The 137651-nt window shown below is 39.9% G+C and overlaps 1 protein-coding gene, 2 long non-coding RNA genes and 2 pseudogenes across 6 annotated transcripts; 2 read left to right on the forward strand and 3 right to left on the reverse strand.

Moving 5' to 3' along the window:
* Positions 1-8592: 8592 nt before the first annotated feature.
* On the forward strand, positions 8593-28113 carry LOC114458660 (uncharacterized). Of its 3 annotated transcripts, none has more exons than XR_003673100.1 (5): positions 8593-8734; positions 21966-22031; positions 22128-22250; positions 23072-23182; positions 28061-28113. It is a non-coding gene; the product is annotated as an uncharacterized LOC114458660 (long non-coding RNA). The 3 variants fall into 3 exon arrangements; XR_003673099.1 differs by having other exon boundaries at positions 22134-22250; XR_003673101.1 differs by lacking the exon at positions 22128-22250.
* On the reverse strand, positions 14710-16449 carry LOC114458661 (uncharacterized). Of its 2 annotated transcripts, XR_003673103.1 has the most exons (4): positions 16421-16449; positions 15447-15523; positions 14859-15039; positions 14710-14777 (listed from the first exon to the last, which is right to left on the reverse strand). It is a non-coding gene; the product is annotated as an uncharacterized LOC114458661 (long non-coding RNA). The 2 variants fall into 2 exon arrangements; XR_003673102.1 differs by lacking the exon at positions 14710-14777 and having other exon boundaries at positions 14790-15039.
* A 1790-nt stretch (positions 28114-29903) lies between the features above and the next one.
* On the forward strand, positions 29904-51320 carry LOC114458653 (NACHT, LRR and PYD domains-containing protein 3-like; annotated as a pseudogene).
* Positions 51321-63357: 12037 nt separating this feature from the next.
* LOC114458654 (NACHT, LRR and PYD domains-containing protein 4-like) lies at positions 63358-97249 on the reverse strand. Its single transcript, XM_028441067.1, is given in 11 exon segments — positions 63358-63987; positions 64110-64156; positions 69930-70082; positions 70171-70344; positions 70419-71116; positions 71118-72214; positions 73690-73915; positions 74062-74113; positions 74587-74700; positions 96987-97091; positions 97226-97249. Coding segments are annotated over 10 exon segments (3138 nt in total). The 5' UTR covers positions 97034-97091; positions 97226-97249; the 3' UTR covers positions 63358-63457.
* A 28310-nt stretch (positions 97250-125559) lies between these two features.
* On the reverse strand, positions 125560-126868 carry LOC114458655 (uncharacterized; annotated as a pseudogene).
* Between the last annotated feature and the right edge of the window lie 10783 nt (positions 126869-137651).

Here is a 137651-nt window from a genome sequence, read left to right on the forward strand (position 1 = left end):
ATCCGAGAAAGCCCCAAGCATCCGAGCACCCAGCGCATCCCGCCACCGACCCCAACCCCCAACCCCAAGGCCCCCCGCCAGCATCCCGACCCCCCACCCACCCACACCCAAGCACCCAACCCCTGAGGGGAGGGCCCAGAGAGCCCCCCGCCGGAGACCCCAAGGCCCACGGCCAGCAGATGGCCAGAGCCGCGCCGAACGGGCAGCCAGTGGGCGCCCGCCGGCGGGCCCAGAGCCAGGAGGGACCAGACCCCAGGCCAGAAGGACCCGGAACGGAAGCAGCACCAAGAGCAGTGCCCCCATGGACTGCGACCACGCCCATTGTCGCCGAGGGCAACAAGGGGATACTGCAAGTTGCCCCGCCGGCCCCCAGGCAAACCGACCAAGCACCCCAGAGCGCGCCATATTGCCTTTTCTTGATGCCGCCCGCGCGATGAGCCCGAGACAGCCCCCCCCCACCAAAGGGCCCAGCCACACCGCAGAGCCCGGCGCACAGGGCGCCGCCCAAGCCGGGGCCACCCGGCGCCGCACCCACAGGCATGGTAGGTCACGGCCCGCACCACCCGCCCCGGAAGACCCCCGCCAGGACAGGCCCAGCCAACCGGCCAGGCCTGCCGGACCCCAAGGGCACCAACGCAGGACAGGGAACCCCCAAGGGCGAGCCCCCGGGCCAAACCCCCAGGCCACAACCTAGCAAGACCGCACAGCCCCAGACTGTGCAAGAACAGCAGCCCAGGCCCCGCCCGCCACCGGACAGCGAAAGCCATGAGGCAATGCCCCCCCGCGGCGCAAGGGCGACCAGTGGCTGCCACCGCGAGAGCGAGGCACCCCAACGGCACACAATCGATGCGGAGCAGCAGCCCCCTGCCAAAGGCGCAGAACCCACCCAGCCGCAGATAGCAGGACAGATCCACCAAGCGGCAGATACCGACCTCAACCACCGAAAAAGCTACAGCCGCACCCCAGCAAAGAGCACCATCCCGGAGCACCAAGCAACCCCGCCCCAACCCTGGCGCAGAGGCCAGCACCTCCCAGCGCGCCCACACCGGTGCGGCAGGCTACCCCAGACCCACACGCCGCGAGGAGCAGACATCTTTTCCATGGAAATAAATTCTATGAGGAGATTTCGCCATTGGTTTATGCTTAACGATTTTTTATCTTTCCAATTCAGTAATATTGGTTTTTTTGCTATGGCGAGTGCCGCAAAGATGGATTGTGATTTACTGGAATATCAAGCATAGTCAGGTCTCCTAACAGACATAGATTGTCCAAAATGGAGGACAGTTTTTCAGTGATTAGAAACCAAAACTGTTGAACTGGCGAACAAAGCCATACGGCATGTAAATATGAATCAGCTGTTCCCTGGGTGCACTGAGAGCAGATGTCTTTTGGGGAGAAGCCCATTTCATACATTTTCTGTTGGGTAATGTGGGATTTGTGGATGACCTTGTATTGAATTAGCTGAAGATTTGTGTTTTTAGTCATCTTAAAGGTATTACAACAAAGTTCTGTCCAGAAATCGGTGTTTGTAGTGATTGAGAGTTCAGCTTCCCATTTAGCAATTGGTAAGTGATTAGAGTTAGTGTTCAAGAGTGCTCTGTATATTTTTGAGAGCTTTTTTGTTTTTGTTGAGATTTTTTTCATATATATGGCCAGTTCTGGAGGTTGCAAGGTGATTAGATCTATTGCCGTATTTTTCTTAATTGTCTCTGTTACTTGTAAGTACTGAAGAAAATTACTTTTATTTATATTAAATGTTTGGGTTAGATTGTTATAGGTCCTGAGCTTACCATTTTGGAAGAGGTCTTGGAGATGAATAATTCCGCTATCTTCCCATGTTTTTAGATAGATAGATAGGTGTTTTTTTGTTTCTAAAGTTGGGGTTTGTGCCAGATTGGAGACAGCATACTATTTTTTAATTGAACATTTGTAATGTCCACCACGCAGTCAGGGTGGAGGCAATCAGTGGGTTTTTTAAGAAGTTATGATGTTTGAGGGTCACAGTGATAAAAGGGAGATCAGAGAGTTTAATATGTTTGCAGTCTAGCTGTTCTATTTCTAGCCAGGTGCTATGGTATTCTTTTGGTTTTAGCCATTCTGTTAAATATAGAATTTGGTTTGCTAGGTAATAATGTGTGAAATTAGGGGCTTCCAACCCTCCCTCGCTTTTATTTTTTTGAAGAGTTGAAAGGCTTATTTTTGTTTTTTTATTCCTAGCATAGAATTTTGTAATTGCAGAATCTAATCTTTGGAACCATTGTGTTGGTGGTTTCAGTGGATCATAGAGAACAGATAGTTTATTTTAGGTAAGATTTTCATTTTAACTGAAGCTATTCTGCCAAGGAGTGAGATGGGTAGATTGTTCCATCTCCGCAGGTCTTCTGTGACTTTATCCAACAGAGGGTCTAGGTTCAGTTTAATTAATTCATTTAAGTTAGGTGATATATTTAAGCCTAGATATTTAATTATATTTGTGGGGGAGGGGTATTGTGGGTTTTGGGTTGCTGGGTTCCATGATTTTTTTGTTTAATGGAAGGATTGATGATTTTGACCAGTTAATGGAATAGTCTGATAGTTTAGAGAAGCTAATTTATTAGTTTAAATACTTCTTCTAATGAGGATGGGGTTCTTCCAAATAGTGTAAAATATCATCCGCATAAAGATTCATTTTGTGTTCTGAAATGGATGAGTGGATTTTTTTAATAACAGTATACTGACGAACAGCTGCTGCGAGAGGTTCAACAAATATTGCAAAAAGCAAAGGTGAGAGTGGGCAACCTTGTCTGGTTCCCCTCTGCAGTGTGAAGCTTTGGGATGTTATTTTGTTTGTGGTTACTGAGGCCTTAGGTTTAGAGTATAGGGTGGAGATCCATTGTATGAATGATTCTCCAAAGCCAAATATGCCAAGGACAGCAAGGAGGAATGACCAGTTGACTCTATCGAATGCTTTTTCTGCGTCAAGTGACAAGATTATTGTTTTCTTTTTAGAGTTCTGTGCCATTTTGATCAAATTAAACAGTCTTCTAACATTGTCTGTGGAGTGTCTATTTTTAATAAATCCTGTCTGGTCTTGGTATATAATTGACTGTACTACTTTCTCTAACCTGGAAGTGAGTGCTTTGGAAATAATTTTTATGTCTGTGTTAATAAGTGAGATGGGACGGTAGCTTGAGGGTAACATGGGGTTTTTGTCTGGTTTAAGTAATAATTTAATGTTAGCTGTATTCATGTGGCCTCCTACGTAACCTTTATTTTTAATCTCTGTTACTACTCTGAAAAAGAGCGGAGCCAGCATTGATCAGAAATGTTTTAGGAATTCAGCAGGGAACCCATCTGGACCTGGTGCTTTGTCTGTTGACATGCTATCCAAAGCATTTTGTAGTTCTTGTAAGGTTAATGGTGAGTCTAAGGTGGTTTTCTGATCTATGGTGAGCTGTGGTAGGTTTAAGTTATTGAGGAAGGTTTTCATATCTTCAGGGTCAGGGTTTAAGTTTGATGAGTATAGGTTTTGATAGTAATCATGAAAAATCTTATTAATGTCCTGAGGTAAGTTTAAAGTTTGACCTGAATTATCAGAAATTGCCGCTATGAAATGGTTTTCTTTGTTGTGTTTAAGCTGATTTGCTAAATATTTGCCTGATTTATTGTTGTAGTCAAAGTTTTTGTACCATAATTGCTGTAAAATAAAATCCGTTTTTTTAGATAAAATTATGTCCAGATTAAGTTTTGTATTTTGGAGTTTTTTCCATAAAAGTTCAGACGGGTTAGCTGCGTATTCTTCCGTAAGTTTCTTAATTTTTTCTTCAATCGTTTTTTCTGCTATCTGTTCCTGTTTTTTCTTATAAGAAGAGTATGATATAATCTTCCCTCTGATGACAGCCTTGCCGGTTTCCCAGAGTAAGGACGGTGACACTTCCAGAGAATCGTTTGTGAATAGAAAGTCCTCCCATTCTTTTCTTATCATTTTACCAAATTCTCTGTCATTAAGTAATGAAGTATTAAAGCGCCACAGAGAGGATATATTCTGATTAGAGTCACACTTCATTGTGAGGGATATCGGGGCATGATCGCTAATGATTATAGGATGTATTTTAGAGGAAATCTTATGTGCGATGGATTTATTTGAGAGAAAAAAATCGATTCGGGAGAAGGATTTATGCACAGGGGAGAAGAAGTTGTATCTTTTTTTTAGTTGGATTGTTCAGTCTCCATACGTCTCCTATTCCAAGATTATCCATGTAATTTATTAATACTTTAGCAGATCGAGACGGTTTTGTATTTGGGCACTTACTGGATCTGTCTAATGATGTGTTGAGTGTCAGATTGAAGTCACCTCCGATGATTAATGATGAGTCTGCAGAAAGGTCGGATAGCTCTGAAAAAACTCTGTGGAAGAATTCAGGGTCATCGTTATTGGGGGCATAGAGGTTTACAATTGTGAAACATTTATTATAGATTACCACTTTGATAATAATATATCTACCCTCTGGGTCCATGGTGGAGTTGATTATGTTAAAGAGCAACCTTTTGTTGAAAAGAACCGAGACTCCTCTTTGCCTAGAATTGAAACACGAATTATATATTTTGTTAAAATTTGAGTCTGTCAGAGATTTTTCTTCTGATTTAAGTAAGTGAGTTTCTTGAAAGAAAACAATGTCTGCATTTAATCTTGATACATAATCAAATATCTTGATCTTTTTAGCCTGCGAGCGAATACCACACACATTCCAAGATGTTACTGTAAACTGAGACATGGAAAGGAGTGCGGTTTAGTCCTTACGAATGTGAGCATAACCAAGAGTCTGAGAGCATTTATGCACAGCTGTGTCGTGATAGACTTCGATGCAAGAAAGAAAGAGAAGAAATGCTTATCATGCGATACCACCACAAGGTAAGGGGCTGGGTTGAGATGGTTAGTGAGAAGCACAAACATACAACAACAACAACCAGTACCAAAAGAATAAAACACGCAACGGGTAATTATATAAAGTGTAGGAAGGGGGGGTATTGAATGGATGTGAAAGAAAAAAAAAGTTAGGGGTTGGAGAAGAAAGAGGTGACATGGGGGTAGAGAGTGTCCTGTGAAACTGTACGAGCCTATACGTGTTTACCAACATCTGAGCAAACACACACACACAAGACACACACACACACACACACACACACACACACACACACACACACACACACACACACACACACACACACACACACACACACACACACACACACACAAGACACACACACACACACACACACACACACACACTTAGTATATATACACATATCTATGATTTTATTTTATTTATCTTTTGAATTATTTCAATTATTTTATATATATATATATATATATATATATATATATATATATATATATATATATATATATATATATATATATATATATATACATATTTAATTATTATTGTTTATATTTCATTTTTTATTTGTTTTTTTTTTTTTTAAATTTTGTTAACATACAAATATATAGATATACATACACATAGAATACACACACACACACACACACACACACATTTTACCTTTTAAATAGTGCTACCTTAACTACACCATGAGTGGAGAATTATCCTTTCAATATTAACTCATAAATCACCTGTGTTTTTTTTTTTTTTTTTCTCTTTTCTTTTTTTTTTTTAATATGTTTTATTTTATTTATTTTTATTTTAGAGCCAGGGGGTGATGTTAGAATCCCTAAATAGTTGGCCATCAATGTAAAGCTTGTCTACGACCAGTTTGGAATTACGGCCTCTCTGTCGGTTTTCTTTGAAGATAGGATATAAGGTTTTTCGGCGTTCATTTATTTCTCGAGGGAATTGATCATTCATGCCGAATTGCGTACCTTTAAGTTCCCTACCTTTACTTTTAACCTGGATTTTCTGTTGAAAGTGTTCAAATTTGGCAATGATAGGGCGTGGGTGGTTACCTCTGCGTGGACCGAGACGATGGACACGGTGAAAGGTGATGTTTTTCACGGTTTCTGCCGGGATTTTAAGCGCAGACGACATGAAGTTTTTCAGCAGAGCCTCTGGGTCATCATTGGGGGTTTCTGGAAAACCTGAGAATATTACGTTGTCTCGCATACTGCGAGATTGGATATCCAGGACTGTCTCTTTAAGAAGCTTGTTTTCATTTTTCAGCTCTTTTACCTCCGAGGTTACCGCAGATAAAGCCAAATGGATATCTTGATTGACTTTCTGTAAGTCCTGAATTTGTTGGTATGCAAATTCCAGGCTGGTTTTCATTTCCTGAAAATCTTGGTGCAGCAAGTCGACCACACCCAGCCTCTTATTGATGGATTTTAGGACCTCGGTATGAGATTCTGCCTCCAGATCAGACGTGTCTGTTGATGTTGATTCGTTTTTTCGGCGTTTAGCGGACTTACCTGATGTGCTAGCGGCTTTCGGTCCGGATTCCATTACGTACTCGGCGTAATATTGGTCGATGAAGTCTTCGAGGTCCTCCACAGAAAGTTACATTATGACCCTGCCCAAAACAAACAGGAAGTCGGCCATCTTGGGTTAATGGCGTTTTGATATAACTCAACTGCAAAGGTCAAACAGCTTCATAACTGATAAACATGTTGACTGTCTATCCCAAACCTGGGCTCAATGTCAAAATTACCCATCATACTTTGCGTTCTCAGATGGTTCACATCATAATAGAAAACCACCATAACTCTCATATACAAAATTCAAATAGTCTCATATTTGATACACATTGGTTACCGACCCCGGCCATCTTATCTTGATCTTATGAGACCACAGATTAGGAACGTTACACACTACGGACGTGTGTTCAAATCCACACAAATCTTGTGTGCTGCTTTGTTTTTTGCTAACGACAGGTTCCTTTATAATATTATGGATGCTGAGCACTTGGGAAATCAACAGTATGCAGGTTCATCAGAAAGATTGTTTTGGCACTAAAATGCCTACTTCCTTTGTTTGTGAAGTTCTCAGGATACACGCCTGTGGCTAACACAAAGGGTGAATTCTACAGGATTGCAGGTGAGTACAAATTGTATACTGTATTATTTAAATTACATGCATTGTGCTGCAACCACACAGGTGGGTGAGTAGTTTAATCAGCTCTAATTTGGCAGGGATCCCACATGTTTTGGGCTGTGTGGATGGAACACAAATTCCAAATTGCTCCATCAGAAAATGAGGCAGACTATGTGAATAGGAAATCATTTTACAGCCAGGTAGAACAGTGATCACTCATTCACATGGAAATGTATTTCTACTTCATTGCAACCCATGTCATCCTCTGCACTGTGAAGATCATATGTGATGCCTCCTACCTCATCACCGATGTGGAAGCAAAGTGGCCTGGCTCTGTGCACGACTCCCAAATTGGTTGGGAGTGTAGTCTGAGCTACAGATTTGCAAGTGGTAGGAAAAAAAAGTATTTATACACCGCTGTTCTTGGTCTCCAGTTTAATTGAAGTTCTGCATGTCCTTTAAAACAAAAGTCAAATGTACCTACAAAAGTATAGAATAATAAAAAGTATTACATTTGTCCACAAGTTTACATAGTGCATTGTCTGCAGTTGGCACCAAATATTTACACGTGCACAACTTTAGAGAAAAAAACAACAACGATTAAACATGATACATGTGCAATAAAAATGAGGTTAAGTACTAAAGACAAAAAAGTGAAAAACTGGATTTTGCTGGATGTTCAACAACTACAAATGCTTCATTGGCTCTAGCAGTGGTGTTTTACAGACTTGGCTTGTGCAAAAGCAGTGATCAGGTCTTCCATATCTTTATTGAACAAACCTTTTTAGTGATCCTGAGTTAAAAGGGGAAATAAATAAATATAATTTAGTTATACAGTAGATGACGAGACACATCATTCTTTTATAACATATTTACACCACTATGGCACTGTTAAAACAAGTCCAACTTATCCAAGTCAAGTTGAAATCAAATATATGTCATTTAGACTGTTTTGCCTGACATGATACTACTCACTGACTGGCTGCACAGTGCATACACAGAGTTGCTTAGGTAGGAAGTAGGCTACATGACATTTTTTCACACATTCACACAAATACCAATAATTTTGTACCTCTTAGGTCAGCTTGGTCATTTAAACAGTCATTTTTATTTAGATGAAAGTACTACTCAATTACATTTTGATTTATAGAACGCTGGATGCATGTTGTCTGACTGTGATACAGTGATGCTAGCCTGTTAGCACGGCAAACTAGTTCCACACATGACACTTACAGTAAGTTAAGGACTGTCACACAGCTAAAGTCACTTTTTACACTTTGTTTTCTCCTCTTCCTCCTTTTCAGCACACAGCCTGCATGAGCCGCTCCCTCACTGACAGACAGGAGGGGAGGGGTTGGCTCAGCAGAGGGGGCCCAGTCAGGAAATTTGCGACAGCAAGTTGTCACTGCAACGTGTTAGTTCTCTGGGCTCTTTGTGTCAAATTTGTTGGCCCTCGGGGGGGCCCTGGTGGCTTAGGGGGCCCCAGGCAGCTGCTTGCTTTGCCTAATGGCAAGCTACACCTCTGGTGATAATGTATGTGTCAAAGTGTCTTTATAACATTGTGGCTTCACACACTTCAAAAAGGAAGAACTTGATCAGACTCAGGATTTCACTCGTTCTTATTTTTATTCTTTCCAGTGACAAGAAAGAATAAAAACCTTTGAACGTAAAACACAAGGCAAATAAGTTCATCATTTTCATCAAACAAGGTAAGTACAAATAAACACAATTTCAGGTCACTGATTTGGTAGTTAACTGTATCAAAGGCTTCATGAATCACTGTTAAGTTCAGATTCCTTGCTAGGAATGTTTAGGCTAAGTTAGGAGTTCTCTGAGAGTCTCTGGTATTTTCATGTGGTTTTTGTTTTCCATCAGTAAATTGCTGTCGTATTCCTTTCTGTTGATTCTCATCATTGTTGTTAGTGTGGCTTTGTAGGTCTTTGTATAATCTATTTTATTTTTATTCATGCTTTTATTAAACCTTTAGTTTAAACATGGCTTTTTTTCAAGTTTAAACTTTAAAAGTTTCTTTACCAGAGAAGAATTTTTTATTGATATGAATGTTTCATAGGCTTTTTTCCACATGGTCAACATAGACTGTTTTCCAATCCTGTTTCATCAAGTTAGATTTAAAAAATCAAACACTTATCTTTTTTTTTTTTGTTTAATTATCCTAAATTTTATTTGTTTGATCCTTTAAAGTTCTGGATAGTATTTTTTATTAATAATAATTCCATAAGTGAAAATATTGTCTATTAGTGTCTTACTATGAGTAGTTATCCTGGTTGGATGTGTTATTAATAAGTAAAGGCTCATGATCTACATTGAGTTAATACATGTTGTTGTTTTTTGGGTTTAAAAAAATCAATGTTAAAATCACCACATGTAAAAAAACAAAAAAAATATTACTACTAGTTTTTTTTTTTATTGTTTTGTTTCCATTTCTACAATGATATATTATTTTACCCCGTGACAAAAAAAACAAAAAACAATAACAATAACAGCAGCCTGATGACCTGATGGAGGAATATATGACTATATAAATATGAGGCACTCTGTCAGGAATATAAACTCCTGATGTTCATAACGTATTGTCGGGGTTCTGTGTAACCCCAGCATTTACCAAGTTTCAGAGATTACTGTTACTGTAAATTTACCCTTTAACAGTTTTAAACAAGGTTTGATTTTTGACAGGTTTGTGTTGAAGCTTCTACTGTTGAAATGTATGACTGAGATTTATCCATCCTTTTTAAAATGATTGAAAAAAACTGTTCTTCACTGTAATATTTGTATTGGCTCAGTGTGTTGATGAGAAATATTACAGTTGTGTGTGTGTTTGCTTTAAACTGATCATGGGGAGCAGCTACAGGTGGGACTGGTTTTAACCTCACCCTGAGGACATGAATGTATGTGAGAGGATCACAAACTTGATACTTTAGCAGGTTAGGACAAGTCAATTGTAAGATATGCTATAGTGTGTGTGTGTTTTTTACTACTTTATTAGTTATAATTAAATGATTAAACGATAGTTAGAATATGAAATTATCCATGATTAACTGTGTGTGTGTGTGTGTTTGCAAAACATATCCATTGTCCACCACAGCTGGTTTAAACTAGTTTGGGCCAGTGTGGGTGTACGTGACCCACTGCATGGACATATGAGCTGTTTTCTCCCCCAAAGTTTTTGTGTTACCATATATGGTATTAACACTGCACCCAGAGCGTTGTTGCACAGCCCTCTGGGTGTGGTCTATGTTTTCCTAATAAATACCTAGTTCTGAGGCATCACCGCAGAGCAATTCAACTTATATCGGACTTCTGTGTCTCTTTTTGTTGGGTTTTTCTCCGAGCTGCAGCTTGCACCCCTCTGCCTCTGGTCGCCTTTTGAGTCAGATAGTGTTTTTCTCCTTGAGTTGTGATTGAGCAACGGTCTTAACGTATTTAGACCTAACATTCACTGGTGCCGAAACCCGGGACCTTACATCTTTTCTTCTGGATCGGCGCGGGCGCAACCGGACCATTAGTAAAACTGCCGGCACCCCCTCCTTTGCAGGGGTGGTCATAGTTTGCTCCAGCGCCGACCCGGATGATGAGTGACGGGTCCCACGAACCAGGGAGAGCACTGACAAGGTGAGAAGCAGTTTTCTTTTCACCATAGTACCCGTGACGTACAACGGGGAGTGAAGACCGTGGTGGGTGACGTAATACTCACACGGCGTGGTAAAGGGACAGAGGGCAGACGGGAGTTGTTGTGTGGTGTTTCTTTGTGTGGTGTTTCTTTGTTGTGACGGTGTCTGTAAATCCTGTGCTGAGAACATGGGTAACGTGCAGCGTAAAGCATTGATGGAAAATAATGATGTGAAATTCATGCAGAGAAAGTATCCCGGTAGTTGTTGCTATCTGAAAGATTGGTACAAGAATTGTGGGTTTGCAGGGAAATTGTCAGATGAAGCTGGAATAGAGAAAGTGTCTATCTGGTGTGAGGGAAAGAGAGTGAAGGCATTAAAAAAGTTACGTCCTAAGCAGGCTGAGTTAATAGCAGACCACTTAAGAGTAGTGTGTATCTGGAAAGATGCTATGAGTATCAGGAAAAAACAGATAGAGAAAGGTGAAGAGAGAAGGAAACAGAAAGTGTTAGCAGCAGCTAAAATACAGCCTTGTGATGAGACCGTGTGTGCACCGCGTAGAGTTGAGGAGACAAATCAGCAACAGATTGGAGCCGCAGGAGGTTTACAAGAGGGGGGTGCAGTTGTAGGGCAAGAAACAAAGGGACCTGTGACTAGGGCAGCTAAACAAAAGTCAAAACAGATGAAAGAAAGTGTTAACAGTGAGGAGGATGGGCGATATCATATAGCTCAGACGGGAATAGAGAAAAATCTATATCCAATTTTACCCATGATAGAGGTAGCTAATCCTCGTGCAGGAGAGCCCCTCGATCCACAGGATCCATTACAGGGTGCCCATCCCCCACAGCTGTTGTTGTTTCGGCCATGGACGGAACAAGAGGCATTAGATGCCTGTAGGGGCGTATGTGATGTCGAGAAAGACCCGACTGCTTATGCTGAACAAGTACGTGGGTTGATTGAGACATGGCATTTAAATGGACTGGAGGTGGAAAAGGTTCTAAAACTAACACTTAGACACCGATATCCAGTAGTGGTGGGCGGTTTTACCGGGAGACAAGTTAACCGTCAGCCCCTAGCACATAACTCTAATGAGCTGCGACAGCAGGTTGAAGCACTGATGCAAAGAGTGAGAGCTACTTACACTAAACCCCCAAGCCACGAAGAAATAAGTGCGTGTCGTCAGAAACCAGACGAGACGCCAATGGAATATCGTGCCCGTTTAGAAACGGTTTTTAGGACTAATAGTGGGCTCCCCCATTCTCCACTGGCGAATGATCCATACCAAATACAGCTAAAAATGTGGTTAATCAGTGGTTTGTTGCCAAACGTGTCAGATTTCATAAAAAGAAACTGTGTCACACACCGCACCCTCACTGTTCCAGAGCTAATGGAATGGGCCGAACATGCTTATGAAGTCACTGAAAGAAAGAAAATAAAAACTGAATCAGCTAATGTTAATGTATTGGCTGAGGCCATGGCTGCAGCTCTAGTGAGCCAACGCTCAGGGTTTAAAAGACAGGGAAAAAAGCCATATCGCACCAGAACGCCTGATGAGGAAAAACAAGCAAAAATAGATCGAGAAAAAAGACAATGTTTCATTTGTCATGAGGAAGGACACATGGCAAGAGATTGCCCAAAAAGAAAGCAAAAAACAGACCATACGTCGTTCGGGCAAACTCCTCGGCAGTGACGCCAGGACTGGCCGGAGGAAAATGTAATCAGTGACTCCGGAACAGATAATGAAACCCCAGAGTGTGACATAGCCTTTGTAGGGCAAGATGAGGATGTTAACCAATATGACAATGATTTACCTGCAGAATATGACCATCCCCCGCCTATAAATCCAAACCATTTCGTTGATTTCTCCATTTATGCAGCTGTAACATTAACACATGACAAATACCCAAAACGTACACTGTTGGTGGGACCAAAACAAACACCAGTCGCCTTTCTGTGTGACACAGGGGCTGATGTTTCGGTCCTCCGTGATCAGGTGGAGGGCGTGGTCACTTCCAAAAAGGTTATTGGCATAGTGGGAGTAGGTGGAAAGCCTCAATATGCATGTTGGTCTGAGGAGGTCATTGTGCAAGATGAAGATGGTTCATATTACACACACCCATTTATTTTGACAACTGATTGTCCCTTCAATTTAATGGGAAGAGACCTCCTCAGTAAATTACAGATCAGTTTAGTGCCAACGGCTAATGGAATAGTGCCAAAGAAATTTTTATCAGATACTAAAGAATCACTTATGGTGTTGCAAAGCCCAGTCATTCCTAATAAATTCTATACATTGGATCCAGTGTCAACAGGCCCTCGGTCAGTGGTTGGGTCTATGGAAGAACTGCGGGCTAAAATAGCTAAAACATTTGTAATTCCCACAGATGCACAGACACAGTGGCCACTACATGTTACAATGATGTATGTCAGACCTGTTGGACCCCTGCCAGGTCAACCAGACTGGCTACGGAGACCAGACCTGTCCCCTGAGGGCAGAGCAGCTGCTAAAGCCTGGGAGGAAAAGTTCTTGCGATTGTCACCACAGAAAATAACATTGACAGACGTTTGTTGGTCTCCAGATGGATGGATTATAATCAGAGTGACGTTGCCTCCAGAGCTGACACCAATAAACCCCCCACGGTTTCCACACATCTGCTTACAAAAACCTGCACATAAACAGTGGAAAGATGCAAATGATCTGTTGGCTGCACTTCCTGTCAAGAGTGACCTTTGGAGGAAAGAGAGAAACAATGTATTCACATACAAAGGCTCCTTTTGTGGCTTTGTGAAAAAACAAATGTTGAACTGGTGTACTTTGGCGCCCCCTGCTGTGCATTTGGATGCATGACTGTCTGTGTGCACTCTGACTTCAGATGACTTTCCTTCAGTACCATCATGTCTGTGGGCTACATCAAAAACAGATGTTGGACTTATGACAACCGCAACATCTGTAACCATAGATCCAGCCACATCTCACAGGCCTCGAATTAGACAATATCCACTCAAATCAGATGCAAAAGAAGGAATAAAGCCTGTTATTAATGATTTACTGACTGCAGGCGTGTTACAGGAACATGACGCAGCTGAATGCAACACCCCCATCTTCCCTGTAAAAAAGCCACAAGGTGGCTGGAGAATGGTGCATGATTTAAGAGCAGTAAATCAGGCTGTTAAATCACGAGCTCCAAATGTACCAGACCCACACACATTGTTAAATGAATTACAACCCCATCAAAAATGGTTCACTGTAATTGATTTAAGTAATGCATTTTTCTCCATCCCTCTTCATAGTACAGCGCAGGGGTGGTTTGGATTCACATTTGAGAACAAAAAATACTCTTACACTCGCCTTCCACAAGGGTTTTGTGACAGCCCTACGATTTTTTCAGCGGAGATTAACAGATGCATCAGCCACCACACGTGGCCAGAGACCACACAGATAATTGTTTATGTTGATGACATTTTATTGGCAAGTCCCACCAAAGCGGAAAATGAAACAGAGGCAATCAGGCTGTTCACACATTTGGCAAAAACAGGAAATAAGGCCTCATTGGAAAAACTCCAATTTACACAGGAAAAAGTAACATTCCTTGGACATAACATTTCAGCTGAAGGGAAAGAACTTACTACATCACGTAGGGAAGCAGTACAAATGGCACCAAAACCGCTTACCGTCAGACAAATGATGGCCTTTTTAGGCCTAGCAAATTATTGCAGGTCGTGGATCGTTGATTATGCCATCATAACTGCCCCATTACAGAATCTAATGTTAGACACACATCAAACTTTAAGCGCACCTTTGCAGTGGACACCTGAAGCGGAAGAAGCATTTACAAAAGTGAAACAAATCATAACAGGAACAGGGGTGATGGCGCTGCCAGATTACAACAAGCCATTTACACAGTCTGTTGACTGTAAGAACGGTTACATGACATCAGTACTACTACAGCAATATGGTGAGAAGCAACGACCAATAGCCTATTACTCTAAACGATTAGATGATGTGGCTAGGGCGCTTCCCCATTGCGTTCAGGCGGTTTGCGCCGCGGCCATGGCGGTGCACGCGTCTGCTGAAGTAGTGTTGTTCCATCCTTTGACACTGTTAGTCAGCCATGCAGTTGACATCCTGTTGACACAAACAAAAATGTCATTCTTATCTCCTGCCAGGTTTTTACACCTTACTAATACCTTGTTGACACCAGCCAACCTCACTCTAAAGCGCTGTGCTGCTTTTAACCCAGCTACATTGATACCAACAGCTGACGATGGGACACCGCATGACTGTGGACAGTTAGTGTCGGTGACATGCAAACCACGTCCAGATTTGACAGACATTCCATTAGAAGACGGAGATGTAGTTTTTGTAGATGGCTCCTCCTCCAAAGCACCTGATGGAACAAATCATACTGGTTATGCAGTAGTTACATGCGACACTGTGTTAAAATCAGGCAAATTGGCTGGAAATCAGTCTGCACAGGCAGCTGAAATTGTGGCCTTAACAGAGGCCTGTAAACTTTTCAAAGGTAAGAAAGTCACAATTTACACTGATAGCCAGTATGCTTTCTCCACAGTTCATGTGTTTGCTGCTCAGTGGGCTAGGAGAGGTATGAAGACATCTAGTGGTAAGCCTGTGCAACATGCCTCCTTGTTAAAAGACCTTCTTGCTTCAGTCCTCTTACCTACATCATTGGCGATATGTAAATGCAAGGCACATACTGGCGCCACTGATGCTGTCTCTGGGTAATGCGAAAGCTGATGTTGAAGCTAAAAAAGCTGCTTTTACTGAAGCACTTACTGTTCAGTTGTTGCCTGTTGATGTTGTACCACTTGGCTTGCCGGATGAAGTCCTGATTGATATGCATGCTAATGCTCCTGAAAATGAAAAAACAAAATGGGTTACTGAAGGTGCTGTTAAAAATGACTCTGGAGTATTTATGTTAAATGACAAGCCGTGTTTGCCTAGATGTTTGTTTGACGTCGTTGCTAGAATGAGCCATGGGTTGGCCCATGTCTCAACAGGAGGGATGGTAGACATAGTCAAACAGTCATTTCATATACCACTAGGACTCCAAACCCATTTTAAAAACTTTTGTCGTCAGTGTATCATCTGTTGCCGTCATAACCCTCAGGGTAATGTTAGGCCCCCTCGGGGTAAAACACCAGCTGGTACATATCCTTTTGAGGTCATTATGATGGATTTCATAACACTGCACACTATTCAGAGGTATACGTATTGTTTAGTTCTGGTGGACTCATTCTCAAAATGGGTCACCATAGTGCCCGCTAAAACAAATGATGCAATGACAGTGGCAAAGGCCCTTTTGACACGTATAATACCTCAACATGGCATCCCACGACAGATTTGGAGCGACAATGGACCCCATTTTGTTAACAGAGTAATACTCCTGCTGACAGAAGCCATGGGCATTGAATTAAAACATCACTGCTCCTACCACCCAGCCAGTGCTGGATTGGTAGAACGCAACAATGGTACCATTAAAAACAGATTAAAAAAGGCTGTAGAACAAACAAACAGGCCCTGGCCAGAGTGTGTTCACCTGGTAGAAATGTATATGCGCATAACACCAAACACACAGGGTTTGACCCCCTTTGAGGTTGTCACAGGACGACCTTTTCACCTACCCCTCACCAGTTCTAAGTGGGTGCAGGATCAGGAGGGAGAGTTGGATCCAATAACAAAATGGATGGTTAAATTATTCACAGATGCTGAAATTGTTAAAGCTAATACACTGCCTAGTCTCTCTTTACCTGTTTCAGATCCCCTGCGTCCTGGTGATTGGGTCCTAATCAAGGTGATTAAGAGGAAACACTGGTGTACTCCACGGTGGGACGGTCCTTACACAGTTCTGCTAACCACACCAACTGCATTTAAGATAGCTGAAAGGCAAACGTGGATACACCAGTCACACGGGAAAAAGGTACTGAAACCCACCACAGCAGGTGATACACCCTAGTAAAACACAGAGATGGATCTGTTGTTCCTCCTCCTCCTCGTGGGATCCCAGGAAGTGCTAGCAGGGGCTCTAAGCTCACCTTGGTATGATTACACAGGTAGATGCCCCAGGGGCCTTAGCCTCATTATGTGCATACCACAAATACCGGACATTTTAAGTGACGTTACAATTCCACTAGAGGCCCTGGCTAATAAAGGCTACAAACCATGGAAACATGGTAAGGACTATGCAAATTATGATTGGTACATGCAAGTCCGGAGAGCAGACCAAACATGGTCTGCTCATGGTTGGTCTGACGTACCCCTCCATACAAGCTACACCCCTATTACCTGGCCCCTCACACCATCTACACGTACCGTTACAGCGGCATATCTGTCATTGCGAAAAACAATTGTCCAAAAACAAAACATCCTACTCCTAACCGTTAACACCACCGCGGTACCTCCTTCTTGTTTAGTTATGGGATTCTGCCCTGATGTACAAGGAACGGATCCCACCTTTTGGGTGAATATTTGTATTACACCTCCGGCCACTCCCGTTGTAGTTAAACCACGTATGGACATAGTGTTGTCTCCTGAGGCTAGACAGAATATACAAGTTATTAATGCAAAACCTATGTCAACTGAAGAACCTGACTCGTTACTCGCATTACTGTCTGAGCATAATAATCACGTCCATCATCGTCTGCGCGCTAATTCTTGGTACCGTATGGTAGAACTATCTGCACGAACAGTAACTAATGATAGTTGCTATGTTTGCTCACATCTGCCGCATGCTGTAACATCCCCTACTTTGTTGTCTGCGTCCCTGCCAGCCCCCGACTCAAAGAACGTGCTAGATTGTTTACAAAATAAGTCCATGATCTCGTGCCCTCCTGTTTTACCAGTGCTAAAGACCCTCGAACCCCTAGGTCAGGCTGCTAAACACCTAAACACGAATGCTGTCCCTTGTGGTAGTTATACTCACTGCTATCCTTTATGCGTACGATTTATTGGTCCACCAACTAACACCAAAGGCCTACTATCAGTAGACATAGACCATTGTGCTACCGTTCAGAACGTCAGTACGGTTGCCCCAATGTTTGCTAGAGACGGTGTTTGGTTGAAGTGCGGTGACAAAGTTTATCCTTCCCCTCCAATTAATATGTCAGCCGTTTGTGTACCAGTAGCAGTCACAGATGGGTCTTTCATAGTTCATATGACAATGCCTAGTCGTTCTCGTCGTGAGATTATAACCTTCACCCCTCATGATCCAATATGGGGCTCAAACGTCCCTCACGAACATAGACATTGGTCAACTAGCCAAAAAGTCGTTCTTGCTCTTTTTCCTAACATAGGCGTGGGTAAGAATTCCCTTATGAAAGAGACCCTCCAATACCGCCTTCACATGCTTCTTAATGCTACTTTAGCTGTTGATAACAAAATGAATGCTAGAACAGCGGCCACCGCGCAAATGGCTATTCAGAACCGTATGGCCTTAGATACGATTTTAGCTTCCACAGGTGGTGTGTGTGCTATGGTGGGTGCTACCTGCTGTACATACATACCTAACAACTCCTCGGAGTCCATCGAAGACGCCCTGCAAACACTCCGCAACCTGGAAGGTGCCATGTCAGCTGACGAGTCCAATGTCCATTCATCCGGGTGGGACTGGCTGTTCCAAGGCTCCTGGTTCCAATTTCTGCTACGTCTGGGTCTCCCTCTTCTGGCTGTGCTGCTGGTCGTTGGTCTTGCCTGCTGCTGCATCGTCCCCTGTGTGAAGAAAGGCATAGACAACATGATCATCGGTGCTATGCAGGTCCAGGCTTCCCCAGAGTACCAACTCCATGTTATGGGTCTCTCCCCATCTGCCCCATTGATGGACTAAGACCCTGCCACACCTTCCCATCATCACAGTGAGCGGTAAAGGTTCACTGCTACTGAGGGTCATGTGCTAGTAACCTCTGACCCTCCCTTACCAACTCCAAAAACACACTGAGACCTAAAGCCCCATTTTCGACACCATGGTTTTGGGTCATCATTTGTACATACACCCTGAACTGTCTCCAGATCACCGTGGATCAGAATCGATGTTCGCCCCAGCAGGGGGGGACGGTGGGGAATTTTTCCCGCACTAGCTGTCGGGTTTTCGCCCCACCTCACGGTGGTCATCCCTGTTGTTTTGGTCCTATGATGGCACCGGGTAAACCTGTGAAGACGCCCGTCGGCTTGATGTTTTCCAAACCCACAACAGGGCGGATATGTAAGATATGCTATAGTGTGTGTGTGTTTTTTACTACTTTATTAGTTATAATTAAATGATTAAACGATAGTTAGAATATGAAATTATCCATGATTAACTGTGTGTGTGTGTGTGTTTGCAAAACATATCCATTGTCCACCACAGCTGGTTTAAACTAGTTTGGGCCAGTGTGGGTGTACATGACCCACTGCATGGACATATGAGCTGTTTTCTCCCCCAAAGTTTTTGTGTTACCATATATGGTATTAACACTGCACCCAGAGCGTTGTTGCACAGCCCCTCTGGGTGTGGTCTATGTTTTCCTAATAAATACCTAGTTCTGAGGCATCACCGCAGAGCAATTCAACTTATATCGGACTTCTGTGTCTCTTTTTGTTGGGTTTTTCTCCGAGCTGCAGCTTGCACCCCTCTGCCTCTGGTCGCCTTTTGAGTCAGATAGTGTTTTTCTCCTTGAGTTGTGATTGAGCAACGGTCTTAACGTATTTAGACCTAACATCAATGTTTTTGGTGCGTGTCACGTCTTTTATTTAGAGGAATGTACACAGGAGTCAGGCTGTGTCGTCACATTAAGATCTTTATTTTACACTCTAAACTCCTTTACCCTGTTGGCCTTTAATCATGTGACTCTTTACACAGATTCTATTGGCTGATCATAACAACAGCTCTAGGTAACGCTCAAGAGAAATATTACACCACATCTCCTTTTTTTCAAAACAAAGAGACAATCTTAATCTTGGAAACGTAAACAAGGTTAGACACTTCTGTGAACTTCCTGTAAAATAAACTAAAGACTTATTACACTTATTAACCAATCATTTTAACTGGATCCATAGGCAGAGTTTGAGATTCTTGCCAGGGGGTAGCAAAAAATAATTATATATATATACAGAATGTCTCAAGTTTTGCTTCATAAATAAGGATTGAAAACAAATGTATCAACCTAACTGTTTTTATTATTATTTTTCATTTCTGTAAGATAAGTTTCTAAAGCTGTATTATGGACCTGTCAAAATAAATTGAAAATACAGCTTGAAATGTTCAGCCCCCACTGTAACTTAAAGAATGAGAGAGTAACGAGTTATTATTTATTATATGTTCTACATGATATATCATACAACACTGGATACATGTGCTTTAACATGGAGGGAGAGACTAGCTGTCATTTGTAAATCACTAAGTTAAACAGCAGGTAGGGTAGAATAAAAGGATCCATATGGATTAAAAGCATTTAAAAGACCAAGATAGATAAATAATAATCATTTTGCCCTTTTTTTGTTTTCTATAAGGAAACAATGTTCAGATGTTAGAGTTGTCACTAAAGCAAAAAAATACCTTTAAAGTCACTGACAGGGTTTTTTTGTAAGAAAAAGGCTTTTTTCTCAGTTTTTTGCTCTGAAACTGAAGATTTGTGTAAAACTTCCTCTATTCAACGGCTGATTACAAAAGAACAAAACGAGCCAGAAACAATTTTTTTTTTTTTTCATGACAGTCGAGGCTTCAATCTTTCAGAATTCAGATTTCAGATAGTCATAGTAGAAAATATTCTGTGGGTCTTTAAAATCAGTCAGAATGCTCAAAAACGGCTGGCATTGAGGGGGTTGAAAATCTGAAAATGACTGGCACTGAATGAGTTAATATCACAATGTCCAGCGACCCCTGAGAACGATTACGTATAGGATACAGTTATTTGTTATTTATTGTGTGTGATGTGTATGTGAAAAACAATAATTCAAAAATCTTTAAAAATAAAACTTTAATTAGTTTTTACCTACTTTTTAACCAATTACGAGACATTTAAACCCCATTTTAAATCCAAGCTGACCCCACATGGGGTCCTGACCCCAAGGTTGAAAAAAACTGCATTAACCTAATGACTCCATATCCATTGTTTGTATTTTATAAATCCGTTTCACTATATTTTAATAGTTTATTGAATATTGTGTTTGTGGCATATTTTTGCTACAATTTAAGGGGCGGCTGGTAAATTTTTATTGTTATTTATTTATTTATTTATTTATTTATTTTGTGGGGAGGGGGTATTACTAACACACAGACAAAACAAACGTGTACAATGATTAATAAAAGGTCAATATAAAATGATTAGAATCATGGGGACACTCTGGCTATACCTATTTAAGACTTAGTGACAGCAAAATTTCATATTCAAAATATATATTTTTTTAGATAACTTTATTTCCAATTAAGATTTGATGTCCAAAAGGAATGTTCCAGCATTTAAATGTGTGAGTGCACGTATTTAATTTCAAACTAAATAATATATTGTCTAAAATAGATGTGAGTGTTTTAAATCTCTGAAGAACTGAGTAAACAGTTGTTTTCCCTCATTTCACCTTCTCTCCCTTTCTTTGACTTTTTGTCCTGGTTTTCCTTTCTTGAGGAAAGACATGCTGCTTTCTATCTCCTGCTCCACGTCACATCCACAGTTCAGACTGTAGAAGCACATGTGGGTCGTACCATTAGCACTGTTTACTGTACACTGTGAAGGGCAGCTCGTCCACCTGCGCTCGATCTCCGCCGCATGGAGAGAACCAGCCATAATCATCCAGGCAGGCATCGGTGAAGGGTGAAGAGATGGGTGGGATCGGCTGCGTGTGTCTCGGTGTATTGGTTACAAGGGGCGGGGGTCAATTAGCATATGTAACATTTAACTTGAACATTTAACATTTCGATTTAACATTTAAATATAAAATTAAGCATTTGGATATGATGTATAACATTTAGATTTAACATTTAACATTTAACATTTAGATTTAACATTTAGATTTAACATTTAGATTTAACATTTCGATATAACAAATACCATTTAGATTTAAATATTTAGATTTAATGCTTTTTTTATGTGGTTAAATGTTGTGTTAAATGTAGGAAAATGTGCTAAATATGAGAAAAGTGAAATAAATAATGAAAATGTGTTTGCTACAACTTATCATTTATTATTATTATTTGTGTGAACATCGTTCTATGTCACACTTGATGGCAACGTAAAGATGTGTGTGTGTGTAGGTGTGTGTGTAGGTGTGTAGGTGTGTGTGTAGGTGTAGGTGTGTGTGTAGGTGTGTGTGTAGGTGTGTGTGTAGGTGTGTCTCTCCTATGGATCAGGACACGGTGACGGAACAACATGAGATCCAGACTGAAGATCAGAGGTGAGACCACGTCAGAGCTCAGCACTCACACCTCTGTACATCAGTGTTACAGTGTGTGTGTGTGTGTGTGTGTGAATGTGTGTGTGTGTGTTCAAGGACCAGGAAGCAGCTCACACCTGGACCTGTACCTGGACCTGGACCCAGCTGTGTGTCCTTTAGAAGTGACCAGTCCATGGACCTACCCATTGTCTTCAAAGATGGTCCATCTACTGACCCACAGTGAGTCCACATAAAGAAGGTTGCTGGTTGTCTTCCTGATGGTCCAGGGGCCTCATTTATTGATCAAATGCTAACACACTTTAGGACCAATGCTTGTTAACAATATAAAATAAACTGTATTATCTCTGATCAATGAATGGATCATATACTGTGTGGTAAACAGAGGAGATAAACACGTATATTTATATAAACATATTATTACTGATGGTTTAAACACATGGAGACTGTGATCATCTCAATAAAAAGTACAGGATACTTTACAATTTTTTATTGCTAACAATCATTGGTGGAAAGTGAAGTCACATGATCTAAACTCTAACACATGTCCATCTGTCCAAAGCACAAATGTTGTTTATTACTGTAAATGACTGATTTAGTCTTTATGACATCATATACAATCATTTAGAACCATCAAAGATCTTATTTTATAATCAAACCTGACGTAAATAATTCAAAGTTAAAGATCAGATGTATTTAATGTAATGCTCTTTGTTGTTAGTATTGTGCAGTTCAGTGTGTGTTTCAATGGTAACACTATGTGTTAGTGTTGTGGTTCAATGAGCTTCTGTTGAGACGTGTATGAAGTGTTTAGTTGATGATGAGATTAACTGTTGATCTGAGATCATGATGGACATGTGTTAGAGTTTAGATCATGTGACTTCACTTTTTACCAATGAATGTTAGCAATAAGACACGCCTCCAATTGATCATATATGGTAGTAGCATCACTGTAAGAATGAGTGAACAGTGGATTCTGACCAAAGCTCTGTGTGTGTGTGTGTGTGTGTGTGTGTGTGTGTGTGTGTGTGTGTGTTTTCAAGAACCAGGAAGCAGCTCACACCTGTTCCTGGACCCAGCTGTGTGTCCTTTAGAAGTGACCAGTCCATGGATGTACCCATTGTCTTCAAAGGTGGTCCATCTACTGACCCACAGTGAGTCCATATAAAGAAGGTTGCTGGTTGTCTTCCTGATGGTCCAGGGGCCTCATTTATTGATCTGTTCATAGAACTGGTTCTAAATACGTTCAGACCAATGAAATGTAGAATGTGCACCAGTACAAAAAGAATCAGTATTTATGAAGCGTGTGGACAGAGGTCGTACACACAGCAGTGTTGATTCATCTCTCAGTCCATGTGGACTAAAGTGTCAATCACTTTTCTTTGCTTTCACACTAAATACCCTAAATAAATGACAAAACAACAAAAGTGTGCAGCAATTATTACAACCTTGCTGAAAACTGAACGTTGGGGGTACCTACGCTCAAAACCGCTGGAGAGAACCCTGGAAATGTTACACAAAATATTGTAAACAGAACTTTACAAATACTACTGTAAGGTTTTTTTCTGTCCTTTCTATTCAGATCTTTGAATTCAACAGATCTGAGGACAGATTACAACAGTAATTCTTTTCTCAGTGTAATTTATTCTAAGAGTTAGGGTTAGATTAGAGTTAAGTTATATGTAATTTATGAGACTTGTGATTGTTTAATGAATAGTTTGTTGAACTCAGCACTTAACATTCAATTCAAATGAATTGAATGTCTGCGCGTGCGTTTTCTGTTCGTTTTTTTTCACGCCACCAAATTATCGATCTTTTCGCCAGGCGTGCAATTTTCGGTGAGTTTTCGGGCGTTTTTAGGGGGTCGAATTAGCGTTCAAAGTGGGGAGGTACATATTAATAATAAATAAAAGCGAAAACAATAGGTTCCTCTGTCCCATTCTGGGACATCGGACCCTAATAATAATAGTGACTAGGAATGTGTGTGGACCTGTTACACTGACCAGGAGCGTCTGATGGTGAGAGGGTCACTGATGGCTGATGAGGATCCTCTGTCGTTGGGGTCTGCCAGCATAGAAGCAGCTCTGCAGCAGGTGGAGTAGAGCGGTGTTTGTTGATGGCTGTACGTAGGACCAGAGTGTCTCTGTACTGCTGCTCTGAGAAGTTTTAGACGGGCTATGGAGGATTTGGACTGATGGGAATTCAGTCCCAGCAGTGGTGGATGCGTTTTCCTGGTGGATGTTTCAGTCGCTCAATTGGACTGAGTTTGTTTCCATTTTTGTATGAAAGGGCTTCAAAACTATTATGGAGAGTAAGCGGAGGAGGGACGCCATTTTCTGCCGGCGTACGACAGCTTTAGCCCATGATTGCTGGGAACTTTATCATTGTCATACAATGAAAGAAAGATGACAGCGCTATTGACTGTTAAACGACTGTGTCCGTGTACTTGGTGAGTAGCTCATCTTTCTTTTTTAGCTTGTTAGAATGACAAATCTCTTCCCATAGTCATTTCCTTGTTGGTGTTTAGTAATAAAATGTATATCTCTGTAGATGTGAGCCATTTGATCTATTGTGTGTGTATATACAGTATATATATATATAAGTATTATGAAACACATAGTACAGTAACACACACACACACAATGGATTACACACACACAACTTTTTTTTTACAAATCCTAATTCTACACACGGATTGAAACAGACAAACACACACAGATTTTTTAATGAATATGTCCAAGCCTCTCATTCGGGGAGTGATGGTTTGTTTTGGAAATAATAAATTGCATATGAAGTTACTCACTACTTTTTTACTCTTACTCGAGTACTTATTTTTACGAGTGCTTTTCCTTCCACTTGAGTAATTATATATTATGAAGTAACAGTACTTTTACTCTACCCACCACTGGTTGATGTTTCATTGTTTTCATTGGTTGATGAGTAATGCAGTACACCTGTGTAGGGAACTAAACCCCCAAGTTGATCTGTGACTTAGAACATTGGCTTCACCAGTCAGTGGAGTCGGGGAGTCTGTCGCCTACTGTGAAGTGCAAACGTGCCCCACGGGGGGATCTTCTCCCTCTTCCTGCCCGAACAAAAGCACAGGAGAATCCAAGAACAGTTTTCCCCCTATATCACCTCTCTGCTACATTACGATCAACAGAAGAACATCCCTCTTCTCCCCCCTTTTCAAACAGATACTTTTGGGATGCTGTAAGATCAAAGAACTGTCCCAATGACCCTTTTGCCCCCTGTGGTGAGATGTCACAGAAGGACACTTTCCAGGCCCCCTATCTGAGATGTCTCCCAGTGAGGAAGGGAGAACAAAGAAATTGTATTATGTTTGAAAAGTTACAAATGAAAACATTATTGGAATGATTTCTACAGAAATTGAAATTGCAAATATTGTCTGTTCGATCACACTCGTTTCATGTAATTCAATAACCAACAGAATGCTATTTTAAAGTGTTTATCATTTAAAAGTGCTTAAAATTACCAGAAAACATCACAAAAGTTAGTTTGAGGTATCTACTGCAACCCTATAGTTAAGAAGAGGCATAACATGATTTTTGACATTTATGTTTATGAGTAATTACAAGTAAAATTCATTAACCGGTTCCTAAAGTGTTCCTAGGATATTTTCCAGTCGTGTTTGGTATCAAACTCTTTCATTATAGATGATATTTCAAGATATGATGTTGAAAAGATGTTTTGAAATATGTGAAATTAATTATTAGGCATTCTTTTATGTTTAGAATCATCCCTTTGTCGTCTGTCTTTTGTCTCACATACACACACCCAAGACACACCCAAAGGCAGCCAGCTGAGATGCTGGCAACTTTAAACCAATCAACAAAGTTCCTTCCTTAGGAGGCAAGTCCCAAAGATAAGCTTTTAAAAGGAAGAACGCTGCCAGAAACTTCAGTTTTGGGACGCGGGCGTTTCATTACTCAACGCGTTTCCATCCTCACCTTTTCACTTATTTCATTTTATTTTTAGTTGAAACAGTGAGATTTTTGGAATGAACAGCTGTTTGGTTCGGACGAATCCAGCATTTAGTGACGTGCGTAACAGCCGAAAGGAGCCCGGCCTGTGACCCACTGCGGTAAGCCACGAGCCATTCTCTAAACCCAGCTGCGAAAGCCAGAACCGCTTGGATCGGCTGAAGCGGCTAATCTGTTGAAACGCAACAGAACTCTACGGTGGCACGTCCTGCTGCATTGCGTCAAACAGCACCACCAGGTCCAACCCTTACATCATCTTCAAGGTACAAGGATGAACTTTCATCAGCAACTTCATCCACAATAGATCACATACATACTTCCATAACTGCAAACTTACACACACTCACAACATGTTCCACACACAGTTCATCTCATTCATGTTGTTCGTCTCCCCTGTCCGTCTCCCTCTCTTTGTTATGAGCTCTCTTTATGATTTATTATTCGAATATGTATCCTGCATTTTTATTCAATATTTAGTAGACTAGCATTCTCCTAGATTAGTGATTTCACTTTATTACATATAATCCTCACTTTTATTAGCCTAGAAATGCATTTTATCATGATTTAATTATCCCATTTCAATTGATATTTTGACTGTGTTAATTGTTGACTTTTGAATAAAAGGTTAAACATCATCTTTGATTCCTCTGATTCATTAAAGCTGTGATTATGGTGTAGATGTTGCTGTTAGAATTCACTTTTCCCTGGTTTCACATTGATGAGTTTAGTCTAAAACTTAGACATATTTCTCCTGTTAAAAGGAGTGGCACCCCACAAAATTTGAAGTAATATTAATAATCATAATTAATATTCTTAGTTATATAACCCATTAATAATAATTCATCCTCCTACACCTGAGTGGAAACGGGAGGGAGTCTGATCACACACACACACACACACACACACACACACACACACACACACACACACACACACACACACACACACACACACACACACACACACACACACACACACACACACACACACACTTCTCCCTATATTATACAAATAAACAGAAACTTTAACAGTTATAGTGAATCTGGATGCCAGCATAATTTTTCATCTTCACTGGTTTCCTTCTATACAAACATTTACATGGATTTCCTCACAGATCCAAATCTCCTCAGACCGGAACAGACTCGGCCCGGACTCTTTTAGTGTCATTAATCCACAACAGTCAGTTTAGATGCACACGGATATTGTAAAGCATTTATTAAATAATCTATTAACGGTATCATTGCAGATGACTGATGATATAATCACTGTAGAGCTAGGACTAATAACATCATCACCGAGTCTGTCGACTCAGGAGGTGTGGCGTTGGGGTGGGGCTTCCAAACAAATACAACGTTGCACACCCTTGAACCAAGCAGTAGCCTTATTGAAAGTCTCAAGTCAGTCTGATCCTGATCCACAGAGATATTTGAGGAACACACACACACACACTGTTTGTGAACGGGTGCCCAGCGTGTCCTTTGGTAGCTACCATCTGACTGACCTGGAGTATGCCAACAACACCATCCTGCTCAGCACATCCTACAGCCAGTTAAGAGATGCACTGGGCATATACAGTGAAGGGGCAGAGAAGCTTGGCCTTCAAGTGAGCTGGACAAAGACCAAGTTTATGCATGTCGGTGATGGATCAGATCCACCCCCTCTTCAGCTTGGCAACAATATTGTTTAGCCGGTCAAAAGCTTTGTATATCTCGGCTCCACAGTAACAGGCAATGGGGACCTAAAACCAGAAATTACTCACAGAAGAGCCCTGGTAGCTTCAGCTCTGCAGTCTCTCTGGAAACCACTCTGGCAGCATTGCTCCATCTCATGCAAAACGACAACTTGGCAGTACTTTCCATCCTGCTCTATGGCACGGAGACATGGCCCTTGAGCATGACTCTGTCTCCAACTTAGTGCTCTGCAGGACATCACCCACTGTTACTGATGTTCACATGATGTTAGCAGAGCTTCCTGTGCTTTCCTCCAGCTGCTCCTCAGCATGTCTGAGTGTCTGTGTCTTCTCCACAGCAGCTTGGAGGGTGTGGATGGTTCCTCTGGAGCTGAGCCTGACTCCATCTTTATGGTGTGTACATCTACAAAGACACTAAACCTGTGTCAGCCTGTGATCAAACCACTGTATACACACACACACACACACACACACACACACACACACACACACACACACACACACACACACACGCACACACACACACACACACACACACACACACACACACACACACACACACACACACACACACACACACACACACACACACACACACACACACACACACAGATGATTGGAGCAGGCCTTCACTCATCACCTTTAATGTGTTTGTGTTCCAGCTGCTGGATGACAACATCATCAGCTTTGTTAAGGCTGAACTCAAACACATGCAGAAGATTGTGGATGGAGATGATCCAGAGTGCTCAGAGAGTCAGATGGAGGGTGAAGATGAAGAGCAGAGGAGGAGCAGGGAGGCCTTTCTGAACATCACACTGTATTTCCTGAAGAGGATGAACCAGGAGGAGCTGGCTGAGCGTCTGCAGAGCAGTAAGAGCATGTGAACTTCTTCACTGTGAGGAACATCACATGAAGGACATAAAGCTGGCTTTTCTTTTTCAAAGCACAATTCAATCACTCACATTTAATCTGAGGAACCATCCAGACTGAGAACATCACACACTTTGATCTCCAATGTTCAAACCTGCTCTGATTTCTCCACTCTAACATTAAGTTTGTCTTCATTCAGGAACAAAAGCTCCTCGATACCAACGTGAGCTCTAGAAGAGCTCTTTAAAGCCCCTCCTGGAAGACCTCGGCCAATCAGGACAGTGATGACAAAGGGCGTGGCTGGCATTGGGAAAACACTCTTAACACACAAGTTCACTGTGGACTGGGCTGAAGACAAAGCCCAGCAGGAGGTCCACTACACAATCCCACTGACCTTCAGAGAGCTGAACATGCTGAGTGGGGGGAGCTTCAGCTTGGTGGGACTTCTTGATCACTTCTTCTCTGGAAGCAAAGAAGCAGGAATCTGCAGCTTCCAGGACTTCCTGGTTTTGTTCATCTTGGATGGTCTGGATGAGTGTCGGCTCTCTCTGGACTTCCTCACCACTCAGACCCTGACGGATGTTTCAGAGTCCACCTCAGTGGAGGTTCTGCTGATAAACCTCATCAGAGGAGAACTGCTTCCATCAGCCCTCCTCTGGATAACCACACGCCCTGCAGCAGTCAATCAGATCCCTCCTGAGTTTGTGGACATGGTGACAGAAGTCAGAGGGTTTACGGACCCTCAGAAAGACAAGTACTTCAGGAGGAGGTCCACAGATGAAGAGCAGGTCAGCAGCATCATGTCCCATATCAGGACGTGTCGTAGCCTCCACATCATGTGCCACATCCCACTCTTCTGCTGGATCACTGCTACAGTTCTGGAGGACATGTTGAAGAGAAGAGAGGAGGGAGAGCTGCCCAGGACTCTGACTCAGATCTACAGCCACTATGTGGTCCTTCAGAACAAAGTCAAGATGGTGAAGTATGATGGAGGAGCAGCCACAGATCCACACTGGAGTCCACAGAGCAGGGAGATGTTGGAGTCTCTGGGAAAACTGGCTTTTGAGCAGCTGCAGAAAGGAAAGCTGATCTTCTATGAGAGTGACCTGACAGAGTGTGGCATGGACCTCAGAACAGCCTCAGTCTGCTCAGGAGTGTTCACACAGGTCTTCATAGAAGAGAGCAGTTTGTACCAGGACAAGGTGTTCACCTTCATCCACCTGAGCCTTCAGGAGTTTCTGGCTGCTCTTCATGTCCGACAGACTTTCATCAGTTCTAAAGTCAATCTACTGGAACATCAACCACAGAAGAAGAAGAGCTTCAAGATGTTTACATCTAAAAAAACAACTCTGAACCTTCTCCATGGTGGAGTTGAGCCAGACTTAAACCTTCTCCATCAGAGTGCTGTCGATGAGGCCTTAAGGAGTCCAAACGGACACTTGGACTTGTTTCTCCGCTTCCTGCTGGGTCTTTCACTGCCGACCAATCAGAGGCTTCTACAAGGCCTGCTGACACAGACAGGAAGTGACTCACAGACCAATCAGAGAACAGTTGAATACATCAAGGAGAAGCTGAGTGAGAGTTTGTCCACAGAGAGAAGCATCAACCTGTTCCACTGTCTGAATGAAGTGAATGATCACTCTCTGCTGGAGCAGATCCAACAGTCCATGAGATCAGGAAGTCTCTCCACAGAGAAACTGTCTCCTGCTCAGTGGTCAGCTCTGGTCTTCATCTTACTGTCATCACAAGAACATCTGGATGTCTTTGACCTGAAAAAATTCTCTCCTTCAGAAGAAGCTTTTCTGAAGCTGCTCCCAGTGGTCAAAGCTTCCAAGAAAGTTGAGTATGTGACTTTAGAAGAACATGTCTTTAATTATCTCACAGACAAACATCTGTAAGGTTTCTCTGATTCTTCATCAGGTTGAGTTCCTGTGGTCTCTCAGAGAGAAGCTGTGCAGCTCTGTCCTCATTCCTCAACTCTCAGTCCTCCAGTGTGAAACATCTGGACCTGAGTAACAATGATCTGCAGGATTCAGGAGTGAAGCTGCTGTGTGAAGGACTGAAGAGTCCTCACTGTAAACTGGACTCTCTCAGGTCAGTGGGATCACATGTTCCATCAACATTGTCCTGTTCCTGGTCTCCTCACTTGTTTCCTGAGTTGTGGATGTTTTTCTGAATCCAGTCTGTCAGGTTGTGTCATCACAGAGGTGGGCGGGGCTTCTCTGGCAGCAGCTTTGAGCTCCAACTCCTCCAGTGTGAGAGAGCTGGACCTGAGCTACAACCATCCAGGAGACTCAGCAGTGAAGCTGCTCTCTCAGAGACTGAACACTCTGAGGTGAGACACATCACAGCAGCTCATCACATGTTCACATCAATCCCCATCACATGTGTGACAGAGAGCTGTATCAGAGGAATGTGATGAAGGTGTGAGAGGTGGGACACTAAAAGAGGAGGACTGGTTAGAGGGATGAAGGACAGAGATAAGAAGGGAGTGAGGAGAAGCTGATGGAGAACTATGAGGAGCTGATGAAGGAATGAGAGAGAAGATCAGAGGAGGTGGAACCAATCAGTGAGGATTGTGTTCATACAAAAATATAAATATATCTTATGAAATTATATTTTAATATTTTCTCTGACACACGTTATCAAGTCAAAAAATTAGGGATGAACCAAAATGTGAATTATTGACCGAAAACTGAAATAAATCATTGCATTTCTAGCTCTGAATGTTAATAACCACTAAAATTAAAACATTGCAATTGTATAAATCAATACCAATCTATGATAAAACCACAGGTTGTCAAAGGTCAAACTACAAGAAGTGCAATCGTATCTTTTTAAGACAGCAATACATGTTTTGTTATTGCAATTAAATAAATTATTTTATTTTATTGCATAATTGTGACCATCACCAGCCCTCCCTAAGGGAGGGTAAGAAATACTTTATTGGGTGAGGGTGTGGGGGGAAGGGAGCAGGGAGGAGAGATTCAAAGTAGTAAATGTAAAGTGTGGGGAAGAGTTGATTATTTTAAAGTGAGAGTGAGATGTGAAGTTGTAGTTGTGTATATTGTGCTTATGTTGTGTAATCAATCCAGTCTGGTGACCAGTGTGAAGCTTAGGTATAATGGTGGTGGCTGTGGACAAAGGGAAGGAGTGAGTGGTAATACAGGTATGTAGGATCAACGTGTCTAAAGTTAAGCCCACTATGAGTTTTATCCCACAGTCTAAGACATGCCAGTGTATCGTAGACCGATGTATGTGCAAGAACCACTACTGCAAACCCAAGCGCTGCCCTGGACCCGAAAATGCAGCCAGGCTAGCAGAGAGTGGGGGCCAGGGAGCCCAGACAACCCCCTCATGGATGAGCAGCCCTCCAGACGCCCCTGAGACCCCAAGCCGACAGGCAGCAACCGCCCCCCACACACACATCCAAGAAAGCACCAAGGAACCAAAGACCCTCCGCCCCGCCATACCCGATTGCACAATCCTTTTTTTTTTTTTTTTTTTTTTTTCATCTTGTCTGCACATGCTGTCGAAGGTTAACACTACAAGAAGTGCAATCTTTTAACAGCAATGCATATTTTATTATTGCAATTAAATAAATTTATTTATTTCATTGCATAATTGTGACCGTCACCAGCCCTCCCTAGGGAAGGGTAAGAAATACTTTATTAAAGGGAGGATGTAAAAGAGAGAGGGCAGTGTTACACCAAGGTGAGGGGTTGGAGGGGGGTGGGGAAGTTAACAGGGAAGAGGGATACAAGATAGGATATAGAATGGGTGGGGAATAGTTGTTAGGTTTTAAGTGATGCGATGTGAAATTGTGGTTGTGTATATTGTGCTTATTGTTGTGTTGTCAAGCCAGTTTGGTGACCAGTGTGTGGTTTAGGAATAATGGTGGTGGCTGTGAACAGAGGAAGAGGTGAGTGGAAATTCCATAAAACAGGTATTTGGGAACAACGTGTCTAAGGTTGAGCCCAGTATGAGTGTTATCCCACAGCCCAAGGCCAGTGCATCCATGACAAATGTATTTCCAAGAACCGCCACTGCAAAACCCAAGAGCCGCCCCCGGGCCCGAAGAAGCAGTCAGGCCAGCAGCAAGAGCAGGCAGCCTAAGGGCCCCCGGCGACCACCCCACGGCCAAGCAGCCCCCCGAACGCCCCCAAGATCCCAAGCCGAGAGGCAGCCATCGCCCCCCCCATACACACCCGAGAAAGCCCCAAGGAGCCAAGGACCCAGCGCACCACGCCACCGAACCCACCCCCAACCCCCAGACCCCCCACCCCATCGGCCCCCCCACCCCCCCACCCCAACCCCGCGCCCAACCCCCCGAGGGGAGGCCGCCCCGGGTCCGCACACCGCGGGGCCCGCCCCCAAGGCCACCAGGAGACGAAACAAGCACCCAGCCACACCCAAGGGGAGGAAGCACCCCCGCGCCCCACCAGGCCGACACCGCCCGGAAAGACCCCGCAAGGAGAGACCCCAGCAAAGCCCCCCCGAGACCAACCGCCACGCCCGACCGCACCATCATGATGTATTTTTACTCTAAGCAGTGGCCCGGCCACCAACAGAGGAGCCAGGCCCCCACCGGAGAGGCCCAAATATGTGAACCAACCCACCACCCTGTTATGGTGCCTCTCCATTCCCCAATGGAGAGGCACTTCCCTATCCCCTGTGTGAATGTGTGTGTTTAGTGAATGTATGGGGTGTAATTAAAAGAAGGGGGAAGGAGGGGAGCGGTGCTCCCCATCCTGCCTCTGTGGATATATGTGTATGTGGTGTAATAGGCCGGAGGGTGTAGGTGAGTACACCCTCCGGGGGGTGGCATGTTGAGGTGCGATTAAAATTGGAGGGATTAGTATGGTAACTAGAGGTGGGAGTGCCGCCCCCACGTCACTACATAGTGACACAGGTGGCGGCCCCCTCCACCCCCAGTCCCACCATCCAGCCCCCCATGGGTTGGGTATGGGTGTGTGGTGCATTCTGTGAATGAGCCAGACCAGCTGGGAGTGAGGTGAAGTGTACATGTAGGAGGCCTGTCTGGTGTGAGCCGGGCCCGTCCGCATGGCGGGCCACGCGAGAGGGTAGATGGTGCAGACGGGCAAGCGGCACTGCGGGCCCCGGAGCAGCAAGGCCGGAGACCCCCCCCACGGCACCCCCCCATACCGCGACGGCCCCGCGGAGCACGGCGGCACCCCCCACCCCCGGGCGCAGCCAGGCACCAACCCCATCCCCCGGCGCTCCAGGGGGCGACCCCCGCCGCACGCCGGCCCAGAGCGACGCCCCCCCCGCCGCCAAGGAGGGCGGCCGAGCAGGGGGGAGGCCCGTGCCCGCACCAGGGCCAGCACAGGCCCACCCGGCGCCACGATATAACACTCTCCACCGGGAAGCGGCCCCGGCCCCCCCGACGAAAGAGGACACCATCTACCGCCAAGCAGGGCCACCCCGCCAGCCACGGACCGGCAAGCCCGAGTACCGAAGCACCCCCAGCCCGGTACCGCCATCCCACACCAACGGCGCCAGTAGAGCCCCCCCCCACGGAGGCGATCCCCGACGACCCACGCACCGGCGCGAGACACCCCCCCGACGCCAGCACACCCCGGACGACAGCGGGCCCCAGGCCACCAGCCCCGCCCCGCCCAAGGCTGCGCAGCGCCGCCACGCGCCGCGGCCGGTCCCCGGGCAGATGACAGGAGAGCACGCCCCCGGACACCCAGACCACGGATCCACCCCCGTGACGCCCCCGCCCCGGAATGGCGCCCACGGCGCCCGGTGCACCCAGCCAGCAGACCAGCCAATCCCGACGCGGATCCACCAGGCCAAGAGCCACGCGCCGCGCCCCCGCACACTCACCCAACACGACCCCCGGAGAGGCCCCATAGCACCCCCCACCCCTAGCCGTAACGGCCACACCCCGGCCATTGCGGTCAAACAAAAGCCCCGGAGGGGGCCCCGCCTGGCTCGTCGCGCAAGCGACATCCCTGGCGAGGGCGCACCCTAGGGAGCCAAGCCGAGGACCCGCAAGGGCCGACGGAGCAACCCACAGCGACACCCCGCCACCCAGCGACCCAGGAGGCAATCGCCGACCCCGGGCAGCAGCCACCCCCAAAGCCACCCCCACCCCGGATCCCCCCGGACCGGAGCCAAGGACCCCACCAACCCAGGCCCCCCAACGAGACCACCCCCCAGCCAACCCACCCGGCACGGCACCGCCCGCCCCCAGGCGGGAGCCACAGCCCCCCCACCAGTGCCCCAGACCAACGGGAGCCCCCCAAACCCAACCCAACAGGATGGCGGGCGCAAGAGCAAAGGAGGAGGAGGGGGGGAGGACGAGACAGGGGGACAGGGAGCAGGAGGAAGGAGCGGCAGGGGAGCACGCAGGGCCCCAGCCCCAGAGACCAACCAGATGCGTATGCAAGGGGCAACAGCGCCAAATCAAACAGCCCCGGGACCTTGTGAACACCCAGAAGGAATGCACACCCGTGCCGAGGCAACAAGACACCCCGGCAACCCACCCCAGCCATCCTGGCCATGACCACCCCAGAGGCCCAAGGCGGCCCAGGCCTACAGTTGGGCTAGTGCGTTAGTAAAGAGTGGTGCTGGCAGTCGCTTGCAGGCTAGATCATCAGGCTTTTAAAAATTTAGATTTAATGCAATTAAAAAAGGAGTCCAACGCTCCCCAAAGCACATTATTTTTTTTTGTTTTCTGAGAGCAGACATCTTTTCCATGGAAATAAATTCTGTGAGGAGATTTTGCCATTGGTTTATGTTTAAGGATTTTTTGTCTTTCCAATTTAGTAATATTGTTTTTTTTGCTATGGCTAGTGCCGCAAGGATTGATTGTGATTGGTTTGCTGGAAGTTGAAGCATTGTCAGGTCTCCAATCAAACAAAGATTTGGAGATAAAGGAATCCTGCAGTCCAAAATGGAGGACAGTTTTTCAGTGATTAGAATCCAAAAGTGTTGAACTGGGGAGCAAAGCCATAAGGCATGAAGATAGGAATCCGCTGTATTCTGGGTGCACTGAGAGCAGATGTCTGTTGCTGAGAAGCCCATTTTATGCATTTTCTGTTGGGTAATGTGGGATCTGTGGAGGACCTTGTATTGAATTAGCTGAAGGTTTGTGTTTTTTGTCATCTTAAAAGTATTACAACAAAATTCTGCCCAGAAATCAGTGCTCGGGGTGATTGAGAGTTCAGCCTCCCACTTCGCGATTGGTAAGTAATTACAGTTAGTGTTCGAGAGCGCTCTGTATATTTTTGAGAGTTTTTTTGATTTTGTTGAGATTTTTTTCATATATATAGCCAGTTCTGGAGGTTGTAAAGTAGTTAAGTCTAGTGGAGTAGTTTTCTTTATTGTCTCTGTTACTTGTAAGTACTGTAGAAAGTTATTTTTATTTATATTGAATGCTTGGGTTAGATTGTTATATGTCCTGAGCTTATCATTTTCGAAGAGGTCTTGGAGATGAATAATTCCGCTATCTTCCCATGTTTTTAGATAGAGTGGTGTTTTTCTGTTTCTAAAGTCAGGGTTGTGCCAGATTGGAGACAGCATGTTAGTTTTTAATTGAACATTTGTTATGTCCAGGGCTTTCCACCACGCAGTCAGGGTGGAGGCAATCAGTGGGTTTTTAAAGCAGTTATGACGTTTCAGGGTCACAGTGATAAAAGGGAGATCAGAGAGTTTAATATGTTTGCAGTCTAGCTGTTCTATTTCTAGCCAGGTGTTGTGGTATTCTTTTGGTTTTAACCAATCTGTTAAATATAGAATTTGGTTTGCTAGGTAATAATGCATGAAATTAGGGGCTTCCAACCCTCCCTCGCTTTTATTTTTTTGAAGAGTTGAAAGGCTTATTTTGGGTTTTTTATTCTTAGCATAGAATTTTGTAATTGCAGAATCTAATCTTTTGAACCATTGCGTTGGTGGTTTCAGTGGGATCATAGAGAACAGATAGTTTATTTTAGGTAAGATTTTCATTTTAACTGAGGCTATTCTGCCAAGGAGTGAGATGGGGAGATTGTTCCATCTCCGCAGGTCTTCTGTGACTTTATCCAACAGAGGGTCTAGATTCAGTTTAATTAATTCATTTAGGTTTGGTGATATATTTAAGCCTAGATATTTAATTATATTTGTGGGGGAGGGGTATTGTGGGTTTTGGGTTGCTGGGTTCCATGAATTTTTCGTTAAAGGAAGGATTGATGATTTTGACCAGTTAATGGAATAGTCTGATAGTTTAGAGAAGCTGTTTATTAGTTTAAATAATTCTTCTAATGAAGATTGGGGTTCTTCTAAATAGAGTAAAATGTCATCCGCATAAAGATTAATTTTGTGTTCTGAAATGGATGAGTGGATTCCTCTAATAACAGAGTTCTGACGAACAGCTGATGCAAGAGGTTCAACAAATATTGCAAAAAGCAAAGGTGAGAGTGGGCAACCTTGTCTAGTTCCCCTCTGCAGTGTGAAGCTTTGGGATGTTATTTTGTTTGTGGTTACTGAGGCCTTAGGTTTAGAGTATAGGGTGGAGATCCATTGTATGAATGAATCTCCAAAGCCAAATCTGTCAAGGACAGCAAGGAGGAATGACCAGTTGACTCTATCGAATGCTTTTTCTGCGTCTAGTGACAAGATTATTGTTTTCTTTTTAGAGTTCTGTGCCATGTTGATCAAATTAAACAGCCTTCTAACATTGTCTGTGGAGTGTCTATTTTTAATAAATCCTGTCTGGTCTTGGTATATAATTGACTGTACGACTTTCTCTAACCTGGAGGTGAGTGCTTTGGAAATAATTTTTATGTCTGTGTTAATAAGTGAGATGGGACGGTAACTTGAGGGTAACACAGGGTTTTTGTCTGGTTTAAGTAGTAATTTAATGTTTGCTGTATTCATATGACCTCCAACATAACCTTTATTTTTAATCTCTGTTACTACTCTGAAAAAGAGCGGAGCCAGAATTGACCAGAAGTGTTTTAGGAATTCAGCAGGGAACCCATCTGGACCTGGTGCTTTGCCTGTTGACATGCTATCCAAAGCATTTTGTAGTTCTTGTAAGGTTAATGGTGAGTCTAAGGTGATTTTCTGCTCTATGGTGAGCTGTGGTAGGTTTAAGTTATTGAGGAAGGTTTTAATATCTTCAGGGTCAGGGTTTAAGTTAGATGAGTATAGATTTTGATAATAATCATGAAAAACCTCATTAATGTCCTGAGGTAAGTTTAAAGTTTGACCTGAATTGTCAGAAATTGCTGCTATAAAGGAATTTTCTTTGTTGTGTTTGGGTTGATTTGCTAAATATTTGCCTTATTTATTAATATAATCAAAGTTTTTGTATAGCAATTGTTGCAAAATAAAAAGTTTTGTATTTTTGGAGTTTTCTGAACAAAAGTTCTCAGGAATTGTTAACATTAGACTCACTTAATATCTGGAGACACATAACATCCTAGCTAATGAGCAGAATGACTTTAGAAATTGTAGGGCCTGCATTGATCATATTTATGTTTTATCATCTGTGCTGAGGGCCAGGCTGCAAGAGGGAAAACCAACATTTGTCTTTTTGTTGATTTCCAGAAGGTTTTTGACTGGATCAACAGGGATCTTTAATGTATAAATTACTGGATTATGGCATTACTGGTACATTCTATGATGATGTCTAATCACTCTATAAAGCCCCAGTTGCATGTGTGCAGATCAATGGTTTAAAAACTGGTTGGTTCTCCACCACGTTTGGTGTAAAACAAGGAGATGTGTTGTCTTTGTTTTCCCTTTATATAAATAATGTGGTAAATTAAATTATGGAAGCTAATCTGGGTATTTGTATAAATAACTGTAATTTAAGTCTTTTATTGTATGCTGATGATATTATTTTTTCTGGCAAATGTACATAATATGTTCAATATTTTAAATACATGGTGTAAAAAATGGAGACTGACTCTAAATAAAGATAAAACACAGATCATGTATTTTAGGAAAAATCATGACTTGAGAAGTAATTATAATTTTATATATGGCCTGTCTTAGTTTATGCAAGTTCATACAAGTTCCTAGAATTGATCTTTAATGACTTCATGAGTTTTCAAGAGGGAACAAAGTTTTTGGCTGAGTCATCAGGAAGAGCTTTGGGCTGTGTGAGAACAATGACTATAAAATACAGTTGTCATGTTGACAGTTGTTACTGTTTTATTTTGAGGTTTTGGGTCGACTCTCAATACAGTATCTACTGACAGTTCTTTTGGTTTTATGTGATGTTTTTATTTTGTGTGTGCGTGCGTGTTTATGTTGCTTTTTATGTAATATTGTAAATATTTGTATTTAATATTGTCATTTATTATTGTAATGAAAATGAAGGAGACCCCAGTCAGAATAGTTCCTGCAATAAGTCAGGAGCTAATGGAGCTCAATAAAATAAAATGAAATTAAATTATATAATTTTTATTATTATAATTTTTAACAGAAAATACACATTTTAAAATCCCCATATATTTAATGTTTTTATTTGTAAATTTATCACACTCTCTCTCACGTACCCCCTGCAAAACCATTGTGTACCCCTAGGGGTACGCGTACCCCTATTTGAGAAACACTGTAATAAATAAGATTTTAGTCGACTAAATCTGTTACAGATATAATCGACTACAACATAAAGCATTAGAGTTTATTTATTTTTGAAATATTCAGTTACTGTTGATCAACCTGATATATGATGGTATTAATGTTTGTAAACACAGATTAGATGTGATCAATACGTTTGAATCACATGATCACATGAGTTCTGATTGGATTTCAGCCGAGGTGACCAAATAGTGTAAATATACATATATATAATAGTGTATAGTTAGTTTTTATTAGCCAGTGAAGATATAAATATAAGTTGATATAGTTTTTGTTAACATGTATTTTTATTAAATTATTCATTGTTTAGTTATTGTCACTTTAAAAACTTTAATCAACAAAAACTATGATAAAATGTTTAGTCGACTAAATGAACACTATAAAGTGCAAACCTCCATCAAACTCTGAACCTCCTCTTCACAGATATGATCAGTTATCAATGATCAATGATCCTGATCATGGTACCATGATCATTAACACTTCAAAGACTTGGAACCACATTTATATCCCATTAATAAACATCCAGTAGGTCACAATGTATGGAGACACTTTAAAAAAAGAAAATAAATCAATGAAATACACAATCTGGATCTGATCAGGATGAAACTCAGTGGGATCATTGATTAACCACCCAATATAACTGAGTCATATTTTATACAGATCCATCAATTACAAACCCAGATATGAATATTATGATGATGAGAGATAGACATTTTTTATCTTTGAAACTGATCAGAATCAGTTTATTGATCAGGAGTCCCTCTGGCAGCTGAAATCTTTCCTCCTTGGTGGAGGTAATAAAGCAGATGAAGTGTACGGCAAAGGTTTGAATCCTGTCAATAATGTGATGATGATTATTATTATTAATAAATAAATGTCTTTCTCCCACAGACTGAGTTTCTGTGGTCTCTCAGAGAGAAGCTGTGCAGCTCTGCCCTCAGTCCTCAGCTCTCAGTCCTCCAGTGTGAAACATCTGGACCTGAGTAACAACCATCTGCAGGATTCAGGAGTGAAGTTGCTGTGTGAAGGACTGAAGAGTCCTCACTGTAAACTGGACTCTCTCAGGTCAGTGGATCACATGTTCCATCAACATTGTCCTCACTGCATGAAAACTGAGATTATCCACCCTGTGAATGCCTGATAATTCCTGTAAACGCCCAGGATTATCAGCAGTTCACTGAGAAGTCCCCCCACCCCCACTGTGAATGTTTTTCTATAATTAGCATTTCAATGTCTAGCCTGCCTGACTGAAACTAACCAACCATTGGAAGAAACCACAGACAGTTCAGAAGTAAAATCACCTGTGATTGGACAGAAAGTCCCTCACTCATTGGTCACCGTTGGGATGCATGGTCATATGCCCCTCCCATTTTTATTATAATACAAATAATAATAATTATAATATTAATGATAATAATAATTATTATTGCTAATATTATTTAGTGAGAACATCACAATAACAGTTTATTGAGAATAAGAGACACAGGAGGAACATAATGAAAGTAGAGCTTTATTTATTAAAAATAAAACAAACTTTATACTGTGTCCCTTTGTCTGGGTCAAACACTAAAACTTGAACTCTTGGCAGCTTCAGGGTCATAAAAAGATGGAGCAGGTCTTTTGGGGGGTGGTCCATAATGCAGTCTTTTGTGGTGGGTTGCTTGATATTTGGGCTCATTTTCCAGTTTGTTCTGTAATGTTGAACACAGAGCAGAAAGCTCCAGGCTTCTGAAGGATGGAGACCATAATATATATAATAATAATAATCTGTAACCATGGGTAGCCTTAATGTGTCATTTGTGGCAATGCATGGAGGCTCCTGACTGCTGGTCCATTTATATTCTAGTTTACAAATTACAATTTGCATACCCCTAGGGGTACCATACCCCACTTTGGGAACCTAGGTTCTATGTTCTTAACACAGCAAAATATTATGTGTGTGTCTGTGTGTGTGTGTGTCAGCCGTTTTGTTTTTCCCTCCAAAATGTCACATAATAAACCACAATGTACAAAAATACTAGGAATAGATGAAGCTTTGCTCTGTGCACATGCTCTGTGTAACATCTGTTCTGTTGTCTTTATAAATCTGACCCTCTTCCTCCTCTGTCTGCTGTGAGCTGAACCTTTAATGGCTTCTGTTTGTGTCCAAAGGTCTGGATGACTAAATATGAAGTTCTTCCAGACTGTCTCATAGCATGTCTTACATGATACTGGGAAAAAGAAAGGCAACAGGCATAAATATGTAAAATAATGACACCACAAACAACAAAACAGATTATTTTCCAGATTAAAGTTACTTACATATAAAGACTCCAGTGTCCACTTTACACATGTCTGGACTTGTAATGAGAGTACACATCAAAGTCACAGGTGAATTATGGGACGAGCTCAGTCTGTCACAACAAATAAATAGTGTCAGATACATTTATTTATACTATTTTATATTAAAATATTACCCTAGTATGTGTTCATAACACTTTTTGTTTCCCTGAGTTGTGTAAAAAAACAATATTTAACTGCAATAAATCATTTTCTCACTCTTTTCTGTCAAGCATCAAATATGTTAGTCTTAAAGTTGTATTGCGCTAATCTAAAGCTAATCAAAGTGTATAAATCAAACTACATAGAACAGTAAAACATATTTTAAACACATGCTCATATGAAACAGAAGCTAACAGAACACGCTACACGTGGCACAGTCTGCTAACTTACTACTGTTCATAAAACTTAACTCTTATCAAACTCAAATATCAAAACTACAACGTCATGAAACTTTATTTGTTAGTAACCTATTTCTGACATATAAGCTGTGTTTCTGACTATAAACATACCTGAAAAGAGGAGAAATGATCACAAATGTGATTCAGTCTGTTTCCTCCATCAAGAGCGTTAGTAGAATGAGGAAAACAGCACGTGTGGGGGCGGAGACAAAACCAATCGATCCCAGATAGTCTAATTCAGAACACTCAGTGGATCACAGATAAACAACAATAACATTAAAGAGACAAGCAAATCATGTGTATTTAACACTCTTTTAACACTTTTACCTGTCTTTTAACATTTAACTGGTATTTAAATATTTAAACTCATGAAAAATTACAACAAAAAAAACGCAAAAATAAAAAACAACACAAATACACAATAACTCCAGAAATCATACATTTTATAGGAAAAATACACAAAAGAACAACAGAAATGCAAAAATGTCTCATAACATAAGACAACAAATATACAAAGAATTATAGAAAAACATACACATTTACTATAAAAACTCTTTGTTGTTTCCACATGCATCCCTCGGTCTATTTTTATGAGGCCCCCAAAGTAAACGTACAAAATGGCAGAAAAACAAAAAACAAAAACAAGAATACAGTATTAAAAAAAAGAATTCCACATTACAGGAAAATACAGTAAAAGACAAGAAAAACATAGCAAATACTTCAAAAGCTGTACAAAACTACTACAAAAAAGAACCAAACGACAACAGTAATACACAAAATAACTCACAATAAAAACAACAACAAAAAAACACAAAAAGGTAGAAAAACAAAAAATGACTGCAAACCCATAGTATTAACAAACAAGCAAAATCACAACAGAAATACACAAAAGTGACTTTAAAAAACACAAATTGGCAACACATGTACATATTATGACTCCAAAAAAACATACATTTTACAGTAAAAATACACAAAAGGACAAAATAAATGCACAGAATGTCTTTCTTGTGTTAACGCTCAAATTGGTCATTATTCTAAATTCGGACTGGAAGTCACATTTACCTAATTCAGATTTAAATTTAATTCAGAATAAAATGTATTAGGAATTAAGTGTTTACAAGGTCAGTTTGAAGAGGAATTTACTTTTATTCTGCTTTAAAGAGGAATTAAAGCTCCATACAAACATGTTGGCTCTCAGAGACTTGTGTGTCTTTACAGTGGAGACAGTCCTGATTTACATTTATATAGATCACAGTATGGTCATTTACATGTGAAAACCTTACCCAGTCCTAGAAGCTGGGGGGAGACTTTCTCACCTTGTGCTATGAGTTTACGACAATTCCTGGCAGTTATCTGGAGCTGACTGGAACTTCCTGTTTACTCAGAGTTAACGGTAATTTACAGTGACGGAAACTGACGGAAATCCCACTTTTCATGCAGTGCCTGTTCCTCGTCTCCTCACTTGTTTCCTGAGTTGTGGATGTTTTTCTGAATCCAGTCTGTCAGGTTGTGTCATCACAGAGGTGGGCGGGGCTTCTCTGGCAGCAGCTTTGAGCTCCAACTCCTCCAGTCTGAGAGAGCTGGACCTGAGCTACAACCATCCAGGAGACTCAGCAGTGAAGCTGCTCTCTCAGACACTGAACACTCTGAGGTGAGACACATCACAGCAGCTCATCACATGTTCACATCAATCCCCATCACATGTGTGACAGAGAGCTGTATCAGAGGAATGTGATGAAGGTGTGAGAGGTGGGACACTAAAGGAGGAGGACTGGGACAGGTTAGAGGGATGAAGGACAGAGATAAGAAGGTAGTGAGGAGTGAGGAGAGGCTGATGGAGAACTATGAGGAGCTGATGAAGGAATGAGAGAGAAGATCAGAAGAGGTGGAACCAATCAGTGAGGATTGTGTTCATACAAAAATATATCTTATGAAATTACATTTTAATCTTTTCTCTGACACAAGTTATCAAGTCAAAAAATTAGGGATGAACCGAAATGTGAATTATTGACTGAAAACTAAAATAAATTTCCAGCTCTGAATGTTACTAACCACTAAAATTAAAACTATGCAATTGTATAAATCAAAACTAATGCTTCAAATAATCAATCAATAAAAGGTAGGGGATTTTTTCCAGATACACTTTTTAAGTTTTTGGTTGAAATTTTCTTAATGTTCTGACAGAAATGAAGATCTTATGAGCTCTGAAAAAGGAACAAAGAAAATCCATCATGTGTAGCAGCTGTAAACCTGTACAAACGTTGACCAATGAAAAAAGATGGTTTGTTTTTTTATTAACCAAAACGCATCATTGGTGACGAACTTTAAACAGAGTTTTTAGTCACGTTTTTTAACATACAGTATATAATGATAAAGTTTAGTGTTTACTTACTGCTGAATGAGACGACGTAGTTTCTACATAATACAAACAATGAGCTTTGATCCACTTCTGCAGCAGCAGTGCTAATGCATGTGAGTGAGACAAAGCACAGAAGGGATGGGGGTAAGCTACATTCAAAATCATGCTAGCTTTAAAAAAACACCTACCCTGCCTTTAAAATGTGAAAATATTTATTTACCAAAGACATTCCAACAATGCATAAAATAAAATAATAAAATTTTAACTTGACCCACTCATACAATTATTAAAACAGAAATATGTATGTTTTTAAAACGTTTTACATTTATTTCAAACTGTAGACTTATGTTACAAATATTATTGTTTAACAATTGTTAGAGTTTTTGAGCTAACTCTCGTGTTCAGTACCTGAGATTTCATACAGAGAGACATAGTCAGAGGTTTTGCTGAATCAATTTATTAGAGATGAACAGAAAATGAATCAACAAGTCATAACAAGTCAATAGAAGAACAGACACTCATCTAAAACACAGCTGTGGTCCTCAGGGTCTGCTCACTCCCTGGGCCCCAAACATAGATTCATCAGTGTTTTTATACATTTAGAAATCAAATGATCAGCTCCTTGTAATTAGTTAAAGATGTCATTTACTGGTGATTTAAAGCAATTCATTTATTCATTATTATTGATCATTTAGGGGTCTATGGTATCTGTTTGTTTAATTTATTTAGATATATATAACATAAGTTGTTTAATGTGTATTAAGTTTAATTTTAGAATAAAATCATAAATATATGTTAATGATTTAGACTTTGTGCATTTCGGGTCAAACTGACATTTTAGTGTTAATCTGATTGTCTTGTTTATATCTGATTTGTTTCTTCGTTTACGTACATGGTTGTTATTTTTAGATTTAGATTAAGTTGAAATCAGATGTTCTGAAACTGTTTGTCCTTGTTCTGAAAATGACAGCTAACAAGTTGATCTGAATATATTTTATGAATAGATTTATTGAGTATAAAGATATATAATTATAGTATTACACACAAAAAGAAACCATGAATAATAATCCATTCTAACATTTCCTCTCTTCACACTTTTTAATAGTGTGACTACATAAAATTATGAATAAGACAAAATATTTAATTCAGACTATGTTCAATATGTTATATTAACTTTATTTGGAAATTATAATATCAGGTTATTAAAGTAAGGTTGTTAATTTATTTTAAAGTAATTTTTCCTTTAATTTATTTTAAAGTTATATTCCTATTTTGTTTACCATTGTTAGAGTGGGACAAAAACTTTTATTTAACTTTATTACATTTATTTGGATTTACTGTTAGACTATGTTTTAATATAAGAAAAAAGTTATAAGTAGAACAGAACAGAATACAAACATGATTTGTGTTTAAATTGAATATACATAGTAAACTTGAAATTATCCACTTATATTTATCTGTACAAACAATAACTGAATACATGCTCATCAAAATCAATCTTATGAAACATCACATGATTACAAAAGGTGTTGTAAGATTTATTCAATACAGATTTTATAATTTCTTTATTACATACAACCACATAGTGAGGTGAGTCTATGATTGCTATGTAGTGTGTGTGTATTTTATTTTAATATCACTTCTCTTTCCATGTGAATGTGAAAACCCACAGCAGGAACCTGAACTGATTGATTGATTGATTCTTATTTCTTAGTGAGGAAAAATACATTCACGGTCCTGCCTGCCCACAGCGACCAGTCAGGAAATGACTTTCAGAAATTATTATCAATCTTTATAAAGTTTATGTGGAAGCTTTTGAAGCACAAACGACAAAAACACGTGATCACCCTCTAATATAAACTGCGCAGAAATAATCTATCAATATAATATAGAAACTTTTGTTGAATAAAAATCAATTAAAGCACAGTGATATCGCTTACTCATTTAAATTACAATTATATGAATCCATGTTAGTTAATTAGTGTTATTCTATCAGCTGTTCTATTTCCTAACTGAGCAGGTGGTTTGTTTCAGATTATTTTAATTTATATTTAAAGTAATTTATCATTGCCCTCTCTTGTAACATATTATATTTATTAAAAATAAATAAATCATAATTAAAGTTTAACATATACGTCCTAGACTAAATCAAATACTTATCCAATGGTTTCTGTTCTCAGCTGGTGATGTCTGTATCCTGTGAACAAAAAACTACATTTATATACATTTCAAAGGTTGATTATAATTTTTTTAATATTTCAAGTTATAATTTCTATCTAATTCTATCTATGTCTACATATGTATTTATCTATCTGAGGATATGAATACACATAAGGGTTTTAGTTGTGAGATTTTTAGAACATAAATAGAGGTAAATGACAATATTCTACACAGTTGTAACATAATATTCAAACTAACAGAGATTATTAAAGAAGTGAATAAAAAAGTAAGAAAATAACCCAAAGAACTGAAAAGTAAATCAAATCATTAGAATAAAACAGTAATTAGAACAAAACACAAATGTAACCAGGTGTTATGTTAATTTAGGCCTCTACTAATATTTATATAGATTACAAGGGAACAGATTTGTGATTGTATTCATATCTTTATTATCTCTCTAAAGAGTCCTAGTTAAATCTATAGACCACGTACCATGTACAGTTCAGCCCCCCCACCTTTGATTAGACGTTTTAGGTGGTGAGGTTGTTTTTATAACCTCAGGTGATCAGCCACTGTTCTGCATTCTGGGCCAGGGTCTATACAGTATATATGATTCCTCAATAAATGAAATAATGTTATCCATGTCTGTTATTAAGATCATTAGTTCATTTACCTTTTAACTAAAAAATATGACTTTTATTCAAGCTACAACTGTAAAGTGTTGGGGAGTGTAACAAAAAAATAAAGTCAATCAACTCTATTCATCAATAGAAAGAAAACAGTATGAAATCTATAAATATGATATCCAAAAGTTATTCTAATTGTCATTTCAAAAATATCAACGTATGATCAACAAGAAAAAGTTTTTAGTAATTCCTTAAAAAAAAAGATCCTAACCCATCTTAAATTATAAATATTTAAAGAATTAAACAAAAACTGGTATGTGTGTAAGTTTGTATGTATATGTGTATGTATGTGTGTATGTATATATGTGTGCAAACAGCAATCCTTCTATCACATGATCACTCACTCAAAGACACGCCCTGGTACATTTTTCACTCACAACAAGTTTCTCTCAGTTATACATAAAGTGTCATCATCCATCAATCAATCACTCTATGACACGCCCACTGGCACACTCACACTCACAACACGTTTCTCCCATACATACAGCATGACAGCATCCTTATTCATTCACCCACACATACACATATGGGTCGGGACCCCATGTGGGGTCGCCTGAAAATTCTGAAAAATTGTAATAAATTTTTGATTTTTTAAATTCTTCTTCTTCACAATCTTAAACAACTGTATGTTTATACTGTCACTCTGTGAAAAAGTAATTTAGTTCAACTCAAATGCAGTAATAAATAAATAAATAAAATAAAATCTGAGCTCAAACATGATCAAAAACTAACTCTAGAAAAAATGGGGTCGCCAGAAATTCTTGAAATCAAAATGGGGTCACGATCCAAAAAAGGTTGAAAACCACTGAAATAAATACAGTTTATTTCACTTATTTACTAAATGAGATGATTTAAAACGTGTGTTATCACTTATTAATTCCATCATTATGATCTATAGATGTTATTAAATAGTTTTCTATGTAAATAGACACCACAGTGGATCGTTTGGTTTCTTTAATTGTTTCTATGATAATGTTATAGTCAATGACTTTTGATCAGGCAGTTGATGACTCACTATTGTCTAAAGTCTACACTCTGTGTGTGTGTGTGTGTGTGTGTGTGTGTGTGTGTGTGTGTGTGTGTGTGTGTGTGTGTGTGTGTGTGTGTGCGTGCGTGCGTGCGTGTGTGTGTGTGTTAGATATACGCCCTCCCTCCGAGAAATTACCAGCCGCCCCTTTAAACTGTTGCAAAAATATGTCACAAACACAATATTCAACAAACCATTAGTCATTAAGTTATTGCAGTTTTTTTCAATCTTAGGGTCACGACCCCATGTGGGGTCAGCCTGGAATTAAAATGGGGTTTAAATGTCTAGCAACTGGTTTAAAAGTAGGTAAAAACTGATTAAATTCTATTTTTAAAGTTTTTTGAATTATTGTTTTTTAAATACTGTACTGTACTGTACTCCTTCTGGCTTTTGTCTTGCAGGTCCGTGGGATCCTCAGTGTGGAGTTACAGAGTCTCAACAACTCTGTCTCCACCCTTTCCTCTGCACACACCCAACACAGCATAACGTGGATGGCTGTTCATCATAGGAATGGGATCCACACAAGGTTCCTGCTGCTTAACAGAAGGTTTTCCTTGCCGCCATGATGAATTCATGTTGGGTGTGGGATACATATGTATGTGTATATACGTATATATGCATATGTGTGTATCCATAAAATGAAGAGTCCGTCCTTAAGACTGCTCTACTGTAAAGTGCCTTGAGATACCATTGGTTATGATTTGGCGCTATACAAATAAAGATTGATTGATTGATTGATTGAAATACACAATACAAATACAGTAAATATCAAATAACTGTATCCTCTATTAACTTTCTCAAATAAATAAATCTAGTTCAAATAAAATACAAAAAAATAAAGTTTATATAAGAATACTAGTATAGTTTCCAGGTGAAAAAAAGTGTAGATATTAAAAGTTACAGGAGGGGCCCAACAAGATGGTTTGTACCCAGGGCCCAAAATGTGGTGCTACGCCCCTGGTGCACACTCACAACCAGGGTCTGTAACGCACAGACATTATCAGTTCTCAGATGAATATATGCACTATTAGCTAAACTTCACAATAACACTATAACAATGCAATAGATTAGATCAGCTGACATGAACCTGAGTCATTGCACCATCTATGTTTATGTCACGTGACTCCAAAATCCTTTTATGCACACCACAAGGAAATAATCTGACTATTTAAACATTATTTAACAACTCTACACACCCATTACACACAGAACACACAATCATAATAACACACTCCATCTCCATCACCACCACCTTGTAAAAATACTGTAGTGTGACGTTAAACTGTATGAATAGATATGAAAGTGTACGGTGGCACCATGCTCTTACTTTGAGCTGCAGGGAGGGTTGCCATGGTTACAGGTGTCCAAATGTGGAGGTGCGCTCTGGGGGCGTGGAGATAAAGTCTCTCATGAAGTGATGAATGTCCAGAGAGTTCAGAATCTGTGTGTGGGTGTGCATCAGAGAAAGGTGTGTGAGTCTTTTCTGGGTCATGGTGCTGCGTACCCATGTCTTCAAAAGTCAACGTGAACCTGTGTTGATTAGGCCTAAAAATAATTATATTCAAATACAAAATACACGTAATAGCCTACGTGTGTCAAAATCATTTCCCAAAATATTCATAAGGAATTTATAAATTTTGCTAAATATTTTTCATAGGCTACATTTAAACACCTACATTCTCACCAATAGGGGGAGCTGCAGCACCCCCAGCACCACTACTTCCTGTAGCCCTGCTGAATATTCAGTTACTGTTGATCAACCTGATTTATGATGGTATTAATGTTTGTAAACACAGACAGATTAGATGTGATCAATATGTTAGATCACATGATCACATGAGTTCTGATTGGATTTCAGCCTAGGTGACCAAATAGTGTATATATACATATATATATATAATAGTGTATAGTTAAAACCGGAGGAGGTGGAACCAATCAGTGAGGATGAAGAGAGGAACACTTTGAAGGAGATGAAGAAGGTGAAGCTGTTGAAGACAAACCAGTAGAAACATGGAGAGCTTGATGGAGATGGCATCAGGTTTCTGAGCAGCACTTTGGACTCTTTAGGTGTGTAAATCACTGCCTGTGTTTGCTCCTGCAGGGCGGACCATGGAGGAGAGCAGAGGATCAAAGCTGGTGTGAGGAAGTGTAAGTGTGTGTGTGTGTTCATTCAAAGTGTCCTCATGAAGCTCTGAGTGAATGAATATGTCAGTGATACAGAGACAATGAAGCATCACATGATCAACTGTTGTTTCTTTGTGTCTCATCAGATTTCTGTCACATTCACCTCGACACAAACTCCATCAACAGAAACCTCAGACTGTCTGACAACAACAGGATGGTGACACGTGTGAAGGAGGAGGAGCTTTATCCTGATCATCAGGACAGATTTGATTACAGTCAGGTTTTGTGTAGTACTGGTCTGACTGGTCACTGTTACTGGGAGGTGGAGTGGAATGGAGATGTTTCTATAGCAGTGAGTTACAGAGGAATCAGTAGAAAAGGAATCAGTGATGATTGTTGGTTTGGATTTAATAATCAGTCCTGGAGACTGGAATGTTTCAGAGGTTTTTACTCCATCAGACACAATAACAAAGTCACACGTACCTCCTGTTCCTGTGGTTCCTCTGGTAGAGTAGGAGTGTATGTGGACTGTCCTGATGGACGTCTGTCCTTCTATGAAGTCTCCTCTCACTCTCTGACACTCATCCACACCGTCTGTACCTCCTTCACTGACACTCTGTATCCTGGGTTTGGGATTTGGTCCTATGGTTCCTCAGTGTCTCTGAGTCCTCTGTGAGACAGACAGACAGACACACACACACAGCCACACAGACGAAACACAGACAGACAGAGTGCCAGATAGACAGACATGCAGACAGACCCACATACAGACATGTCTCTGAGTCCTCTGTAAAATAGACAGACACACAGCAACACACACAGTCAGGCACACACAGACAGGCAGACACACAGACAGACAGACATGTCTCTGAATCCTTTGTGAAATAGACACAGACACACAGCCACACAGACATAGTGCCAGACAGACAGACAGTTAGGCAGGCAGACAAACAGATAGACAGACAGCCACACAGACAGACAGAAACAGACCATATTGTTCTATGATAAATGAAACAGTTGATTCCTATAATAAAGTGGTTTTATTTCTGAGTTGATGAATATATTGATTAGAACATTGAACAGAGGAAGATTCTCAGGTGAAAAACCTTGAATTGTAACAGAAAAACAAACAAATGTCAGAACTTAAACATTTGAGTTCAACATTATTTTCTCACAAACCTTATAGTTACTTTAATTTAAGCTTCAAGACTAAACATTTAAATAGAAGGAGAAGCAAATGGACCATCTTCACTTCAAAATTAGTTAAATGTTAAATATTTTTAAATATTTAAACTTATTTGATAAATTAACAATGAATAATATGTTTAATGTTTAATGTTATTAGTTAAAGGTATAGAGGATAATTTTTCCAAAGTTTAGAAAAGAAATGCCCTCTGCACATGCGCAGCACTCGACCTGCTCAAAAACTAACGCCTATGTGTGTGAGAGAGCGTGCACGAGCCCCGTTTTCCTTGTGCACAGCTCTGTTTACAAGTTGATGAAGTCATGCACATGTCCCATAAAATTAAACTAGGAAAATTGCACCCACATTTTGCACCTGCAAATATACCCCTTATGCTCCCACATGAATGCATACTTCCGACGGGCACTGTACTAGTTTCAAATAAAAACAAAATAAACGTTTAATTGAAATTTTAAGAACCCAGAGTACAATTTAGTTTATGTGAGAACCATTCATTTTACATTATTTCTAAATATGAAACCTCGGTACCTTAGGACAGTGGTTCACAAACTTTTTGTGCCCATGGTACACCAAAGGACAAGTACAAATCTTAATGTACATCTAATGTATAACATGTGTTATCACTTATCAATGTGAATAATTATTTACTAATGTCAAATAAAATGTGACAAAGACAACTAAGAGGCTAAGCTATTTGGCAGAGACTAAGTTAGTTAGCAGAGGCTAACCTAGTAAGCGGAGATAAAGCTAGTTAGCAGAGGCTAAGCTAGTTAGCAGAGACTAAGCTAGTTAGCAGAGGCTAAGCTTTTTAGCAAAGGCTAAGCTAGTTAGCAGAGACTAAGCTAGTTAGCAGAGGCTAAGCTATTTAGCACAGACTAAGCTAGTTATCAGAGGCTAAGCTAGTTAGCAGAGATTAAGCTAGTTAGTTGAGGCTAAGCTAGTTAGCAGAGGCTAAGCTAGTTAGCAGAGACTAAGCTAGTTAGCAGATACTAAGCTAGTTAGAAGAGGCAAAGCTATTTAGCAGAGACTACGCTAGTTCGCAGAGGCTAAGCTATTTAGCAGAGACAACGCTAGTTAGCAGAAGCTAAGCTATTTAGCAAAGATTGAGCTAATTAGCAGAGGCTAACCTAGTTAGCAGAGATTAAGCTAGTTAGCAGAGATTAAGCTAGTTAGTAGAGGCTAAGCTAGTTAGTTGAGGCTAAGCTAGTTAGCAGAGGCTAAGCTAGTTAGCAGAGACTAAGCTAGTTAGCAGATACTAAGCTAGTTAGAACAGGCAAAGCTATTTAGCAGAGACTACGCTAGTTAGCAGAGGCTAAGCTATTAAGCAGAGACTACGCTAGTTAGCAGAAGCTAAGCTATTTAGCAAAGATTGAGCTAATTAGCAGAGGCTAACCTAGTTAGCAGAGATTAAACTAGTTAGCAGAGATTAAGCTAGTTAGTAGAGGCTAAGATAGTTAAAAGAGGCTAAGCTAGTTAGCAGATACAAAACTAGTTAGGAGAGGCTAAGCTATTTAGCAGAGACTACGCTAGTTAGCAGAGGCTAAACTATTTAGCAAAGACTAAGCTTGTTAGCAGAGGTTAAGCTAATTAGCAGAGACTAAGCTAGTTAGCAGAGGCTAAGCTAGTTCGCAGTGATTAAGCTAGTTAGCAGAGGCTAAGCTAGTAAGCAGACACTAAACTAGTTAGCAGAGGCTAACAATATCGATATTATTAAGATGAATAAATAAATGTGGTTATCACAGATTCATAGAACAATAAATTATCATTTTACTGACTTTATGGATGGACCCCAAAAATATCTCTCCTTTATTCCCCCTCATAGATGGTCCTGTCACCACATGACTGTTCTTCAATGTTCATGTCTGTGTTCAACCATAAAATTGTTCTTACATGCTCCATCATTCATCATTACATTATTATCACCAGCCGAGCATGTTTAGACAACATTAATAGTTGTTACAGCCAGCCACATTTATATGGAAAGAAACCATTCAGTTGCAGTGCAGTTCCATAACATTTGTCAGATAGTATTTCACTAGAACATAAGTTTGATTTCCATTGTTTAGAATGTAATAAGACATGTAATCCACCAACTTCTCCACCTCCACTACCTCAGTGTCCTGATCATTATGTGGCACTTCAACCTGATAACACATGTGCTGTCTGTCAAAGCACACAGTCTGACAAAACAAACACATGTAGAATTAACAACAAAGATGTTTTTGATCTTTCCAAACTGTGGGATAGTGCGGTTATGTACATTAGCTAGGACCAAAGACTTTTGTTTATATATTTGTTACCGTTAATGACAATCCATTTCACTGACACCTCATGCTGTACTTCACTGAGACCCAAGGATAGTCTCAACTTTTCAGTGAGAATTTGCATATCACGGTCATTTGAGAAAACAGGGTTCACAAAAAGATCAACATTTTGACAGCTTTCATATATTTGGTTTTGAGTGATCAAAGACTTGCAGATATTTGTTTTGTGGCCTTTTGCTTGAAGAAGACATGTTTTGACTCAAAACGCATGAACATGTGTCTAACCATTGGACCAAGTGAACGTATCTGTGATGGTAAATGAATCATGTAATGTTGCTTAGGTGTTACATTGTGGTCAGGAAAGAGCTCTTTCCAATGTTTCAAATGATTTTCAATCAGTGCTTTTAACTTTGAGATGGTCGCTATTGAAAGAACTGGGGCAAATGCAATCTGTACAATGTCTATCAGCTCCAGTATCAGTCAACCCTCTTCATTTACATTCAAGCTTGGCAAAATAAATGGCAGAATCCGTAACATCACAAGCATTTGACCTGATGACTGTTTCAGCTTGTTGTCGTTGGACATTAATGTGTTACCAGATATTGGTGTGGGTCGATCCCTTACATCCACCTGTCCTGATTGAACGAGATGATTCAAAACACATTTTACTTCAAGTGGGGCGATGCCCTCCAGGATCACATGCATAATGTCCTGTGGTGTTTGTTGGATGATATCAAAATTGGGAAATTCCACTAACTTACTCCTTCTGTTAATTCCATACGTTGTTTTAAGACTGTTGCAAAGCAAGTCTGTTTGTGCCTTTTCAATCTCATCACATTGTCTCACATGCCTCTCCAAAGTTCTTTTCATAAATGCATCCTCACTGAATTGGGACAGCATGTCCTGAAGGTAACACTCATAGTGTCTGCACTTACTGAAGGCAAAGCGTGTGAATTTCAACACCGTTGGCCAACTTGTCCAAGTCCTCCTTAATTCTGTTCAATATGGGGTCCACCCCAGGCTGTCAAAGATCTGCATATTTTGCCATGGCAAGTAGCCTGATGGCAGCCAGTTTTGATCTGTATTTTGGGTTTATATTTCCTAATGTGTAGTACACCATTAGTAGTTTGTTTTTTGAAGCACAGGACCAGTGGATTGCAAATCTCTATTTCATCAGTGTACAGAATTATCTGCAGTGCATCTGGTGTGGTAGAAAATATGGGGTGTGACTTGAAAAGTTCACCATCAACAATGTCATAAACAAATCCTTCATTGCACTTTTTAGGGCCCACCTCAACCATTGACCAAATCCTGGGATGTGAGAGAAACTGCTCCAGACTTTCAACTAACGGCACATAGTAAAACAGCTTGCTCTTGATAGAGTAGTCTGCACCTTTTTTTCTGCATAGGATTTGAGCAACAGGAATTCCCTCTGCTTCCAAAGAATCAAACTGTTTCTTCATGATACTGTCCTGTTCAAAGGTTGTTGCCACCTCAGCAAATGGATCAACAAACCGGTCAAATACATCCAGGCCAACCCTTTCCAGCTGACTTGAGGAGTCATTTCCAGAATGTTTCTTTCACGTCTTTCATCTGCTTCTTGAGGCGGTCCATTAGAGAAGACTGGTACTGTTGTTCTCCAGCAACAATGGTGTTCACAGATTTCTGAAACATGCAAAATAAAAAATATATATATTTATATATTTTTTTATCAGGTTGTGTCATGTTAAAAAATATAAGTGCAACAGAATGCAACTGACAGCAGTTACCTGTGATATGTTAGACTTGGCCCTGGTATTTATCACAAACATTGTAGCATGTCTTCTGAGATTATTGGGAAAAAAATAAGTCTAATTAGGTACATGCAGACAAATAACTACATAAAGTTGGTAAATTAGGCAGAATAATGTGTGCTCAAGTAAAATCAATCTTACTTTAAAGTGACAACAGTAAATATAAACACATTAGTGAATAAAATTGCAGTAGTTTATAGCATCAAATGAAATATTCTAAATTAAGATATGACATTTAGAAAAGTAGAATATTTTATTTTTAAAATAAAAGAAGGGGTGTACGGAAGAGGATTAGGGCCACTAAAAAACAAAAAACAAAACAGAGCCAGTAATTAAAGAAAGAAAAAAAACAGTAAAAAAAATTATTAAAAAAAAAAAAAAAAAACAGCGAGTGAGGTACGTAGTAATTTTTGTTTTACTTGATTTTTTTTTTTTCAGTCCCGTTTGTTTTTTTTTTTTTTTTTGGTTACATTTTTTTTTTGTCTTTTTTTAATTATTATTATTTTTATTTACTTTTACTTGATTTTTTTTTTTTCTTTTTTTTTCCGGGGAAGCCTGCAAACTCCTCCCACACAAAACACAGGTGGAGACAGGCATCGCGTTTCTGAGTGGCTGGAGAGAAAAAAAAGTGAAAATGACCGAATGTACATTCCTCTGGAAACCCTCGCTCACGCAGAAAATCTGAAAATTCGGTCATTTTCACTTTTTTTTCTCTCCAGCCACTCAGAAACACGATGCCTATCTCCACCTGTGTTTTGTGTGGGAAGAGCTTGCAGGCTTCCCCACAAAAAAATAAAAATAAAAAATCAAGACTAAAAAAAATAAAGTAAAATAAAATAATGATAATAAAAAATAAAATAAAAAATCAAGAAAAAAAAGGTTACACCCTACGTACCTCACTCGCTGTTTTTTTTTTTTTTTTTTTTTTTTTTACTGTTTTTTTAAAAAAAAAAAAAAAAAAAAAACATTTATTGGAACAATGTGTTTGGATTTTGAGAATTATTTTAAGTCAGGTTAAGGACAGACCACAAATTAGGTAGAGGAATGAAGAAAATGTGTGCCAAAGACACCACAGCTACAGCGGAATCACATTCGTAAACAAACTGTGCACCATGCCACTTTTCATTACAACAACCCCCCCCCTCAGCTCAGTGAATTGGTATCTTCCAATGCAACGCAGGACTGTCGACATTGGCCGCAAATTTAGCAGAGGTGAGCTGTATTTATTGTTTGTATAAGAGTTTTGCCCCAACTGTTAAGTGGAATTTTTACAGTGCAGACATGTGTATTGGTGTTATTGATCTCCATTCTGCTGATCAGTTCAGTCACTAACTGCTGTACAGTAGATGAACGCAGCCGTCCCACCTCCAGGACGCCTTCATGGTTCACACTCTGTGTCCTCGTAGCTTTCCCCCACCTGAAGGAAACCAATCAGTAGCTTCATTAGAATCTAATTCAACAATAGGTTCCATTAATCAATCAATCTGGAAACCAAACTAAACACCAAAAAGGATCAAACCGTTAACGTTTGTTAAATGTTTCCTAGGCTAAAGGAAGTTATAAAGGAAGCATTGAGCCTCTTTACCTTAGCTTAAAGAGAACTTGGACACTCTTTATCATGGCCACCACTTAAACACTTCAGAGGGTGAGGGAACAGTGGATAGGAAAGGAGATAGGAGGGAACATTAGGATACAACTAGAGAGAGTAGCAACAAATCCGTTCACTCTAATGGTTAATTTTATTTACAGCAATGGCGGCTCATGGAGTATACCATTGTAGCGCATTGAAGCTACAGTAGATTAGACAGTCTGTGATGAACTTTTGAACGGTAAGATGTTTAAATAATCATATTGGATATTATTATTATTATTATTATTATTATTATTATTATTATTATTATTATTATTATTAATATTATATTATTATTATTATTATTATTATTATTATTATTATTATTATTATTATTATTAACGTGTGCATCAAAGACTGTTGGTGGATTATCCTCTGCTAAACTAGATTGAGGCATCATTAGCAGATAATAGATGAGACTAAGATATGCTAATGTTACTGGATAAAGTTAGCATCACAGCCTTAACCATAAGGTTCAATTTTATTAATTTGATTTCATCCAAAGATGTGGAATAAAAGAAAATACAAAATAAAATAAATAAAAATCAATAAAACTTGATTTATTTTGTTGTAGTAAATTAAATTAATGAATGCACTATAACTTTAGGATATCTGATTGTACAGTGATGAGTATCAGCAGAAAAATGAGGAATGGATTCTGGAGTACGAGCTAGCATGATAAAGTTAACGTAACAAAAACAACAATGTAGAAAGCTAATTTTGTGATATTGTTATGAATTTAAAGTGGATACTAGAGATTTCTAAACAGCAATCTTAAACATAAAGGTAACTTATGGATTGAGTGTTTTAAGCTTTGTGTTACTCTGTAAATGGGAAAGGTAAGTTAAAAACCATCAGTGAGATTGAAAACACATAAGTTTAAAATAGACCAACAATGATGAAAATAAACTTTACTAGACTAAACGAGGAACTATACATAATACTATAAGTATTATAGGTTATTACTGTATTATACATGTTATTATACTAATCATGTAATTTGGTTGGAGAGTAAGTGACCTACTGTAGGAGCACAGGGAGCAGTGATGTCACAGGACTGGTTTCATATGATGGAGCATCAACAGACCATGATGAGTCATGAAAACATGACAAGGTGTGTTTCAAATGTGTATTATACTGTGATATTACATTAGATATCATACTGATCATTTTATATGAATTATATTAGTAATCACACCTATTCTATGTAATAATTTCACACTACTACTGTGATGCTGCATGGTGAGGACCAATGATGCTGCACGGTGAGGACCAATGCTGCTGCACGGTGAGGACCAATGATGCTGCACGGTAAGGACCAATGATGCTGCATGGTGAGGACCAATGATGCTGCACGGTGAGGACCAATGATGCTGCACGGTGAGGACCAATGCTGCTGCAAGGTGAGGACCAATGATGCTGCATGGTCAGGATGGCTGGATAAATGATGTTCTGTTAGGTTGCAGAGTAGTGATGCTGGCTGTGTGCATCAGTGCATGGTATTTATAAACATAATAAATATGTTTTCAATGTGTCCTGTCTGGATTTAATGTTTTTAATGACCTCTTTTTAAAGAAAATTAAAGAAAATTCAAAGAAATACATACTGTATACAATACATATTAACACATTTTTAAACAATGTTTTCATTAATACAAATTTACATTAGGGAAAAAACTATTTATGGAACTACATAAACATATATTGTATATACACATACATATGATGGTGTACTGTATAAATATTGCCAATTAATGCAGTTATTGACAACAAATTACCAAAAATCCCAGATATGTCAATGGATTCAAATTGCCCACCACTAACTTCTGGAACAAACTGAGTTTACATAAATCACGTGATGGTCAAGCATTTTGGACTTTGTCGTACCAAAGCAGTGACCCCCAACAGAATCTGTATCCCCTGTTGTGGGAGCGCGCATGAAGGGCGGAGCTACAATTCTGTGTTTAGATATCAGTTTAGCTTATTATTAAAACTAAATGTGGATTGTTACGATCATGCTTTGATTGTTAAAGATGGATAATTATTTATGGTTTCTTTTTTAACATACGATAATTTAATGTTATTTTTAGAACATCTAATTTCAATTTAATCTAAATCTAACAACAAAACCATGTATGTAAACAGGGACAAAACTGATATAATCCAGACAGTAGATTAACACTAAAAAGACAGTTTGAGCTAAATACACAAAATCTAAATTGTTAACAAATAAAAATAATTATATTTTAAATATTAAACCTAATACACATTAAATAACTCATATATACCTTGTAAATCAAATAAAGCAGACACAATAGAGCCCTAAATGATTAATAATAATAATAATAATATTAATAATAATAATATTCTGTACATACGTGTTGTTAAAGTTAATAGTGTTCATAGCTCTGCTTGACAATGTCATATATTCTCCTTTTTCTATGATAGTGTAATGTTGCTAGGCGACCAGCCTGCTAACTAAACGTTAGCTAAATACTCTCTGGGTTCTAGACTCAAACACGCTGTAATTCAGTCTTTAGATCAATGTATCCAACTTGTGATACAGTAAAATCAATACCACTGTGAACATTTGAACACACTGTCAGACTCAGATCCACCTTTTTCACTCAATGATGTTCTGATGAACTTACTGCAGCACTGCCAACAGTAGTTGTTGATGTAACTCACTTTCCTTTACACAGGAGATCTGATCTTTAGATAATGGTGTATTTTTTAATTCAGCCTCTGTTGATCATCATAACTTCATAGCATTTATTCAGACATTCTCAACACAGACACATGGTGATACAGGACTGTGGACCAGAACATGTTATCAGGAGATACAAATGATTTCAGCCTGTCTCACTGTGCCTGGTAGAAAATGTATCCCCTCTATAATCCTCAGGTGATGGACTAACATCATCTGCTTTATTCTGTACACATTAATCATCATTCATAATAAAACATGTGAATTAGGACTAGTTTCACTTTTGTGGAGAAGAAGAACATGAGACAGATGTGACCTCATGCTTTGCGTTCTCAGATGGCGCCACTTTTAGGTGTCCGGAAAGAAGATATGTCATGTTGACTTCAAAATAGTGTTGGATGAATCTTATAAGATGGGAACAGGTCCTGATAGAAAAAACAGGCTGTGATCAGTGGGAGGGGCCTATAATGTCACCGTAAAATCCTTCGCCGTCACATTCTAAATGCTGTATCTTTGCTATTTTTCAATGGATTCACATCAAATTTACATGTATTATTGACCCCAAGATGAGCAAAAAGATACATTATAACCCCGCCCAAAACCAAACAGGAAGTCAGTTATCTTGTCTGTCTGTCTCACAGAGGACTCAGAGACACTTCTGTCTATCTCTCTGTCTGTGTGGCTGTCTGTTTTGTGTCTGTCTGTCTGTCTGTCTGTCTGTTTTGTGTCTGTCTGTCTGTCTGTGTAGCTGTGTGTGTCTGTCTGTCTGTCTGTCTGTCTGTGTGTCTGTCTGTCTGTGTGTGTGTGTGTGTCTGTCTGTCTGTCTGTCTGTGTGTGTGTCTGTGTAGCTGTGTGTCTGTCTGTGTAGCTGTGTGTCTGTCTGTAAGTGTGTCTGTTTGTCTGTGTGTGTGTGTATCTGTCTGTTGGTGTGTCTGTCTGTCTGTGTAGCTGTGTGTGTCTGTCTGTCGGTGTGTCTGTCTGTTTGTCTGTGTGTTTGTCTGTCTGTGTGGCTGTGTCTGTCTGTCTGTGTGTGTCTGTCTGTCTGTGTAGCTGTGTGTGTCTGTCGGTGTGTCTGTCTGTGTAGCTGTGTCTGTCTGTCTGTTGGTGTGTCTGTCTAACTGTGTATGTGTGTGTGTCTTTCTGTGTATGTGTGTGTCTGCCTGTCTGTTTGTCTGTCTAATTGTCTGTGTCTGTCTGCCTGTCTGTCTGTTTGTCTGTCTATGTTTCTGCCTATGGCAAGCCATTTTAACATTTAATAAATCTGGCGGACATGTAGCAATTTAGTTTTCACTAGTGGAAATTACATTTGAACATGTTGAAATGTTAATTCAAGATATCTGTAAAGCCATTTTCACACGTAACAAATATATTTCAACATGTCAAAATGTCATTTCGACATGTAGAAACTGAATTACAGATATCTGCAATTACATTTTTACATGTAACAATTATATTACAGATATCTGCAATTGAATTACAACATGTGGAAATGCAGTTTCGGCTATGTGGGCGGGACAATGATGTCATTTCGGATATGTGCTCAAAATTACCATATTAATTTCGGATATGTGGGCGGGAATGGCCGTCATGTACCATTCCATTGGCCGACTGTGACGGTCGCAGATGACGGTGCCAGTGGCTCGCACCGTATGTGTTTTGAAGTGGAAGACGTAGAATATGGCGGAGCAAGTGATCCTTAAAATTCAAAGAAAATGTTTTGCAATCGAACGAGCTTATCAACAAGGTGTATGTAGTCAAAGGGAACTACGTGCAATAGACGACTGCATTGTTAATTTAGCGAGAATTGGAACAAGGATGTCACTGTTATTCTGCAACAGCTCCTGTCTGGCTCGATTCGCCACATTAAAAATTCGATCAAACGCAGAAACTGTGGTCTCAGTGTTTCCCTCTCGATCCATTTTCAAACATCTCTCAGCAGATTACGCGCGCTCTGTACGTGCGCGTCACGGTTGTGGAGTTGCCCAATGAGAAGTCCTGAGAAGTCAGAGGCTGCCAATTACCATATTAATTTCGGATATGTGGGCGGGATAATGACGTCATTTCGGATATGTGCTTCAAATTACCATATTAATTTCGGATATGTAGTCCGAATTACCATATTAATTTCGGATATGTGGGCGGGACAATGACGTCATTTCGGATATGTAGTCCGAATTACCATATTAATTGTAGATATCTACAATGTTATTTGAACATGTTGTAATTCAATTGCAGATATCTGTAATACAATTGTTACATGTAACAATTGAATTGTAGATATCATGAATTAGAATTGCCACATGTCAAAATTCAATTGCAGATATCTGCAATTACATTTTTACATGTAACAATTGAATTTCAGATATCTTATTAAATGTTAAAAGGGCTTGCCATATTCTGCCTGCCTGTCTCTGTGTGTGTCTGTGTGTCTGTGTCTGTCTTTCTGTGGGTGTGTCTGTCTGTGTTGCCTTCTGTCTGTCTGTCTGTCTGTGTGTGTGTCTGTCTGTCTGTCTGTCTGTCTGTCTGTTTGTCTAAGAGTCTGTCTGTCTGTGTGTGTGTCTGTCTGTCTGTCTGTCTGTCTGTCTGCCTGCCTGCCTGTGTGTCTGTCTGTCTGTGTGTTTGACTGTCTGTAGGTGTGTGTGTGTTTGTCTGCGTGTCTGTCTGTCTGTTTGTGTAGCTGTGTGTGTCTGTCTGTCTGTGTGTCTGTCTAAGTGTCTGTCTGTCTGTGTAGCTGTGTGTCTGTCTGTCTGTCTGTAGGTATGTCTGTCTGTCTGTTTGTAAGTGTGTGTGTGTGTGCGTCTGTCTGTCTGTCTGTCTGTGTAGCTGTGTTTGTCTGTCTGTCCGTCTTTTTGCCTGCCTGTGTGTATGTCTGTCTGTCTGTGTGTCTGAATGTCTGTAGGTGTGTGTGTACGTGTGTGTGTGTGTGTGTGTGTGTGTGTGTGTGTGTGTGTGTGTGTGTGTGTGTCTGTCTGTCTGTGTGTCTGTTTGTCTAAGAGTCTGTCTGTCTGTTTGTCTGACTGTCTGTAGGTGTGTGTGTGTGCTTGTCTGCGTGTCTGTCTGTGTAGCTGTGTCTGTCTGTCTGTCAGTGTGTCTGTGTAGCTGTGTGTGTCTGTCTGTCTGTCTGTCTGTCTGTCTGTCTGTCTGTCTGTCTGTCTGTCTGTCTGTCTGTCTGTTTGTGTCTGTCTGTCTGTCTATGTGTGTGTTTGTCTGTCTGTCTGTCTGTCTGTCAGTCTATGTGTCTGTCTGTCTATGTTTCTGCCTGCCTGCCTGTGCGTGTGTGTCTGTGTAGCTGTGTCTGTGTCTGTCATTCTGTGTTGCTGTTGGTCTGTCTGCCTGTCTGCGTGTCTGTTTGTCTGTCGGTGTGTCTGTCTGTCTGTGTAGCTGTGTCTGTCTGTCTGTCTGTCTGTCTATGTGTGTGTGTGTGTTTGTCTGCCTATCTGTCTGTCAGTCTGTGTCTGTCTCTCTGTGTGTCTGTCTAAGTGTCTGTCTGTCTGTGTGTCTGTCTGTTTGTCTGTCAGTGTGTCTGTGTGTCTGTCTGTCTGTGTAGCTGTGTGTCTGTCTGTCTGTCTGTCTGTGTGTGTTTGTCTGTCTCACAGAGGACTCAGAGACACAGAGGAACAATAGGACCAAATCCCAAACCCAGGATACAGAGTGTCAGTGAAGGAGGTACAGACGGTGTAGATGAGTGTCAGAGAGTCAGAGGAGACTTCATAAAAGGACAGACGTCCATCAGGACAGTCCACATACACTCCTACTCTACCAGAGGAACCACAGGGACAGGAGGTACGTGTTTCTATGTTATTGTGTCTGAAGATGTAAAAATCACTGTAACAGCCCAGACTCCAGGACTGATTATTAAATCCAAACCAACATTCATAACTGTTTCCTTTTCTTCTGATTCCTCTGTAACTCACTGCTATATTAACAAATCCATTCCACTCCACCTCCCAGTAACAGCGACCAGTCAGACCAGTACTACACAGAACCTGACAGTGATCAAATCTGTCCTGATGATCAGGATAAAGCTCCTCCTCCTCCACACATGTCACCATCCTGTTGTTGTCAGACAGTCTGAGGTTTCTGTTGATGGAGTTTGTGTCGAGGTGAATGTGACAGAAATCTGATGAGACACAAAGAAACAACAGTTGATCATGTGATGCTTCATTGTCTCTGTATCACTGACATGTTCATTCACTCAGAGCTTCATGAGGACACTTTGAATGAACACACACACACACTTACACTTCCTCACACCAGCTTTGATCCTCTGCTCTCCTCCATGGTCCGCCCTGCAGGAGCAAACACAGGCAGTGATTTACACACCTAAAGAGTCCAAAGTGCTGCTCAGAAACCTGATTCCATCTCCATCAAGCTCTCCATGTTTCTACTGGTTTGTCTTCAACAGCTTCACCTTCTTCATCTCCTTCAAAGTGTTCCTCTCTTCATCCTCACTGATTGGTTCCACCTCCTCTGATCTTAACTATACACTATTATATATATGTATATTTACACTATTTGGTCCTTTGCAGTTTAAATAAGTTTGGTAGTCGTACATATTTTTATTCTTTTTAGTTTTTGAATGTGGATAATATCACACACTAAATCATAATTCTCCCTTTAGAAATACATTTGTCTTATGAATTCTAATACATTTCAATGATAAATAAATGAATAAACAAACCTATTGATTGACTGTATATAGTGATTATTTCAAAAACATATCAAAAAGGAAAATTAAACATAAGACATCAATACATATTCACAGGAGTATAATTTACTAACCTCTCAACACTTCTCTTTAATAAATAATAACAATAATCTTGATAAAATATATTTATGACTTTGTATCTAAAACTTCAACATTCACAACATTCACATAAATGTACATATATATACACTAACACATATAATTACACACCCATATATAACTGATAAATAAAGATTGATAAAATACATATACACCCATACATATATATCTACACATAAACACACACATGAAAAAAAATAAAATAAACATAGATTTGAACATTAGCTGAACAACTTTACACAAATAATTAACACTAGAAATAATAATTATAAAATACTTTAGTTTAAATATATTTTACTACTTTAACTTTTACAACTAGAATAGGCTAAAAATGAATTAAATGAATAAATGAAGACTGAGACACAAAAGAATATAAAAAAGAATAAATTAAATAAAGAAATAAGTAAACAAATATTTAAATAAGTCAATAAATAAATAAATAAGTTGATCTCCAAAGGCACCAAATATGACAACACAAAATACTTTTGTTATAATGATAATTTACCAAAAACCTCTTGGGTAATAATGAAACACATCAGTTTAAAAATCATTAAATCAAAACTATATGTTAAATTCCATAAGGTTTTATAGATAACTCTAATAATTCTGTAATTTGTCTCATGTTTAATTAAAAAACGAAAACATTAATGAAATAAGATAAAATACTAATTATTGAACAAACTAAAATAATATAATATTGTAATATCAAATTAGGAAAACAAACTAAAATACATTTTGGTTGAGAAACTTTTTAATAAAAGTTCAGCCTTTGTTTCAAAGTTAGATTTGAAACGTTTCACACAAAAATATCTCCTCCATAGACCAGTAATTATTTTATTTTTAAACCTAAAATATATAAAGACTAAGAAAAAAATAGGAACCACAACAAAATTTATGTTTTAGTTTGATTTTGAATATTTCATTTAAAATCACTAATGTCCTAAAAAGTCACAACTTTCACATTATTACATTATTTAATAATAATAAACATAGAAACAAAACACACATCAAACAAATGTTTTTCTGATCTTAAATCAGAAATGTCCAAATCAACATATATTAAATTAAAACAGCTTTAATAGATAAACCAGAAATGAATTTCTCCTCTTTTTGACATGAATGAAATGAATGATTATGAAACTATATCTTGTGTGAACTGCAGTGAACTGGTAGAAAGAACATTAGATAACACACAACACAACTTGTTCACAACTGATACAGAAAGAATATAAAAATAACATTGTTTGACCTAGAAAATAAACACTTACAAAACAGAATAATTACAACACATAAACATTGATTAAATAAGATATTATGGAAACAACACACACACACACACACACACACACACACACACACACGCACACACACACACACACACACACACACACACAGTATGTATCGGAGAAACGTGTTGTGAGTGTGAGTGTGCTAGTGGGCGTGTCATAGAGTGATTGATTGATGGATGATGACACTTTATGTATAACTGAGAGAAACGTGTTGTGAGTGAAAAATGTACCAGGGCGTGTCTTTGAGTGAGTGATCATGTGATAGAAGGATAGCTGTTTGCACACATATATACATACACACATACAGTACATACACAATGTAACACTCCCCAACACTTTACAGTTGTAGCTTGAATAAAAGTCATATTTTTAGTTAAAAGGTAAATGAACAAATGATCTTAATAACAGACATGGATAACATTATTTCATATATTGAGGAATCATATATACTGTATAGACCCTGGCCCAGAATGCAGAACAGTGGCTGATCACCTGAGGTTATAAAAACAACCTCACCACCTAAAACGTCTAATCAAAGGTGGGGGGGCTGAACTGTACATGGTACGTGGTCTATAGATTTAACTAGGACTCTTTAGAGAGATAATAAAGATATGAATACAATCACAAATCTGTTTACTTGTAATCTATATAAATATTAGTAGAGGCATAAATTAACATAACACCTGGTTACATTTCTGTTTTGTTCTAATTACTGTTTTATTCTAATGATTTGATTTACATTTCAGTTCTTTGGGTTATTTTCTTACTTTTTTATTCACTTCTTTAATAATCTCTGTTAGTTTGAATATTATGTTACAACTGTGTAAAATATTGTCATTTACCTCTATTTATGTTCTAAAAATCTCACAACTAAAACCCTTATGTGTATTTATATCCTCAGATAGATCAATACATATTTAGACATGGATAAAATTAGATAGAAATTATAACTTGAAATATTAAAAAAATCATTATCAACCTTTGAAATGTATATAACTGTAGTTTTTTGTTCACAGGATACAGACATCACCAGCTGAGAACAGAAACCATTGGATAAGTATTTGATTTAGTCTATGTTTCACTTTAATTATGATTTATTTATTTTTAATAAATATAATATGTTACAAGAGAGGGCAATGATAAATTACTTTAAATATAAATTAAAATATTCTGAAACAAACCACCTGCTCAGTTAGGAAATAGAACAGCTGATAGAATAACACTAATTAACTAATATGAATTCATATAATTGTAATTTAAATGAGTAAGCGATATCACTGTGCTTTAATTGATTTTTATTCAACAAAAGTTTCTATATTATATTGATAGATTATTTCTGCACAGTTTATATTAGAGGGTGATCACGTGTTTTTGTCGTTTGTGCTTCAAAAGCTTCCATATAAATTTGATAAAGATTGATATTATTTTCTGAAAGTCATTTCCTGACTGGTCGCTGTGGGCAGGCAGGACCGTGAATGTATTTTTCCTCACTAAGAAATAAGAATCAATCAATCAATCAGTTAAGGTTCCTGCTGTGGGTTTTCACATTCACATGGAAAGAGAAGTGATATAAAAATAAAATACACACACACTACATAGCAATCATAGACTCACCTCACTATGTGGTTGTATGTAATAAAGAAATTGTAAAATATGTATTGAATAAATCTTACAACACCTTTTGTAATCATGTGATGTTTTATAAGATTGATTTTGATGAGCATGTATTCAGTTATTGTTTGTACAGATAAATATAAGTGGCTAATTTCAAGTTTACTATGTATATTTAATTTAAACACAAAGCATGTTTGTATTCTGTTCTGTTCTACTTATAACTTTTTTCTTATATTAAAACATAGTCTAACAGTAAATCCAAATAAATGTAATAAAGTTAAATAAAAGTTTTTGTCCCACTCTAACAATGGTAAACAAAATAGGAATATAACTTGAAATAAAATAATGTTTAAATAAATTAACGAGCTTACATTAAGTAACCTGATATTATAAGTTCTAAAAAAAAACGTTAATATAACATATTAAACATAGTCTGAATTAAATATTTTGTCGTATTCATAATTTTATATAGTCACACTGTTAAACAGTGTGAAGAGAGGAAATGTTAGAATGGATTATTATTCATGTTCTTTTTATGTGTAATACTATAATTATATATATTTATACTCAATAAATCTATTCATAAAATATATTCAGATCAACTTGTTAGCTGTCATTTTCAGAACAAGGACAAACAGTTTCAGAACATCTGATTTCAACTTAATCTAAATCTAAAAACATCACAACCATGTATGTAAACGAATAGACAAATCAGATATAAACAAGACAATCAGATTAACACTAAAATGTTAGTTTGACCCAAAATACACAAAGTATAAATCATTAACAAATATGAATAATTGTATTTTAAAATTAAACTTAATACATGTTAAACAGCTCATGTTCTATATACCTAAATAAATCACATAAACAGACAACATATATGGTCAATAAAAATGAATAAATAAATAAATCTTAAACATAATTTGAATTGCTTTAAATCACCAGTAAATGACAGGGAGTGAGCAGACCCTGAGGACCACAGCTGTGTTTTAGATAAGTGTCTGTTCTTCTATTGACTTGTTATGACTTGTTGATTCATTTTCTGTTCATCTCTAATAAATTGATTGATTGATTCAGCAAAACCTCTGACTATGTCTCTCTGTATGAAATCTCAGGTACTGAACACCAGAGTTAGCGCGAAAACTCTAACAATTATTATTTGTAACATAACTACATTTTGAAATAGATTTAAAATGTTTTAAAAACATACATATTTCTGTTTTAATAATTGTATGAGTGGGTCAAGTTAACTATTTTATTATTTCCATCCATCCATTTTCTTACCCGCTTATTCCCATTTAACAGGGTCGCGGGGGTCTGCCGGTGCCAATCTCCGGCTCTCATAGGGCGCTTGGCGGGGGTACACCCTGGATATTTTATTATTTTATTTTATATTATGCATTGTTGGAATGTCAGTGCTAAATAAATATTTTCATATTTTAAAGGCAGGGTAGATGTTTTTTTTAAAGCTAGCATGATTTTGAATGTAGCTTACCCCCCTCCCCTCTGTGCTCTGTCTCACTCACGTGCATTAGCACTGCTGCTGCAGAAGTGGATCTAAGCTCATCACTTTTATTGTGTAGAAACTATGTCGTCTCATTCAGCAGTAAGTAAACACTAAACTTTATCATTATATACTGTATGTTAAAAAACGTGACTAAAAACTCTTAAGTCTGTCACCTATGACACGTTTTGGTTAATAAAAAAACGAACCGTCTTTTTTCATTGGTCAACGTTTTTACAGGTTTACAGCTGCTACACATAATGATTTTTCTTTGTTCCTTTTTCAGAGCTCATAAGATCTTCATTTCTGTCAGAACATTAAGAAAATTTCAACCAAAAACTTAAAAAGTGTATCTGGAAAAAATCCCCTACCTTTTATTGATTGATTATTTGAAGCATTAGTTTTGATTTATACAATTGCATAGTTTTAATTTTAGTGGTTAGTAACATTCAGAGCTGGAAATTTATTTTAGTTTTCAGTCAATAATTCACATTTTGGTTCATCCCTAATTTTTTGACTTGATAACTTGTGTCAGAGAAAAGATTAAAATGTAATTTCATAAGATATATTTATATTTCTGTATGAACACAATCATCACTGATTGGTTCCACCTCCTCTGATCTTCTCTCTCATTCCTTCATCAGCTCCTCATAGTTCTCCATCAGCCTCTTCTCACTCCTCACTACCTTCTTATCTCTGTCCTTCATCCCTCTAACGTGTCCCAGTCCTCCTCCTTTAGTGTCCCACCTCTCACACCTTCATCACATTCCTCTGATACAGCTCTCTGTCACACATGTGATGGGGATTGATGTGAACATGTGATGAGCTGCTGTGATGTGTCTCACCTCAGAGTGTTCAGTCTCTGAGAGAGCAGCTTCACTGCTGAGTCTCCTGGATGGTTGTAGCTCAGGTCCAGCTCTCTCACACTGGAGGAGTTGGAGCTCAAAGCTGCTGCCAGAGAAGCCCCGCCCACCTCTGTGATGACACAACCTGACAGACTGGATTCAGAAAAACATCCACAACTCAGGAAACAAGTGAGGAGACGAGGAACAGGACAATGTTGATGGAACATGTGATCTCACTGACCTGAGGTAGTCCAGTTTACAGTGAGGACTCTTCAGTCCTTCACACAGCAGCTTCACTCCTGAATCCTGCAGATCATTGTTACTCAGGTCCAGATGTTTCACACTGGAGGACTGAGAGCTGAGGACGGAGGACAGAGCTGCACAGCTTCTCTCTGAGAGACCACAGAAACTCAAACTTATGAAGAATCAGAGAAACCTTACAGATGTTTGTCTGTGACAGAATTAAAGACATGTTTTAAAGTCACATACTCAACATTCTTGGAGGCTTTGATCACTGGGAGCAGCTTCAGAAAAGCTTCCTCTGAAGGAGAGAATCTTTTCAGGTCAAAGACATCCAGATGTTCTTGTGATGACAGTAAGATGAAGACCAGAGCTGACCACTGAGCAGGAGACAGTTCCTCTGTGGAGAGACTTCCTGATCTCATGGACTGTTGGATCTGCTCCAGCAGAGAGTGATCATTCACTTCATTCAGACAGTGGAACAGGTTGATGCTTCTCTCTGTGGACAACCTCTTACTCAGCTTCTTCTTGATGTATTTAACTGTTCTCTGATTGGTCTGTAAGTCACTTCCTGTCTGTGTCAGCAGGCCTTGTAGGAGCCTCTGATTGGTCGGCAGTGAAAGACCCAGCAGGAAGCGGAGGAACAAATCCAAGTGTCCGTTTGGACTCCGTAAGGCCTCGTCCACAGCACTCTGATGGAAAAGGTTAAAGTCAGGCTGACCTCCACTATGGGGAAGGTTCAGTGGTTTATGTTCCAGCAGGTTGACTTTAGAGCTGATGAAGGTCTGATGGACATGAAGAGCAGCCAGAAACTCCTGAAGGCTCAGGTGGATGAAGGTGAACACCTTGTCCTGGTACAGGCTGCTCTCCTCTATGAAGACCTGTGTGAAGACTCCTGAGCACACTGAGGCTGCTCTGAGGTCCATGCCACACTCTGTCAGGTCACTTTTCATAGAAGATCAGCTTTCCTTTCTGCAGCTGCTCAAAAGCCAGTTTTCCCAGAGACTCCATCATCTCCCTGCTCTGTGGACTCCAGTGTTGATCTGTGGCAGCTCCTCCATCAAACTTCACCATCTTGACTTTGTTCTGAAGGACCACATAGTGGCTGTACATCTGAGTCAGAGTCCTGGGCAGCTCTCCCTTCTCTCTGCTCTTCAACATGTCCTCCAGAACTGTAGCAGTGATCCAGCAGAATAGCGGGATGTGGCACATGATGTGGAGGCTGCGACACGTCCTGATGTGGGACATGATCCTGCTGACCTGCTCCTCATCTGTGGACCTCTTCCTGAAGTACTCCTCCTTCTGAGGGTCAGTGAACCCTCTGACCTCTGTCACCATGTCCACACACTCAGGAGGGATCTGATTGGCTGCTGCAGGCCGTGTGGTTATCCAGAGGCGAGCTGATGGAAGCAGTTCTCCTCTGATGAGGTTTATCAGCAGAACCTCCACTGAGGTGGACTCTGAGACATCAGTCAGGGTCTGAGTGCTGAGGAAGTCCAGAGGGAGCCGACACTCATCCAGACCATCAAAGATGAACAAAACCAGGAAGTCCTGGAAGCTGCAGATTCCTGCTTCTTTGCTTCCAGAGAAGAAGTGATCAACAAGTCCCACCAAGCTGAAGCTCCTCCCCCTCAGCACGTTCAGCTCTCTGAAGGTCAGTGGGAATGTGAAGTGGACCTCCTGCTGGGCTTTGTCTTCAGCCCAGTCTACAGTGAACTTGTGTGTTAAGAGTGTTTTCCCAATGCCAGCCACGCCCTTTGTCATCACTGTCCTGATTGGTCGAGGTCTTCCAGGAGGAGCTTTAAAGAGCTCTTCTAGTGTGATGGCTCTTTCTGCTGTGTCTGATCTCCTGGATGCTGTTTCTATCTGCATGACCTCATGTTCCTGGTTGACTTCTCCACCCCCTCCCTCTGTGATGTAGAGCTCTGTGTAGATCTCCTTCAGGAGGGTTGGACTTCCTGCTTTAGCCACGCCCTCAGACACACACTGGAACTTCTTCTTCAGCTTGGACTTCAGCTCACGTTGGTATCGATGAGCCTTTGTTCCTGAATGAAGACAAACTTAATGTTAGAATGGAGAAGTCAGAGCAGGTTTGAACATTGGAGATCAAAGTGTGTGATGTTCTCAGTCTGGATGGTTCCTCAGATTATTTATTTATTTATTTATTGGAGGATATGCCCCTTGAGATGGAACATCTCGTTTTCGAGGGAGTCCTCAACTTACATAAAATGACAGATACAGCAGAGTAGACAATACAAAAATTCAATATTTCAAAAATAATAAATACAACAAAATATAGATAGACACACACACATACACACCCACACACACACAGTATACATTTAACCGTTGCTCAAAACAGTAAATATTTTATACAAAAATAAATAAGTAATAATAGTGATATCATTAATAGTAGCTATCTAATGATAGTAAAAACTTTCATTAGATTAAATGAATAAAAAAGGTTTCGGTTACATAGCCTATAATCAAAAACACTGACATATATTCTGGAGATGGAGGATAAGAGCATTTTTAAACAGAGACAGAGAGGTTAGAGAGTGGATCAATAATGGGAGAATGTGCTAGTCAAATGGAGCTTTATATTTGAATGAAAATTTACCGACTACTTTTTTGACTCTAGGGACTACAAGATATTGTTGATCAGCATGACGCAAACTGTATGACAATCTGAAAGGAATTATATATTGTTTTAAATAATCAGGAAAACTTAAATTAATACATTTAAATATAAATAATAGCCAGTGAAGCTGTCGTCTAGATGCCAGAGAGAATCATGACATATGTTCATACATTTGGCAGTGGTGAGTTCTAAAGGGACAGCAGAGGATAAATTTACACAGACTATTGTAAGTGACATTAAGTGGTTGGAGAATCGTGGCAGTGGTGTTTTGATAAATAATATCACTGTAATCAATAATGGGAAGAATCAATTGTAAAATTGTCTTTTTTCTAACTGAGTAACTAAAACAATTAACTGATTGATAAAGCAATTTTAAGCGAGAATAAATTTTGTTTGTAATAGTTTGTATATGAGTTTTAAATGACAGTGAGGAGTCTAGCCATAGACCAAGATATTTAAAATGATCAACAACTGGGACTGGTGACAAATCAGAAAAAGTAAGTTTAATCTCATTGGCTGTGACTGGGCGAACCCGCTTCTGGAACAACATAAAATTTGATTTCGAGTTATTGAGTAAGAGTTTACTAGATTGTAGCCAGGATTGAACTGCATTGAAGTCATGCTGAATAGAGTGATTAATATCTGAGATATTAGATTTTGCAGAATAAATCACGGTGTCATCAGCATAAAGTTGGATGTTACAGTCATTGCATGCAAGAGGGAGATCATTAACAAATATTGAAAATAAAAGTGGGCCAAGAGAAGAACCCTGCGGAACACCTTAAATGTGACTGATTAAATTGTGTTTTCAAAAAGAAAAGCCAGCTTTGTGTCCTTCATGTGATGTTCCTCACAGTGAAGATGTTCACATGCTCTTACTGCTCTGCAGACGCTCAGCCAGCTCCTCCTGCTTCATCCTCTTCAGGAAATACAGTGTGATGTTCAGAAAGGCCTCCCTGCTCCTCCTCTGCTCCTCATCTTCACCCTCCATTTGACTCTCTGAGCACTCTGGATCATCTCCATCTACAATCTTCTGCATGTGTTTGAGTTCAGCCTTGACAAAGTTGATGATGTTGTCCTCCAGCAGCTGGAACACAAACACATTAAAGGTGGTGAGTGAAGGCCTGCTCCAATCATCTGTGTGTGTGTGTGTGTGTGTGTGTGTGTGTGTGTGTGTGTGTGTGTGTGTGTGTACAGTGGTTTGATCACAGTCTGACACAGGTTTAGTGTCTTTGTAGACGTACACACCGTAAAGATGGAGTCAGGCTCAGCTCCAGAGGAACCATTCACACCCTCCAAGCTGCTGTGGAGAAGACACAGACACTCAGACATGCTGAGGAGCAGCTGGAGGAAAGCACAGGAAGCTCTGCTAACATCATGTGAACATCAGTAACAGTGGGTGATGTCCTGCAGAGCCACAATGCAGTGAGTGTGGAGCAGCCTTTGGAGCTCAGCTCACGTGTGGAACATCTCAGCATGTTTCCACTGAACAGGAGAACAAGTCTGTTGGACTGAGGCTTTATTTGTCTTCAATCCTTCATAATTCTGAAGATCACACACTGTCTAAGACTCACCTACACACTGGAGACCATTCCTACAAAGCCTTTTCTCTTTCACCTTCCACTGTTTGCTGAGAGCTACATCAACATCACTTCAAATAACAAACATAGTCCATCAAAATTGATGAGTCATGTTTACTGATGCTTTATCAGTGTGGAGTGTGAAGAACCTGGACCATCAGGAAGAAAACAAACAACCTTATTTATGTTCACTTACTGTGGGTCAGTAGATTGTCGTCCTTTGAAGTCAATGAGTCTGTCCATGGACTCGTTACTTCTAAAGGACACACAACTGGGTTCAGGTCCAGGTCCACTTAGTCTGGGCTCAGTTCTGGTTCAAACACATACAGAGTTGTGAGTGTGAAGAACCTGAAGCCTCATTTATTACATGTTGATAAGCACAGATCACTCAAATCAAAATATGTTATTGATAAAGTTGTGTGTGAACGTAGAAACAGGTGTAAATCTAAATATAATATAAACACCTCATGGTAAAACAGTGAATTGGGGCTAATTTTGCAACAAACCTATTTATGTGTGTTTTATTCAATCTGTGTGTCTGTATTTTGATCTCTGTGTCTGTATTTCAATCCGAGTGTAGAATAAGTATTTGTAAACATAGTTGTCTGTATGTAATCTATTCTGTGTCTGTATTAACATCCGTATGTGTGTGTCATCAAACCAGGACATTCTATTGGCTGTCTCTGTGCATGTGACTTTTGGAACACATTTGGAGAACGCAATCTGTAATATTTAAACTTGTAACTTGTGCAATACCGTTAAAATCCAGCAGTTGTTGCTGGTACCAAGTGACCCTCAAATTGGAAACAAATTTCATAATACTTAAAAAAAAAAAAAAAAAATTGAAACTAAATAACCAAAGAACAATCAGTACATGGATTGGTGTCATATGTGTTTGCCTGTTTCGTCTTTGATGTAATCAGAATCAGAATCAGAATCAGAAATGTTTTATTTGCCATGTACAGTTTTGAGGACAGTACAAGGAATTTGACTTGGTGGTTGGTGCACAAAACAAGCAACAAAAAGAAATAAAAGAAATAAAAACAACACAACAAAGAACAACCCAGCAACAATAATAATAATAATAATGATAAATATAAAGGATGAGGGATAAATAAAGGATAGATAGAGAATAAAGGATAAATAGGATAAATATAAATATATATATATACAGTGCAGCAGGTATCAAGCTGGTGGAGGTGGTGATCGGGTGGGGGGGGGGGGTGGGGGGGTGGGGGGGTTCAGTGGGTGACTTGGGGTGTGTTCATGTGGATGGTGGCAGAGGGAAAGAAGCTGTTTTTGTGTCTGGAGGTTCTGGTCCTGATGGACCGAAACCTCCTACCAGAAGGGAGAGATTGAAACAGTTTATGACCGGGGTGGGAGGGGTCGGCCACAATCTTTCCTGCACGCCTCAAAATCCTGGAGGCGTACAGGTCCTGGAGGGAGGGCAGATTGCAGCCGATGACCTTCTCTGCAGAGTGGATGATACGCTGCAGTCTGGCCTTGTCCTTGGCCGTAGCTGCAGCGTACCAGATGGTGATGGAGGAGCAGAGGATGGACTGGATGATGGAGCTGTAGAAGTTCACCATCATCTTTGTTGGCAGACTGAACTTCTTCAGCTGCCGCAGAAAGTACATCCTCTGCTGAGCTTTTTTGATAAGGGAGCTGATGTTCAGCTCCCACTTGAGGTCCTGAGTGATGATGGTCCCCAGGAAGCAGAAGTACTCTACAGAGCTCACTGTAGAGTCTCCCAGGGTGAGGGGGGTGAGGGGGGCTGGGTCCTTCCTGAAGTCTGCTATCATCTCCACTGTCTTTAAAGCATTGAGCTCCAGGTTGTTCTGGCTGCACCAGGACACCAGCCGGTCTGTCTCCCACCTGTAGTCGGACTCGTCTCCATCAGCGATGAGACCGATGATGGTCGTGTCGTCTGCAAACTTCAGGAGTTTGACCGACTGGTGAGAGGAGGTGCAGCTGTTGGTGTACAGGGAGAAGAGCAGAGGAGAAAGAACACAGCCCTGAGGAGATCCAGTGCTGATGGTCCGGGGAGCAGAGATGGTTTTTCCCAGCTTCACGTGCTGCTTCCTGTCAGACAGGAAGTCTGTGATCCACCTGCAGGTGGAGTCTGGCACGTTCAGCTGGGAAAGCTTGTCCTGAAGCTGGGATTATTGTATTAAAAGCAGAGCTGAAGTCCACAAACAGGATCCTGGCGTAGGAGCCTGGGGAGTCCAGGTGCTGGAGGATGAAGTGGAGAGCCAGGTTTACAGCATCGTCTACTGACCTGTTGGATCTATAGGCAAACTGCAGGGGGTCCAGGTGGGGGTCGGTGATGTCCTTGATGTGGGAGAGCATGAGGCGTTCAAAGGACTTCATGACCACAGATGTCAGAGCGATGGGTCTGTAGTCATTAAGTCCTGTGATCCTCAGCTTTTTAGGGACAGGAACGATGGTGGAGGCCTTAAAACAGGCTGGTACGGTGCATGTCTCCAGTGAGGTGTTAAAAATGTCTGTGAACACTGGAGACAGCTGATCAGCACAGTGCTTTAAGGTGGAAGGAGAGACATAGTCCGGTCCACAAGCCTTACGGGGGTTTTGTCTCCTGAAAAGTCTATTCACATCTCTCTCTTTGATGGAGAAAGGTGTCTCTGTAGGAGGGGGGGGAGGAGGGGGGGAAGATAGGGGAGAGAGCCTCTGTAGGCAGCTGGGGTGAGACTGTAGCTTTGATGTGGGGGGTGAAGGTGTTGGAGTGAGGCTGGTCAGAGGTGTGAGGGGGGTTGGAGTCAGGTCTGTCCCATTGTCTGTCAAATCTACAATAGAACTCATTCAGACTGTTGGCCAGGCAGAGGTCATTAGCAGCAGCAGGGGCTCTGGGCTTGTAGTTTGTAATTTGCCTGAGCCCTCTCCAGACAGAAGCCGAGTCATTTGCAGAGAACTGATATTGTAGCTTCTCTGAGTACAAACGTTTGGCTTTTCTCACCTCCTTTTCAAACGTGTACTTCGACTCTCTGTACCTGGCTCTGTCTCCACTCCTGAAAGCGACCTCTTTGTCTGCCCTCAGCCCTCTGAGCTTAGCTGTGAACCAGGGTTTGTCATTGTTATAACTCACCCTGGTCTTTGATGGAATGCAGCTGTCCTCACAGAAGCTGATGTAGGACGTCACAGCGTCTGTAAACTCATCCAGAGAACTGTTCGCAGACCTGAAAACATCCCAGTCAGTACAGTCCAAACACTCCTGGAGTTTCTCCACTGCTTCACTGGTCCATTGTTTAGATTCCTTCACCACAGGTTTACAGAGCTTCAGCCTCTGTCTGTATGAAGGAATCAGATGGACCATCAAATGGTCCGATTGGCCCAGTGCAGCACGGGAAACGGCGTGATAAGCACTGCTTAGTGTGGTGTAACAGTGATCCAGTGTCTTCTCCTCTCTGGTCGGACATTTAATTAATTGTCTATATTTGGGGAGCTGGTGTGAGAGGTCCCCTTTATTAAAGTCACCAAGCACAATGATAAAAGAGTCCGGGTAGGTCCGCTCCATGCACAATATATTATTATTATTATTATTATTATTATTATTATTATTATTATTATTATTATTATTATTATTATATGTCTCACTGTCACAAGGAGCCGAGGCAACACTTTATCAATTTATCATATTTATAATTAGATTTGATGGTTTTGTAAAAAAAAAAAAAAAAAAAAAAAAAAGAATTATTAACATATAGGTAGTTTGGTTTCAGGAATAATTGATCAACAGCACAAGCACTAACAGATTTAATTAAAAAAATAACCTGGTATTGAGTGTTCTCAGATCTAAAGAAGGCATTTGATACAGTTTACTACAATATACTTATAGGAAAAAAGGAAAAGGGGTAATGTAATGTAATGTTTTGGACTGGATAAAAAGTTATTTTTGCAACAGAAAACAGTTTGTACAGATATAACAGAACAAATCATGTTGTTTAAATATTAAATGTGGGGTACCACAGGGGTCAGTTTTGGGGCGAAAAATTTTCATAATGTATATGAATGTAATTTGTAAAGTAAGTTTAAAACTAAAATATATGTTATTTGCAGATGAAACCAATATGCTTTGTACTGATGTGGACTGATGGCAGCTCTTGAGGATGGTCACTATGGAGATGTGTAAACTAAAAAAATAATAATTACCATTAAACCTAAAAAACGAATTTTATGTTATTTGGAAATCAGAAAAAAATATATAGATGTAAAAGTAAATATTAACAATATTAACATAGAAAGAGTGAACAAAGTCACATTTTTTGGTGTGATCTTGGACCACGGGATCTACTGGAAGTCACACATTGAATGCATTAAAGGGAAGATGGTGAGGAGTATTTCTATTGCTGTTCTGGGCAAAACAAGGCTAATTCTTAATAAAAAAAAAAACCATTGCACACTCTATTATACACTTGTTTTACCATATTTAATTTACTATCTTGAAGTTTGAGGAACTACATACATGACGAAGATCCAACCGTTATTCACAATGTAAAAAAGATCCATCAAACTGATACATAACGCAGGATACAGAGAACACACACATGGATTATTGTTAAAAACACCAGATTTAAAACTCCAGATCTCATCAAACTCTAAACTGTCCAAATGATTTATAAAACAAGTAAAGGTTCACTTCCAAAAGGGTTGAGAAAAGATTTTTAGAGAGAGAAGGGGAAAATAATTTAAGAGGAAAACTACATTTAAACATACAATATGCAAGAACAACATTGAAAAAGATGAGTATAACAATATCAGGGGTTAAATTATGGAACTGTCTAAAGGATGAAATAAAACAAAGCACCAACATAAACCAGTTTAAAAAGCTTTTTAAATCATATATCGTTAGTAAGTATAAAGAAAGAAGAACAATTATTTTACCTAGGACAGCATTAATATATAATATGTACATCCATCCATCCATTTTCATCCAATTTAGAGACTCCAATCAACCTTACAGTCATGTTTTTGGATTGTGGGAGGAAGCCGGAGTACCTGGAGGAAACCCACGCAGCACAGGGAGAACATGCAAACTCTACACAGAAAGTTCCCAGGTGTCCACCCCAGGGCTTGAACCCAGAACCTTCTTGCTGTGAGGAGGATGTGCTAACCACTATATGTTGCCACTCTAAATGTAATTGATTACATTTGTGTCATAAATATGAAATAGTTTCATATTAATATAATATACATGTCACATACATCCATGTGTATGTATGTACAGTATATATGTTTGATGTGAATGTGTAAACTACATATATAAAATTTGTGCTGAATATATAATGAATGTTTATTGTGAAAATAGTAATATAAGTAAAATATTGTTTTGTGTGCGATATTATGTAGAGAACCTTGTTTAGTTTTATTGTGATAGGGTAGCTACTGTATATATAAGCTTTGCTTCAACCTACACACTTTCAGCTGAAGAATTACACAATTGAGTGTTTGTTTGTTCTGCTTTGTTATTCTAAGACTATCAAAATAAAACTCAAATTCAAATTGTTTTTAATCACAGCTTTACTGATAACCTGATAAACCATTTGTTGGTAACTTTAACCACCAACATGAGTAGTTTTCACTCATTGTTTGGTCACATGCTGAGACTCTAACACACCCTCATTACTTCACTGTAGAAAATATGTAGAACCAGTCCACAAACACACACACGCACACACACAAACACACGCACACACACACACACACACACACACACACACACACACACACACACACACACACACACACACACACACACACACACACACACACACACACACACACACGCACACACACACACACACACACAAACACCAACCACATCCTTTACTATCCACTAAACGTCACACAAGCTCATATTGGTACATTTACAACCATTCATTTTATTATTTTTATCTCACAATCTCCCTTGTTGTCATTGTTTATGATTCTGGTTATTATGATTATCGCCTCTGTTGCTTAGCAACACTTTAAACGTTGTCATTTGCTGTTATCTTTGTATTTATTATTATTATTATTATTATTATTATTATTATTATTATTATTATTATTATTAGTATTAGTATTATTATTATTATTATTATTATTATTATTATTATTATTATTATTATTATTATTACACTAACACTACTATTATCAATAGTGCTCCATGTGCCCCCTTTTAACTTTGAGCACCTGCCCCTCCAAAGGTTTCTGCATGGCCCTGCATAGTGTATAAAATGCTATACAGTTAAATTTACATCAAATAATGTTATGTAAAGAATATTATTTTTAAATAATGTATTTGAAGGGCTACCAAACTAAAAACTTGGATCTGATTACACATAATGTCAGTCAACACATGCTAATTGCTCATTTTTATTTATTTATTAAATAATTAATTAATGAATTTGTATTTAATTATCTTTTTTCTCTCTCATTTTCCCTCTCTTCTCTCAATCTATTGTTTATGTGTATGTGTACGTATGTGTGTGTGTGTATATATATATCTATATCTGAATTTAAAGCAATTTAAACATAAATACATAAAGTTTATCTTCTCTAAGCATAAATGTTAAAGGGATAAAATTGTAAACATGTGTGTATATACATGTGTATGTGTGGACAGATGAATGTATAGTTGATCACATAAATTGTATAATGATATAGATATATATCAATGAGTGATATGTGTATATACTGTATATATGTATATTTATAGTGTAAATAGGTGTATATTATAAGAAGATGATATGTATAGTACTAGATATTACATGTGGTAGGATCATATAATTATATACTTCCTCCTACTCCTTTTAGAACATGTACAGGCTTCACCAGCAGGATTTTTATACCATTTGTTCTCTTTGATTTGTTTGATTTATTTTCATTTTTTTATTACAATTATTATTATTATCATTATTTGTTTCATTATGTTGGTGTTGTGTTCAGGTTTGAAATCAAATATCATTCCTTTATCTAGGGGCGTCGGACTAGGAGGGTAAAGGGTACTGAGTACCCAGGGCCCAAGGCAGGGGGGCCTCAGAAGTCTTTATAAACTGTATATATATATATATATACAACATTTTTAGATTATTTATATGTGAATGAAAGGGCCCTGTGTGAAAATGAACTGGTTGTTAATCACAGCTTTACACTAAACACAGTTATTCATGCTGCATCAGGGTCCTACCACCCCCTTTAAAACAGTGCTAATGGTATGACCCACATGTGCTGCTACAGTCTGAACTGTGGATGTGACGTGGAGCAGGAGATAGAAAGCAGCATGTCTTTCCTCAAGAAAGGAAAACCAGGACAAAAGGTCAAAAAAAGGGAGAGAAGGCGAAATGAGGGAAAACAACTGTTTACTCAGTTCTTCAGAGATTAAAACACTCACATCTTTTTTAGACAATATATCATTTAGTTTGAAATTAACTACGTGCACTCTCACACATTTAAATACTGGAAGATTCATTTTGGACATCAAATCTTAACTCATTGACTGCCAAATACGTCTATAGACGTAAATTGTGTTTTTCGGCTGGGGTTGCTCGGAGACAGTGTGACAAAGCTCTCCTGTGAATATTGAGCTTGTACCATGATGTAGTGACCAAGTGGTGACATGTAGGTGACACCAGTGCACCTTTGTATGAGAGATCACCCGTGATGAGCAGAGCTCAGAGGAAGAGGAAACGAGTTTACGAGACAGAAAATGGCACTACGAGAGTTGATGCTGAGGTTTCCACCATCTCACAGCAGCGCACACTCGAGACTTGGAGGAATGCCAATATACAGTAATAAATCCATTCAATTCTGACCCAGATAGCAAAATAATAATAAGTTTGCCATCAAAAGCCTGGTCTCAGTGTTGTTTTTGTAGTTTTATAGAAGGAAACCAATGTTGAGGTGTCCCTAAAGTAAAAAAAATTGCTTCAAAGTCACCAATAGATTTTTTCAGAAAAACCCGTGTTTCTCAGCTTTTTGTCACAAACTGGTGATTTTTGTGAAACTTTCCTCTATTCAACTGCTAATTACATTAGAATGAAACAAAGGTAGAAACAAAATCATTTTTTTCTTATGAAAGTAGAGTCTAATCTTTCAGAATATTTCATATATCAGATTGTCATATTACAAAGTATTCTGTGGGTCTTGAAAGATCAGTGAAAATCATCTAAAACGCCTGGAAATATGAGGTTGGCTGCTCTGAAAATGGCTGCAGTGAATGAGTTCAATGGAAATTAAAAAAAATTAAAAAATATTATGAACACTACATTTTGCTGCCACCAAGTCTTAAATAGGTATAGCCAGAGTGGCCCCATGATTCTAATAATTCTATATGTATCTTTTATTAACCTTTGTACTCGTTTGCTTTGTGTCTGTGTTAGTTATCCCCCCCCCCCAAAAAAAAAGAAATAAAAATAACAAAAAAAATACCAGCCGGCCCCTAAATTTTAGCAAAAGTATGTCAAAACACAATATTGTATAAACCATTAAAATATAGTAGAACAGATTTATAAAATACAAGCAATGGATATGAAGTCATTAGGTTATTGCAGTTTTTTTCAACCTTAGGGTCAGGACCCAATGTGAGGTCAGCCTGGAATTAAAATGGGGTTTAAATGTCTAGTAATTGGTTAAAAAGTAGGTAAAAACTGATTCAAATTCTATTTTTTTTTTTTTTAAAGTTTTTTGCATTATTGAATTTCAAATACACATTACACACAATACATATCAAATAACTGTATCTTATACATAAACATTCTCAGGGGTCGCTGGACATTTGTGATATTAAAATGGGGTCACAGGCATGTGAGAGGAGGTAAGTCAGGAGGGAGAGGAGGTAAGTCACGCGAGATGTTCTGAGAGTCACGTGACAATCTGTGAAAATTCAACATGGCGGCTCGCCGCCGAGACTAGTTTACCGATCCTGCTTACGTGCACATATTAACGATTTTTACCGTTAAATCAACGCCACCGACGAGAGCCGACCACGCGCCCCCCTCCACCAGCCAGAGTGGAGGACCTCGAGGATTTCATCGATAGATACTACGCTGAGTACGTGATGGAGTCCGGACCAAAAGCCAGTACATCAGGTAAGTCGGCCAAGCGCCGAAAAAACGATTCGGCTACCGATACGTCAGACCTCGAGGTAGAATCCCACACGGAACTCCTACAGACCATAATTAAGAGGCTGGATGTGCTCGACTTACTGCACCGAGACATTCAGGAAATGAAAGCCAGCCTAGAATTTGCCTATCAACAAATCCAGGACTTACAAAAAGATAACCATGATATCCATTCGGCTTTATCTGCGGTGAGCTCTGAGGTAAAAGAGCTGAAAAAAGAAAACAAGTTTCTTAAAGAGTGAGTCCTGGATAACCAATCTCGCAGTATGAGAGACAATGTGATTTTCTCAGGCATCCCAGAGACCCCCAACGATGACCCAGAGGCTCTGCTAAAAGACTTCATGTCGTCTGCGCTTAAAATCCCGGCAGAAACCGTGAAAAACATCACATTTCACCGTGTCCATCGCCTCGGACCACGTAGAGGTAACCGGCCACGTCCCATCATTGCCAAATTTGAGCACTTTCAACACAAAATTCAGGTAAAACGTAAAGGTGGGGAACTTAAAGGTACGCAATTCGGCATGAACGATCAATTCCCTCGGGAAAAAAAAAGAACGTCGAAAAACCCTGTATCCTATCTTTAAAGAAAACCGACAGAAAGGCAAAAATTCCAAACTGGTCGTAGACAAGCTTTACATAGATGGCCAACTGTTTAGGGACTTAAACATCACCCCCTGGCTCTACTGAGAAAGACAAATCTAAAAATAATAATGAAATAATAATAAAGAAAAAAAATAAATAAATAAAAAAAAAAAAAAAACATAGGTGATATGTGAGTTAACATTTAAAGGATAATTCTCCACTAAAGGTGAAGTTAAGGTAGCATTATTTTAAAGTTAAAATAAATATATGTGCTGTACGTGTGTGTATGTATATGTTTGTGTGTGTGTGTATGTATATATCTATATATATAATTAAAAAAAAAAAAAAAAAGTATATGTATGTATATATGTCTGTCTGTGTGTGTGTGTATGTATGTATATATATAAAAATAGAGGAAAAAAAAAATATATAAAATAATGATAATTCCAAAAAAAAAAAATAATAATAACAATTAAAATAAATAAATACATAAAAATAATAACAACACCAAAAAAAAAAAAAAAAAAACACGGATAGGTGTATATATGGACACGTGTGTGTATGTATGCATGTTTGTATGTATGCTACATATTAGCTTAGATTTTGGTAAACACGTCATGTCAACTCTTTCTTCTCCCACCCCTCACTCTTTTTTTTTCTTTCACATTCACTCAACACCCACAACACCCCCCACCTCCTACACCTCCTATAATTACCCCTTGCTCCTTTTACTCTTTTGATACCTGTTGTTATTGTTGTTATTGTTGTTGTTGTATGTTTGTGCTTTTCACTAACTTTTTTGATCCAGTCATTTACCACGTGGTGTTATCGCATGATAAGTGTGTCTCCTCTTCTTTTTTTCTTGCATCCAAGCCTTTTATAACACAGTTGTGCACAAATGACCACAGATTCTCAGATATGCTTACACCTGTATGGACTAACATTCACCTCATTCTATGTCTCAGTTTACAGTAACTTCTTGGAATGTGCGTGGCATTCGCTCGCAGGCTAAAAAGATTAAGATATTTGACTATGTTTCAAGATTAAATGCAGACATTGTTTTCTTTCAAGAAACCCACTTACTTAAATCAGAAGAAAAATCCTTGACAGATTCAAATTTTAATAAGATATATAATTCATGTTTCAATTCCAGACAAAGAGGAGTCTCGGTTCTTCTCAACAAAAAGTTACCTGTTAACATAATCAGCTCCGTCATAGACCCAGAGGGTAGATATATTATTATCAAAGTAGTAATCTATAATAAATGTTTCACAATTCTAAATCTCTATGCCCCCAACAATGATGACCCTGATTTCTTCCATAGAATTTTCTTAGAGCTCTCAGACCTTTCTGCAGACTCATCTTTAATCATCGGAGGTGACTTCAATCTGGCGCTCAACACATCATTGGACAGATCTAGTAAGTGCTCAAATACAAAACCATCTCGATCTGCTAAAGTATTAATGGATTACATGGAAGATCTCGGAATAGGAGATGTATGGAGACTGAATAACCCAACTAAAAAAGAATATACCTTCTTCTCCCCCGTGCATAAATCCTTCTCCCGAATTGACTTTTTTCTTTCAAATAATTCCATCGTACATAAGATGTCCTCTAAAATACATCCTATAATTATTAGCGATCATGCCCCAATATCCCTCACCCTGCAGTGTGACTCTAATCAGAAAGTATCCTCTCTATGGCGCTTTAACACTTCATTACTTAATGACAGTGAATTTGGAAAAATAATAAGAAAAGAATGGGAGGATTTTCTATTGACAAACGACTCCCCGGAAATATCACCGTCCTTACTCTGGGAAACCGGCAAGGCTGTCATTAGAGGGAAGATTATATCATACTCTTCTTTTAAGAAAAAACAGGAACAAATAGCAGAAAAAACACTCGAAGAAAAAATTAAGAAACTTACGGAAGAATACGCAGCTAACCCGTCTGAACTTCTATGGGAAAAACTTCAAAATACAAAACTTAATCTGGATATCATCTTATCTAAAAAAACCGACTTCATTTTGCAACAATTACGATACAAAAACTTTGACTACAATAACAAATCAGGCAAATACTTAGCAAATCAGCTTAAACACAATAAAGAAAATTCTTTTATAGCAGCAATTTCTGATAACTCAGGTCAAACTTTAAACTTACCTCAGGACATTAATAACATTTTTCATGATTATTATCAAAACTTATACTCATCAAATTTAAACCCTGACACTGAAGATATTAAAACCTTTCTCAAAAACCTAAACCTACCACAGCTCACTATAGATCAGAAAACCACCTTAGACTCACCATTAACCTTACAAGAATTACAAAATGCTTTAGATAGCATGTCAACAGGCAAAGCACCAGGTCCAGATGGGTTCCCTGCTGAATTCCTAAAACATTTCTGGTCAATGCTGGCTCCACTATTTTTCAGAGTAGTAACAGAGATCAAAAATAAAGGTTATGTAGGAGGTCACATGAATACAGCGAACATTAAATTGTTACTTAAACCAGACAAGAACCCCATGTTACCCTCAAGCTATCGTCCCATCTCACTTATTAACACAGACTTAAAAATTATTTCCAAAGCACTCACATCCAGGTTAGAGAAAGTAGTACAGTCAATTATACACCAAGACCAGACAGGATTTATTAAAAATAGACACTCCACAGACAATGTGAGAAGACTGTTTAATGTGATCAACATGGCACAGAACTCTAAAAAGAAAAAAATAATCTTGTCACTTGATGCAGAAAAAGCATTTGATAGCGTAAACTGGTCATTCCTCCTAACTGTCCTTGGCAAATTTGGCTTCGCAGAATCATTCATACAATGGATCTCCACCCTGTACAATAAACCTAAGGCCTCAGTAACCACAAACAAAATAACATCCCAAAGCTTCACACTGCAGAGGGGAACCAGACAAGGCTGTCCACTCTCACCTTTGCTTTTTGCAATATTCGTTGAACCTCTCGCAGCAGCTGTATGTCAGAACTCTGTCATTAAAGGAATCCACTCATCCATCTCAGAACACAAAATTAATCTTTACGCGGATGACATTTTACTCTATTTGGAAGAACCGCAATCCTCTTTAGAGGAAGTATTTAATCTAATAAACAGCTTCTCTAAATTATCAGACTATTCCATTAACTGGACAAAATCATCAATCCTCCCTTTGACAAAAAACTCATGGAATCCTGCACACCAAAATCCACAACACCCCTCCACCACAAATACAATTAAATATCTAGGCTTAAATATATCACCAAACCTAAATGAATTAATTAAACTAAATCATGATCCGATGTTGGACAAAGTCACAGAAGATCTGCGGAGATGGAACAATCTCCCCATCTCACTACTTGGCAGGATAGCCTCAGTTAAAATGAAAATTTTACCAAAAATAAACTACCTGTTCTCAATGATACCACTGAAACCACCAAAACAATGGTTTCAAAGATTAGATTCTACAACTACAAAATTCTATACTAGAAATAAAAAACCTAAAATAAGCCTTTCAACCCTTCAAAAAAACAAAGACAAGGGTGGTTTAGAAGCCCCTAATTTCATGCATTATTACTTAGCAAACCAAATACTATATTTAACAGAATGGCTAAAACCAAAAGAATATTACAACACCTGGCTAGAAATAGAACAGTTAGACTGCAAACACATTAAACTCTCTGATCTCCCTTTTATCACTGCGACCCTCAAACATCACAACTGCTTTAAAAACCCACTAATTGCCTCCACACTGACTGCATGGTGGAAAGCCCTGGACATCACAAATGTCCAATTAAAAACTAGTATACTGTCTCCAATCTGGCACAACCCCAACTTTAAAAATAAAAAAACACCACTCTATCTGAAGACATGGGAAGAGAGTGGAATCACTCATCTCCAAGACCTTTTTGAAAATGACAAGATCAGGTCATATAACAATCTAACCCAAGCATTCGATATAAATAAAAGTAACTTTCTACAGTACTTACAAGTAACAGAGACAATAAAGAAAACTACTCCACTAGACTTAACTACTTTACAACCTCCAGAACTGGTTATATATATGAAAAAAATCTCAACAAAATCAAAAAAACTCTCAAAAATATACAGAGTGCTCTCAAACACTAACTGTAATTACTTACCAATCGCGAAGTGGGAGGCTGAACTCTCAATCTCCCCGAGCACTGATTTCTGGGCAGAAATTTGTTGTAATACTTTTACGATGACAAAAAACACAAACCTTCAGCTAATTCAATACAAGGTCCTCCACAGATCCCACATTACCCAACAGAAAATGCATAAAATGGGCTTCTCCTCAACAGACATCTGCTCTCAGTGCACCCAGAATACAGCGGATTCCTATTTACATGCCTTATGGCTTTGCTCCCCAGTTCAACACTTTTGGATTCTAATCACTGAAAAACTGTCCTCCATTTTGGACTGCAGGATTCCTTTATCTCCAAATCTTTGTTTGATTGGAGACCTGACAATGCTTCAACCTCCAACAAACCAATCACAATCAATCCTTGCGGCACTAGCCATAGCAAAAAAAACAATATTACTAAATTGGAAAGACAAAAAATCCTAAAACATAAACCAATGGCAAAATCTCCTCACAGAATTTATTTCCATGGAAAAGATGTCTGCTCTCAGAAAACAAAAAAAAATAACGTGCTTTGAGGAGCGTTGGACTCCTTTTTTAATTGCATTAAATCTAAATTTTTAAAAGCCTGATGATCTAGCCTGCAAGCGACTGCCAGCACCACTCTTTACTAACGCACTAGCCCAACTGTAGGCCTGGGCCGCCTTGGGCCTCTGGGGTGGTCTTGGCCGGGATGGCTGGGGTGGGTTGCCGGGGTGCCTTGTTGCCTCAGCGCGGGTGTGCATTCCTTCTGGGTGTTCACGAGGTCCCGGGGCTGTTTGATTTGGCGCTGTTGCCCCTTGCATACCTATCTGGTTGGTCTCTGGGGCTGGGGCAATGCGTGCTCCCCTGCCGCTCCTTCCCCTTGCTCCCTGTCCCCCTGTCTCGTCCTCCCCCCCTCCTCCTCCTTTGCTCTTGCGCCCGCCATCCTGTTGGGTTGGGTTTGGGGGGCTCCCGTTGGCCGGGGGCACTGGTGGGGGGGCTGTGGCTCCCGCCTGGGGGGCGGGCGGTGCCGTGCCGGGTGGGTTGGCTGGGGGGTGGTCTCGTTGGGGGGCCTGGGGTGGTGGGGTCCTTGGCTCCGGTCCGGGGGGATCCGGGGTGGGGGTGGCTTTGGGGGTGGCTGCTGCCCGGGGTCGGCGATTGCCTCCTGGGTTGCTGGGTGGCGGGGTGTGGCTGTGGGTTGCTCCGTCGGCCCTTGCGGGTCCTCGGCTTGGCTCCCTGGGGCGCACCTTTGCCAGGGATGTCGCTTGCGCGACGAGCCAGGCGGGGCCCCCTCCGGGGCTTTTTATATGACCGCAATGGCCGGGGTGTGGCCGTTACGACTAGAGGGGTGGAGTGGGGGGTGCTATGGGGCCTCCCCGGGGGTCATATTGGGTGGGTGTGCGGGGGCGCGGCGCGTGGTTCCTGGCCTGGTGGATCTGCGTCGGGATTGGCTGGTCTGCTGGCTGGGTGCGCCGGGCGCCGTGGGCGCGATTCCGGGGCAGGGGTGCTCCGGGGGCGGATCCTTGGTCTACGTGTCCGGGGGAGTGCTCTCCTGCCATCTGCCCGGGGACCGGCCGCGGCTCGTGGCGGCGCTGCGCAGCCTTGGGCGGGGCGGGGCTGGTGGCCTCGGGCCCGCTGTCGTCCGGGGTGTGCTGGCGTCGGGGGGGTGTCTCGTGCCGGTGCGTGGATCGTCGGGGATCGCCACCGTGGTGGGGGGGCTCTATTGGCGCCGTTGGTGTGGGGGGGGCGGTTCCGGGCTGGGGGTGCTTCGGTACTCTGGCTTGCCGGTCCGTGGCTGGCGGGATGGCCCTGCTTGGCGGTGGATGGCGTCCTCTCTCGTCGGGGGTGCCGGGGCCGCCTGCCGGTGGAGAGTGTTGTATCGTGGCGCCGGGTGGGCCTGTGCTGGCCCTGTTGCGGGCACGGGCCTCCCCCCTGCTCGGCCGCTCCCCTTGGCGGCGGGGTGGCGTTGCTCCGGGCCGGCAGGCGGCGGGGGTCGCCCCCTGGGGCGCCGGGGGATGGGGTTGGTGCCTGGCTGTGCCCGGGGGTGGGAGGTGTTGCCGTGCTCCGCAGGGCCGGCGCGGTCTGGGGGGTGCCGTGGGGAGGGGTCTCCGGCTGTGCTGCTCCGGGGCCCGCAGTGCCACTTGCCCGTCTGCGCCATCTACCCTCTCGCGTGGCCCGCCATGCGGACGGGCCCGGCTCACACTGGGCAGGCCTCCTACATGTTCACTTCACCCCACTCCCAGCTGGTCTGGCTCACTCACAAAATGCACCACACACCCATACCCAACCCTTGGGGGGCTGGATGGTGGGGCTGGGGGTGGAGGGGGCCGCCACCTGTGTTACTATGTAGTGGCATGGGGGCGGCCCTCCCACCTCTAGTTGCCCTACTAATCCCTCCAATTTTAATCGCATCTCAACATACCACCCCCCGGAGGGTGTATCATCATTTACACCCTCCGGCCTATTACACCACATACACATAAATCCACAGAGGCTGGATGGGGAGCACCGCTCCCCTCCATCCCCCTTCTTTTAATTACACCCCATACATTCACCAAACACACACATTCACACAGGGGATCGGGAAGTGCCTCTCCATTGGGGATTGGTGAGGCACCATAACAGGGTGGTGGGTTGGTACACATATATTTGGGCCTCTCCGGTGGGGGCCTGGCCCCTCTGTTGGTGGCTGGGCCACTGCATAGAGTAAAAGTACATCAGGATGGTGCAGTCGGGCGTGGCGGTGGGTCTCGGGGGGGCTTTGCCGGGGTCTCTCCTTGCGGGGTTTTTCCGGGCGGTGTCGGCCTGGTGGGGCGCGGGGGTGCCTCTCCCCCTTGGGTGTGGCTCGGTGCTTGTTCCGTCTCCTGGTGGCCTTGGGGGCAGGCCCCGCAGTGTGCGGGCCCGGGGCGGCCTGCTTTGCCGGTTTGGGGGGTGGGTGTGCTGGGGGGGTGCTGGTGTCCTCACCGGGGTTGGGGCAGGGTTGTTTGGCGCCTCGGGATGATGCTGTTTACTGGGGGGGGCGGCGCTAGCTGTTCCGGTGGTTGAGGTTGCTTTCGGCCGCCTGGTGGGTATGTCCTGCCATCTGCGGACTGGTGGGTGGGTCCGGGGCATCTTTGGCTGGGGGCTGCTGTCCCGCGCTGGATGTGTGCCGTTGGGGTGCCTCCGTCCCCGCGGTGGGGGTCGCCGGTTGCTCGCGGGCCGGCGGGGGGCCCTGCCCCGTGGTTTGCGCTGCCCGGCGGGCGGCGGGCCCGGGGCTGCTGGCCTTATGTCGTCTGGGGCTGTGCGGTCCTGCTGGGCTGTGGCCGGGTCCTGGGCTGGGGTGGGGGGCGCGTCCCGGGGGGCTTGGCCCGGGGGCTTGCCCTTGGGGGGTCCTGGTCCCGGGGGGTGCTCCTGGGGCCCGGGGTGCTTGGCCGGCTGGCCGGGCCGGTCCTGGCGGGGGTCTTCCGGGGCGGGTGGCGCGTGCCGGGCCCTTGCATACCCTCTGGTGCGGCCCCTGCTTGGGCAATCCCCGTGAGGCAGGGTGTCGGGGCCGCAATAGGGGGCCACATCCCGGCGGGGCGGTCTGGCTTGGCCTCTGGAGGGGGCCCTGGCTTTAAAGAACTGAAGCTCGTGGCGCGGGCGGCATCAGCATCTGGGGCCCCCGTTCGGGGGGCTGCTTGGCTGTGGGGTGGTCGCCGGGGGCCCCTACATTTCCCGCTCTTTCTGCTGGCCCGACTGCTTCTTCGGGCCCGGGGGCGGCCCATGGGTTTTGCAGTAGCGGTTCTTGGAATCACATTTGTCATGGACGCACCGGCCTCGGGCTGTGGGATAACACTCATACTGGGCTCAACCATAGACACGTTGTTCCCAAATACCTGTTTTATGTAATTTTCACTCACTTCCTCCTCTGCTCACAGCCACCACCATTATTCCTAAGCCGCACACTGGTCACCAGACTGGCTTGATAACACAACAATAAGCACAATATACACTACCACAATTTCACATCGCATCACTCGTAACTTATTGACTATTCCCCACCCATTCGTTTTCCTATCTTGTATCCCTCCTCCCTGTTAACTCCCCCCCCCACCCCCCTCACCCTGGTGTAACACTGCCCTCTCTTTTTTACATCCTCCCTTTAATAAAGTATTTACCCTTCCCTAGGGAGGGCTGGTGATGGTTAAAAGAAAAAAAAAAAAAAAAAATGGGGTCACCACCCAAAAAAGGTTGACAACTTCTGGGTTAATGTGAAGAAAAAATAAAGTTTATATATTAATACTAGTTTAGTTTCCAGGTGAAATAAAAGTGTACATATTAAAAGTTACAGGAGGGACCCAACAAGATGGTTTGTACCCAGGGCCCAAAATGTGGTGCTACGCCCCTGCCTTTCCCCCACATATTAGTCTATTATTAACTTGTTGTTGGCTCCTCCCCTCACCCTCTAATAGCACAATACCATTATTATAATTATTATAATATCACATTAAAATATGGGAAATTTACGGGAAAATACTAATACAGGAAGATGGCGGGAAAGAGGGGTAAAATATGGGAGTTTCCCGGCCAAAACGACATACTTGACAGGTATGGTCATCATCTAGTATCCATAGAGACACATTGTAACTGATCAGCTTTATTGATCTCTTTGTTAAGACAAATAAAGTTGTATAGCTGCATGTACCGAGTGTCCATTTCCCATGTTCTTCTTCTTCTGATTTTTTTAGTGGTAGTTTCCTCTTCCTCTGCATTGTTGGAGGCAATTTGGTTATAAATGCATTTTATTAATGGTAAATGGTAAATGGACTTGATTTATATAGCACTTTATATCTTGCCCAAGGACACTTCGACACATAGTCAGGTACTGGGATCGAACCCCCAACCTACCGATCAGAAGACGACCCACTACCACCTGAGCCACGGTCGCCCACAGTGAAACTACACATAAAACACAGAGTCTGAGTGTTCATCTATGTTAAACCTAATGTGTTCTGTTTGCTCTAATTAATAAAAGTTATTAATAATATAGTACATGGTGTGAGTAAATGGTGTAACAGGTTATAAACACAGCGTTGACAGGACAAGCTGAAAAGAACACTTAGAATGTGCTGACATGGAGCTGATCTGTGGCTCCTCCCCCAAAATACAGTGACTGATTAATGCTGTGATTGTAAATGTTGGAGCGACAGACAACGTGCACTAAAGCCATCCCAGTGCACATCCAGCTGCTGTCTGAGCCTCCATTGGTGAGTGTTACAATGATTAGAAATGATTGATCAACCTCTGATGATTTATTACAACATCTCTATGGGTCATAGAGGGATACGGTTACGTACTGAGTCGTTGTTCAGGATGTTTGTTTGTTAGTTGATCCTTGATTTCATTTATAGCTTTGGTCAGAATCCACTGGAAAAAGTCTGTTCACACATTCTGAACCTCCTATCATCTTCAAATAAAGTCTATTATTTTTTCAGTGATAAACATTGAATGAGGTCAAATTGACCCTAAGAATAATAGGAGGGTTAAAGGGATTGCTGCTACCATATATGGTCAATTAGAGGTGTTTCTTAATGTAAATGATCCTGAACATGTGCTAGCTTGATGCTACGTTCACACCAAACGCGTTTTCTGCGGGACTGTTCGCGTCTGTCGCGCGAAACCTTCCGCAGGATTCGCTGGATCAAAAAATGTTTCCCTATTCGCTTCATTCGCGTCTGAAGCGAAGCTCCGCCCACCAGACTCCCAAACGGCGACAACCAGGCTCTGTTTGTTTCCACCATCAACTATGGAGGACCTCCGTTAATTCACTGCTCCTAACCTCGGAAGGAACGTCGGCTTTCCTAGCTTCACCAGGTTAACCAGCGCCACATCCAACTCAGTGAGCTTCACTGACCGCTTCAGAAGCTACAGCTGGATGATGACTGTTTCCAGCGGTACCTGTGGATGACCAGCGCCCGATTCGACGACCTGCTGGGTCGGATTGGCCCACGGATGTCCCGGCAGGACACCAACTACCGGAGCTCCATCTCTGCAGCATAAAGACTGTCTGTCTGTCTCCGGTAAGTTTCATAAGCAACCGAAGATGCCATGATTCATCAGAAACATCTCTCAAATACACAATAAAGATAGATAGATACTATATTAATCCCTGCTTTATTATTGTTTTTTATCATAAATATATTACAACTAAAATAAAAGTTAATCATTATAATAAATTATTTACTATTGTTATTTTTTGTCCTCTGGAGACCTATTCTGGAAGATGAGGCTTGTTTCATTAATATTTATTGTTTTGAACTCATATTAATAAATCATTATTTATTTACTACTGTTAATTATTGTCATCTGGCAGATAAGGCCTGTTCTTTCTAATCTCTCCACCTTTTATGCACACGTACACACCCACATTATATACAGGTATATCTGATTATCAATGATCTGAGCTTTTCTATATTGTTCACTGTGCAGGTACCTGACCACAGGTGACTCCTTCAGGACCACAGCTAACAGCTATGGACGAGAGGTCTTCACATCGTACTTCTCTGCAGGAGCTGTTCCATGGCTAGACATATTCCACCAGCACACCCAAAACGACTATTTTAAGAGCCAACCACATACATCTATAGAGCAAACTTCCTACTGTATTAATATGTGTATAATAAATATGGAAGAATGGGGAGAGAAACGTCTGTCAGCTTCATTTTTAACCAGAAAGAAATAATCCAAGAAACCTCACCTCTGAAATTAATTTAAGGCATTAAAAGTCTCACACAGAATCAATATGAGGAAACTATATATTCTTGTATGAACAAAATATATAACCTTGATGTGGTGTACTCATTGCTGTTAAGATGCATTGATAGAAATTAAAAAGAAAGCAAAAGTACACTTTAAAATGTGTTTTTAATCAACAATTCTGAAAGAACACCATGTACATTAACATAATACCTCAATTTTAAACAAACTGTTTACTTCAATATTATAATACTTACATAATAAACAAACTAATATAAACAACTATTCACAATGTGGTTCCTGCCATGCAAAGAGTCCCGCCCACCCCAGCCCAATCCAAAACCTAATTAAAATTTTCCAAATTTAGTGTTACCGGATGATAATCAAGAAGTTTAAAACTTTGAAATTTAACGTTCCCTAAATTCTGGTGGCACTTTTTGCAGGATAGGAAGCAGGTCTCTGAAAAACATCTCATCCTCAGTCAGAGCTGGTGGTGAGGAGGAGGTCTCCTGAAGGTCTGTAGGATAAGCTGCTCCACCTCTCTTGGAGAGCCTTGGCTGGGCCTCTTCTGTGCTCTTTTTCCTTAAAAATAAACAAACATTATATATATATATATATATATATATATATATATATATATATATATATATATATATATATATAAAATAGCTTATCAAGTCACTGTTACTTAAATAAGATCATAGATATATTTTAATTAAACATTAAATGAGGTAATGATCAACATTGTCATCACTGATATACCAAGCATTTATAGATACATTTTATTTATAACAGAATGCAAAACAACTTCTGTCATGTTCATATCAGATGGTTTGGCTGCACTTGTTTCTGCAGGAGATGCTGCTGTAGCACCATCATCACCATCATCATCATCTTCTCCTGCTCCCTGAGCACTATCTGTTCCCCCTCCCTGTTCTTCTCCATCACTCATCTGATTGTTTACCTCTGAGTGACAGCAAACACAATATATAAACACATTACTATAGATTTTAAATCATTATACTAGATTTAGATCCCCACTAGAAGAAGCCCTGTGATACATAAAGGCCTGAATATTAACCTGGTATATATTTCTATATGTCTGCACTGATAACAAACCTCCAGTCTCTGATGGTTGACCATACTCTGCGGTCCTGTCTTCCTCAACCCTCTACCCCATGTTGCTGCTTGTCTCTCGCGGTGAAACAAAGGGGTCGATGAAGGACATGACCACAGGGTATTTCCACAGTTTAGATGTTCCTGCAGCTGACCCACCACGGTTCTACTGACTTTTTTTTCCTCTCATAACCCATAAGTGAAAATAGCTGGTGTTAGCGGCTAATGCTATCATTAGCTAATGCTATCCTCACTCACTGCCGATTTTCAAAGATGAAAACTACAGAGAGAACATTTACCTGCTGCTCCACCTCCTCGCTGATTCTCCTCCACGCCAAATCCTTCCTGGTCCTGGTTAAAATAACAGGCCGTGTCATACAGCTCCCGGTGGTCACACACCGCTACCATTAGCTTCTCCTCAATGGTTGAACGGGTAAAAATACTGGTTTCCGTGTTGCCTGCCTGACGTCATTGCCAACAAGGACTCTGATTGGCTTTCGCGCCTGCGCGTCACGCGAAACTGCCGCTGGAGTTCAATATTTTCAACTCAAGCGAACGGCGAACAACGCGAAAATCGGGAGCGCGCTTGCCGCAGCATTCGCGTTCAACGCGCGAAACAGTTCGCGCCGCCCCACCGGCGAATAATTCGCCTCCCAGCGCGTCTAAACCATTGACTTTGCATGTAATCTGTTCGCTTGTGCCGCAGAAGCCGCGTTTGGTGTGAACGTAGCATTAGAACAGGTGGGATGAATCAACACTGCTGTGTGTACGACCTCTGTCCACACGCTTCATAAATACTGATTCTTTTTGTACTGGTGCACAATCTACATTTCATTGGTCTGAACGTATTTAGAACCAGTTCTATGAACGGATCAATAAATGAGGCCCCTGGACCATCAGGAAGACAACCAGCAACCTTCATTATGTGGACTCACTGTGGGTCAGTAGATGGAACACCTTTGAAGTTAATGGGTTTAATCATGGACCGGTCACTTCTAAAGGACACACAGCTGGGTCCAGGTCCAGATGTGAGCTGCTTCCTGGTCATTGAACACACACACACACACACACACACACACACACACACACACACACACACACACACACACACACACACACACAGTGTAACACTGATGTACAGAGGTGTGAGTGCTGAGCTCTGACGTGGTCTCACCTCTGATCTTCAGTCTGGATCTCATGTTGTTCCTTCACCATGTCCTGATCCATCTCCACGTCACGAGATGATGAGCTGAAAATTTGAGTGTGAGACAGACAGCGCTACCTGAGTATCATGGTAAAGAGTGTAAACACACATTAGAGGAGATAAAAGATGTCAAAGCTCTGAGTTTCACAACAGATATCTGGAGCTCTGAAGTTTAACAGCACACTGACTGGATGAGAGTTAGTGCTACACACTGTGATGCTAACGCTAAATGCTACACACTGTGATGCTAATGCTAAATGTTACACACTGTAATGCTAACGCTAAATGCTACACACTCTGATGCTAACGCTAAATACTACACACTGTGATGCTAACGCTAAATGCTACACACTGTGATGCTAACGCTAAATGCTACACACTGTGATGCTAATGCTAAATGTTACTATTCTGCCTGTACTAGTGTGTGTGAACTAGCTTTACAGATAGTGAACAGTCTCCAATAAAGGAACAGGAAGCGTCTTGCTGTTTTGATGTGTTTTACTGGATAGACTGTAAAACTGTAACATACAGAAACAAAGAGAATGCATATTACAATCTTAATGGGCAAATATACATTGCAACATAAAATAAGCAGCTTAGAATTAACAAAAACCCTCAAAAAACAGCAGCATTAACAAGCGATTAGCACAATGCTAATTTACATGGAAACTGCCATAGGGATGCTAACGGTATTAGCGCCAAATATTTTCTTACAAATTATGAACTGTAAACATGCTAAAATGACTAATGTTGGCATCTAATAGAAGCTAAGATTACTATCATTCAAATACTTACAGACAGATATTTTTGTAGAGCCAAAATGGGATGTTACAGGCTTAAACACTGTGAAGTGTTACTTGCTGTGAGACTGTTAGGAGCATGACTGAACTACGGAAGCTCTATGTGGACAAAAACACAAGAACTATGGTAGCCCTGTATGGACAAAACACAAGAAACTCAAAACGTAAATAACTCTTCCCACAAGGGACAGTACACTCCCTGCCTGGTATACTGCTATACCACTATTAACCTTTAACTAATAACACAATTTCTGAAATCGGTCTTGTGTACACCGTGGCCGTACCTTCTTTAATTACACGTACATCTACTTTACGTACTCTTTTATCTCGACCAGGATAAGTGTTCACAATAAGTCCAGTAGGCCATTCGTTTCTTTTGACCTGAGTGTCCTTTAGGAGAACAACATCACCAATGGATAAATTTGGTTGATCTGCTTGCCATTTTCTTCTTGGTTGAAGGGTTGCAAGATACTCTTCTCGCCATCGTTTCCAGAATGAGTTGGCAAGACTTTGCACCTGTTTCCACTGTTTACGGTACAAGTCCTTTGAATCAAAGTCCCCAGGTGGAATAGCAACGGGACAGATTTTCTGAGTGAGTAATGCACTTGTTGTCAGCAAGTCGGGTTGATAAGGGTCGGATGACACGGGAACTAATGGCCGACCGTTCATTATGGCTGCTACCTCTGCCATGAGCATTACAAGCACTTCGTGAGTCAAATTTGGAGAGTGGACTTTCAGCAGCATAGCGTCCAAAATACGTTGGGCCACTCTGATCATTCTTTCCCACACCCCTCCCATGTGAGAGGAGTGAGGTGGGTTAAACTTCCAAAAGCATGTTTCATTTTTGAGGAATGATTGAAGCTCAGGATCTTCGGAACTTATCTGAAGCTCTTTGCACGCTCCCACAAAGTTAGTTCCACAATCTGATCGAAAGAGCTTGGTTGGGCCTCTTATGGCCAGAAACCTTCTGAGAGCATTTATGAAACTCAAACTTGAGAGGGACTCAACTACCTCGATGTGAACTGCTCGTGTGACTAAACAAATAAACATTACTGCCCAGCGTTTGTTTTCTAACACTCCACCTCTTGTCCGGCGGATGCTGATGTTCCACGATCCAAACACGTCCACTCCGACATGTGTGAAAGGAGGAGCTTGGGTGAGACGATCCACTGGAATGTCTGCCATCTTCTGTTGTTGTACATTTCCTCGTAGCCTGTGGCAGGTTGTGCATTTGTTGAGAAGATTTGACACCATCCTTTTCCCTCCAAGGATCCACAGACCAGCAGACCTGATGGCTACTTCGGTGATATGTCTGCCTTGGTGCGCAACCTGTTTGTGGTAGAACTGAACCAGTAAAGTGGCAATGTGATGCTTCTTTGGAATAACGATAGGCTGGCTTTGCTCTTGAGTTATTTCAGCAGAAGACACACGTCCTCCCACTCGCACCAGTCCATCTTTGTCCAAAAATACATCAAGATTTTTCAGTGGACTGTGTTTTAATGCGTCCTCTCCTTTGTTCAAAGTTTGAATTTCCTTTTCAAATGTCTCGCCTTGAACAGTTCGTAAAATAACTAACTTTGCTTGTGTTAGAGTGTCCATCTTTGTTTCATTTGATTCAGGAGCTTTTGAAATAGATCTGACCTTCTGAATGAGTTTGGCTATAGCTTGTGTAAGACGTTTCCAACTGGAGAAGCGCCCAAACCTTTGCGAACCAAACGATTTTGTCACAGTTGTGGTTGCAAACGTTGAAACTTGTGGGCGGACTTCTGCGTCTTTGGCAGGTTCAACAAGTTCAAAACTGTTTTGCCACATAGGACACTCTCCATCACTTTTCCTCAGGAAGTCGGGTCCAGTAAACCAATTGGTAGAACTTAGAAGTGAAGCTGGCACATGCCGTGTTCCATGATCGGCGGGATTGCTTTCCGGGCTCACAAAGTGCCACTGACTGGGCTCGGAGGACTTTCTGATGCGAGCAACACGATTAGTGACATAAACGTAGAATCTTCGGCTAGTGTTGTTGATGTAGCCTAAGACTACTCGGCTGTCAGTGTAGTATTTCACTTTGTGAATTTCAATGTCAAGTTCATCTAGTAGCATGTCCCCCAGCTCTACCGCCAAAACTGAAGCGCATAGCTCCAAGTGAGGTACTGTGTGGACTTGTCTCAGAGATAATTTGGACTTGCCCATGCAGAAGCCTACGTGGACGTGACCTTCAGTGTTTGTAGCTCGAACGTATGCGACTGCTGATATGGCTGATGTAGAAGCGTCCGCAAAAACACACAACTCTCTTTGACAGGTAGATTGCAGTGACGTGTTTACATACTGTCTATGGATTTGTAGTTTCTCCAAGTTAACAAGTGAGTTTTTCCAAGATTTCGAATTAACAAAAACCCTCAAAAAACAGCAGCATTAACAAGCGATTAGCACAATGCTAATTTACATGGAAACTGCCATTGGGATGCTAACGGTATTAGCGCCGAATATTTTCTTACAAATTATGAACTATAAACATGCTAAAATGACTAATGTTGGCATCTAATAGAAGCTAAGATTACTATCATTCAAATACTTACAGACAGATATTTTTGTAGAGCCAAAATGGGATGTTAAAGGCTTAAACACTGTGAAGTGTTACTTGCTGTGAGACTGTTAGGAGCATGACTGAACTACGGAAGCTCTATGTGGACAAAAACACAAGAACTATGGTAGCCCTGTATGGACAAAACACAAGAAACTCAACACGTAAATAACTCTTCCCACAAGGGACAGTACAGTTACACACTGTGATGCTAACGCTAAATGCTACACACTCTGATGCTAACGCTAAATGCTACACACTGTGATGCTAATGCTAAATGCTACACACTGTGAGGCTAACGCTAAATGCTACACACTCTGATGCTAACGCTAAATGCTACACATTGTGATGCTAACGCTAAATGCTACACACTTTGATGCTAACGCTAAATGCTACACATTGTGATGCTAACGCTAAATTCTACACACTGTGATGCCAACGCTAAATGCTACACACTGTGATGCTAATGCTAAATGCTACACACTGTGAAGCTAACACTAAATACTATACACTGTGATGCCAACGCTAAATGCTACACAGTGTGATGCTAACGGTAAATGCTACACACTGTGATGCTAACGCTATATGCTACACACTGTGATGCTAACTCTAAATGCTACACACTGTGATGCCAACTCTAAATGCTACACACTGTGATGCTAACGGTAAATGCTACACACTGTGATGCTAACGCTGTATGCTACACACTGTGATGCAAACTCTAAATGCTACACACTGTGATGCCAACTCTAAATGCTACACACTGTGATGATAACGCTATATGCTACACACTGTGATGCTAACTCTAAATGCTACACACTGTGATGCCAACTCTAAATGCTACACACTGTGATGCTAACGATAAATGCTACACACTGTGATGCTAACGCTATATGCTACACACTGTGATGCTAACTCTAAATGCTACACACTGTGATGCCAACTCTAAATGCTACACACTGTGATGCTAATGCTTCACAAATTATTATCGAGTAACGTTTTCTAGCTTGCTATAAAAACGTGAACTGGTACATATCTGAGTCAAAATAAATGCTAACAACACCAAATCTGAGATCCTGAGTTGGCATGTGACTGTGGGGGTATGCACCAAATTTGAATAATTTAGGCCACCAGGGGGCACTGCAAATATGGAATATTTATATCTCTTAAAATGCCAATTTTTACCAAATTTGATGGGTATGATCTTGGGTCCCTCCTGATGCCATATCTCAAAGTTATTTGTGATTGGTCAAAGTGGGCGTGGTTTATTACATCATAACATATAAATACAATTTATTTCAGCTGAATTATTATTTTGAGGGCTGTGAAGTTTACACGGTAGATATAGAAGACCACAAAGACCACCCATACCAAAAATTGCGCCACTCGGTGGAGGGGGGGGGGGGGGGGGGGGGGGGCCTCTGTGGCCCTGGGTTAGCCTACTCCTGCTAGGTGTTGAAACTATCATTGATCCCCCTTACTTTTATTTATGATGTATTTTAATTTAATTAAATTATTTAATTGATTAATGTATTTTTACTTAATTCTCTTTTCTTTCTCTCATTTTCCCTCTCTTCTCTCAATCTATTGTGCATATATATATATATATGTCTGAATTTAAAGCAATTTAAACATAAATACATAAAGTTTATCTTCTTGAAGCATAAATGTTAAAGGGATAAAATTGTAAATATGTGTGTATATACATGTGTATGTGTGGAGAGATGAATGTATAGTTGATCACATAAATTGTATGATTATATAGATATATACCAATTAATTTTGTGTATATACTTTATATATGTATATTTATAGTGTAAATAGGTGTATATTATAAGAAGATGATATGTATAGTACTAGATATTACATGTGGCAGGATCATATAATTATATACTTCCTCCTACTCCTTTTAGAACATGTACAGGTTTCACCAGCAGGATTTTTATACCATTTGTTCTCTTTGATTTGTTTGATGTATTTTAATTTTTTTTTTGATTATTATTATTATTATTTTTTTTTTTTTTTTCATTATCATTCCTTTCCCCAGGGGCATCGGACTGGGGTGGTAAAGGGTACTGAGTACCCAGGGCAAGGGGTGGGGGGGCCCTCAGAAGTCTGCTTATTATATATATATATATATATATATATATGCATTTGAAACATTTTTAGATTATTTAAATGTGAATAAAAAGGGCCCTGTGTGAAAATAAGATGGTTATTAACCACAGTCTGGAAAACCAGGACAAAAAGTCAAAGAAAGGGAGAGAAGGTGAAATGAGGGAAATCAACTGTTTATTCAGTTCTCCAGAGATTTAAAACACTCACATCTTTTTTTAGACAATATATTATTTAATTTGAGATTAACTACGTGCACTCACACATATTTAAATGCTGGAACATTCCTTTTGCACGTCAAATCTTAAATGAAAATAAAGTTATTTAAAAGATGTATATATATTGTAGCAAAAGTATGTCACAAACACAATATTCAATAAACCATTAAATATAATAAAACAGTTTTATAAAATACAAGCAATGGATATGGAGTCATTAGGTTATTGCATTTCAGCCTGGAATTAAAATGGGGTTTAAAAGTCCAGTATTTGGTAAAAAAAAAAAAAATACACACAACAAATATCAAAAAACAGTTTTCTATACGTAAACTTTCTCAAATATTTAAATCTAGTTAAAAAAGATACAGTATATAAATATCTAATCCTGGCTACTCTGTATCTAACTTTAACACACTTTAATAAACATGATCAAAAACAAATTCTAAAAAAAATTTATCTGGGTCGCTGGACATTTGTGATATTAAAATGGTTAGGGTGTTATACACAGAAAGGTCTGTGTGTGTGTGTGTGTGTTGCGCGTGCGTGTAGGTCTGTGTGTGTGGAGCGAATATCTCCCCAACGCGGTGCGAGTTCGACCTGAAACTTTGTCAAGCATTGCTCTACGATGCTCACTTGACTGATCACATGACCAAACATCTGTCACACAGTTTTACAATTATCAATCAGAGCTTCAGCATAAAAGGACAACAGGTGAGTGTTTCTGTTTTGGACCAATGGATGCCAACATTAGAAACAGAGGCGGAGCCAGAGGAGTGAGAGGAAGAGGAGGAGGAAGAGGAAAGCAAAGGACTGTAATCTCTGATGAGATCTGAACCACTTTGGTTGATCACGTGATCAATCATGGTGTTACAATGAGGGAAGTCCCCACATTGTTCACACACTCAACTTTGAATGAAAAAAAAAAAACATCTTTTACGCTGGAAAATATGGAAATAATAATGAGAACAAGCTTCAAACAATTTAAGTTGTGTACAAATTAATATGATTTTGCCAAATTAAATTATTTTCATGATTCCACATTTGTTAATGCAGTCCAAGTATGATCTATACTATGAGCTAGTGTCTATATAGACAAGAGAAAGGTCATCCTACAGGGTCATATCTCATCACCATATATGGAATCACCTTGCTCTAGAAATAGATGAGAAAAAGACAACGTATCAATCAGTGAAACAGGGAGCTTGTTGTTTGACCCCCCAAGTTTAAATATATCTCAGTGGTACACTGACTCAAAAATGAAGGTCTCTAAGCTCTTTGCTGTGATGTATAAGAAACAGTTCATCTTTGTTCAAAAGAGTAAAAACCTTTTAATATCAGGATGTTAAATACTTTGATACACTTCAAGAACGTTAGCTGTTAGCAGCTAGCAGAGCGTTAGCTGTTAGCAGCTAGCAGAGCGTTAGCTGTTAGCAGCTAGCCGAGCATTAGCTGTTAGCAGCTTGCAGAGGGTTAGCTGTTAGCAGCTAGCAGAGCGTTAGCTGTTAGCAGCCAGCAGAGCGTTAGCTGTTTGCAGCTAGCAGAGCATTAGCTGTTAAAAAAACACTGATTGCATGGCAACAGCGGTCTATTCATTTATTTCATTGTAGTTTAATGTCATTTAACTGTGTATTTTAATTTTGATTTTAGTCTTAATAGCTTGATGTTTATGTGTGTTCATTACTGATATTTCATTATTTATTGTTAAATCTGGAAGTTTTGGATCTTTTCACAAAATATGAATGTCAATAGTAAAACATTTTAGTATTAATAATAATAATACTTGATGAGCTAAATTATCACTAGAGCCACTATAAATGTTTCTATTTAATATCAAAGTTACAGTTTGTACTAAAGTCTTCAAGCTGCAGCTGTTTAAGCTCAATTATTGTTGTTTTTATTTTGGTTAAGGTTGTTAGTGCAATGCCTTTAATCTAATAATATTAATCATTTATATTTTGAACTTGTCACTAAGATCTTTATTTAAATTAACTTTTATTTACTTGTTTGTGTGTGTGTGTGTGTGTGTGTGTGTGTGTGTGTGTGTGTGTGTGTGTGAGTGCTGGGACTCTAACACACCCTCATTACTTCACTGGATAAAATATGTAGAACCAGTCCAACCTGAAGCTGCCCCACACCCACACACACACACACACACACACACACACACACACACACACACACACACACACACAGTGTAACACTGATGTACAGAGGTGTGAGTGCTGAGCTCTGACGTGGTCTCACCTCTGATTTTCAGTCTGGATCTCATGTTGTTCCTTCACCGTGTCCTGATCCATAGCAGAGACACACCTACACACACACACACACACACACACACACACACACACACACACACACACACACACACACACACACACACATTTTACATATATCTATATGTATACCATCCTCATTAACGAGAAATGTAAAAAATCCAAACACATCATCCACTGGAAGAACCTTCTGTCAGATCACATTGCTTTGGAAAAAAATACCAGTTGTTTTTTTCCCATAATTTTTCCTCTCACTACATATGTGTTTAAGTGTGTACAGTATATGTGTAGGCATGTATTTACAGTATATACTATTTGCAGGCTAGGGGAGTAACAGATTACAATTAATGGCGTTAAGGAATATGGATACAAAAAACATGTAATGGTAATCCATTACAGTATATTAAAAAACATGTAATCAGATTACAGTTTTTTTTTTAATAAAAATAGAGATTACTTTGGTGGATTACATTTGAAAAGCAAGAGGAATATACATCAGTGCATCAGACACAGTGCACACATTACGACACTTCATGGCAGTTCACCACAACAAATGAACATGTGAAACAAGCTAATGATGTGATGATGGGAGAAAACACCGTGGTCAGTGCGCGCTTGTCTAGAAACTGACCAACTTGTCCGTGGACTCACAGAGCGTCTGTATTTAATACATCTGAGCACTAAAGAGTTTTCTGAGCAGAGTTGATGGAGCAGTAAGTGTGTTTTATGTTTGTGTGTCACGTAGACACTGTAGTTACGTGTATCTTCCGTTAACACACTACACACTACACAGACCACTACACACTACACAGACCACTACACACTACACAGACCCCTACACACTACACAGACCCCTACACACTACACAGACCACTACACACTACACAGACCCCTACACACTACACAGACCCCTACACACTACACAGACCCCTACACACTACACAGACCACTACACAGACCCCTACACACTACACAGACCCCTACACACTACACAGACCACTACACACTACACAGACCCCTACACACTACACAGACCACTACACAGACCCCTACACACTACACAGACCCCTACAGACTACACAGACCCCTACACACTACACAGACCACTACACACTACACAGACCCCTACACACTACACAGACCCCTACACACTACACAGACCCCTACAGACTACACAGACCACTACACACTACACAGACCCCTACACACTACACAGACCCCTACACACTACACAGACCACTACACACTACACAGACCCCTACACACTACACAGACCCCTACACACTACACAGACCCCTACACACTACACAGACCATTACACACTACACAGACCCCTACACACTACACAGACCACTACACACTACACAGACCCCTACACACTACACAGACCACTACACACACTACACAGACCCCTACACACTACACAGACCCCTACACACTACACAGACCACTACACACTACACAGACCACTACACACTACACAGACCCCTACACACTACACAGACCCCTACACACTACACAGACCCCTACACACTAAACAGACCCCTACACACTACACAGACCCCTACACACTACACAGACCACTACACACTACACAGACCCCTACACACTACACAGACCCCTACACACTACACAGACCCCTACACACTACACAGACCACTACACACTACACAGACCACTACACAGACCACTACACACTACACAAACCCCTACACACTACACAGACCCCTACACACTACACAGACCACTACACACTACACAGACCACTACACACTACACAGACCCCTACACACTACACAGACCACTACACACTACACAGACCACTACACAGACCACTACACACTACACAGACCACTACACAGACCACTATACACTACACAGACCCCTACACACTACACTACACAGAAATCTGGAACATGGCTGCACGTCAATAGCATCTGGTTTTATATGACGTTATATTTGTGACACAATTCTGCTGTCAGTGCACGTCTGAACTTTACCACGACTGTACATGGTCCACGTTTTAAAGATCATTAAAATTAAACCAGCATGCACAAGAAATGTACACAGAGCTGTGTGTGCATCTAAAGAACATGTTTGAATAATAAATAAAACCAATAGAAGCTGATTTTCATCAAGAACTTCAATGCACTTTATGTTTTTATTATATAACATATTTAATGTGACTCTCTTCCATCAGTTATAGGCCTGTACAATATTATTTAATGTATGAGTGGGGTCAGGTTAAACATTTTATTATTTTATTTTATATTGGAAAATCAGTGCTAAATAAATATGTTCATATGTTTAATTGTTTATTCTTTGAAGCATTAATATTAATTTATACAATTGCAATGTTTTAATTAAAGTGGTTAGTAACATTCAGAGCCAGAAATGCAATGGCTCTAATAATTTACATAATCATTTCTTTCAGTGTTTCGGTCAAACCATTTCATTTGGGTGCATCCCTAATGGAAACTCCAGCATATTGTTTCATTTAAATCTGAAAAAAGAAACAATATCACATTATAATATGAATGATCTCTGCCTGCTGTTAAAATGTTGTCATCATACAATGAACTTTGCATTTACTCTATTATTTTAGTAAAGCTGGTTGTGAAGGTTTGAGGTCAGTGGTTTAGCTCAGTGGTAGGTTTCTTGCCTCCTGTGAGGGGGACCTGAGCTCTAATCCTGGTTCATTTACTAAACTTTTTTTTTTTTTTTTTGCAAATGTTCCTTCTTGGAGATTAATAAAGTTCTATTCTGTTCTATTCTATTCTATGATAAACTTTTAAAAAAAAAAGTATGTTAGAATAATATGAAACCTTTCAGTTCCAACAGTACAGGATCCATTTTCTTACAGGTAGGTAAAAACTGATTAAAATTGTGTTTTTGGAGTTATTGTTTTTCAAATACACATCACACACAATAAATATAAAATAACTGTACCCTATACATAATCTTTCTCAAATATATACATCTAGTTCAAATAAAATACAGTATATAAATATATAATCCTGGCTACTCTGTATCTGTAACACACTTCATTAAACATGATCAAAAACTAATTCTAGAAATAAAAATGTCTCAGGGGTCACTGGACATTTGTGATATTAAAATGGGGTCACGACCCAAAGAAGGTTGAGAACTCCTGGGTTAATGTGAAGAAAAAAGGAAAGTTTATATCAGAATACTAGTTTAGTTTCCAGGTGAAAAAAAAGTTACAGGAGGGGCCCAACAATATGGTTATTACCCAGGGTCCAAAATGTGGAGCTACGCCTCTGCCTTTCCCCCACATATTAGTCTATTATTAACTTGTTGTTGGCTCCTCCCCTCACCCTCTAATAGCACAATACCATTATTATAAATATTATAATATCACACACACTTACTGTATTATAAAATCTACGATTTGTAAAAACTGTCTATGATCTATACTGATGAATACTGTAATATTCCTTTAATGAAATGAATCAAGGCAATAGGAATAGCCCTGACTACTAATGAATGTTGTTTCTGAGAACATTTATCTTTAAAATCACAATGATTGTAAATATTACCATTGTCATCCATTAAATGTATTATTGTCCCTTTTCAATCCAATCTTTAAAGAATAAAGTTTTCCTCTTGTATAAAATACAGCTGTTATTCCAGATTGTAGCTTTATGTGGACTGAAGTGGTGATTATAAAGCATTTTATAATATAATAACACCTGCATATGATCATGTGATCACTTAAAGGATGAAAATCACATGTTAGAAGAAAGTGATTGGTCCAACCCTTTGACAAAGATAAGCTGGTATAATGTAAAGCATAAATCATTTTCATGTTTAACTAAAGTTTGTAAACACCTTCATGTGATTTCACCATTCATTGTCTCACAGTAAATGACATTCATAACGTCCTCTTCTACTGACTTTATAATATCACTTTTTATTATAACATGAAATTATTAATAATTACATTATTTTTTAAATACATATTTCTGGAGCAGGTAGATTCATCTGGAAATACCTTCAGTTTTTATGAACAATATTCTATCAAATACTGAAATGTTTCTTCGTAGCTATTTAAGTTTTTTAGATTTTTTTTTCTATAGCAATTTCAATATTAGAACGTTTCCTGTCTAAAAATATTTGTACTAATAGTGATTTCCAAATATTTTATCTGATTTTTGACTGAAATATGATGAATTAAAGTGTGTGTTATTAAAATTTGTCAAAATTTCACTTTTTTAATATTTAAATATAATCTTGAAGCCTCAGAGAAAGTAGAAACTGCTTTTAGGACAATGAGAATTTGGACAGAATTAAAAATGATATAATGCTGTCATCTGCTAATTATAAGATTATATATATGATATAATCATAATATATTATCATAGGATTACCCACAACATTTAATGGGTTAATATCATCATCATATTTAATATATAAAGCTAATAATTCTGCTGCTATGATAAACAACAGAGGATTGACTGGGTTTCCCTGGTGTAAACCTCTGTCTATATTAAATCATTTATTAACACCAGATAGACATAAAACTGCATTTGTAATTCTATTATATAGCATTACAATAATTAATTATTAATATATATATATATATATATATATATATATATATATTTTTTTTTTTTTTTTTTTACCAAATCCAAATAAATGCAATGACAAAAGTAAAATAAATTGGTGTCTGAGTTTGTCAAAAGCTTTAAATAATTCTATAAAAAGTATAATCATTTTCTACTAAATGTACATAATCTAATAAATCTAATACAAGTCTGATATTATTATGAATTCATCTATTTTGCAGAAAGCAGATTGTGTTTATTCTGATGTAGCAGACACATGTTAAATAGTTTTTAAATATTTTTAACTCATTTAGAGAATGTGAAAACAGCTTTAAATATTTACTTTTGTCAATGAAAAATTTAGTTTTACAAAAATAAAAAATAAAACTTTACTTTTTTCCTTAAATTTTAAAACAAAGTTAATCTGAAAACCAGAATCCAGACCCAGAATGTAATTCTGTAATAAAATGTGTAACATATTTGTGTGCTTACATGTAAACAAAAACAAAACAAAGCTCAACTGTCTCACTATAAATATAAATATACCTCCTGTCCTCCATGTTATATGTGATTGTGTTTTCATGTTTCTTGGATGGGGATGAAACTTTCTTTAGCCTTCAGCAAACACAAATATATCATCAGAATATATTTTTTTTTTACTAAAATCAGAGTTAATACCTTGTAAATATACATTTATTTTCAAATGAAGAAGAAAAACATTATGGTTTAATGTCTGCTTAAATTTATTTTTTTTTCCTTTTAAAAAATATATAATTCTTTTTCTAAATAAGGTAAAATGAACAGTAGATTTAATGTGATCTCTCAGTGACTTTACTTTCACTGCTTGCACAATATTTATCTACAATATCTATTGTTTTAGAGAACAAACCAATAATAATTTAATCATAAATTAATTTATACTCAACAAATTTCCTCTGAAATTCATTAAATCATCCACAGACCAAATCCTTCAGTCTGTAACTACTTTATTCACTTTTAAATCACCATTAAACACATTTATTCTGACTGGTTTGTTTTTAAAAGTTTATAAAAAAAAAAAAAAAAAAGTTGATTGTGACGTCAGCGCAACAGTTGCCAGGTTGAGTATTTTCCCGCTGATTGTGAGATTATAAAATAACTAACTTACTGAATAAACAGTGAATAACGTTGGTTAAAGGTGATATTTATGTTTTATTTGGATGATAAACGGATGGTTTTTGGGGCATTTCTGTGGATATTCAACATATTTCATGCGGGGAATCGTCGGTTATATCTGGCAACCAGCTAGAGTCAGGAACAAAGCAGTGAAATGGAGGACGGACAGAGCTGGATGATGACTACCGTTAAACTAGAAGAAGAAGAGGAAAAGGAACAAATATTATGGAGGGAAGTGAAGCTGAGTATGAGTAAGACGGACAGTGATGATGATGATGATGATGAAGGCTGCAGGAGGAAAGCTGTGCTGGAGGAGCTTCGTCATCCCGACCATGTGTGGGACGGAATGTTTGCTCCAAAGATGGAGAAAAGCGGAGAAGAAGAAACGGAGGAGTTTTCAGATGTGTGCTCTGTGAAGGAAGAGGTTAGAACACTCCGTGTGTTTCCATTCATTCACTCACTCACTCACCACATTCATCCGCTGTTACACACACACTGGAGACTAGTTTAACTGGTGACCCACTTCATTCACACTCACATTTCTCTATCAATATGTGACGATGTAAAGGTGGAACAACCTGTGTGTACTCAGTGGAACACAGAGAACAAACTACAGAAAAACACACTTTATGTTAGTGAGCTAAGGAGTGGGCAGTAGGAATGTGCGATATTTTATTGTCAAAAACATTCTCACCGTAAGAATATATCATCCCACGATAAAAACGATATTTTCCCATGTTGGAAATTAGCGAGGGCCACGGGCCATTTGTTCCTCAATTTAGCCAAGAATGCCCCTAAAAACCTTGTTCCACAGGCCAAAACTATCTCTGTTTATTGCCAACTTATTATTCTCTGGAGCTAGGGATGTAACGATTAATCATAAGGCAGTTAAAAAGTTGATTCATAGGTATCACGGTTGATATCGATTTTCTGAAAATTGAATCGCAGTACTGTTTTTAACCAGCAGAAGTGTAGGCGGCGGCAGAGTCTGCTACTACTTTCTTTCTGGCCGCCTTCTACTCTTAAATATGTTAATAAATGATTAATTACCCCTTTAGCACCGAAATAATATCTGTAATATTACTTGAATATTTGTAAAAGTCATGTTTTTCTATTAGCTCTGTCTGCTAGCATAGCATCTCCTCTTCACTGCAAGATATCTGCATGCCAACCGACCACTGGGTTACCAGCGCCCTCTGCTGGTCCAAAACAAATATGACGTAAATCAGTGCAATGACGTTTTTTTTTGTTTTTTTTTTAAGTCCAATTGTTAAGACACAAAATACATTTTCAGTTGCACTTTTAAAAAGAACTATTATGCAGTTTTGCAAGATTTTTTTTAAGTTAAATTGCATTGTTTTGAATAGTTTATCAAGAAAATATTCCTTTATTTTTTTTGGGAAAAAAACTAGAAAATACTGTACTATTTTCCTTTTATTTTTCATTGTCAAAAGAATATTTTTCAATCATCATTTGTCTACAGTCCCATTTTGTAAATAAATCGCGAGAGAATAGTATCGTGAACCCACTGTAGACAAATGTTTTTTTTTGGGAAAAAAAACTAGAAAATGCTGTACTATTTTCATTTTATTTTTCATTGTCAAAAGAATTCCTTGAAAAAATAATCAAAACAATGCAATTTAACTAAAAATAAATCTTGAATGAAATAAATAAAGAAATAATACAAATGAAAATAAAGCCTATTAATTTAAATTCTGGTTCTATAATAAACAATGCAAAACTGCATAATAGTTCTTTTTCTTTTAAAAGTGCAACTGAAAATGTGTTTTGTGCCTTAACAATTGGACTTTAAAATAAAAAAAAAAAAACGTGATTGCACTGATTTATATCATATTTGTTTGGACCAGCAGAGGGCGCTGGTAACACAGTGGTTGGTTGGCATGCAGATATTTTGCAGTGAAGAAGAGATGCTATGCTAGCAGACAGAGCTAATAGAAAAACGTGACTTTTACAGATATTCAAGTAATAATACAGATATAAATTCGGTGCTAAAGGGGTAAGGAATCATTTATAAACATATTTAAGAGTAGAAGGCAGCCAGAAAAAAACTATTAGCAGACTCCGCCCGCCGCCTACACTTGTGGATAGTTAAAAACAGTACTACGATTCAATTTTCAGAAAATCGATATCAACCGTGATACCTATTGTTTCATTCTGTTCCCTTTACTCCGTCTTAACGCATACAGAATGGACGTTGTTATTTCTCAGTTGCTCTTTATTTATCCTCGTGCCTCTCAGCATACATATTACTGCAGCCGGCTCTAGCTCCGGACCGTGTCACACTCAAATCGGTCCCCCTAGGAACACCTATATACATAGCCCTTGACCCAAATGAATCGATTTTTAACTGCCTTACGATTAATCGTTACATCCCTACTCCATATAAATAATAGACCAAGTAAAAAGAACACGTCTTACTGTCATAAAACCACAGATTTGTTTATGGTCAGATTTAACACTTGTATGGAAGAATAAAAGCTAAACATGTCACACGTTGTGTGAAATAAATGTTAGCATAATATTAATGTCACTATTCATCCATCCCAACTTGTGAAACGCAGTATTTTTTAATTATATTTCAAGTGTTCACAGACAAAGCTGGTCCTATTAGACTAATGTAACTATTGATATTATTACATTAAATGATTAAATCATCAGCTTGATCTGGTTTAATTTTAGGAAATCAGAGAAATATTTATCAACCATAACTTTATGAAACTCATAAGATAAATGAAACAAGATTCAACAACAGTAAAAACACTGATGGAGTTATTTTTGCTTTTGATGTGCTTTTTTTTTTTTTTTTTTAAATGTGTCTAATGTTGGTGTAATAACATTTATTTGTGTTAGTAAGGATCCTGTTTACACTGTAAGTTGGGAATTATTTTATTTATTTATAATTTTTTATTTATCGTGGTGTTTATCGTTATCATGATAGATACCAGAAATTATCGGGATAATTTTGTATTCATATCACCCATCCCTAGTGGGCAGGGACCGTCTACAAAGTCACACCCACAAAGGAAGCGTCAACAATAACACCAATAACCCTGTGGACAGTCTTTATTAGGGCTCTCTATTTACTATAGCAAATGTAGTTAAGAAGATACTTTATCTGATTAATGTTTTCATTAATATCCAGTATTAATGTCATTAATTAGTAATAACTTAACAAAAATAATATTTATTCATTTGTATTTTATTTAAAGTTTGTAAATAACCAATACTGTAATTTATATTCATTTCATTTATTATCCTGTAAACCAGGTTCTCAACTGGTCTCACCCTGTGACCCACATTTTGCCACAGTTATTAAATCATGACCCACTTTTTTTTGGAACTCAACCAACAAAATTTAGTCTTTCAAAAATAGCTGTCGACAACACACATGTATAATATTTTTAAAAATATAAATATATATATTTTCCTGTGCAACATGCATTTAACAGCATGCCTATCAAAAGAAAAGTTTCTTTCAAAATAAAGGACAAGTCCAACATGAGAGACATTTACTTAAGTATTTATTTATTTTGACCAGCTGTTCACGACCCACTTCTGGGTCCTGACCCAGGGTTTTCCCCAGAAAACGTGCTAAGTCTGGGGGTAGTGAAGCCCACCGTGTTTAAAAAAAAAAAAAAAAAAAAATGTTAAAAGTTGAGAGGAATTGTGAAATAATGACTATTATGTGATATTATAAGCCATTTATTAACGATACTTAAACATAGAGTCTTACAAAAAGGCACAATTTTGAATCACATTTTAAGGGACACAAAAAAATACAATTAAAATAAATAATATGAATTGTTTTCACTGAAGTTAAATCCTAGTGAATCTTAAAACAAGACATTGCTGGTCACATTTCAAAGTAAAATAAATGAACTTAAATAAAAACGTGTTAACATGACCAAGGAGTAAAACCAGGAAACTCAATGATTGACAGCCTACATCATGAAAAACATGAAAGTTATTAGTTATTTTATCATATATATTTCATTTTAGTCAGTGTACTGTATTTACATTATTTATTGGTTACTTTAGCTTTCTGCATCTCAATGCTAGTGCCATGGTGTAGTGTCTAGGGCTGCAACTAATGACTATTTTAATAGTCGACTAGTCATTGATTATTGAAACAATTAATCGACTAATCGGATGATAAATCGTACAATTATTTACTCTATAATGTTACAATCTTTTACATTTGGCTTGGGTCAAAGTACAATAAATAAAAACAATACATAAGTGAATAAAACAATTTTCAACTTAAAGTGTAAACAGGTTCCTTACAAACACAAATTAAACTGAATAAGTCATCACTAGAATGTGTTTCATTAATAACATTTATTCATTATAAAAAGCTACAATATCTGCTGACTCATAGAGCTGATATTTTATGAAACATGTTTGTACATATGGATCACTGCATTAGTGTTATTGTATATCATCTATTTATAATAAAATTATTTTAGAAAAAAATAAAAAGCACATGAAAAGCAAAACTAAGTACAATAGTGTTTTTATTGCTGATGAATCCAGTTTATTTTATATCTGATGATGATTTACATAAAGTTATGGTTGATAAATATCACTGATTTACTATAAATAAACTAGATCAGACTTGATGATTTAATCATATATATATATTGAGAGTATACTAATGGGATATTCTGGTGTAATAATCACAATATTTACATTACTGTCTAACAGTGTTGGGAACGTTACTTTAAAAAAGTAATTAGTTATAGTTACTCACTACTTGTTCCAAAAAGTAACTGAATTACTCTATAATAAAAGTAACTACGGAAAGTAACTATTTGCGTTACTGTTAAAAAAAAAAAAAGTTGCTTTATGTCAAATAATTCAGATTTTTTAGATGTGTGTCGTGAGGTTCTTCATTAAATTAGAGATGTTTACAACAGATGTGGACAAAGTCTTCACTCCTGGATATAATGAACACTTCACATGTACATTCTTGTCTTTGACCATAATTAGTTTAAAGTAGTGTTTGTATCGTTACCTTAAAAATAACAACTTTTGCTCGGACTGCTCCACGCTCACCATCTCTGCTGATTCATCAAATTTGTTGTGCGTGTGTGTGTGGTCACATGAGTAAAAACACTGGCTCTGATTGGCTACTAGGGCTGTCAAAATTGCTCAAAAAATCTTGAGAGAGACATATTCACTACTTGTTTTTTTTTTATTCAAGTTAAAACATTTGACAACCTTGAACGTATTATTGCCCGCACCCTCACGCTCTCTACGCATAACCAAATGTAGCAGGCTTCAGAAACATTTTTTACAGTATAGAACTGAACGTTCCGAGCGAGCTGCCGTAAACATGGAACTTTTCTACCTACTTTATTAATGAATATCAATTCACTCAAGTACAGTAGCCTACACTTTAGTAATATTTCTGTTTATACAAATAACTTATACCCTGAGGTTCATAAAAAATGAAGTGCTATTAAAACCGAAAAAGGCTACTTACATTCTTGGTGCTTGTATAAAAAAAGGACCGAAAACTGACTGCGCTATCACTGGCGTAGGATCAGGCCTACAGGTTATTTACCAAAAACACAAGACGGTCCACATTTGAAGGGGCTTGTGCTGATCTCTTTATTTACTATATTCCCAGCGGTGGAAAATATGCGTTCAGAGCGCACTGATGATCCGGGGATGGAAAGATGTTTCTTTGCCATCTGTGCGATGTGAGGGTATCTCCCAGAGCTTTCTACCACATGACAGGAATTGGAGATTCTTGTTCATACATCGACGTCTCTTTTTGAAGCAGCAGGCTGATGTCCTCCTGGTCTGGGCTGTCTGTGCAATACGTGTCTCTGAAGAGACACCCCATAGCAGATAACGCAGTTTTCTCAGCGGGTTGCGTTTGCTGATCACGGGGTTGTTCACTAGCGGCCTCACTGCCTGTGCCTTTGGCCACATTCACTTGTTTCATCTCCTCCAGAATAGCCACCTGCACCTGCCGTCTCTGCTCCTCTTTCAAATGAACGAGGAGATGAAAGCGTGGATCCAGGTAACTTAAGCAGCATAAATGCGCCCTTTTCCTGACAATAACGCTTCTCCAGATCTGTGGCGATTTAGACGTGTTGGGGTTAAAATCACTTTCACTGCTGTGGTCGAGTTGGGCTCTGCACTTTCTGTCATCTTCCATATGCACCTGATGTCACTCCTGCGACCTGTCTCTGACCTCTCAAGCAGTGCTAGCACAGCAGACAGGTGTGCCTGCTACCCATTGAACTATATAAAAACCTACCGCGGGCGTATTTTTCCCATAATATATATATAATGTTTTTAGTAATATTCAAATATTAATTCTCACGTTCGAATTTTAATATTTTTTTACTATTCCAATTTAGAATATTCGTTGACAGCCCTATTGGCTACCATGAAACATGACTCCGCCTTAGCCAATCATAATCACTCACCTTGTTTTTAACCCGCCTCCTCACAACAGCTGAGTAAGAAGCCAGGGATGCTTTCAGATCACAGTTTATTCAATCAGTGCATGTAACGCACCGCATTGAACGTTCATTAATGATAACGGCATTGTAAAGGCATAAAAAGTAATTAGTTAGATTACCCCGTTACTGAAAAACAAACGCCGTTAGCTAGCACCGTTATTTTAAACGCCGTTATTCCAAACACTGCTGTCTAATGGGACCAGCTTTGTCTGTAAACACTTGAAATATAATTAAAAACATTGCATTTCAAGTTGGGACAGATGAATAGTGACGATAGTTTTATGCCAAAATTTATTTCACACTCAGTGTGACATGTTAGCTTTTATCCTTCCATAAAAGTGTTAAATCTGACCATTAATAAATCTGTGGATCTCTGTGGTTTAATGATAGTAAGATGTGTAGCTCCCTGTAAGAGCGCTGAGCTCCCTGTAAGAGCGCTGAGCTCCCTGTAAGAGCGCTGAGGTCCCTGTAAGAGCGTTGAGCTCCCGGTAACAAGGACGTATTCTTTCCTAGGGTTGTCACGAAACTAGAATTTCATACTCGATACCATTTTTGATTCCACTGGGCAAAAAAAGGCAAAAATTTAGAAGCATAATTTCCTTTGATAAAGTTGAAAATACAAATTATGAACCATATACAAAGTATTTTTAAATTAAGTGAAATGTAGTGCAACATTTAACAACACTTGTAAACAACAACTATTTTAGTTTTTTGAGAAAGTAAAACAAAATGTAGCAAATTTTCCCTTCTCGTTTGTGACTAAAACTGGTTGCTCAGGCCCCTCAGCAGCAGCACTAGCCATGCTGCAGCCGTGCTGACATCAGCTAACTCAGTGTTATGATGAGAGCACGATAAAATTCATTTTATTTTTTAATAAAAAATTCCATTTAATTTTTTTCCAAGTTCCAAAAAACGAAATTTTCAAAAAATTCCGTTTTTTTTAGAAAAAATAAAATAAAAACATAATTAAACAAAAATGTATGTCAAAAAATTAAGTAAGATACATTTAAAAGGTAGATTTAAGACTGCTCATTTTTAATTATTTATGTCATAAAAATGTATGAGAACAACATTAATGTCACAGTCAGCATATTTCCCCTCAGGGATTGTGACGGAGTAGCCCCGTCAGCTAGTGAAGGGGGAGCCGCCACGACGATAACGCACACATATACATTCACACTCACTCAGACCAGCTTTTCCTTACCGCTTCATCCGTTTACCACGGTCCTCAGGGTTCGTGTCATCAGCCACCGCAGCCACCATGGGTGCACACTTGGTCGCTGCTCAACTCCTTTCCCATCCATAGTTTCTCCAAGTTGCAAACATTTCACCGGTATACGCCACTCATTCATACACTTACTTAGCCAACCTGAGTGAATACGTCTTCCGCATTATATTGCGTCATATGCAGGGCGCGCATGAGTGACGTCACGGGATGTCAGGTGACTTTACGGTTTCAATGCAGAATTATTTTATTTTCTCTGTTGGGGAATTTTTGAGTCATTAGTAAATATATTATTGTGGTTAGTTCTTTTTGTAGTTTGTTAAAAATACTTATCTTGTGATTTCGTTTCTGTGTGTAGAGAGACTGTTGGTTTTCTTTATTTTCATTGTGTTGGGGCGGGGCCTCAGGCTATATAAAGGGCCTTCAACATGACAGATGGCAGTGTGTGCTTGAAGGGGGAGCTGAGTACATGGAAGGTACAAACTCTTGGCAAGGACAAAGCAGGTTGTAAATATTGTAATTATTATAGAAAGAAGTGCACGTGGATCTGGTTTTGGCAAAGTCATTTTTTTTTGTTTGCACTTTTGGGCGGACCTGCACAATAAATTCACCAGAACACGAAGCTGACTAAGCCATATCATTTTCTTGTATCGAACCCACTACAGGGATCAATGGTTTACTGAATCTGATCAGGTTTATTGTTTAGGTTCATTTAAATTAAGTTATTCAAAACCTTATTTAAATGATCCTGATGACATCATTCCAGACCATAATGATTACACACACCTTATCAGTGGTCCCCAGAACATTTCCCAATTAAAAACCTTCCATGATTTATAGTTCCCTATTAGTGTTCAGCTGCAGCTGAACATGTGTCAGTTTGTGTCTGCAACAGCAAATAAAGTTGTAATTGAAACAGGCGAGGGGGGAAAAAACTGGAGATGAACCATAGACACATTAAGAGATGAACACGGTGCTGTTAGTATCGATACTTAAGCGAGAGAGTATATTAATCAATAATCACTTTTTGGTATTGATACTTTATTCAGCATCGAGTTTTTTGACAACACTATTCTTCCCAGTGGGAAAGTTCTTGATGATATATCTCTGCTAATCACGTCTGTAACATGCATACAGCTCTGAGCACAGATATATAGAAGGTAGATGAAGCACTCCTCATGAAAAAACAATGTTCAGCTCCATCACAGTATGAAAAAAATGATTGACCCATAAAAAAACCTATTTAAAATAAATAAACAAGTGACTCTTAGCCTGGCAGGGGGTGCAAGAAAAGCCTGGTGGCCCCCCAGGCCTATAGAGCACTGGGGGAAACCCTCACCCACCAGTTGAGAATTACTGCTCTAAACAACTGACAGTCTGTAGTAGGTCTCCATCTACTACACTAAATATATTAACAAAACATATTTTTCTGTTTTGTGCAGAATTGTCATTATTGACATCATTATTATTATTTGTCATTAACTTATTCAAATATCATTCTCCTACATGAAAACAGCAGATCATCAGTATTAAGTCCCTCTCTAACTACTACAGATGAGATGGTAAGAAAATACTGTTTAATGGTTTTTAAATAGTTTTTATTTGTAAATAATCATAAAAAATAGAATAACTTATCAATGACTTCTTTAACAGTTACTGTAATAGCCTGAAAACAACTGACAGTCTTTATTATGTCTCCCTCTATCCACTACAGCAAAGATATTAATAATAAAACACTTTCTGATGCTTTTTATTTATAAAATAACCTTAATTACTGTCATTAATCAGCAATGACTTGTTTTTTTTTTTTAGAAATCACTCTCGCAGCATAAAAATAACTGACAGTCTTTATTAGGTCACATCTACACACACCTCTACTACACCAAATATATATATAGAAAAAACACAATATTTTTAGTTGATTAATTATTATTATTATTATCATATTTTAACTTTTTTCATTTAAAAATTATCGTGTCGATGTTTTGAACCCAGTATATCGTATGGTATTCTGCAAATTAAATATGATTAAAAATTTGATTTATATTAATGAATTGATTAAAAAAAGTAAAGGAAACATCTCATTTTCTATATTCATAAGAAGATCATTTATGAAAAGATTTTTAGCTTGTGCTAGTAAGATGATTATTATCATTATGCAGATCTATCCTAGAATTTAATGTACTAGTACAGTGCTTGTCGGAAGTAGAGTTAATCACGGCCAAATGAGAATGTGTTTGAAGGTTGGATGTACAAAGAGGTGTACATACTCTGTAGTGTTATGAAGGTGTATATTTGTGGGTGCAAAATAAAATAGCGTGTGATTTCCCTGTTTTAATTCTATGGGACATGAACATGATATATAGATAAAGGTTGCACCAATGTTTGCTGGACTTAGGTAAATGAATAAAAAATGTACCAGAGACCCTACCTCGGCAAAGAAAAACACAAAACCCAGTGGGAAAATTAGTTACACAAAAACATGTCATGTACATCCAACATACGACCACAGAGAAGAGACACAGAAAATTGGAGTGTTTACAGTAAAGGTGCCCCTCTCCATTTATCCAGGCTTGGGACTGGCACACAGGAACACACTGAGTGAGTCCTATAGTGGCTGGATTCCCACCACCACACCATGTTAGAGGTTCGTTTGTTAGTTGTTTGTGTGTTAGTTCTTAGTAGTAATAGTACGTAGTATCAGTGTGCGGGCCGCTCAGACGCTCCTCCCCCTCATGTCTCGTTTAGTCTAATTTGTATTGATTTCAAAATCCAAAACGTTTTTAAACGTAATTACTAAAGAAGTTAAAAACAATGGAAGCACACTCTCAGATTCTGTGTAGTATGAGGGTTAAGAGAACTGTAAGCCGGGTCAGAAGTGGGAGCCTGTTTGGGCTTCACCACAACTGGGTCTGTTTGGACCTCTCACTGCTTCCAGCCTCCCCCAACTACTGAGTGGGCCTGAGAGAGTGGTTTACTGAGTCATCACTTCAGTATGTACAACATTGCTTAGAAAGTGTCGCTTTTTCATAGTTTCTTTGTCTAGAGCAAGTACACGAAGTCTGTTTGATCTTCCAACTCTACTGGCGGCAACATAAAATTGTCCACGGCTGAAGAAATCTCTTGTGCTGAAAACACCAACACGCTGCAAAGATTGACCCTGTGACTTATTCACAGTCATGGCAAAGCATGATCTCACTGGAAATTGTTTGCATCTTAAGGTGAATGGGAAGATGTTGTCAGATGGTATGAGTGTGATTCGTGGAATTAAGAGTGTGCGTCCAACATTTACACCAATTACAGATTTTGTAACTCAGAGGTGTGGCAGGATTTCTTCGATAATGTATCTTGAGCCATTACAATGTCCATTTTGTAGTAGTATGATCACCATTCCAACTTTTAAAGAAATGCGATGAGGAGGCATTCCAGAAGGGCAGTGTGTGTTTAAAAACTCAGTTGGGTACATACAGTATGATGACCCTCGGAATCTGCTGTGTCAACGCTGTTGCAAACGTGTTCTTCTCCAGGAAAGATCTTGGTCATGTACTCATTTACTGCGTCGACTTCAGAGTTAGTTGGGCATAATATGACACGTTCACATAGCCACGTTGAACAGGAAATGTTGGCCAGCATGTCTTCATACACCCAATTTATTTATTTATTTATTTATTCAGTTTATTTCCGACATGGTTACATGCCGAAAAAGGAGACGAGAGAAGCAGTTTGCTTATCCGGGTCCCGAATGTCTTTTAGTTTGTCATCAGAAATTGAGTTTAATTGCGAATTCACCTTCTTCTGGAACTATTGGAATTTTTGCTTCGCCAAGGTCTAAGAGGAATTTGACAAAGTTTTCTTCAGCTTGTTGATGTTCTGTAGCTTGAGAGATTCTCATGTTTATTGTTAGTGTAGGAGGATGAGCTTGGACAAGGAGTGATAAGATTTATAATAATTGTTAATATTACAGTAATTTGCCAAGAGGTGCCATCTGAAATCGAGTTAAAGTGTTTTAGATCACTTAATTAGTAATTAATACCTTGCCATCCAGGGTTGTGAACTCTTGTCAAGACTATCTACTCTCCATATAACAAACCTTGATGATTGTAATATTTTCATAAACCACAGACAACTTCTCAACTTATAAACATTTATTAATCAAAACCAGTTAAAACCTACTAACACAATAAAGCTAAAAGAACGCTACGCTCACTAAACTAAGGATAAATGTATATACACTTTAAAGGTAAAAGCTTAGTAGAGAAAGAAAGAAAAGTAGCATAATTTCAGTGTGTGCGTGCGTGCGAGAGCTATAAGATCAGTATAGAATAATGTGGCTGCAATTATTTTAGGCCCGATTAGAATTTGAGATCCAGAGTACCTCGGTTCTGATGGGTCCGTGGTCAGTGGTCCTTCTCTTGTGGCAGAGTGGACTGGCTAGAGGAGTCTGAAGCAGCAAAGCGTGGCTCTGGACCGCTGGAGTGTGTCTGAAAGGGTCCTTTCCTGGACCTGGTTCTGACCTGTGTTAGGCTGGTTGGTTCTGTTCCTTGTTCAGCGGGTTTCACAGCTCGTTCAGTCAGCAGATTTCCACTGGTTCTGACCTGTGTTAGGCCTGTCTGGCCTTTGTTCAGCGTGTGCAGGCTTTGTTCTTGTGGTTCAGTGTTAAGCTCCTTCAGGCGTGGTTCTTGGTTCTTGGTTCAGCATCTTCAGTTGGAACAGGAGGTTTTTATCTCTGGGATGTGCAAGCTTGTTTAAAAAGTCTAATGAAAGAAAACACTTTGTTACAAAGAAAATAAGAAATTAAAGAAGACGTACATAACACTGCAGTGGGCATCTTAGCGGCCAGCACCAAAATCCAATGATTTGAATTTTGCGCTTCGGTTTTGTCGCAGTCTAAGCGATTCTATTGGTCGACGTGTTTTCGGGAGCCAATTGGATTGCTTTGGATGTTTTGTGGGTTTGGCTATCATGTATGTGTGATAAGAGACGAATGAATGAGAAATCCTTTGGAACAAGAAATATGAATATAACTCAGAAACCAGTTAGATTATAACCTTCAAAACCAGATGAAAGCAGAGATCATATTTTCCCAGTTATTCTGGCACCAAACATGATATACTTTATATAAAGTTAGTGAAAGATATTCCTTAGAAACACTTTTACTGTAAAAACAATTATATGATCTTATTCTAAGCATGTCCTTGATTTCCTGTGAATGAAGAGAGTTAGTGGCAGTATAGAAAAATGCATTTCAAACTTTTATCAAAAATTTGTGTCCTTTTAGAATGTTTCATTGTTAATTCTTGGAAAAAGTAGAACACAAAGCGAAAGATTCTGCCATGCGCTTCAAGGAGGAGTGGGGGAAGAACACACAGTCGTAAATTCCTGTACTCAGCTCCTTTCTGTGTTTGAGAGGAAAAAAAGAGGAAACTGTTTCTGACCAATGTGGTCAAAAAGTGTGCCGTGGTATCTGTCATAGACATGACCTCCTACATTACACTGAGAGTTTCAACATTTTTCCATAGGTATGAGCTCTTGCAACACCGTCCTATGATCTCGGTTCGGCTACCGTGTGGCACAACGGTCAGTATTTGCCTCCAGTTGCCATCAAAGACCATTGTGATGCCACCAAACGGTTTGTCTGATCTACGAAGCCACAGACATGTACGGTCTGCTGCTTCTAATGCACGGCGATCCATCATCGTCACTTCATCCACAACCATGAGATGTGCCATCCTAATGAGTGTGGCAGTGTTGTCATGTTCACTGACAGCGCAAGTGGATTCATCAGTGAGAATGAGAGGACATTTTGTTCTGCTGTGAAAGGTGGTGCCTTTTGGCAGTCGGGTTGCTGCGATGCCACTCGCGGCTGTTGCAAGAGCCACTTTGCCTTTTGTATTTTACATGGACTTTGTTCAGGATGTGGCACAATACAAAGGTTTTTCCTGTCCCACCACTTGCATCAAGCGCGGTCATCTTCCAAGTCCCCGTTCCACGCTCTCTATCACGGTTTTGACAACACTTTGCTGCTCGGGATTAAGTGTGTTTTGTGTTTGAGTAATTTGAGCGTGAAGTTCCTCCATATTGTGCTATGTCTCCTGCTGGATGATGTGGGAAGTCTGATTCTGATCTTGACGTGATTTAGGCTCAGGGAGTCCAAAGTTTCCACTCAGTGTGAAACCATGTTTTTCAATGTGGTCCTTGAGGTCGAGTAGCACTCAATTCAGAATGTTCGTATTTGGCTCATTCATTGCAGTCCTGTGCATGAAGTCTTCACAAAGAACACCTTTGTGCCTTTCCCAAAACTGCAAGTGCTGTCCTCTAAGCACAAACATGAGCATGGTGGCAAGTACTTCACGTAGTGCTGGGCCAAAGGTCACATTTGCTGCTTCCTCCATAACATAATCCACTTTCTGGTCATTGTCAACAATGCCATGTGCAATGCAGGCAGCCAGATAGGTGTCCATGACCACATCTCCAACTTTACGGAGGTCTCTGAAGGAAGTAGGTCCTGGGATACGGTATAAAAGGATGCGGAGATAGAACAGTTCAGCAGTGTGTGGGTTGAAGGCAAACATTGGAATGCGTCCAACGGTGTCGGCCATGCGATAATCGTGGGAACTTAGTCTTTTTTTTCGCAATTGAAATGTCTTACCTGTGTATGTGAAGTGTTGAAATACATCTGGGTACACAATGTGTCCCATGTGTGGATGTAGAGACATTGCTTTAAAAAAGGCACTCAGTGTAGTTGCAGGTGGTCCTGCGTCCAGTAAGTTGTGGACAGCGCCGTCATTATTGAACGTGATGACCTGTTCAGTGAATTGCCAGCGTTTTTACGAGCGTTTTTTTTTTTGTTGGATGGGGAATTCATAGATTCGCTAGTAGGCCTCAGATGCAGTGATGTACCGACCTAACTCATAGCGCGTCACCTCATCGTATCTCAGTTGTTCACGGTCAGCCACATCCAACCTCACAAGACATTGATCTGGACCCTTCAAGTATTTGTACAAATACTTGTACAAATACAGTGTCAAGTATTTGTACAAATACTTGACACTGGAGACAGAACAGCCAATTTCAAGGTTAATGTGTGCATTGTATAGGAGCAGTAGGTATGGATTGTATGGCACAACCCACTCATTATTGACGGATACATTTATGCCCCTTCTGATCACCTTTAAGATGGGAGAGCCAGGTGCGTCTTCAGCTCGTCTTCTGTACAGTGGGTAAGAGTTGTCTGAGAAGCTTGTGGTATGTCTCAACTGTTTGGGGTAGTCCTTTGAACACTTTCTGTCAACCATGCATGGACTGTTATGATTCCATTGTCCACATGGGCCGTGAATCACATGTGATGTGACAATTTGATGTAGATATGGATTTGTCTTTGTTTGGAATCTCTGCAGATACGATGCGATCAATATCAGTGGAGGTCCTGGGATTGTCACGTTGCACCATGGTGATGAGCATATGTATTTGGTAAATGGACAAAAAAATGGACTTGATTTATATAGCGCTTTATCACCACACTGAAGCAGTCTCAAAGCGCTTTACATATCAGCTCATTCACCCAATCACTCTCACATTCACACACCAGTGGGACAGGACTGCCATGCAAGTCACTAGTCGACCACTGGGAGCAACTTAGGGTTCAGTGTCTTGCCCAAGGACACTTCGACACATAGTCAGGTACTGGGTTCGAACCCCCAACCCCTCGATCAGAAGACGACCCACTACCACCTGAGCCACGGTCGCGTATATGAGGAAGATGTCTTTTCTGAGTTTCTTTTACCATCACAAATGCACATGTCCCAGTATGTCATGTTTCAGAAGGTCTGTGAGTAGAGCTTCCACCTTCATGTGGAATACTCTGGCAATGATGTCTGGTCTTTGATGAGTCAGCTGACCTTCAAAAAGCGATCTTTTAATCTCAGTCCAGTTGGGGTTGCAAGTGAAGGTGAGGAAGAAGTCTGGTTTGCCTTTGACTCTGACCAAGGCCATGGCGTCTAGGAATTCTTTGGCGTACCATCTTGGTGATCCATAAATCGTGGGGGGCAGTATGGTTAGGCGTCCCGGGATGATCTCAGTGTCACTACTCAGGGCATCAACAATGACATTGTATTTTTCTGTCTTGATGGATTTCTGGTTGTGGCGAATGCAGTTGAGACAGTGTGATTCAATTTTAGCCATCATGTCACATACATACTGTTGTGTGAGTTTTCCACCACGATGCAGCAAATTAAAGTGATTATCAGTGTTGCGCACTTGAAGGTGGAATTGGTAAAAGTTTGTTGGGGTGACACCTATCAGTTCAGTGTGGTATCCTTGAGAGCCCTGTGGCAGAAGAAGCACATATGATAGCGGATCATATGCTGGATGAATGGCATCAATTTTCTGAAATTGTCCTCCTCTGAGGTGAAGAGTGACAGCCAGTTTTCCAAATTGCTCAGTAGGAGTGGTTCCTGGAGCAATGACTGCAACATCGCTGTCCAGTGACTGAAGATTCACAGTGCCACGATGAAGGTCACGACATCGAGAGTGAGCTGTTAAAACAATTCTCAGATCATCAGCAGTGTCATTTTGGTTCATGTACTCAACTGCTGACTTGAACTGTTGTACATATGGGTTGCACCTGTGAATGGCCGCTTGTGCTCTAAGCAGGAGTTTTTCATTCAGATCACTGTTTGAGGCATGAGTACGGTGTAATTCCACTTCATGGGAAGGATCATGAAAGTAGATCTGAGCAAAGTTGGGCATTTGACCCTGTTCAGGAAGGGGGCCGGCAATGAAATGAAAAACTTTTCCTTGTATTCGTATGCCTGGATTGAAACGAGGAATAGTGATCTCTTTTATGCCAATGCTTGCCATTGCCAATGCATTGTTGTATTGTTTAGCTTGTTTAACAAAGTTTTGATTCATGAAAAGGTCCTTGATAGCATTTGGAAGCTGTGGTGGGATTGAGCCAGGTTTAGAATTAGTGGGATTGTATGTGAGGTCCATTTTTCCAGACACGCAACAGAATCCTTTCCTCTCCCTTTTCCAGACATAGGCATTGCAGTGTACGCATGTAGGACACTCAAACAGTGAGGTGATACTCAGTGTGTGTGTGAAATCCCCATAAATCTCCTTTTTAAAAAAGTCTACGTCATCACACCGAGCAAGGTTGCAATTGTTTTTGCGAGTCTGTTCTACGCGTGCACGATGCATTTCTTGATGGCACAGAGCATCTCTTGCTTGTCGGCCCTCCTGCTGCTGAGGTGTTTCTGCTGCACGGTAGGGATGTAACGATTCACTCAACTCCCGATACGATTCGATTCACGATACTGGGTTCACGATACGATTTTCTCACAATTTATTTTACAAAATGGGATATGTATATAAATTACTGAAAAATATTCCTTTATTTTTTAGGGAAAATACTACACTATTTTTCATTGTCAAAAGAATCCCTTGATAAACTATTCAAAACAATGCACTTTAACTAAAAATAAATCTTGAATGAAATAAATAAAGGAATAATACAAATGAAGAAGAAGCTTATTATTTAAATTATGGTTCTATAGTAAACAATGCAAAACTACATAATAGTTCTTTTTCTTTTTAAAAGTGCAACTGAAAATGTATTTTTTGCCTTAATAATTGGACTTGGTCATTATACTGTATTTAGGTCAGATATTTGTTTGGACCAGCAGGGGGCGCTGGTAACCCAGTGGTCGGTTGGCATGCACATATCTTGCAGTGAGGAAGAGATGCTATGCTAGCAGACAGAGCTAATAGAAAAACGTGACTTTTACAGATATTCACGTAATATTACAGACATTCTTTTGGTGCTAAAGGGGTAAGGAATCATTTATGAACATGTTTAAGAGTAGAAGACGGCCAGAAAGAAAGTATTAGCAGATTTCGCTTGCCGCCAACACTTCTGGATAGCGCCCTCTGCTGGTTAAAAAAGTACTGCGATTCAATTTTCACAGCATCGATGTGAATTGTTATACCTATGTATCGATTTTTAACTGCCTTACGATTAATCGTTACATCCCTACTGCACGGCGTGTTACTTCGCGCGCAGAGTTGCTCGCCAAGCGATTATTCCATTCTTCACTGGTCTCTGCTGCACGCCGTGTTACCTTGCGCGCAGCGTTGCTCGCCAAGCGATTATTCCATTCTTCACTTGTCTCTACTGCATGACGTGTTGCCCCGCGCACAGCGTTGCTAGCCAGGCGGGCATTTCGGACTTCAGGTGACTCGGCATCATGTGCTTGGCGCATTGCCTCTTTTTCTGCACCTCGATTTTTTGGCATGATACAACCAAAAGTGATTTGTAGAATAGTAATCGTAGTGCGTGCGGCTCAGACGCTCCTCCCACCTCGCAAGTCCCTTTTGGTTTAACCCACATTTAGTTTAAAATAAAATTTTTGAAACGTAATCACCAAAAAAGTAAAAAATAATGGATGCACACCCTTGGATTATGGGTAGCGTGAGGGTTGAGCGAACTGTTCCCCCCCACCTCCTACTGAGTGAGTGAGTGTGAGAGTGTGTTAGAGACTGAATGTTAAATGCATAAAGCAGGGAGGAGAGACTCAAGGCAGGAAATAGAAAAGGTGGGGAAGAATAGACTGTTTGCAGTGAGGGTGAGATGTGAGGTTGTAGAATAAATTGTGCTTATTATGTTGTGTAATCCAGCCAGTATGGTGACAAGTGTGAAGCTTAGCTATAATGGTGGTGGCTGTGAACAGGGGGAATGAGTGAATGGTAGTACCTAAAGCAGGTATTTGGGATTAACGTGTCTAAGGTTAAGCCCAGTATGAGTTTTATCCCACATCCCAAGGCGTGCCAGTGCATCGTATACCAGTATATGTGCAAAAAAAAAAACGCTACTGCAAACCCAGGAACTGCCCTGGGCCCGCAGATGCAGCCAGCCCAGCAGAAAGAGCGGGGACCAGGGAGCCCCAGGCAACCCCCCAGATGCCCCCAAGATCCCAGGCCGAGAGGCACCCACCGCCCCCCACACACACATCCGAGGAAGCCCCAAGCAGCCGAGCACCCGGCGTATCCCCCATCCGACCCCAACCCCAAAGGCCCCCTGCCAGCATCCAGCCCCCCTCACCCACCCACACCCAAGCACCCAACCCCCAGAGGGAAGGGCCCAGAGAGCCCCCCGCCTGAGACCCCAGCAGAGGAGCCAAGGCCCCCGCCCAGAGCTGTGCGGAACGGGCAGCCGGTGGGCACCCGCCGGTGGGCCCAGAGCCAGCAGGATCCGGACCTCAGGCCAGAAGGACCCGGAACAGAAGCAGCACCGAGAGCTGCGCCCCCAGGGACGACAACCACGCCCATAGTCGCCAAGGGCATCAAGGGGATGCTGCAAGCTGCCCCGCCGGCCCCCAGGCGCACCGACCAGGCACCCCAGAGCGCGCCAGATTGCCTTTCCTTGATGCAGCCCACCCTCCGGGGGGTGGTGTGTTGAGGTGTAATTGAAATTGGAGGGATTAGTAGGGCAGCCAGAGGTGGGAGTGCCGCCCCCGCGCCACTACTTAGTAGTGCAGGCGCTGGCCCCCTCCACCCCCAGCCCCACCATCCAGCCCCTCAAGGGTTGGGTATGTGAGTGTGGTGCAACAAGTGAGTGAGCCAGACCAGTTGGGAGTGAGTGATGTGAAGTGTCCATGTAGGAGGCCTGTCTGGTAGGAGCCCGGCTCGTCCGCTCGGCGGGCCACCGGAGAACGCAGACAGCACAGATGGGCACACGGCACCGCGGGCCTCAAAGACGCGCCGAGCAGCACAACCGGAGACCCCCCGCGGCACACCCTCTCGAACCGTGGCGGCCATACGGAGCACGGCGGGACCCCCCAGGCGGAGCCAGGCACCAGCCACATCCCCCAGCAGTCCAGGAGGCGAGCCCCGCCAAAGCAGGCGGCGACCGCGCAGGAGAGAGGCCAGCTCCCACACCAAGGCCAGCACAGGCCCGCACGACACCACAACATAGCACCCTCCACAGGTGGGCGGCCCCGGCCCCCCGACGAGAGAGGACGCCACCAACCACCCAAGCAGGGCCACCCCGCCAGCCACGGACCGATAGGTAGGCGAACCCATGCTCCCCCAGCCAGGCACTGCAACCCCACATCAAAGTCGCCAGCAGAGCCCCCACCCACCCACGGAGACCACCCCCAATCACCCCCGCGCCGACATGAGACACCCCCGACGCCAGCACAGCCCGGAGGACAGCGGGCCCCAGCCCCACCCTGCCCAAGGCGGCGCGGCACCTCGCTGAACCGCAGCCCGTCCCCCGGGCAGACGGTGGGGGGGGCGCACCCCGAGACGCCGAACTCTGAGACCCACCCCTAGGGCACCCCCGCCCAGACACGGCACCCACGGGGCCCGGCGCCCCCAGCCAGCAGACCAACCACCCCGGCGCGGATCCGCCAGGACAGGAGCCACCGGCCGCGCCCCCACACACACCCACCTAGCACGGCCCAGGGGAGGCCCCACAACTCACCCTTCCCTCCCCCCGAAGCTACACAAGCCGGCCCCTGCAGTCCCCCAAGTAAGCCCCCGAGGAGGAGGGGGAGGGGCCGGGCCGGCCCACCGCGCCAGCGGCACGCTCAGCGAAGGCGCGCCCCAGGGAACCAGGCCAAGGCGCCCAGACCGGCCGGCGGAGCAACCCACCGCACCACCCTGCCACCCAACAACCCAGGACGCAAGTGCCGCCCTCAAGAGCAGCCACCCCCAGCGCCACCCCCATCCCGAAGCCACGAACCCTTCCACCCCAGGCCCCCAGACGAGCCAACCCCCGAGTGCTCTGTATATTTTTGAGAGTTTTTTGTTTTTGTTGAGATTTTTTTCATATATATGGCCAGTTCTGGAGGTTGCAAGGTTACTTGTAGGTATTGAAGAAAATTACTTTTATTTATATTAAATGTTTGGGTTAGATTGTTATATGTCCTGAGCTTATCATTTTCGAAGAGGTCTTGGAGATGAATAATTCCGCTATCTTCCCATGTTTTTATTTTTTATTTATTCAGTTTATTTCCGACATGGTTACATTCACTTTTTTTTTAATTTACTTTTTTTTTTTTTTTTTTTTTTTGTACATGCCGAAAAAGGAGACGAGAGAAGAAGTTTGCTTATCTGGGTCCCGTCCCCTGTTTTACCATCGCATATTTACATGGGTTTACATGTCTTTCTGGTCAAACATTCTTGAGTTGTTCTGAACAGTCCTTTTTTGTGTATTCTCATCTGTAGTCAGTGTTGTCTTTTTTTTATTTTTATATTTTTATTCCTCCTCCTCTCTATCGTTGTTAGTGTTGGCCTTGTTCCCTGCCAGACGTTGTTAGCATTCCTCCAGTTCAAGAATAGTTCCTCTTTCGAAGGTGTTTGGAAGGTTTTTCCCTTTTCATCCATAATGTCACCACTCGGGAATGTGTCTTTTGGACACACAAGTTTGCAGCTTGTTTTGTCTCTACATCAAGGGTAATCCAGCTGTTGTTAGTTCTATTGGCAGTGTTGTATTTTCCACTGTTAGATTTAACTTGTATAAACACATTATTATATCTTAGTTCATAAGCAAGGTAGTAATTTCATTGTACAGGAAAACGTGTTTCTAATGGCACATATGACAATAAACACTTTGAATTTAAATTTAATGTAATCCTTAATCACCCCACCACCTAGCAATTGAAATGAATAAATGACAGACCTTTTTTACTCTTGGTTTCCACATTTAATTCAGTCTCCGTAAAATAATCACAGTCTGAGTTTTGTTTCCAGTGTTTATATAGATCTGGGTCCGTATCCATGATTGCCATCAGTAATGTTGTTTAGGTGGATCCTTCGTATTTTCTCAAGTCTTTCATCGTTTTGATGAGGATTGGTTTTCCGTTCTCTTCTCCCAGTGGTGTGATGTAAATCCTGCAGTTCCTTGTCCATGTCTTTAAAATCTTTCCTCTTTTTTTTATTTGGCGTGCCTTCCATGCGATGCTTGCATTTTTTTTGTCAGGCTTTCATTAATAAAAACCTTCATTTCCTTCAGCTTTCTTCCTTGCTTCAGTAGTTCTCCTTTGAATTTCATATTCGTGAAGGTTATTTTTACAGCTCTGTTATCATTTTTCTTTGGCAGGAGATGGCAGGAGTTGATGTTGTCAGGGTTCAGGACAATGTCCTTTGACTCCAGGTAGTCAATGACCTGTTCAATCGATTTTGTTTCTTCGTCACTTGCGTAACTCCTGGGTTTTATCTTTAGGCCTGTGATGATGACATCTTTCTCTCTTTCCTTTTGTTCCAGCTGTTCAACCCTGGCTTTCAACAATTTTATATCTTCAGCATTTCTTTCATTCTTTTTTTTCAGTACCTTTGCTTCGCTTTGTAGGTTTTCCAGTGAGTTTTCCAGCGTCTTTTCCAACGACTTTATCTCGGCAGATAGGTTTCGTAGACCCTCGCGTATCATCTCCTTGACCTCTTCCAAACACGAATTGGGTTCTGAAGGTCTTCCCTGCGGTTTTTTCACCATTTTCCTTCAGTCAATTTTTCAGGCTGTTCAGCTGTAGCCAGCTGTAGCCAAGGTCGTGTTAGATAGAGCGGTGTTTTTCTGTTTCTAAAGTCAGGGTTGTGCCAGATTGGAGACAGCATGCTAGTTTTTAATTGAACATTTGTAATGTCCAGGGCTTTCCACCACGCAGTCAGGGTGGAGTCAATCAGTCGGTTTTTAAAGCAGTTATGACGTTTGAGGGTCACAGTGATAAAAGGGAGATCAGAGAGTTTCATATGTTTGCAGTCTAGCTGTTCTATTTCTAGCCAGGTGTTGTGGTATTCTTTTGGTTTTAGCCATTCTGTTAAATATAGAATTTGGTTTGCTAGGTAATAATGCGTGAAATTAGGGGCTTCCAACCCTCCCTCGCTTTGTTATGAGACCTAATAATAGGCCTGTTGTTAACTTGTTGTTGTTATGCCTTGCTGTTAATAAAAAGTCTTTCTCTTTTAAAATTATATATGTATTATAATTACTTCAGCCACTGCTTGTTACAGAAAAACTTAACATTGACACTAAAACATTGTGCAACTATATCTTGAGTCAATGTCAACCTTTACTTCATACAAAACTACAGTACGCCAGTTAAGTCAACTATTCATTAGCATGTATGGCTATACTGTACAACCCCTCGACTAACAGAGAAAGTTGGTCACACCAGTGCCACCACTGGATAAGTTTGTGTAGAGCCCTGATAATAATAAATATAATGATACAGATATAATATTAGTGAAAATAGTAATAGTAATAATAGTAACGGTCATATTAATATTAATACTAATAATAGCAATAACAAAGTAATATAATAAGAATCTAGTAACAATAATACGATAAAAAAAACAATATTAAATAATGTTAAGGTAATATAATTTAGCAATGCTCATACAATGACAATAAATATGATGATATTATTAGCAATGCTAATAATACAATGTTAATAAATATGAAGGTAATATAGCAATACTAATAATACAATGATAATGATATGGATATATTAAGTAGTAATAGTAATAAAAGTAATGTTATAATGACATTAATAGTAATAATTGCAATGATTAGATGGAGATAATAATAGTGAAAGTAGTAATAATAGTAATGGCTATAATAATAGTAAAAGTAATAAAAGCAATAACAAAATAACCTAACCCTATAGTAATGTAAACAATAATACGAAAGACTAATATGTAGTCACATCATTCATCGCTCCGTCTTTGGCTGCAGCAGTCGATGCGTCGACTACGTGTATAACCTCGAGCACCATGTGATAAGCTTTAGCTTAGCTTTCTTAACTGCCGATGCCGACATTAAAACTATGTGCATGTTTAAACGGACTTTGCGGGTTTTTCTGGGGATTCGCCAGTGTGTGATGCTCTGCTACGGATAAACATGCATGTTTACTTACCAGAACAGTACGTCCCACAAAACTGATTAACGTGGATGCCGATGCAGATAGCCGATAGATGAATAGCAGTTGATTCACAGTATATCTGTTTCGCCTTCAAAATGGACACCGGAAGTCGTCTCAACTGTGATCAAAATGGATGCCGGAAGTCGTCTCTCAACAGATGGTGCGCTAGCGCCCCCTCACACCCTGAGGTCAAAAGCTGAATGGGTTTCATTTCGGGGCCGTCCAGAAGTGAAATCAAATTAAATTAAACATTTTGAAATGACTAAATTACTCCAAAATAACAGATACACACACTCGGGGTATTTGGAACCCGTCGACCGAGTTTCAGGTCAAACTCGCACCGCGTCCGGGAGATATTTGCTCCACACACACACATCCACACATACGTCCCTTGAATTATAGTATAGATAGACAGACCTGATAAAGGTAGTTTATGGTTTTCAGGTTAATAGTGACCTTTGAATGATTTATTAGTAATAATTACATTATTAATTAGTGATGCACCAAAAATCTGACCAAACATGATGTTATAAAGACGTGAGTAAACGACGCAGTCAGTGCACGCTTGTCTAGAAACAGACCAACTTGTCTGTGGACTCGTGGAGCGTCTGTATTTAATACATGTGAGCACTACAGAGTTGATGGAGCAGTAAGTGTGTTTTATGTGTGTGTGTCACTTAGACACTGTAGTTACATGTAGCCCTCCATTAACACAGACCTTTAATACATCACAACTGTACTTGGTCCACGTTATAAACATCATTACTCTGATAGAATTAAACGGTGTAATCACAGCTTCAATGCATTTTGTGTTTTAATTAGGGCTGCACCATTTTCACAAAAAACCTAATTGCGATTTTTCTGACAGATATTTCGATTTGATTTTACAATATTGAAAAATATATTTCATACATTTAAAATGCATATGCGTTTTTTTTTCCAAATTCTGTTTTCCACATCAATTTTTTTTAAATTCGTTTTTTTAGAAATATTAATGAATTATTTCAGAAAATATTAGTTTTTAACTCCTGTAAGGAAACAAAATACTAATAAATAAAAAAACCTTAATTCCTTTTGAGCACAATTATTTTAGTTTTGTTATGTAAAATAAGTTTGTAATATGCTGCTCAAATGAATGAATAAATGAAAAAATAAAGTAGATACAATTAAAAAGAAGATATAAGTTGTACTGTGAGAAAACAAAATAAATACTAATAAAAAAGAAAACTATAATTAAACAAAAATGTATGTCAAAAATAAAAATGTAATGTAAAATAATGAGTAAGATACAATTAAAAGGTATGTATTAGTTGTACTGACATGAATTATTCTGACTGCTACTTTTTAATTATTCATGTCATATAAAGATGTATGAGAACAGCATTAATGTCACTATATTTACCCTCAGGGATCAATGATTTACTGAATCTGATCAGGTTTATTGATTAAGTTTTGATCAACTTCATTTAAATTAACCTCATTTAAATGATCCTGATGACATCATTCCAGAACGTAATGATTAAACAAAGCTAAATGTGCAAACATCACGTGTAAGAAGTGTTTTTTCACCACTAGAGGCTAGAATATTTTACAGTATCAGAAGTTATCAATAATCTATGATGTTTCATACTCTACAATCTCTGGTATTGATGGTCAACAACAGAACAACTTTATCCAGATCTTCTGTAGCTCTGATCAAGTGAAGCTGATTAAAGCTGAGTCATGTTTTCACAGAGCACAGCAGCGCTATGAGAAACAGACAGAGCTTCACAGACATGTTAAAGTTAAACAGACACTGGTGTCTCTGATGTAGGAGTCAGTGATGATTTGTGTAGTTTTTTACCAGGTTAGACGGTGTTTAGGTGGTGTTTGAAACGACTACAAAGAGAGTTGGAAGGACATTTCTGTTCTTTCCCTCACAGTGACGGTGTTTAAACCCAATTTTGTGAATTTCCGTTGTGTTCACCTGAGGTCAGGTGTAGGTGTAGTTCTACAATTAGACACTAGATGGAGCCCCAACATAAGTATTAGGTCTAAGCTCCTCCTTCTACTACTTGACTGAAAATCTATCACACCTGTGTGTTTGGAACCTCAGATAAGGTAGTGGAGGAGCTCAGAGATGTTGTTAGTGAGTGTCTTCAGATTTATGAATTATTTATGTTTATTTTAAGCTCCTAAAAGCACGTATTTAAGTTAGAATATAGGTCATGTTAAAGTACACAGGCTGATTCCATGTTTATATGTATTTTGACCCAAATGTAAGTTAACTCTACAGCCAAAGTGTTTGGCTTTACCAGTTTGTTTGTTTAGTGACATCTTAGTCAAAATACATTAAGGTACTATTTGATCCAATTGATATAATATATATATAGTGATTTCATAGTGTAATTTACTTTAAAACAATGAAGAATAAAATCACAGATATGTTAAGAATAATAAATATTGGTTAAGAGTTTCAGATAAATAAGTTTACATAAATACTAAAATTAATAAATAAGTTTATGGGTAAAATACATTGTTAAAAAGTTAGACTTTAATTAAAATGGATAAAATTTGTACAACAAAGCACATGATTTAATTTTACAAATAGAAATAGTTAAACATTGTTGGTTGATTTAAAAACATTAAATATTAAATAGCAGAAAATTAATTTATTTAATAAATAAAATGTTTAAAATAGGAAAAGCTCAGGTGGTTCATTCTTTTAAAAACATTTGATTAGAACTCATTCTTCCTTTCTCTCTTTTTCATCCTTTTCTTTAAGGTTTTAAACCTGCTACAAAACCTACAAAATAAACTTTTAAAAGCTGAGGTGATCTCACGTCTTTCTTGTGCTCCATCCATGTTCTTTCAAGCTGGACAAGCATTGTAGAAAATAAGCTTAACAAGTATCTGGTATGGTATTCTGCAAATTAAATATGATTTAAAATTAGATTTAGATTAATTAATTGATAAAAGAAGTAAAGGAAGTTTCTCACTTTCTACATTCTTAAAAAATCATTTATAAAAAGCGTGTGTGATTTCCCTGGTTTAATTCTATGGGACAT

The sequence above is a fragment of the Gouania willdenowi genome, unplaced genomic scaffold (assembly GCF_900634775.1).
Source record: "Gouania willdenowi unplaced genomic scaffold, fGouWil2.1 scaffold_156_arrow_ctg1, whole genome shotgun sequence".
NCBI lineage: Eukaryota > Metazoa > Chordata > Actinopteri > Blenniiformes > Gobiesocidae > Gouania > Gouania willdenowi.